This window comes from Punica granatum, chromosome 6 (assembly GCF_007655135.1).
Source record: "Punica granatum isolate Tunisia-2019 chromosome 6, ASM765513v2, whole genome shotgun sequence".
Lineage (NCBI taxonomy): Eukaryota > Viridiplantae > Streptophyta > Magnoliopsida > Myrtales > Lythraceae > Punica > Punica granatum.
This window is the reverse complement of record NC_045132.1, coordinates 23,150,912-23,276,138: the sequence shown is the minus strand read 5'-3', so window position 1 is coordinate 23,276,138 and position 125,227 is coordinate 23,150,912. Positions and strand designations below refer to the sequence as shown.

Genomic DNA, 125,227 nt, shown 5'->3' with positions numbered 1-125,227 from the left:
ATGCTGAAAAATTAATTTCAACACTTAAATTTGGCCTATCAAACACACCGTAAGTTTTTTACTATGGAATATATACTCGTTGACTTCTTATTTTTGGGCCCAATTAGATACGTCCTTTTGAAGGGGCATATGTGTCAAACCATTCAAAATATAGCGGGCTCTAATCCCATCATCAATCGATGTTTGCAAATAATTAAACACATGAATAATTCATGTGAATAGAGAAAATCCTTAATTATAAGAGTTTTACTTAATAGTGAGCCAATTCGGCTCTAACCGAAGTAGTCGGAGTCAGTTGAATTTTCGGAGTTCGAACTAGCCAAAGTTCGTTGAATTTTTGGATAACAAGGCACACAATGAAAAAACATATCAAATTATATTTGAATATAATAAATGGGATAGAAAATGACCGATGGATAGAACTAAACACCAAGTTGATCCAAGTTGAATATATTAATTGGGAGATATCGTCATGAGGTCGATGTCTCACCTGCTGGCCTCCAATTCTTTAATTACAATTACAACGCATTAAACAACCATCTCGAAGTTGACAAGTGACAACGCCATGAGAGAAGTTCAATGTTATGACAATTTAATTCGGCCATTAGTATATAAAAATTTTTTATATGCTTTGACGACATTTTCAAACATTACTTAATCAAACTTCAATTTTATTGTTACTCATAAAAAAAACTTCACTTTTATTGTTCGGTTTAGGGGCCCTATTCTAAGGTCCATATCAATGATAACCCAATTCGAACTAAATTAATCGAATAACGTTGGAATTTCGGATACCAGAGTGCATATAAAAAAACTTCACTTTAATCAATTGGATAAGAAGTCACGTGAGTAGTCTTCAGTTCCCTGACATGGTCATTCCAAACTATGATAGACCCATACATAGCCATTCCATGCTATGTATGATGGAAAGGCCGATCGATGTTGATCTCCGAAAGGCCGAAAAAGATACCTCAAGTTTTATGTAATACGAGGCGAGGACTTGTCGAGTATAAATTAAGGGATACACGTTGGAATCCCTGCCTTTCAGGCTGCATCATCGGATCTTTCTGTGATTATTAATTATATCACGAAAATATCCTCAAAGGTCTCTCTCTTCAATTAATTGATTAAATTAATAATAATCTCATCATCAAATTCAGCGCCACATTTCTGCCAATCCGGAACGTGATTCCTGATAGATCGATCCATCATTTGCAGGGAACCGACAACGAACTCTGACATAAAATAATTGAATTGCTTCTTATTATGAGAACAATTCTTCCTCCCCATCTTTAATAAAATCCTGAGCTGTTGAAATTTCCTGGAATCCCGTTCCTTTCTCATTTGTCATTTGTCTCTATCCTTAAACAAACTAAAACTGTCGCACATTTGGCATATAAACAATATTACAATTAGTTTATCGACTAATCAAAATCCCGCATTTAGTACGTCACTTTTATAAAACCTTATAATAGTCGAGCCAATAGTGGCTCGTGCTAGAGGACTGTGGCTCACATTCGTACCAGCTAGAGGACCATGGCTCGTGCATTGACCGAGGCAATTGACTAGTTTCTTTAATGTAAGGGGACCCTATGTTAGCTGAACAGGTATTGAACGGGGGGCCTGTGCCGCAGTCGGTCCCGAAATCTTCGAGGAGTAAAACGGGACGATGGGAGTGAACAGGGGAGGGGCGAGTTGGTCCAAGAGGGATAACTTGAAGTTCCTGAGTTGTTCAGGAGTTGGACGAGATGTCCAGGTGGTCTCCGTGGAAACGACCTCAACCTTCATTGTTGGTTCATTCCAGTTGAGAGCTCGATGGTGAAGTGACTTGCCGTGTTCACGTTCGCACCGTTTTATAAACCGATGCTTGGGTCTAAGATGTTACAAGTTCGGGAACTTGCCCGACTGGGAACTAAAACACAAGCACTGGGATTGCTAAATTGTTAAATATTCTCTCAATGACAGCTTGCAGTTATTCAGATCTGCAAAAACAAGGTAAAGTCTGGACTCAGTATGCAACCCAAAAAAATGGGCTGGACTCTGTAGCATATCTAAGGGGACGGACAATCGATCACTGTCATAGTCAGCAGAATTCAATACATTTGTTCTTGAACTTGAAAATCAGAGGAAAGGGGACAGAGATGAAGGAAATTAGGGATCATTAAAATTTGGGTGGACTGAGGTTGATCAGTCGACTCAGTTTTTGTTCGCAATCAGTAGAATTTGCAGCCTCTTCCTTGTTGTGGTCGAACACATGTATCGATCAATAAATTGGGATGACTAAATTGCCAAAATTTATCATTGGTCTGGACAACTTATTTTTTTAATTTTTTTTATGTGGGTGCAGGCACTTGGCTCGTCGATGATTTCATCAGTGGTCAGACCCGACATTTTTTTAAAAACATGCATACCTATACATATAGGTACATCAGCATATATATATATATATATATGCATATATATTACATACTTTTATGTGGCTGGAAAAACAAAAAAAAAAAGGGAGGCCAATTTTTCCCTCACTTTCCACCTCCATTTCTTTCTTTCTCTTTCCTTCTTCTTCTGTTCTGTTTCAGCTGAAGGGGAAATGAAGGAAAGGAAACAGAGCATTAGAGAAAGAGAGAGAGAGAGAGAGCGAGACTGAGAGAGCTCAGGGGAAAAGGAAGGTTTCGGAACCGGCTTAACAGGAAGGGGCAGAGGACGAGAAAAAGAGAGAGACAGAGAGCACGGGAGAGATAGGGTGTTGCTATTAGTGTGATGGAGGCCAATTGGTTTCACTCAAATTGGATTATCTGCATGTGTGTCAGGTATGTAGCTATTTCAACTTCTTCATTTATTTGATTTTGATTGCTAGAATTCGGATTCGAATTATGGATTGAGTTACATGCCCACTTTTTGTTCGATTTAAGAAGAATTTGACTGGTTTTGATGATAGGAAGTCGTGTGGGAAAGACAACTGAGTTGCAGGATGATTCTTGGATCGGTTTAGGGAGGTTTGGCTTAATTTCGATTACCCACTGCTATGTTTAAGTTTGTGGCTGAGCTGTATGGTGATTCCTTGACCAGTTTAAGGATATTTTGTTTGTCTACGACGATAGGAGACGTGCTTAGGATGCTATAGGATTTTACAGAACCGAATTTGGTTGAGTCGTTTGAAAGATATCGCATTCTAAAGTTAGTTACAAAAATGATGAATAGAGAATTTCGAGCTAGTTTTCTGACCTATTTTCTCCATATTTTTCACTTTCGTTTGATTCTAAACTGAAGCCTGTTGTTTGAGGTTTCCACATACACCTAGAATGCAGAAATCTGAGTTTTGTAGAGATAAAAACACTCTCCAGAAGTTGGTCCGATAGGTTGTCTGGTGTTGTATTTGCTTGTGAAGCCCAGCAACTTCGGGAGGCTCGTCTAACACGTCCCGACCTCCGTTTTTACTTAATTTTTGCACCTAATGACTCGTATTTCAATTTCCAATTTCAGTAATTTTATGGGATTTTTCTGGAAATATAAGTATTCGATGTATTTTTTGGAAATAAATGGAAATTGTCGAGTTTTTGGGTCTTGGGAGTACTGAAACATATCCTTGGGTTTTTTGTTTTCATTTTCAGATAACTTAAAGACAATTTACATATTGAAATGCATGTGCTTGGTATTGATTGAGTCGGTTTCATAAGATTTGATTATTTGCATCCTTGAGAGGGAGTTTGGTTTTTGTACAATTTGATTAAGCTAATTATGATAGAGATTATGATATAGGATGTAATTCTTTATGATAATGAGTGTTAATCGATGTGGTGATCCTAGTGTGAATTAGAGAACTAGTTATATGCTTATGGGTTGTGAATTGGCGAGCTTATGCTAGTTTTGTTTGGGAATATTTTAAATATTTTTAATTAATTGTGAGGACGTCAAGGTGTGACTTGAGTAATAGGAAATGTTGGGGACTAACTTGCATCATTCCATGAAGCATTATTTTGTAGAGTTATCTAAAATGAAATTATAAAGAGATCATTGGGGGTTAATGATGTGTTACTTTCGTTATTTTTATTGCTAAATAAGCATACCAGATACTAGTATTGGATTGCTTTTTCATGAAAACTATTTTAAGTTATATTGAAATGGAGAACTAGCTTGCAATATAATTTATAATTTTTAGGGAAATAAACTTACTGCCAAAGAGTATGATTAGTTACTTAATGGTGTGATATATGCTTATAAATTGGTTTCTTGTTAAATTTATTATCTGTCAGGGATGGAGTATACCAAAGCCATGCATCTCGAAAACTTGAATTTGGTGATTTATTTTTGGGAGTTATCTGTGGGTACTTTATTCCCTTGAAAAATAATATATATATATATATATGTTATATGAATAAAAGAATTATATGGACTATTATTAAAGGAAATATTGTGATAATTCAGGAGTAAGAATTTGGTATGAATATATGATGTGAGTAGTCTATTTCCTTGTATAATGATGTATTATAGTTATACAAATTATTTAAGAAAAATATTGTAATAGTTAAAGATTAAGAAATTAGTCTTGCTATGTTGTGTGAATTGATTTGAGAGATATTACTCTTTTATGTTTCATTTTGATTTGAGATTTGCAGTGTGATTGTGTATGCTGATTGTGTATGAGATATGTCATAATAACATGTTGCCATTGTAATGTGATTGAGATTGTGGTTGTGTATGATGATATATGAGGTGAGATGTCATGGTTGTAATTGATTATGCTTGTGTTGTTTAATTATAGCCATGGGACCGCTGGACCCGGCAGAATATAAATAGGGCCTGATCGGCCGCTGGACCTGACGGAATATAAATATGGGCCAGATTGGCCGCTGGACCCGGCGGAATATAAATAAGGGCATGATCGACCGCTGGACCCGACGTAATATAAATATGGGCCAGATCGGTCGCTGAACCCCGGCAGAATAGAAAAAGGGACCTGATCGGCCGCTCAACTCGGCGGAATATAAATTGAAGTCAACTCTTATCGCCAGAGGTTAATAGGCAACTCCCGCTTATGAGATATGGCTATTAGGAGTTGAGGATGATATGAATAAGATGTGCGGGGTCACGGTACCGTCATAACTCTGTTGCGAGGAAATGCAACCCTATGGCTATATTGATTGATTGTGCTGTATATTGTTTGTTGAGATTGCTGGAGACGTGATGATTGTTGAAATTGTCTGAAAATGTTCTGTGAAAGTCGTATTGTTGCCAGAGTTTGATCTGTCAGGTGATTGTGTTGTGAGTTTCTATGGAATGCTAATGGATAGATATTTGATGTTTATGTGGTATTGGATATTAAATAAATGGTTGGAACAGTTGTGTGTATTTGTTAGTAGAACTTAAATTTAGTTACTGTATTGGATATAATTATTTTTATAGTTTGTATCTATATATATATACCGTGCATGTGTGCGGGTGAGCTGATAATTGGATTGGATGTGATTGTATTATTTATTTGAATATTTGTTTGTTTGCAATTAAATATTTATTTAACAATAAATCATTTTGCTTTGGAATAAAGTACTCACTAAGATACAGCTCACACTCTACATATATTTTTCAGATAAGCTAGGAGCTAGATTAGCTGCACAGGAGAACTCCTTCAATATCGGGGATCAGCTCGGAGGACTAGGTAGGAATCTTAGTTATTTGATAAGTATTCTTTTTATATATAATGTATTTGAATATGTTACGACCTGAAATTTTTATTTAGTTTGGTTTAGTGATTGATTGAGAAAAGAAAATTACTCTCTTTTGAGACGTATATACATATTAGAGCTTACTAGATTGGTTTTATATTTTTGGGAGTTTATAAAAAGCCAGTTTTTTTGTGACTAGTGTATGTATTAATGGATATCAAGTTAATAGAGAGAAAACTCTGACGAAATTTTCAGGTCGTGACATTAGTGATATGAACCTGTTTGTTAAAACAAATTTAAATTTGGAGATAAGATCGTTTCAAACTTAAAAGACGGGACCAGCGTGCCGTAATGAAATAGACATAACGAAATTTTATTTGATGGATAGAAAATGACATACACAAAAATGTCTGATAATATGCATGACGACTGCTGCTACAGTTTGTGCAACCAGTTTGAAGCTACAGAGGGACCATAGCCATGGAGATTAAGGTAGAAATCATCTCTAAAGAAATTATTCGACCATTCGCTCCCACACCGGACCACCTCAAAACCTTCAGGTTCTCGACATTCGACCAGTTCTCACCTGCGGTCTACATTCCTCTTGTGCTCTTCTACACTGGCACTGGCACCGGGTTAGATGTCGTGGTATCCCACCGGCTGAAGACGTCGCTTTCCAATACCCTGACTCACTTCTACCCGTTTGCCGGTAGAATCAGGGACAACATATGCATCGATTGCAATGACAATGGAGTAGAGTTCTTGGAAGCCCGAGTTTGCGCTGGCACTAGCCTTGCAGACGTCCTTGCCCGGCCTGAGCCGGATGTTCTGTTACGGTTCCTTCCTGCAAGGATTATGTCCTTGGAAGCGTATACCGGCAGCCTCCTGCAAGTCCAGGTGAGCTTGTTTGAGTGCGGAGGCTTGGTCATCGGAATCTCTGCGTCCCACAAGCTGGCTGATGCTGCCACTCTGAGCACGTTGATTAAGAGCTGGGCCCATTCAGCCCGTGATGGACCTACAGAGGTAGCACCTCCAGATCTGACCGCTGCTTCTGTTTTTCCTCCGACCAAGATGTTGACTACAGCTCAGCCTAGCGAAGCGTTGAAACTAAAGCTTAGGACAAGGAGGTGATGTTTATAATATTTCCTAACACTTCCTAGAAGAATACTAGTGAGTCGATAATTGACATTCCTAAAACCGATCTTACGGTCAGGTACCTATTTGATGCCAAGAAGATCGCTGCTCTGAAGGTGAAATCTGCCAGTGAAGTCGTTCCTCGGCCAACAAGGGTCGAAGCCGTGTGCGCTCTGCTATGGAAATGCAAGATTAAAGCGTTGGAGTCGAATGCAGGACCATGGAAACCCTCTGTTCTGGCACAAACCGTGAATCTTCGCAAGCGGCTCGATCCTGCAATGCCGGAAGATTCTGTTGGGAACCTTATTGGGTTCTACACGGCAAGAGTGGATAGGACATCAGACGAGGCAAACCTGCCTAGCTTGGTAGCTAAAATGAGGAAGAGCATGGATGAGTACGTCCGTGACTACGCGCGGAAGCTTCGCGGGCCTGACGGTTTCTCGATGATCTGGACAGCTACTATGACGGGAGGGGAGTTGATGAAGGAAGACGGGTTCACCTTATCTGTATTCACGAGTTGGTGTAGGCTTGGACTGTACGAAGCTGATTTTGGGTGCGGAAAGCCCGACTGGATGAGTAGCTGTAGTTCGGATTTCAAGAACACGTCGGTGCTGACGGATACCAAGGACGGGGAAGGGATAGAGGCATGGGTTACCCTACGAGAAGAGGACATGGAATTATTCGAACAAGACCAGGAGCTTCTTTCATTTGCCTCTCTAAACCCGCGCATACTTGCTGGCTGCAATTTACGATAATAGCGTGAAGCTCATCAAATTGTGTTGTTCTGGGAATAAACTTTTACTCATCGAATCGTGGTGTTCTGCGAATTTTACGATAATAGTATATGTTAGTTTTAACTTAAAATTAAATGTTTAAAGAAATAAGTGTTTATTCATTAAGTTGATTTTGGTTGATGAGTAAAGTGCTAAAAATTCGAAATTATCTGGAATGTTATTATTATTATTTTTTTGGTAAATTAACGGGGCTAAGCCCATCAAGAAATTACACCAAACACAGATGGGGAATAACAACTCCCACTATGTTGCCTAACAACAAATTACCTAAGCCATTAGAAACATAATTTAAAACATGAACACCAAACGGAAGAGAGACCACTCACCAAGCGAGGCAATTGGCACTTGATTTTTCTTCTCGCAAGACATGATGTAACGAGACCTCCCAATCTTGATCAAGAAAACAACGAATATCATCCGCCAGCCTTCGCAAGAAGGAAAACATTTCATCCTGCCAATAGTGATATTCCAAGCTACCTAGGAGTCCTCAAGAATGAGTCTTCTGCATCCCAACTCCCATGCATGTTTGAGTCCCGCAAGAATACCCTGAGGCTCCGCCATCATCGAAAAGGTGATGCCAATTCTCATCATGAAACAACTAACCCAATGCCTGTTCTCGTCACAGAAGATTCCGCCCGCTCCCGCCAAACCCAGATTCCCACGAGATGCTCCATCGGTGATGTGGCAGAAGACCTGGCAAGTCGGTACCTGGAGAAAATTAGATTCTGACGATCCTATTTTGAAGGAAACGGCATTCGGAGCAAAACTCACCGCTTTGCCATGATTTTTCTTTATTTAAGGCAAATTCCATCGTTTAGGGTGTCAAACAAGCAATTTATGTTAATTAGGGTGTTTTGTAATTTTAGAAAAGTTTAGTTATGTTTATGCAATTTAAGTTTTCTTAAACCCTATTTAAGTTTTGTGTAAGCCCTAGGGCTGAAGGAGTCGTCTTTGGATTATCAATAAAATTCAGAGCTTTCGTGCTTTGTCCAATCTCGGATCGATTCGAGTTTGATGCCTATTTCCTAGTATTCGTAGAATCAACAGGTATAGAAGGTTGTAGTTCCGGTATTCGTGCGCGAATCAACGGGTCTATGACAGTTACTCGCGTTGTACACTGCGTCAGTTGGTATCAAAACTGCGTTCGTTCTTGGATCAACGATGCCGCCCAGGAGAAGGGATCGTGTGGAAGATGTTTATGACCGTGAAAATCTACGATATCTAGAGCAGAGGCTGGATCAGCTGGATCAGAGGGGTCAGCAGAGGGATCAGAGGCTGGATCGTGTGGTGGACTAGTTAACACAGCAGATGGCTGCACTTGTGGAGTATCAGAATTGGAGAAACCCTAATCCGAATTCTGACCTTGATCAAGAGGAAACTGATGCAGAGTCAGAAATGGAGAATTTTTTTGCTGATATTCCATGAAGACAGCAAAGAGGCCCAATCGAGGAAGACATGCAGCGATGGGAGACGGGCATTCGGACCGATATTCTCGAATTCCAAGGGGGTTTGCAGCCAGAAGAGTTTCTAGATTGGCTGGCAACGGTAGAAGAGGTTTTGGAGTTCAATGGGGTACCTGGGACCAAGCGGGTACAGCTTGTGGCGACTCAGTTGCGTGGTAGGGTGTCGACGTGGTGGCAGCAGGTGAAGCTTACCTGTAGTAGGATGGGCAAACTGAAGATTACATCGTGGGAAAAGATGAAGAAAAAGATGAGGGCTACCTTTTTACCCTATAATTTTCAGAGGATCATGTACCAACGCTTGCAGAACTTGAGGCAGGGCAGTAGGTCGGTGGATGATTACACCAACGAATTCTACCAGTTGGTTGCTCGTAACGAGCTTCAGGAAACCGAGGGTCAGCTGGTGGCGAGATATATTGGCGGGATGAGAGTGCAGCTACAGGACACGGTTAATTTGTTCGACCCTGTTAACGTGTCTTCTGCCCATTAGAGGGCCCTGATTATCGAAAGACAGCAGAAGCGAACGGGCAGCGGGGTGTTCGGTGGAGGTGTTGTCGTTGCAGGAACCGGTGGGGCCGTCCGAGCTGGCGGTAATTGTGCTGTTCCTGGACGTCCGATGAGGCCTGCCAACATTGGGCCGAGCAGTAGCGGGGCGAAGTGCTTCAAGTGTGGAGAGCCCGGGCATCGGCAATCTGAGTGCAGAAAAGGGGAAAAAAGGGTGATGTTTATTGAAGAGGAATTGTTTGATGACGCAGTTTATGTAGCTGGAGGCGATGGAGAGGTCGAGTTTGACAAGGAGGAAGAAATTGTGACTGGAGATGGAGTACCCAATCCGGTGGTGAGGAGGTCTTGTATGACCCCGAGAGCTGCGGACGAAGACTGGTTGTGTAACAACATCTTCGAGTCCACCTACACCATCGGGAATAAAGTCTGTCGTTTCATGATAGACTCGGGCAGCTGCGAGAACTTCGTATCTGCTGAGGCCGTGCAGAAGTTGAGCCTGCAAAGTAGGCCACATCCCAAACCGTATAAGCTGGCATGGCTGAAGAAAGGAAGTGAAGTGAATGTGTTGAACCGCGCGCTGGTTACCTTCTCTATTGGCCCTCAGTATAGGGACTCCGTGTGGTGTGATGTTGTCATAATGGACGCGTGTCACTTGTTGTTGGGAAGGCCCTGGCAATTTGATAAGAGCGTGAGCCATGATGGACGGACCAATAAATACAACTTCATGCATAAGGGATTAAAGATTGTACTGGTACCGAACAGAGGTAGGGACACTATCGAGCCCGAACCTGCGAATTCGGTTACCGCAACCAACTTGCTGTCCCTTGCCCGATTTCAAGAGGAGTTGCATGATGCAGAGTATATGTTTGCTCTCGTGGGCAGGGAGGTTGTGGAAGGGGGTTTTACGTCTTGTGAGTCCTTACCGATCTTGAAAGAATTTCGGGATGTCTTTCCCGAGGAGCTGCCAAATGGTCTACCACCCTTGTGGGACATCCAGTACCATATTGACCTGCAGCTTGGTGCGGCCCTTCCGAACAGACCACACTACAGGATGAGCCCGGCTGAACATGAAGAGTTAGTGAGACACGTGGAGGAGCTGATATCGAAAGGGTTTATTTGGGAGAGTATGAGGTCGTGTGCTGTCCCGGCACTTCTAGTGCCTAAGAAGGATGGATCATGGCGTATGTGTGTAGACAGTCGAGCCATCAATAAGATAACGGTCAGGTATCGTTTTCCCATTCCTCGCTTGGATGATCTGCTTGACCAGCTGAGTGGTGCCAGGAATTTTACGAAGTTGGACTTGAAGAGCAGCTATCATCAGATTCGGATTCATGTTGGAGATGAATGGAAAACCGCATTCAAGACTAAGGAGGGGTTATATAAATAGCTGGTAATGCCATTTAGGTTGTCGAATGCGCCGAGTACGTTCATGAGAGTGATGAACCAAATTTTGCGGCCTTTCATTGGTCGGTGTGTGGTTGTGTATTTTGATGATATCTTGATCTACAGCGCCGACCCCGAGCAACACCTGGCTCACTTGCGAGAAGTCCTCTCTGTCATTCGACGCGAGAAACTATATGCGGCATTCAAGAAATGTGTTTTTATGAGTTCAGAAGTTCTTTTTCTTGGTTATGTTGTTGCTGCTGATGGTTTGAGGGTTGACTCGTCCAAGGTCGAAGCAGTCGGGCAGTGGCCTAGACCAACGAGCATTACTGAAGTCAGGAGCTTCCATGGGTCAGCCTCCTTCTACAGGCGATTTATTCCTCATTTCAGCAGTATTATGGCTTCTTTAACTGACTGCATGAAGGGAGGCAAATTCGAGTGGACTAAGGGGGCAGAAACGGCATTCCAGAAGATTAAGGAGCGTTTGACAACCATTCCGATTCTTGTCCTGCCTGATTTTCAGCAGCCCTTTGAGTTGCATTCTGATGCATTGAAGGTGGGGATTGGAGCTGTCTTGAGCCAAAACAGCAAGCCAATTGCTTTCTTCAGTGGGAAGCTGACGGGGGCGAAGGTGAGATACAACACCTACGACGTGGAATTCTATGCTGTAGTGCAGGCGGTGAAGCATTGGCGACATTACCTTTTTCACAAGGAGTTCATTTTGTATACCAACCGCGAGGCCCTGAAGCACTTCTATAACCAAGATAAGGTGTCAGCTCGTCATGCATCATGGGTGGCTTACCCGGAACGTTTTACTTTTGTGGTAAAGCACAAGAGCGGAGTCACTAATCGCGTTGCAGATGCTCTTAGTCGGAGGCGTAGCATTCTGAGCAGGATAACGGTTGAGGTACCTGGTTTTAGTTCTTTTGCTGAGTTGCTTGAAGTCGACCCCTATTTTTCTGTGACGCTAGCTAAAGTTCGAGCTGGGGAAAGAACATAATACGTGTTGCATGATGGTTTTCTTTTAAGGGGAAATCAGCTCTGTATTCCTGATTGTAGTTTGCGAGCCCACATTATTCAGCAGCTACACGACGAGGATCATGTGGGGAGAGATAGGACCTTGCAGCTGGTCCAATCATCGTATTTATGGCCTACAATTCGTAAAGAAGTGGAGAAGTACGTGCAGCGCTGTAAGGTTTGTCACGTGTCCAAGGGTACAGCAACTAACGCGGGGTTGTACATGCCCCTGTCGATTCCCTCGCAGCCATGGGTGGATATCAGTATGGATTTCGTCCTCGGCCTGCCCCGTACCCAAAGAGGAAATGATTCTATATATGTGGTCATTGACAGGTTCTCCAATATGTCACACTTTATTCCGTGCAAGAAGACCACTGATGCTATGCGAGTTGCTCAGTTGTATTTTCGGAAGGTATATCGTTTGCATGGTCTGCCAGTCTCTATTGTGTCCAATAGGGACACCCGCTTCTTGAGTCATTTCTGGCGAAGCCTTTGGAAGATGGTAAACACCCAATTGAACTTCAGTACGGCGTATCACCCGCAGACAGATGGACAAATAAAAGTGGTTAACAGGTCATTGGGCAATCTGTTGAGAGGTTTAGTAGGGGAGCACATGAAGAGCTGGGATCAGAAGTTAAGTCCGGCGGAGTTTACGCACAACCACGCTGTTAATCGCAGCACTGGTTTCAGTCCCTTCCAAGTGGTATATTCTGTTACCCCCTGGGGCAATCTGCTGAGAGGTTTAGTAGGGGAGCACATGAAGAGCTGGGATCAGAAGTTAAGTCCGGCGGAGTTTATGCACAACCACGCTGTTAATCGCAGCACTGGTTTCAGTCCCTTCCAAGTGGTATATTCTGTTACCCCTGGGGTCCCCTTGATCTGTTACCCGTGCCGGATAAGACCAGGGTTTATGGTAAGGCGGCTGACTTCGTTCACGGGCTGCAAGAGATTTATGAAGCTGTGCAGAATAATTTGAAGAATGCTGCCATGAAATACAAGGCTGTTGCTGATCGAATGATAAGGCACGTATAGTTTGAAGTTGGCGATTTTGTTTGGGCTGTCCTTACAAAGGGTCGATTTTCTGCTGGTGACTACCACAAACTCGCTGCTAGAAAGATTGGTCATGTGGAGATCGTTGAGAAGATCAATTCAAACGCCTATTGGCTTAAACTTCCCAGCCACATTCGTACTGTCGAGGTGTTTAATGTTAAGCACCTGATTCCTTACATAGGTGATAGCTCGGATGATGACGATTCGAGGGCGAATTCTCTCCATCCATGCGAGAATGATGTGGCAGAAGACCTGACAAGTCGGTACCTGGAGAAAATTAGGTTCTGACGACCCTATTTCGAAGGAAACGGCATCCGGAGCAAAACTCACCGCTTTGCCGTGATTTATCGATATTTAAGACAAATTCCATCGTTTAGGGCCTCAAACAGGCAATTTATATTAATTAGGGTGTTTTTGCAATTTTAGAAAAGTTTAGTTCTTTTTATGCAATTTAGGTTTTCTTAAACCCTATTTAAGTTTTGTGTAAGCCCTAGGACTGAAGGAGTCGTCTTTTGGATTATCAATAAAATTAAGAGTTTTTGTGCTTTGTTCAATCTCGGATCGATTCGAGTTTGATGCCTATTTCCTGGTATTCGTAGAATTAACAGGTATAGAAGGTCGTAGTTCCGGTATTCGTGCGCGAATTAATGGGGTCTGTGACGGTTACTCGCATTGAACGCTGCGTCAATTGGTATTTAATTTAAGGAAACCTGCCGGGGGTTCAGTCCATTGCACATACTGCCAGGAACGCAAAGGAGCTGAGGCATCATAATGGAGGCGCGTCAAAGAGAAGCTTCTGTATGTCTCGATTACATGAGATGCTGCATTGTAAGGTCGACTGAAACCAGGAAGATTTCCTTATTTCTCTATTTCCGACTTCAGGGCAAGTCCAAAACAGATTGTCCTGGTACAAAGGGTGAACTTGCGGAAACGGGTCAGTCCGCCACTGCCAAACAACTCTGCGGGGAACATGGTGACATACTTCCAAGCGAAAACGGAAGAGACCAAGCTGAAGCTTCAAGCATTAGTATTTCATTTGCAGAATGGAATCCGAGAGCACCAGCAGCAGTATATCGAGCAACTTCTAAAGGGAACTCAGGGTCCCTGCAACATTGAAAACAATAAGAGATTACGGGGTGCTGCTGGCAAATGAACGGGTAAACTTCTACAACTGCAGCAGCTGGTGCAAGTTCCCGATGTACACGGTGGATTTCGATTGAGGGAAGCCCACCTGGGCAAGCGTCGCGAATGCGGAGTTCAAGAACACTATCTTGCTGATGAACACCCCGAATGGGGAGGGGATCGAGGTCTGGTTGACCCTGAGCGAGGCGGATATGGCCTTGTGTGTGCATGATGAAGAGTTGCTTGAATTCGCAGCCATGAATCTGAGCGTTGTATACTGATGCGTAGCTATGCGAGCCTCGTAACTCCACAATTGAAGTTTAAGCACAGTTTACGTATTACGTATTTTGAAAACTCTCGTCTCTATACAAGCCTTTGTATTCTCAGAGGGGAAAATGGTATATCTGTTTTAGGGTGTAAATGAGATAATATTATTTGTAAATGGTTCGGGATGGGCTTGACAAAAGCTCGAATTCGACTCGTTCTCATGGAGGTCGAGCCGGGAATCGACTTGAGCTCACCAGTTAAACGAGCCGAGTTCAATGATATTCGCGTGGGCCTAAATAAGCTTTTTAAAAAAAAATTATTTTGTTACAATTATATATATGTATCCATAGAATGTGTATATGTACATGTTTTAGTATTATGGCGGGTCCAGCTCTTGTTTATTGAAACAAAAAGAAGGAAGAGAAAATAAATGCACTAGGCCCCCCTACCATTTGTTTTCCATTCTCCCACAATTTCTTCGTCCCACGTCGGTTTGGAAACAGGAAAGTGGGGCCTATCTTTTCGATAAATTGGGGAATCTTTTTCTCTATTTTGCTCTATGTAATTCGTTGAGTTATTTATAAATAAAATTGTTCTCTTTCGTGATTTTGACTTATGGCCAATCACGTTTATTTTTGTGTACTTCTCAATACTCCTTCTCCTATATTAAATTTCTTAACTTCCCCTATAATGAAAACCGAAAAAGAAAAACGGCCGCATTATTTTTTCTTTTGGGTGAAAAACTTTTTTTTTTGTTGCAAGACCTTTGACTTGTCCATGAGGCCAAATTGGATACCGAATGTGTGTTTGTTTCAACTTAATTTTACGTACTAAAAATTAAGTATTGAATATTTAAGTGTCCAGTGAAATAAGTGCTTATTCGTTTGAGTTTGTGTTTAGTGAAATAAGTGTTAAAAAATTTTACATTATTACATCATAATCACATAATGGCCATAACATTTTCCTTCTTTCAACTTTTATCCACGATTAACTTTTTCTTTTGAATTTTTTTTTTAAAAAGAGTCGAGATCTGTAGGAGGAGAAAGGGAAGGGGACGATGGCCCCCCAATCTTGGCCACCACAGTCACAGACGAGGGTGCCGACAACCTCAAGGGCAGTCGGCGACCTTGTTTGGTGGTGGTGGCCTAGATCGGGGCCACCACTGCCCCCGATCTTCCCATCTCTCTCTTTCTTGATTGATACGAGAGATAGGGAGGTAGTCGGCGACCTCGTCTAGGGCGGTGGCGGCTGGGACTGAAAACAGAGAGATGGGGAGATTAGGGGTGGTGGTGGCCCCAATCCCGGCCACCACCGCCACCATCGGGGTTGTCGGCGGCCCCTGCGACCCCAGGAGGTATGCGACAACCCCGATGTTGGCTGCGGTGGTCGGGATTAAGCCATCACCACCCCTGCCTCTAGATCGCCATTCCTCCTTTTCTCTCTCTCTCTCTCCTGGTTTTTCCCATAAGATGCAAATGGATTGATTTGAAAATTTCTCAAAAGTTCAGGAGTAATTCTGCAATACAATAAAAATTCTCCCGACTGAGCGCGTTCAATAGAAAAATAACTAGAAAATTTTGACATAATTTTTCAGTGCTATTTTTTACTTAACTTAATCAATTAAGTCAATTTCAATTTTATTTACCAATAAAGCTGAATTAAATTAAATGCTGAAAAATTAATTTCAACACTTAAATTTGGCCTATCAAACACACCGTAAGTTTTTTACTATGGAGTATATACTCGTTGACTTCTTATTTTTGGGCCCAATTAGATATGTCCTTTTGAAGGGGCATATGTGTCAAACTATTCAATATATAGCAGGCTCTAATCCCATCATCAATCGACCTTTGCAAATAATTAAACACATGAATAATTCATGTGAATAGAGACAATCCTTAATTATAAGAGTTTTACTTAATAGTGAGCCGATTCGGCTCGAACCGAAGTAGCCAGAGTCCGTTGAATTTTTGGAGTTCGACGTCTCACCTGCTGGCCTCCATTTCGTTAATTGCAATTACAACGCATTAAACAACCATCTCAAAGTTGACAAGTGACAACACAATGAGAGAAGTTCAATGTTATGACAATTTAGTTCGGCCATTAGTATATAAAATTTTTTATATGCTTTGACGACATTTTCAAACATTACTTAATCAAATTTCAATTTTATTGTTACTCATAAAAAAAAACTTCACTTTTATTGTTCACAAAAAAAAAACTTTTGTCATTAATATGAATTGATTTAAACGATTCGAAAGTTATTATTTTAAAATAAAATAACGAATTCAAGTATTATACATGAAGAAAAATTCATGCTTGAGAGAATTTTATCTCTTCGTGGATGAAATCAATTCAAAAGTGGAACGTCCAACTGAAGTTATCTGAATTGGATGGTGTCATCTGAAGTAAAATGAAGAATGGAGGAATCGGCTATCTGCCCCTGATCATGTCTGGCACTGGCAGTCATCTATCTCTGTTTGACCGTTGGTGGGTTTGAAACTCCACATTAACTGGTTCCGGGTCAAACATTCTATTGCAATCATGGGCTTGGGCTTTGAGCCTCGATTCCATAGTGTGGGCTTCGGTTTAGGGGCCCTATTCTAAGGTCCATATCAATGATAACCCAATTTGAACTGAATTAATCGAATCACGTTGGAATTTCGGATACCAGAGTGCATATAAAAAATCTTCACTTTAATCAATTGGATAAGGAGCCAAGTGAGCATGGTTGTTAGAATTGCGATTCGAATCGTAGAATCTTACGATTTTACGATTCAAGGGGTGGCTACCGATTCCGATTCTATGGCATGAATCGAGAAGGTAGAATCATGATTGAATCGCAATTTGAATCACAGAATCGTAGAATCAGACCGATTCTACGATTCTAGTTTCAACCCAAAGTCATATGTCCCCCTTCTCTCCCCCCTCATCTCTCTCATTGTGCAACAGTATTGCTCATCGGTTCTCTTATTTTATGAAAAGTTTGAAACTTGTCTTCTAACTGTAAGTGATAGGGACTTGAAAAATTTTTGGAACTGTTTCGAATTGGGTTTCGGTCGATTCTTGATTGCCGTATGGTTTGAGATGATTTAGGCTGAAATTTTTTCGACTTTTTTAGATGCAAAAATGATTCCAAGAAGGGATAGACCAAGAAGAAGTTAGGGAGAAAAAACATCCGTGATTACAGTACTATATCAATTTTCATTTGAGGTTGTTATAGTGGGAGCGCTCTCTTGTGAAGACTAAGCACCATTTAATTTTGACGAACGAAATAAAAAGTAACAAGATTTATCATTTGATGTTTACTTATATTATTTCTGACATGGGATTTGGTGTGTATATATATATATATACTATTTTTTAATTATATGTAGAATCTTACTATTCACGATTCGATTTTACGATTCACGATTTCACGACCCTCGATCGATTCTAGGTAGAATCGCGATTCTATCAACCTTGCACGTGAGTAGTTTTCAATTCCCGTGACATGGCCATTCCAAACTATGATAGACCATACATAGCCATTCCAAGCTATGTATGATGGAAAGGCCAATCGATGTTGATCTCCGAAAGGCCGAAAAAGATACCTCAAGTTTTATGTAATGCGAGGCGAGGACCTGTCGAGTATAAAATTAAGGGATACACGTTGGAATCCCTGCCTTTCAGGCTGCATCATCGGATCTTTCTGTGATTGTTAATTATATCACGAAAATATCCTCAAAGGTCTCTCTTCTTCAATTAATTGATTAAATTAATAATAATCTCATCATCAAATTCAGCGCCACATTTCTGCCAATCCGGAACGTGATTCCTGATAGATCGATCCATCATTTGCAGGGAACAGACAACGAACTCTGACATAAAATAATTGAATTGCTTCTTATTATGGCAACAATTCTTCCTCCCCATCTTTAATAAAATCCTGAGCTGTTGAAATTTCCTGGAATCCCGTTCCTTTCTCATTTGTCATTTGTCTCTATCCTTAAACAAACTAAAACTGTTGAACATTTGGCATATAAACAATATTACAATTAGTTTATCGACTAATCAAAATCCCGCATTTGGTACGTCGCTTTTATAAGACCTTATCATAGTCGAGCCAATAGTAGCTCGTGCTAGAGGACTGTGGCTCACATTAGTACCAGCTAGAGGACCATGGCTCGTGCATTGACCGAGGCAACTGACTAGTTTCTTTAATGTAAGGGGATCCTATCTTAACAATCAAATCAAGTAAGTTGGAAGGTCAAATTTCATAAATAGACTTTTTTCGGTAAATATTTTTTTGGGTAAATTTCATAAATATACTTTTAGGGCATAAATGTACCTTACAAAATACATATATTTATATATAGGAATTTCACGAATCCTCAATCTTCTTTCAACTAAACTTTACTATTCTAATACATGTACATACTATGAACAATGAAGTTTATGGGAATTGTGTATATATATATATATGTTAGAAATCAATCAAGCATTTCTACGCTGACATTTTCACATCTCAATCAAGCATTTCTACCATCCATCCCATTGCATTACATCGTCTCGTATTGTACTGTACCGTATCAGACCAACACCATCTATTGAGTGAGAGAAAGGTAGTGTAACCAATTCTATATTCAACATTTTTATATTGATAGGGATCCCCATTCATTCCTAGATTCCCATCACTACGGATTGATTGTCCCTATCTAATTACATGGTAGTGGTCTAGGGAGCACAATTGCTAGAGCACGGGAGAATGAGTGAGTAATGATTTCAGCAAGAGCAGCCCGACTGACTACTACAGTGAGTCTAGTGACTACTAGAGTTGAGTCAAAAGGTATGGTATAGCAATCTTTCCGAGCGAGCCTCTGAGATCTCCTGTAAACCCCCATGATGTGGTAAAGGGAGGATATTAAGGGAAGCAGCGAGTGGAGATTCCCCTACGGAGAGCCGAATGAGGGGAGACCCTCATGTCCGGTTTGGAGGGCGGGGATATTCTGACCCTACTATCATTATGCCTTTGCAATGTTACTCTGTTTAACTCTATTTGTGACTTTTTCTCGTATGTGGGACTCCCTATCTTCTTGGATAGATAATCGATCGTCTTTCATTTGGATAGTGAGTAGTATTTATAATAATAAGTCAAGTCAAGAATAATAATCAAACTGGGGGAGCTTGCCAGGATGGCTTGGTAAGCAAGCAACCAGTTATGTAGGTGCCAACTCCCAGTTCTTTCTCTTCTTTCTTTTTTAAGTCACAATCAGAAAGGCTGAAATTCGGATCATGCATCTGGAAAGCACTGGTTCAAATGCCGCTCGTGACAAGGCCTTTGGTCATAGAATATCTTGGCGCCTTTCGTTTTCTCGTTATACGGATTACTATCCCATTTCTGATAAAGATGGGATAGGATCCACGTTGGCAGCTGAACTTCTTTGTCTATTTATCTAAAATTCCGTATATCCCTTTACTTTACTGCGTCCTCGGGACGAAAAGTCCTCACTTTTCCACCCCCCCAACACTGATTGTTTTTAGTTGAATGGTTTTACGATTCAGATCAGACAAGGTCGGGGAAAGTGGCAGGTAAAGTAAGAACAAGTTGTAGCGGCGAGGCGAATGTTAGAACTTTCCTATACTTATACTTCGCGTCTGGGTCTTAGGAAAGTTCGGGAATCTTGGTGTCTCGAGGTGAAGCTTCTACTTACTTATACCTGGAATTCCTAACTCTGCTGAAGGTTAGGAATCAATTGCAACACAATGGGGAGGAGCGGGCATAGGGCTTGTGTTGGGCCTGAAGACAAAGGGGATGGCTTTAAGCGAGTAGGCAAGGTATAGAAAGTAACCCGCTAATCTAAGTTCCTGTCCCCCTGTACATAAACCTTGGAGCACCTTGCCCCGCTGGGAAGGTGCCAGGCAAGGGATAAAAAAGAAAAAGTGACCAGGTGATAAGCCGAGTAGACTTAGCTGCAAGACAAGTTCTTTCATTCGCTGAATCCATAGAATAATAGCACTCTGACCACGCATAGCGTAAGCATCTCTCTCCTTCCCTTTCTTTACCTTCAAGCCATGTCTTACACTAAGACCTATCTGTTTTGACCCCCGCTTCACTGAACTTGCTCTCATCCTTTGATTTGACTTCGATCCCTGAAAATGCTCTTAACTCAACCTAAGTAATGAGATTCCTATCATTCCCTCCAGGAACTTTCGCTAGAATCATGAAAGTGCTAGAGTCAAGTAAGGCAATAAAGCACAGACATGGCATGCGGAGAATAGGTTTGAACAGATGATTCTATAAGACCTTATTATGTAACAGCTCTTTCGTGCTTTAGCAAATAGAGAGCAAGGTTACAGGCAAACCTTAGATAGCCACAGGGGAGAAGGAAGGCTAGCTTTCTTTCTAGCTTCCAAGAAGGCTAGCAGCTTCTCCAGTCCAGGATTTGGCAGTCGAGACACATATATTTATTTCATGTTGAAAGAGAGGAAAGAATGCAAGCAAGGAAGCTAGCCTATTTCATTGATAAAAGAACTGTCTCTCTACTTCAAACTTGACTCCTTTACTTAGATAAGGTAACTATATGATTAAGGCCAAGGAAAGCTGTCCAATCTGTCTAACTAATCCTCTAGTTGAAGAGTGAAAAATAGGACGGGAAAGAGGATAGTTCCAGGTACGCTTGGGACTGGATTGAATCCCACCTTCTATAAATTAATGGAATAAGATTAATAGAATAAGAAGGCTCTTTGCTCTAATTTTTTGAAACTTAAACTTTTTATTTCATTTTATTATAATGAAGAGGACGACAGACCCAGGCGGGTTGGTCTTCTGCTGCTATACTGATTCCGAGCTCTATCTCCGGGTCGTCCGCGCACCGGTCCCCATCTTTCCTACGCAAGGGTCGATGTAATAGAGGGTTTTCTTTCTCTTCCACTGAAGAAAGAATCCTCGTTTTTCAAAGTCAAAGAGTTGAGATAGCTAAAAGAAAAAAGAAAAAGAAAAAAAAAGAGGCTCGCTGGAATGCTTGAAAGCGGCTTGGCACACTGAACCGAGAACGTCCTACTGCTTTGGCTGGCTTCCGACTGTCTTACCCAGAATGGCTTGAATGAGACCGCAAGCGGGCTACCAACCCTTTGCCCCCTTGCTTCCTTGGCTCACTGCTTTCTTGGGTGATTTTTCCTTCTATTTCTACTCCTCTTCTCTTACGAAAGAGCGGATTCAATAGGAGCTAGAAGAAGGAATGATTAATTATTAGACCGAGACTGGAATGAGAATAAGGGACTGAGACAACTCGGCTTGGGAAGAAAAGAGATTAGTTGAATGCCCATTCGCTAACATCTTCATCCGGAAGAGTTTGTTCCGTGGCAAAGATCCTCTTCTGTGAAAATGGCTTGCGTTCCTATAGGGCAATAGCCATTTCTCATGGAATTGGTGTAGGAAGAGTTTAAATGCTTTATCGTCCTCTAGTCATCCGCTCTTTGTTCTTCCTTATGTATTCACTCTTGTCTCTGAATAGGTTTTTTGAGGAGCTTTTTACCTTTCCCTAGGATCAAAATAAGGACACAAGTCACTTGAATAAAGACTTTATTCTTTTTTGCTGTAATGTAGTTACCGTATTGGAGTGCAGGATTGAAAGATTTCTAAAGGAGCAATTTAAAAGCGGAAGTAGATCCGACTAGCCCTCTTGAACCAGGAAGGGGGTTTTTTCAAGGTCTCAATGGGAAAGATTTTTTTTGTCTACTTAAGGGACGAAGAAACAGACTTGATAGAGGCTGGGATGGAATGAGGTATCTGAAAACTAAAAGTAAGGTCTATGGAAAGGTTATCTCTTGATGATACTATGGAAAAGAAGTTAGTAAGCTTTTTATTTGATTGGTATGGATTGCGCCGCATCGGGCTAGCTCATCATCCAATAATTAATACTGACAAGCCCTGCTGGGAAAATTATTAGAGATACTATAAGTGTAACCGTTAAATATTGTGTGACGGATCTGATTAATTGAGGATACACCCGAATAATCGCTTGATCGCACCACTTGATAGGAGTTTTTATTTGTTTGGCAAGTTAATTTATTGGATGGATTTGTAATATTGTCCCAAGTGGGCTTCGATTTTTTTAATTAGATGCGATTGATCAGATCATACACGGGCATGCTTCGAAGGGTTCGATGCTCTTGGGACCAAAAATGTATATTGGTACCATCTCCATGTCCAATCCAATCCAACAGCCCTTTTGAAGATTCATATCATGAGCTGGAATCCATTGGGTTTTTAATTGCTCGGCCCCGAAATCTTCGACGGAGTAAAACGAGACGATGAGAATGAACAGGGGAGGGGCGAGTTGGTCCAAGAGGGATAGCTTGAAGTTCCTGAGTTGTTCAGGAGTTGGACGAGATGGCCAGATAGTCGACCTCAACCTTCATTGTTGGTTCATTACAGTTGAAAGCTCGATGGTGAAGTGACCTGCTGTGTTCACGTTCACATAGTTTTATAAACCGATGTTTGGGTCTAATGATGCGGCAGAATACCTGGCAAGTAGGTATCTGGAGAAAAATAGGTTTTGACGACCCTATTTCGAAGGAAACGGCATCCGGAGCAAAACTCACCACTTTGCTGTGATTTTTGGATATTTAAGGCAAATTTCATCGTTTATGGCCTCAAACGGGCATTTTATCGTTTTTGGGTGTTTTGGAAATTTTAGGAAAGTTTATTTCTTTTTGTGCAATTTAGGTTTTCTTAATTCCTATTTAAGCTTTGTAAGCCCTATGGCTAAAACAGTTGTTTTTGGATTATCAATAAAAATTGGAGCTTTCGTGCTTTTTGCCCAATTCTCGGATTTGTTCGAGTTGGATGCCAATTACCTAGGTATTCGAAGAATCAATAGGGGATTGAATGTCGTAATTCCGGTATTCGTGCGCGAATCAACGGGTCTGTGACAGGTTACTTTCTTGATCGCTGCGTCAGTCTAAGATGTTACAAGTTTGGGAACTTGCCCGACTGGGGACTAAAAACAAGCACGGGGATTGCTAAATTGTTAGTATTCTCTCCATGACAGCTTGCAGTTATTTAGATCTGCAAAAACAAAGTAAAGTCTGGACTCTGTATGTAACCCAAAACAAAAGGTCTGGACTCTGTAGCATATCTAAGGGGACGGACAATCGAGCACTGTCATAGTCAGCAGTGTTCCGACACGAGTAGATAGCGAAGCGAATCATTTCTTGGAATTCAATTCATTTGTTCTTGAACCTGAAAATCAGAGGAAAGGGGACCGAGATAAAGTAAACAAGGGATCATTCGAATTTGGGTGGACTGGAATTATTCGAACAAGACCAGGAGCTTCTTTCATTTGCTTATCCAAACCCGAGCATACTTGCCGGCAGCAATTTACGATAATAGTGTGAAGCTCATCGAATTGTGTTGTTCTGGGAATAAACTTTTACTCATCGAATCATGGTGTTCTGCGAATTTTGAAATCCAAAGATGCATTAGCATTTGCTGTCAGCCGTTCCTGGAAATTTCCCGTTGGTGATAATAGTATATGTTCGTTTCATCTTAAAATTAAATGTTTAAAGAAATAAGTGCTTATTCATTAGGTTGATTTTGGTTGATGAATAAAGTGCTAAAAATTTGAAATTATTTGGAATGTTACTTTTTTTTTGGTAAGTTAACGGGCCAAAGCCCTGCAAGAAATTAAACCGAACACACACGGGGAATAACAACCCCCACAATATCGCCTAACAACAAATTACCTAAGCCATTAGAAACAGAATTTAAAACATGATGTAATTGGCATGGAAGAGAGACCACTCATCGAGCAAGGCAATTGGCACTTGAGTTTTCTTCTCGCAAGACATGATGTAACGAGACCTCCCAATCTTGATCAAGCAAACAACGAATATCATCCGCCAGCTTTCGCAAGAAGGAGAACATTTCATCCTGCCAATAATGATATTCCGAGCTACCAAGGAGTCCTCAAGAATGAGTATTCTGCATCCCAACTCCCATGCATGTTTGAGCCCCGCATTCTCGTCACGGATGATTCTACCCACTCCAGCTAAACCTGGATTCCCACAAGACGCTCCATTGGTATTTAATTTAAGGAAACCCGCCGGGGGTTTAGTCTATTGCACATACTGCCAGGAACGCAAAGGAGCTGACGCATCAGAATGGAGGCGCGTCAAAGAGAAGCTTCTGTAAGTCTCGATTACATGAGATGCTGCATTGTAAGGTCGATTGAAACCAGGAAGATTTCCTTATTTCTACATTTCCACGTAAGCCAACACTCAACCCCAAAGATGATCGACCAGTCTAAGGAATCAAAATTTAAGATATTGAGGTTGACCTCGTAGATTGCAGAATAACCATTCCCGAAGGAGCTTCTCCCAACTTAATCGGACATAGACACAGTCTCGAAGCACATGAAGCATAGATTCACTTTTTGCATTACACCGATGACAAAGAGGTGTAGAAGTAAGACAACATTCACACGATACTCATTAGTGAGGAGATGATCGTGACCAACAAGCCAGAGGAATTGACCGATGCATTGCGGACCAGGCCATGACCAAATAACCTTCCATAGCGGATCAAGCGTCGTTGAGAGGAATCAGCACTTAAATCATATGCCGGAAGAAACTACATAGTCACCTGACAGAGAAAAGTCTCCAAAAAATGGTATCGCAACCAGCAGCAGAAGGAGGAGGAATAACACCCGCAATACGGAGTAGAATTGGACTGTCAAGAAGAGGACCAAACTGAGCCCATAACCAGCTACTATCAACAGAAACGAAAGAGCTCACCACCCGATCGCGAGAATCAGCAGGGATGTTCGGCACAGAATTCATAAGAGGATGGAATGTTATTTCACTTGATTGTTCAGTAGTTTACTAATTTTCAATTTTGACCCCAGACCTTGATTTTCATTTTCGGTGTACAAGTCTAAGCCGAGGCCTCTATACCTTGATTGTTTTTTTATTTGTTATTACAAAAATAAAAAGTTGACATTTTGTAAGCATACTGGGCCAGGGACCATCTAATCTATCACCTTCGGCTCTCTGCTTTTGCAAAGGAGGAAGATATGTAATTGGTCCAGTTTGCTATTTTGTTTGTTTCTCGAGAATTATTAGTTTACTTACAAGCAAATTCTGTGATATTTTCTATGTCAAAAAGTGTCTGCTAATTGTCAATTTTGGCGTCGGAACCTTCAGGCGGCTTCACATTTATCTAAGGGAACCGTTCTTGAACTCACCGCTGGGGAGGACAAGGAAGGGAAGGAAATGGAGGTGAAAGTTCAGATCGTCAGGAGAGAAACCATCAAACCGTCTTCTCCTACGCCGGCTGAGCTCAGAAGCTTCAAGCTCTCGCTCTTCGATCAGCTCAACCCGAATCTTTACACTCCTCTGCTCCTCTACTATGCGGACTGTCGCAATCTTGACCAGACGACCGGGAGGCTGAAGTCTTCCCTGTCCAAAACTCTCATCCACTTCTACCCTCTTGCAGGGAGGATCACGAACAACTTGTCGATCGAATGCAATGACGAGGGGGCTGAGTTCATAGAGGCTGAGGTTGGGTGCTGCCTCTCCGACATCCTTACACGACCTGATGCGACGGTCCTCGAGAGGTTTCTTCCGGTTCAAATTTATCACTCGAATGCTCGGGATGCGCCCCTGCTCCTCGTGCAGGCAAACTTCTTCAAGTGCGGAGGGCTCGTGATCGGGGCTTGCGTTTCGCACAAGCTCACTGACGCGGCCACCCTGAGCACTTTCATCAATGCCTGGGCTGGAGAAGCTCGGGGGTCGAGGGAGATCGTCCTTCCCGAGTATCGTCTCTCGTCAATGTTCCCGCCAGTGGACTACTTGAGTTCACTACCCACAGTAGATATGCCAAGAACGAAGTGCATCACGGGGCGGTTTGTCATCCAATCCTCAAGGATTGCCGCCCTTAAAGCCCGAGCCGCCAGTGATGACGTCCCACGGCCCACTGCTGTAGAAGCTGTGACGGCCCTTGTATGGAAATCTGCTGCCACGGCTTCATGGAAGAACTCCGACCTCAGGTCAGGTCCAAAACAGACTGTCCTGGCACAAATGGTGAACTTGCGGAAACGCGTCTATCCGCCACTGCCAAACAACTCTGCGGGGAACATGGTGACATACTTCAAAGCGAAAACGGAAGAGACCGAGCTGAAGCTGCAAGCATTAGTATTTCATCTGCGGAATGGAATCCGGGAGCGCCAGCAGCAGTATATCGAACAACTTCTAGGGGAACATGGGGTCCCTGCAACATTGGAAACCGCAAGAGATTACGGGGTGCTGCTGGCAAATGAACGGGTAAACTTCTACAGCTGCAGCAGCTGGTGCAAGTTCCCGCTGTACACGGCGGACTTCGGTTGGGGGAAGCCCACCTGGGCGAGCGTCGCGAATGCGGAGTTCAAGAACATTATCGTGCTGATGAACACTCCGGACGGGGAGGGGATCGAGGTCTGGTTGACCCTGAGCGAGGCGGACATGGCCTTGTGTGGGCATGATGAAGAGTTGCTTGAATTCGCATCCGTGAATCCGAGCGCTGAATACTGATGCATTGCTGTGCGAGCCTCGTAACTCCATAGTTGAAGGTTAAGCACAGTTTTACATACTAAGGCTTGGTTTGAGAGTGGTGTTACCTATGAAAAAGTATTGAAATAAAATTACTGAAAATTAAGTGCTGATTTTAGAATAAGTTAAGTGCTTGTATGAAACTAATTTAAAACTACTGAAAGTAATAAAAGATAATTATTAATACTTGAAACATAATAAGTAGAAACAGATTTCATAAGCACTTATTAATTTGTTTGAGCAAATCACGTTTGCAACAGCAATTTCGACCAAAATCGTGATTTAAAAAACTCTCACTAAATACCAAATATACTTAAAATTATTTGAAAAAGTGACTATAAAATCTCCCACCTCACTTCCGAATGAACTCTAAGTAAATAAAAAACAGAGTTGATTTACTTTTGATTTCTGAGAATAAAGAGGAAACAATTAGTTCTTTTCCGATCATCCATAGGAATCGTGCGTGCCATAACTCCATTATAGTATCGGCTTTTGCCATGCCAACATATTCTTCTAGTTCTTGCTGAGACTAATTACCGCTCGAGGGTGCCGAAATACTTTCAATGAATTTACTAAATGATCTGTTTAATAAGAAATTCCACAATATCATAATTTTCGCCAAAAGGAAAAGGAGAGATGTCCATGTAGTAAGCACCATATGTAGTCGGGAAACGAGGTTTAATGCAACAATATCATTCTCGATCTCAAAGTAAGAGGTCATGTACTCACGTGTTCGATTCCCACTTTTGGGATGCCGTGGTCCTTTATTTCTCCTCCAGTATCCATGAAATTCATCTTGATTTCGACCATTTACATGTCGGGAGAAAGGTACGTTAAGTGTGGAAGAAACTCGAATGTGATTAAACTTGTCTTCGGACAGCTGCCTAAAGTGAAATGCTAATGCATAATTTTTTTTCCCTAATTAATAGCAAACAATTTTGAAAACTCGCGTCTCTATACAAGCTCTTTGTATTCTCAAAGGGGAAAATGGTATATCTCTTTTAGGGGTGTAAATGAGATAATATTATTGGTAAACAGTTCTAGCTCGGCTCTCTCTCATGCAGCTCGAACCCAGGATCGACTCGATCTCACCAATTAAACGAACCGAGCTGAGCTCAATGATATTCACGTGGGCCTAAATAAACTTTTTTATTTTATTTAATTATATATATGTATATGTATCTATAGATTGTGTATATATATACATTCTAGTTTTGGGCCTTTGCTGGCTTAAACTTGCGTCAGTAGGGGATGCGAGTCCAAAAAGATATCCCTCTGCCCAAACGACCTTCAATGAGCCGAGCCCGAGCTTATTTTTCCAATCCAACGAGTCGAACTTGAGCTTGGTAGTTTAGGCTCGAGCCCAAGCCTAAGCTTACAAGTTAGCAGATGAGCCCGAGCTTGAGCCTGCTATTTTTGGGTTCGGTCCGGCTCGTTTATATTCTTAATCTCTTTATTAATTATTAGAATCTTTATTTAGGAAATTAAATAACGGCCACTTTGACGAAATTAACGCCGTTATGTCCATGTTGGCAGCTCGGTGAAGGGCAGTGACGGAAATGACCATTGCCGCCACATTTACAAATGTGTTAGGACTTGATTTCCCGAAATTAAACTTTTAGGACTTAATATTAAAAAATGACAAACTTTTAGGACCACTAGTGTAATTTTTCCGATACAAATCTAATATTTAGGAAATAAATAATATGTGGAATAAAATATCATTTTGTATATTAGGTAGTTATCATTTAGAATATTTATTATTTGATTTGGGTTTGCTTAAATGTTTTTAAGTTATTCGTTTTTCTATCTTATTGGCTAGTTGAACCTATAAATAGGAAGTTGCTCTATGTAATTCCTTGAGTTGTCTATGAATAAAATTGTGCTCTTTCGTGATTTTGACTTATGGCTAATCACGTTTTTTTTTGTATGCATCTCAATGCTCCTCCTATATTAAATTTCTTCACTCCCCTTATAATGAAAACTAGAAAAAGAAAAATAGTGCATTATTTTTTCTTTTGTGTGAAAATCATTTTTTTTTTGTTGCAAGACCTTTGACTTCTCCAAGAGACCGAATTGGATACTAAGTTAGTGTGTTTCAACTTAATTTTGAAGTACTGAAAATTAAGTGCTGAATTTTTAAGTGCTTAGTGAAATAAGTGCTTATTCAACTAAGTTAATTTTATTTGGTGAAATTAGTGCTAAAAAATTTTACATTATTACATCCTAATTACATAAATGGCCACAATATTTTCCTTCTTTCAACTTTTGACCACGATTTACTTTTTCATTTGAATTTTTTTTTAAAAAAAAGAGTCGGGATCTATAGGAAGAGAAGGGGAAGGGGGCGGTGGCCCCCTAATCCCGGCTACCATTGTCACAAGCGTGGTTACTGACGACCTTACGGGCAGCCAATGACCCCTAAGTCACCACCGCTCCTAATCTCCCCATTTCTCTATTTTAGATCGAATCGAGAGATAAGGAGGTAGTCAACGACTTCGTCTGAGGCAGTGGTGACTGGAATCGGGGCCACCACCGCCCTCGATCTCCCCATCTCTCTATTCGATCGAAAACAAAGAGATGGGAAGGACAGGGGCGGTGGTGGCCCCAATCCCAGCCACCATCGGGGTCGTCGGTGACCCTTGCGATCCTAGGGGTACGCGGCGACCCCCATGGCGGCAGTGGTGGCCAGGATTAAGCCACCAGCATCCCCTGTCGCTAAATTGCTCCCCCTTTCTCTCTCTCCCTCTCTTATGCAAATACAATAAAAATTCCCCCAATTGAGCGTGCTCAGTAGAAAAATAAGTATAAATTTTTGACTTAATTTTTCAGTGCAATTTTTACTTAACTTAATCAATTAAGTCAACTTCATTTCATTTACGAAACAAGTTGAATTAAATTAAGTGCTAAAATTAATTTTCAACACTTAATTTTAGTTATCAAACACGCCTTAAGTTTTTTACTGTAGAGTATATACTCGTTGAGTTCTTATTTTTGGGCCTAATTAGATACGTCCTTCTGAAGGGACATATCTGTCAAACCATTCAATATATAGTGGGCTCTAATCCCATCATCAATCAACATTTACAAATAGTTAAACACATAAATTATTGATGTGAATAGAGAAAATCATTAATTAGAAGAGTTTTATCCAATAGTGAGCCGATTCGACTCGAACTAAAGTAGCCGGAGTCCATTAAGTTTTCAAATAACAAGGCACACACTAAAAAAACACATCAAATTATATTTGAATATAATAAATGGGATAGAAAATGATCGACGGATAGAACTAAACACTTGCGTTGATCCAAGTCGCATATATTAATTGGGAGATATCGTCTTGAGGTCGATGTCTCACCTGCTGGCCTCCATTTCGTTAATTACAAGTACAACGCATTAAACAGCCATCTCGGAGTTGACAAGTAACAACGCCATTACTATTAATTACAAGTTCAATGTTATGACTTTTGACAATTTAATTCGGCCATTACTATACAAATTTTTTTATATGGTTTGACGACATTTTCAAACATTCACTCAATCAAACTTCACCTTTATTGTTACTCATAAAAAAAAATTCGCTTTTATTGTTAAAAAAAATAACACTTTTGTTATAAATATAGAATAATTCAAGCGATTCGAAACTTATTATTTTAAAATAAAACATTGAATTCAAATATTATGCACGAAGAAAAATTCATGCTCGAGAGAGTTTTATGTCTTAATGGGTGAAATCAATTCAAGAGTGGAACGTCTGACTGAAGTTATCTGAATTAGATGGTGTCCCCTGAAGTAAAATGAAGTATGGAGGCATCGGCTATCTTCCCCTTATAACGTCTAGCACTGGAAGTCATCTTATCACTGTTTGACTGTTGGTGGGTTTGAAACTCCCTATTCCCATTAACTGGTTGCAGCTCAAACAATCTATTGCAATCATGGGCTTGGGCTTTGCCCCTTGATTCCATAGTGTGGGCTTCGGTTTAGAGGCCCTATTCTAAGGCCCATATCAATTGTAACTCAATTCGAACTGAATTATTCGAATCACGTTAGAATTTCGGATATCAGAGTGTACATCAAAAAACTTCACTTTCATCAATTGGACAAGGAGGCCTGTGAGTAGTCTTCAATTCCCGTGACGTGGTCATTCCAAACTGTGATAGACCCATACCTAGCCATTCCAAGCTATGTACGATGGCCCCGATCGATGCTGATCTCCGAAAGGCAAAAAAAGATACCTCAAGTTTTACGTAATGTGAGGTGAGGACTTGTCGAGTATAAAATTAAGGGATACATTGGAATCACTGCCTTTCAGGCTGCATCATCGGATCTTTCTGTGATTATTAATAATATCACTAAATATCCTCGAAGGTCTCTATCTTTATTTAATTGATTAAATTAATAATAATCGCATCATTAAATTCAGCGCCACATTTCTGCTAATCCGGAACGTGATTCCTGATAGATCGATCCATCATTTGCAGGGAACTGACAACGAACTCTGACATAAAATAATTGAATTGCTTCTTATTATGGCAGCAATTCTTTCCCCCATCTTTAATAATATCCTGAGCTGTTGAAATTTCCGGGAATCCCTTTCCTTTCTCCATTTGTCATTTGTCTCTATCCCTAGACAAAGTAAATCTGTTGCACACTTGGGACACTTGTCCGTTTATTAGATTTTTGTTTTTGTTTTTTTAATCTTCTCAAAAATACAATCTCCACCCTCCCCGGACATGTTATCTATGATTTACAATTTTTAGTAAATTTAAATAAATAAATATGTTCTTTTCAATGTGTGCAACGTAATATTCAGAATTTCACTACTCCGATTAATTTAGGTTCGAACGAGGTCTGATATTCGAAAACACTATGAGTTCTCATATTTTCTTTTATTTGATTTTTTATAAAAATATATACCTTCTTAATTTTGAAAATGACCTCCTTATTTTTCCCTCCTAAGAACTTGCCCGGTCTTAATTCAAATTTTGTGCCACAGTGTATCTTTTATTAATTTTCACATTTATGGTGTTTTCTCTCTTTTATTTTATTTGATATTATAGTGACTGTCTTCTTCTTGTTTTTTTTTTTGGGTAGGAGTGAGCGTCTTCTTTTTAATTTGATGTTGTTGGCAAAATTTGTCACTCACTTTGTCTTCTCAATATATTTTCACCTATAAAAAAGAAAAGAAAAAGGGTCAAATTGTAAGATCTAATTGATGAATTAAACTCAGTAACGTCTAATGCTTCAATAAAATATTTTGCATGATTTTATTATAGTTATATATTTATGATATATTATCGTAAACGAAGTTGAATATATATCAAATTGTGCCATAAATATTGAACGTGCTATATATATACATATTCTTGATATATAACACATAATTTTACATGATAGATTTATGAATTAATATATAATTTAATCTACTTAAAATATATTATAGCATTCACACATAAACAATTGACATATGTTGCCGATGGGCGGGCCGCACTAGTTTTATATAAAGTCCAATCTCAATTAAAGCAGACAAAACACGATCATTTGTTTGTATATCAATCATTCCCGATTACATATGGACGGGATGAAATAAAACCAATAAGATTAATCTTGCAATCATATATCAAAAAAGAGTATTGTAACACTATGACGTATGCTTTTGCTTAGTAAATAAGAAATTTCAGGTTCGATACTCAATATGAAAGTACTGGTATTACATTATTAGCTATTGCGATTTCTATTTATTGTACGCCGAAAATTAAAAAATCTTGCAGTCTTCGCCCTGGCTTGTCCAAGTCATAAAGAAACTTTATGCAGAGAAATTGAAGGTGTAGTATAATGGCATAAATAGACGTAAATCTATCCCATTAAACTGCACCCTCTTTTCTCTCGTATATTTTTTTCACTTAGTTGTCCATTTCCTTGAAAGTATACAAGAATTGCCTCTTCACGTGCTTTCCCGAGTTTAACGTAGCAGAAAGCATAATTTCTTTTTTTCTGGCTTTTTGTCCGTCCTGAGTGTGTCCGCAGGAAGCCTAAGATTGTATAATATTTAACCTTAAAATGAGCAGTAATTGGCCGGGCCACCATATAAAGCCTATGCGACAGAGAAGGGACAAGTGAAGACAAGGCCATAAAAAAGGGGAGAGGGAGGATGAAGATGGCTGTTGAGTTTAAGGTTGAGGTTGTCTCCAAAGAAACCATCAAGCCATCTTCTCCGACCCCGGAGGAGTTCAAGAGCACCTTCCGACTCTCGCTGTTTGACCAGCTTACTTTCACCCTTTACTCGCCCATACTCCTCTTCTACTCCGGAGGAGGAGGCGAGGGTGGTGGCGATGCAGGCGGGTTGGAGTTAGTCTCCGACAAATCCCGGAGGCTGAAGTCATCTCTGTCAGATGCACTGACCCGGTTTTATCCCTTGGCTGGGAGGATCAAGGACAATTCCTGGATCAACTGCAGCGATGACGGCGTCCCTTATGTTGAAGCAAAAGTCAACTGCCTCCTCGAGGACGTCCTTGCGAAGCCTGACCCGGTTGAGCTCAAGAAATTCCTACCTATCGCTGTAGAGTCCTTGGAAGCAGGCACCGGCTCCCTCTTGCTCGTTAAGGCGAGTTTCTTCAATTGCGGTGGGCTTGCGATTGGAGTTTGCATTTCCCACAAGATAACTGATGTAGCCGGTCTGGGCACATTTATAAGGGCATGGGTTGGTTCGGCCCGTGTTGAATCCAGTGATGAAGTTGTAGTACCGGATTTCACAATTTCGTCTGCCTTCCCACCCCGAGATGATCTGAAGGACCTCCCTGTGGCGGAGTTGCCCAAGGGACAGTGCGTCACGAGAAGGTACGTGTTTGATTCCTCTAAGGTCACAGCCCTAAGGGCTAAAGCCAGCAGCCCAACCGTGCCCCAACCCACGCGAGTGGAGGCTGTGTCAGCCCTGATATGGAAGTCTGTCTCAAATGCTTCGAGAAGGAAACTCAGCGCTCCCTCAAGACAGTCGGTGCTGTCCCAGGCGGTCAACCTTCGCAGGAGGCTCGCGCATCCTTTGCCTGAGCACTCAGTGGGGAACCTAGTGGGCGGTTTCATGGCACGGAATGAGGATCCCGGGACTGATCTCCTTTGCTTGGTGAGCAATCTAAGGGCATCCATGAAGGATTACGTGGAAAGCTACCCGAAGAGACTACAGGGGGGACTCGAGAGCACGGCCAAGGCAGTCTTCGAAGCTGGTGTTCAATTTGGTAGCCTAATGAACAGTGACGACATCGACTTCTATAACTGCAGCAGTTGGTGCGGGCTTCCTTTCTATGAAGCCGATTTTGGGTGGGGGAAGCCGGTCTGGGTGGGCCGGGATGAAAGTGAGTTTAAAAACTCATTCGTGCTCATCGATGCCAAAGACGGGGAAGGGATCGAGGTGTGGTTGACTTTGACGGAACGGGACATGGCCGAGCTCGACCATGACCAAGAGCTGCTGGAATTCACTTCCTTAAACCCTAGCATCACTTGGTAATCAACTGCAAAAATAGTTCACGTTACATAACCGGATTTAAGCAATGTACGTACTTCTGTACGATAAAACATGTCCGTTTTACATTCTATTTTCAGTGAAATATGGTTCCGGCTTACATTTATTTTGTTCATAAGATTGGATGATATTCCAGCAATAAACTTTCTTATGGTCAGATGTTGTACGCAGAGGGGATTACTCTCTCTATATATATATATAATTTGTTTGATATTGAGCAGAAACTGTAATACGGTTTTGGACCTGTGTTGAATTCCACCCTTTGTCTCTTGAAGTTAGCATTAAAATTGTTGTATGCTCTAAAATATATTAAAGAAATAAAATTAATTAATTACCATAAAATTGGAATATATGTATTTTGCATATATACGAAAATTTATATAATTGAATAAAAGTCTATATGTTTGGTCGGCTGGTCCCGTTCAATAAACTTTTCCAAATCACTTATTAGATTATTCATATACATGCATCACAAAAATAATCAATATAAGATCGATTTATGCGTCTTTTTATACCTAATTATAATTCATTTCTAAAGTTTCTATTCAGTCCTTCTATTCAAGACAAACAGTAAGAGACGAAATTTACTTGCTCAAGGGGAAATTCAACGATAATATTAAATAATAACGAATAAATAAGTATATATAGAATAGTAAATAAGAAAATGCTGGGGCAAGATAGACAGGATAGCGTTTATTATATATTCACGTACGCAATGATTGCATGCACATACAAATTACACATAACCATGTGATCACTTAAATACATAATAAATTAGTGTATAATCACATTGACTTCAATAAATTATGGCAGATATGGATTACATCATGGAACATCTTAATTCTATAATTTCACGAGAAAAATTAATTCAATTATTCTCCCGCCATCATCATATTGTTGGGAAAAATCCACAGGTCTACTTTGGACTTGGGCCCATCCGCAACCCAAAAGCTTAAGCCAATGGGTTACTAGACCATTATCTCTTATAAACCTATGGATTTCCTCTCAACTTTTCCATGTGGGATTACTTCCAACACCCGCACTCACCATTCTCCATATAGGAGAGAAACCGGCCCAACAATTCCCCCCCTTCTCGACTATATGGAGGACTTCGAGCCGGGCTTCCACTTCCGGACTCGGATACCAATTGTTAGGCCCATCACTAGCCACGAGTTCCACACTCGGGCCTTGGCGTGGTGTGGGTTTCCACGCATAGCGTGTGCACTTTCTCCAGGATCATTACCTTGGGCTTTGATACCACTTGTTGGGAAAAATCCACAGGTCTACTTTGGACTTGGGCCCATCCGCAACCCAAAAGCTTAAGCCAATAGGTTACTAGACCATTATCTCTTATAAACCTATGGATTTCCTCTCAACTTTTCCATGTGGGATTACTTCCAACACCCGCACTCACCATTCTCCATATAGGAGAGAAACCGGCCCAACACATATAGACATCTCCATATCCCCTCACAAGTCATGCGCCAAAAGACAGGCCGATTGCATGCAAGTCCTAGCAGCCAAGATGAAATATACATCTTCGATGAATGACATATATATGTAAAGCTCAATTACATGCATGATGAACTGTTATTATATTTTCATATATACACGAGCTGATGCTGCAGTATGAATATGAAACGGGTTTTCTTAGGATGGTTTGTGTATATCGTTGTCAATAGTGATGGATATTTTGAATGCATGCGCAATAAAGTTAATGGAGCAATATTATTATCAATCCATAAAGAGAACACAAGACCATTAGTTACAACCCGCCATTACATTAAATATAACCTCACCCAACTCACAATGTCCAAAATGTGCAATTCTTTATGCATATATAGGCATCAATAGGAGCAGCCCTGTCTATCCCTTGTTTCCAGTAGTCATTTTTGAAATGCCATAAAATATTCCTAATTCATTAATTGGTCTCCAATTTGATTATACCGCCCTTGATTTTCTTTTTATTAGTGGCTGTTGGGTATCCTCCAATTTGGAGGAAGTTTGGCTCAAATTGTATTGGGCTTTTATCGGGCTTTAATAGGCCCAAGAACCCATTTTTGTTAGGGTTAATATTTCAGCAAACTAGCTGAGGAATAAATAGCAGCAGAACAGCTGCAGATCAGTGGTGTGCGGCAGCAGCGGTAGAAGAGAAGCAGTAGATCAGCAGAAGCAGCAACAAAAGAACAGAGCAAAATCGGATAAACAGGGGCAGCGCGCAGCTGGAGATCAAACCTCGATCGGGACATCAAACGAATTCCGATTGGGACGAAATTTTGACAGCAGCTTCACAACACGTGGGGCTAACTTCTGAAAGGTCAGAATTTCTATTCGAGCTCTGTAGGTGCTGTTTCAGCTGATTTTGTGAACCACCCGGTGTGGGTGACGAATTTAGTATTTGGGTGATCCAAGAGAGTGTTTCTCTTGAGTTTGGTGATCCAAGGGTTTACCCTTGATGAAAGACATTGTATAACCTTCATTCATAGTGGATCGTTGATTCGGAGTTGGTCCCGTGGTTTTTCCCCACATCGGGGTTTTCCACGTAAAATTATTGGTGTTCTTTTACTTTACTGCTTGTTGGTTGATTTGATTAGTTCCTATCTCGATTACACTAGAAGGGGAGGAAGATTAATCGCTGCGTTATTGTTTGGTTGAGTACATCCCTTCCCAACAGTGGCTTATATCCATCTCTATGTTACTTTTCCTTCTCTTTTCCCCCATCTTTTTGATGAAATTGTTGATATTGTTATCATCGTTTTGGAGCTACCGATTATAAAGCAAAGTCAAATGTGGATTGAGGTTAGGTATATATACATATATCTATATCTATAATACTAAAAAAGGAGAAGAAAATTCTCGTCTAACTTTCACTTTTCAAATATACCCATAATAAAATAACATCTTAAACTAGAAACAAATGAAAAAAAAGGGGTTAAAATAGTAAATTCAAGACAATAACCACCCCTCTCCACTTCTTTATCAACCTATCTCCCCCCAAATTTCTCTCACGCATCAGTCCCTCCCTCTTCTCTTTCTAACCTCACAAATATTAATCTCATTAATAACATAAATCTAATTGAAAACCCTAAAAAAATTATATTTACAATAATCATGACTAATAATGTGACAAAAAAATTTCCAAAAAACCGCGTGTAGCGCGGGCATGATTCTAGTGTGTATATATATATGTGTGTGTGTGTGAAAGCACTTAAAATTAATTGATGCTGATGCCAAGATTTCTAAGGCTAGCAGTCCAATATTGCAGTAGATATGAACTCGCCAGCAGCCTTCACGCCTGATTTGTATATGAACTTCATTCAAAGAACTTCGACGTCTGATTTTCTGGATAACCAAAAGCAAAACGCCTTTGAATTCCTTTAGCGATTGCGCAAGTAAATTTAGTAATTAGTGAGTCCAAATTGAGCGTATTTTTAATTCCTTTGAGTTCCTTTTATCGACATGCAAGACTAGGATTTTTTTTGTTTGCGATCAAACAAAAGATTATATGGAATCCATAAATAATATCAGTAATTGAGATAATATTCTGGTAATAATTAGGGACAACGTTCTCTTGCTGGCTTGTAGGCAGCTTCCTCGGATCTATAATCCTATAATTAATTAAACACAAAGTCTACTCCTTGGCTTTGGCCTTTCATTCTAAATTCCAACTTCACGTTTCCACTATGAATTCAGCACGTGATCCACGCATGATTTTTAATCCTATCTCTTTAATTAACATGTCGTGTTTGATTATGGAAGAAAATTCCTTTTTATTTTTAGGGAAGTTGCTTTGAGTTTTTTTCCCCATATGTGCATCTTTTTTTATTTGTTAACTCAATATGACATAACTAATCCAGGTTCCAGCCACATTAGGCTACTAAGGGGTAAAACACTTCCATGTTAATAAGTTGCTTTTGAGCTTTACATGTTGTATAACACTTCTTTTACAGTGAGATCATGTGACATCTTGATGAGGATTTGAAAATTACTACCTGCTCGAATTTTTGACTTACCTTGATCATGAAATGCGGTACTAAAAATTTTAAATCCTCTCATTGTAGGAAAAATTCACTCATTTTAATGTAGTTTGATATCACCAGGGACGGATCTAGGAATTTAATCCAATGTGAGCAAAATTGAAAGAAAGGCAAAGAAAAAGTAGTCGTAAAGTTTTCGGTGTAGAGCAGTAGCACACACCCTCACTTGCTAATCAAGAGGTTCTGAGTTTGATATTTAGTGAGATTATTCATGTTCATTTATTAGTTATTATGATTTCTATTTTATTATATTAGACTTATGTACCTCTCTTGTAACCGAAAAAAAAAGTCCTAAAGTCAAAGGAGACATGGTACAACAATTTCATGTACAATGATGACAAATTCGTTAGAAAAAATTAAAAATTTTAGCCCGAGTAAAGGGGGAGTTAGCACCTCATGCTTAGATCAAATATAAATAAATATATATATATAACTCTATGGGTTTAGCGTAGTAGTTAAAGAGAAGCTCGAGTATCTGCCCGATTCCAGATTCGAAACCCCTTAAAGTTACCAGAGTGCTTTTGACGTGATTATCCGCTCCGTGCATCGCTGAGGTTTACGGAGCTCCAGAAATTAGTCGGGCAAAGTTTAGACAATCCGGGTTAATATATATATATATATATATACCCATATTCAAATATAAGATATTGTTTCTTAACTTTCCAGTTTCGTAGCTGTCTTTTGTTGTATTTCTCGTCCACTTCATTTCCTTTTTCTACAAGGACTGGCGAGGAATTAATCGGAGTTGAATTTTGTTGAACATAATATATATATATATATGTATGTATGTATGTATGCATTCTCTATTTTAATTAATTAGAATGACAATCTAAACAAAATTGTTACATTGTGCGAAATCAATCAAACCAAGTAGCTGGGGGCAGAACGAACTTATTATAATGTTTGGGACAGTAGACAATAGTTGTCTTCATGTGCTTTCCCGAATTTGACGTAACAGAATGGAAAGTTCTATTGCCCTGTCGCCTTGTGGACAGCTCCCGGGAAGTCTGACCTTAAGAACTGCGGCCCCTCACTATATAAATGTCATCTTACATGGTCAGTTTCCTTTACTGGACATACGTGCATTGATATTTCGATAACAATGGCTGCTGAAATTAAGATCGAGGTGGCCTCTAGAGAAACCATCAAGCCATCCTCTCCTACTCCGGAGGAGGTAAATGGAACCGTCAAGCTCTCGCTCAGCGATCAGCTCTGTCCGGTCCTTTACGTGACTGCACTCCTCTTCTACCCTGGCGAAGGTGAGGGTGACGATAATGTCCGGGCACAACTTGTAGCCGATAAGTCCTGGAGGCTGAAGTCATCCCTGTCCAATGTTCTGACCCGCTACTTCCCGCTTGCCGGGAGGATCAGGGATAACTTCTGGATCGACTGTAATGATGAAGGTGCTGCTTACATTGAAGCCGAGGTCAACTGTGCTCTCGGGGACGTACTAGGAAAGCCCGACCCTGCGGTCCTGAAGAGGCTCTTCCCGGTCAATATGGAGTCTACTGAAGCGGCTTCCGGGCTTCTCTTGCTCATGCAAGCGAATTTCTTCAAATGTGGTGGGCTGGCAATTGGGATTGCCATTTCCCACAAGCTATGTGACGCTTCGACTATGAGCTCATTCATTAAGGCATGGACCGGGATGGCCCGTGGGTCCGTCGAAGTCCTAGCCCCTGACTTTGCTATCTCATCCCTCATCCCGCCATTAAAACATCTGGTTGACAACCTTCCCGTGGCAGAACTACCAAAGGGGCTATGCGTCACGCGGAGGTATGTGTTTGATTCCTCAAGGATTGCTGCACTGAAGGCAAGGGCCACCAGATGCAATGAGGATGCTCCGGAGCCCAGTAGGGTGGAGGCTGTGTCGGCCTTGATATGGAAATGCGCGGGGAATGCGTCCCGAAGAAACCTGGGTGCACCATCGAGGCGGACTGTGCTGTCCCAGGCGGTCAACTTGCGCAAGAGGCTCATGTCACCGCTCCCCGAACACTCCATAGGGAACTTCCTGGGGTCGGTCCACACTCCAAACGACGATCCCGAAGCCGAGCTTCATTCTCTGGTGAACAACCTGAGGGCGTACATGAAAGATTATTTGGAAACCTACCCGATTAGGCTAGAGCAGGGTCAAGAGAATGCAATGAAAGCGATCTTTGAAGCCGCCGGCAAATTCGGAAGCCTAATGAACGATGAGAGCATAGATTTTTACAACTGTAGTAGTTGGTGCAACCTCCAGTTCTACGAGGCTGACTTCGGTTGGGGAAACCCAATCTGGATGAGCCTAGACAGTACAGAATTCAAGAACTCCGTGGTGCTGCTCGATGCTAGAGATGGCGAGGGCATCGAGGTGTGGTTGACCTTGAGAATACCGGACATGGCCGAGCTCGATCATGATAAGGAGCTGCTGGAATTTGCTTCGCTGAACCCAAGCGTCACTTGGTAATTAACTAAATGGGTCAAATGTACATCGTCAGATCAATCATGTATATGTTGTTTCATGTGTGCTTTGTCGAATCAACTATGCGTTTTTTTTTTTGCTGAAGTATCTTTCTTTAATTGTGCCACATTGAATTTAATTTGTTTATATATGTGTTTTGTTGATATTGGGCTGTGTAATGCTGTATAGATCAGTAAAATATAGCCTTGCAGTTATATATGTTGCTTAGATGCTCCCTCATCCCACGGACTTATATATTTGATTTCTCTATCTGATCTGATGTTTGAACAACATACGACAGAAATGTACGTATAGTTTTTTTTTTTTTTGGATAAGTGTTAAAACTTCATTATTAATCAAAAGTCAATATATACAAAGACCACTAATCCAAGAGTAACCTATCCCCACATTTACAGAAGACAAACAAACAGAATTCACATCCCCAAGAGTTTTGCTATACTCGAGCTTGCTATCTTATGTTGCACCCTAGGATTAGACAAAATCTTCATTCTAACTAATTCTATAATTTGATGAACTATCCTACTCATGGAGGAGACCTCGTGTTTGAAGATCCTGTTGTTTCTCTCTATCCGTACTTTGTGAATATATACATTCCTAGCAAGTCTTTGCCCAATACTGTCCAACTTCTTTCCTTTCAAAGACATCACCCAAACCAGCTCAGAATGCCAATCCTGGACCTGCTTAGTAATTCCCAACCTGCATAATACACTTTGCCATATAGCTTTTGTAATTTTGCAGGTGAAGAAAAGATGATCTCCGGTCTCAACTTCACATCCATAACATTCTCATAAAGCACTTCCTATGTTTGCTCCCTATCTCAGTATTCTAGCCTTCGTAGTAAGCCTATGAAGAATGGCAAGCCAGCTAATAAAAGAAGCTCGAGGTAGATGACCTGCAAACCAAACAGCTTTCCTCCACGGTACCATTGGTCCAGCGGTTCTGAAATGTTCAAAGCCACTCTGAGTAGTATATTGACCCGAGCTGCTTGGGATCCATATTACCTTATCTATGTCATCAAACTCAGCTTTCAGTGCGAGCCCCTTCACTTCCTCAGCTTGAGAATCACAGCTTCTAGGCCATCTCCAACAGTTTTGCCTATAAACTCTGCTGACACAATCATGCTCTTTGATCATGGGAAAACAATCCAAACCTCTTGTACTAAAATCCGCTAATGGGCCCCACAGGGAGCCAATGGTCACACCAGAAACTGATGTTATCCCCAAAACCGATTCGGTATTTGATATATGGCTTAATCAAATCCCTTAGATGCAGGAGCTTCCTCCAATTCCAAGAGTAGCTTTTAGTAACCTTTATGCCCCAAAAACTCCTTCCTTTCAGTAGAAATCTTCAAGTCCAAGCAACCCAAAGAGATCCCGAATTCAGAAGGATAACCCATACGTTCTTCACAACACAAACCTTGTTACATGTCTCCAAATTTCAAACTCCCAGGCCGCCCTCATCTTTTGGCAGATACACAGTAGCCTAACTCACTTTGGCCCCTCCAGAATAATAAGCTATCCTTCCAAAGAAAAGCTTTACATTTCTGACGCACAAGCTTAATCACTCTCTTATGCAGAATAAAGTTAGAGCATCAGTTAGAGGACATACTGAATATCACAGAATTGATCAGTCGGAGCCTCCCTGCATAAGAAAGGTGCTTGACAGTCCATCGTTTAATTCTTTTAACAATCTTCTCTATGAGCTCCTCACAATTCTTCAAGGAGAGCTTCCCTGAGACTAGAGGGAGTCTCGGGTATTTGACTGGAAGATGCCCTTTTTTGAATCTTATAACAGTCAACAACTGTTGGATATCCTCTTCGGTTAGTCCTCCACAGTACAGTTCTGAAATCTCTGGGTTGAGGCGAAGACCTGACCATCTGTGAAATATATCTAGAGTGTCCAGACCAACAAGTAAAGATTCACGCGAACCATTAGTGAAAATAAATAGGTGTGTGAGTCTGACAGGCTTGCATCTAGGATGGAATCCTAGTCTTCTCGATCTAATTGCGGAATCAAGTAACTGACACAACACTTCCATACCAACTACAAACAAATATGGAGACAATGGATCTCCTTGTCGCACCCCTCTAGCTCCTGGGAAATATCCTGCCGAAGTGCCATGAAGAGCTACAGAGAAATAGGGAGTAGTGATGCATCCCTTAATCCAATTGATAAACATTGAAGGCATTCCCATAGCAGACAGTGCAACAAGAATGAAATCCCACGAGATGGAATCAAAGGCTTTCATTAAATCCACTTTAACAGCACATCGAGCGGTGATCCCAGATCTATGATAATTGTTAACCAGTTCATGAGCCACGAGTATGTTGTCTGCAATCCTTCTTCCTTTAATAAAAGCTGACTGATTTTTACTAATAAGAATGGGGAACGCCTTTTTCAGTCTATTAGGAAGCACTTTGGTGAAACATTGGTAGAATATATTGCAACAAGAAATTGGCCTGAAATCCTTCATATGATCAGCTTTAGGCTTCTCTGGAACAAGAATAATAATGGTGGAGTTTGCTTCCATTCTCATTTTACCTGTGCTGAAATAGGATTTGATGGCAGCCACAAAGTCATCTTTAATAATACTCCAGCAAAATTTAAAAAATAAAGCTGAATACCCATCAGGTCCTGGAGCTTTGTTGTCTCCCATGGAGAAAAGTGCAGTCTTGATTTCCTCGTCAGTAATTCTGCTCACTAGCATATCAGCCAAGTCTGCAGGGACCTTCCTCTGAATCAGTGATTCAATCTGATCCAAAGAAGCTTCAGAAGTGAAATCAGCACCAAGCAATTGTTTATAGAATTTCACTGCTTCCTCCTTGATCTCAGCCATTTTCTCCAGCTTGCCCCCTCCGAGTTAAAGAAAACTCGAACGGTGTTCCTTGAATGCCACTCTTTGACTAATTTGTGAAAGGATGAGGAGTTTTGGTCCCCCACCTCTAGCCAATGGATCCTGGACTTCTGCTTCAAATAACTGTCCTGATCATGAAGTGCATCAATGTATTGTCTGTTGAGAACTTGCTCCCTTCCGACTAGTTGCACATCATTAGAGTCTCTGAGAAGGGCCTTTTGAGTCTCCTCTAGTTCTAGTTTTAAATCTTGCATACGTTTTTCTACGTCACCATAAGTTTTCTTGCTGAATTCCCTCACCTTCGTTTTCAAGGCTTTTTAACTTCCTGTAGAAAGTAGCCATAGGATCTATCATTCTCCATATCAGTCCCCCAAACCTCCTGTACCAATTCAACAAATTTTGGATGCTTGGTCCAAAAATTGAAGATCTTAAATGGTTTAGGCCCTGCATTTTCAAGTTCTGCAATTGTCAATAGTCCCGGGCTGTGATCAGAAATCCCTGCTGCAAGAAACTCCACAGTTGAAGAGATACCATCATTCACCGAGTGCTCATTCGTCAAAACTCTATCCAACTTTCGAGCCTGATGCACTTCCCTTAATTTGTTGCTCGATGTGTAGAAACACCCAACAAAAGGATGGTCATTGATACCGGTTGAAGTCAAGCACTCATTGAAATCTTTCATACTCTGGTCCCAAGTAATATCTCTTCCTACCGCTTTCACCTCACTCACTTCTTTAACAGCATTAAAATCAACCCAATATAACCCATTCGATCTTCACGTTAACAGCCAAAGACTCGAGATGAGACCAGAGTTTTTTTTCCTTTCCATCGAACTGTTTGAAGCATAAACGAAAGCGACTGCAATTAATCCTCTTCCCTCGGGTAAATCAAGCAAACAGTGGATTAGTTGGCTAGATTTCCGGACAACTCTCAAATTTATGTCCTCCTTAACGACAATGCAGAGCCTACCATTGGTGGCGTGCTCATAGTTATGAATGAAAACTCTTTCTTCCAAGCAGCATGAATTTCTTTGGAATTCCCTTCTTTCACCCTTTTCTCAATTATTGCCATAATATCAATATTGTGATCCTTTAGAAATTGTTGGACGACTTTTTGTTTCAGAGGATCATTTAATCCTCTGATATTCCATGCAGCAATCTTCATGTATGAGAGGTGCCCCCCTTTCCCCTTCCTTTCCTCTTATATATATTCCATGCTGCAGTCTTCATGGACATATAGTTACTAATGTTACTACAGCATGGTCCCGAGATGGTTTTCGTTGGTTTATTTATAGATAATGTCGTCCTCTTGAGAGAGTCGATCCAACTCACTATTGGATTTGTCACATCCTTTAGTAGTCGATCGGTGTTTTCTGGTTATCCCGGTATGGAGAAATGTTATTGAGGCTCGGGCTTTGGAGTTCTGATTATGAATCATATACATCAGCTTCTTCATTTAGAAAGCTCTCATATAAAATATATATATATATATATATATATATATATATTTTTTTTTTTCTTCTTTTGGGGATGAAGTACGAGTCCCGATTATATACAATAGTCTCTTAGTTTAGCGACCTTTTTCACATCAAGCCACTGAAATTCCTTTCGCCAATTTTTTTATAGCATTTAATATCAGGAGCATTCTTAAAAAATTATTTCTTAAAATGCTCCAAAAAAATAAAAATTTTACAATAAATTTTGTTACTTAACAAGAGTCTTGTTGTATTCAAATTGATAAGTTTCTTACAAAATAAAGCATCATCTTGTCAAAAAATAAGCCCCTTACAAAGTAGTAAGTGTTTAATTAAATTAAAAATTAACTTGGTTAACAAAAAATTTATTATTATTTAATATAAGAAAATCTGTCGACGGTCATCTGACGGCTAGTAACGTTGTCGATTTCGATTGGCCTCTGGACTTTTCAAGGAGCATCCTGATGGAAGTTTATCTCTTTTCTTTTTCAAAAGTTGGGCTAATAGGCTTTCCTGGCCCATCAAATTGATGGGATGATGGACTTTTTCCGATGTTGACTTTCTTTTCGATGAGTAATTGATTGAACATTTTCTTTTGATGAATATTAATTGAACATTTTCATGTAAATTGCAAACGAGTCCATTTGTTAGAGCATAAAATATAACCTTACCCAACTCTCGATGACTGTCCAAAATGCGCAAAAATCTTTACATATATCGGCGCACTGACACTATGTATGCTCTGGTACGATGATAAAAAAAAAGGGAATAAATATACGTAATACAATACTTTATTTTACATCGTTCTGTTTGATATTTATATTTCATTTTCTTTTCATTTCATTGTAACAAATAACTTGAAAAAATCTATCAACTTATTTCTCGAAAGATTCCTAAATTTCTGTCGATGCTCTTTGAGATGAAAATTTTATGTCAAATTTTGTCTTAAATTATTCTGTTCTAATGTCCATTTAAAATTTTGTCTATATTTAAAATGGAACAAATTCCGTCTCAATTTGTTGTCTCTATACGATAGTTTTTTTTTTCGAGTATTGAATATATTCGCATGGAGATTGGAGAAGTATCAGTGATTAGCTTGATTAGTATACTTGCATTTTATATTAACAAAAAGTTGACCCGAAGTTAAATGACATATCATCATAATTTTATTTAAGATAGTGAGGCTGATGTTTTGAAAGGACTGCGACATAAAATTATTGGAGCAATATGTGCTTACTAATCCAGAAATAAACCAAGACCAAATAGCTACCTTCCCCCTACCACATCAAATATAACCTCACCCAACTCAAAATTGGATACTTTTAGTTCAACTGTCATTATTTTGTACTGTTCATTATGAATAGTAGAAGCAAAAGTATTAAACACTTAAATTGAAAGTTTCAAATATGTTCTTGTAACTCAATATCATGTTAGAATTTTCGTTGTTTATAATAGGCAATAATAGCATCCTATGTGATTAATATTTTGGATAAAATGTTTGTGTGCATTAACTCAAAACATAATTATAAAGACTTGTTCCGGACCAATTGGCTTCTCCAACTTTCCCACTGGAGATGGATTCTTCTCTCGACCTCCCCATCTCCTCTCCGTGATAGTATCCTCACCTATCTCGACACTCGATTGCACCGTTAGACTGTTAGTCCTACCTTCCGCCTGCAAAGACCGACCTTTTGTGGCTTGCTCCCCTTTTTCTTTGTTGGTTTTTGCAGGTCTCAATTCCTATTGCGGGTCTGAATTGATCAAGGAGGCTTTGGCGTCCTTGGTTTGATTACTTAGGGCTTGAGCTATTAAGGGTTAGGTCGACTGATTATGTCTGTCGGCACTGATTATTGGTAGAATCTTGCACTCGAATCCCGACTCGAAATACCCTAACTACCCTACTCCATTATGGAGTAGAATTTCACAATGGATTTAGAATGTCCTCCTTCCCAATTTCTATGGGGTCCATGATGAAATATTATTAGCATATAGTGATCGGAGTTAATGGTTTCAAGATAGTAAACTACATTGGTATCTGTTCTTCTTTGATATTTTGCTCCCTTTATCCTTTATAATTTGCGCGATGGATAAACCGTTTATTTCTGTTCTAGTAATTTTTTATCCGACATTTTACGTGTATCCGTTTTTGCTGGGAATTAATGAATGGATACACTTGACTGCTTGAGGAAAAAAAAAATTACAAAGAAAGGCCAACACATATCCAGGATCCAACAGATTGGGCCGATAGGCGCCGTTTACAACAGATAGGCATGCAGGCCCAATTTAAAAGCTAAAGGAGACTTAGCAAATTTACAGCTAATGTTGGGAAGAAAACTTGAGCAACTACATTTCAGTTTTGTCAAAGATATGATACATCAATATGTCGTCTTAAGGCTCTAGAAGTTGAAAATCATAGGAAAAGAAGTACATGATGTGTCGGGTTAGATATAGGCATGCAGTTGGTTCATAATCGAAAGATATCTTAGTTAACTGAACATTGTCATATACAGATTGTATTGAATTATCGATAATGATTTGGCGATTAGCATATATACTTGTTTGACACTAACAAGAAGGTTGAGCCAAGGTTAAATTATATCATCGCTGACAAAGGAAGCCTAGTGTAGCATTGTATATTCCCGCCTAGTAATCAATAAATTTCATATTCACTTTTCGTCAGTAAGACTGTTTTTTATCATTTTATTTAGATTTTGTTTGCACTCGCCTTATAAGCCTCTTTTGTGACTGACATATCATCTTAATTTCAACTCGCGCGTGGCAATCTATTAATTCTATTGAGCATGCATCCGACCTGAGCCAACAGTAGCACTTACTTTTATCACACGACGTCTATATATAATATGTATAATTTGTGTTTTTATGTATATAATGTCAAGTAAGGAACAAAATGTCTACCAGCACTGAATCTCTTAACCTCTTCTAAAGGCAAGTAAATCGTCTTCGGTATCGGGAAAAAGTCATTACCAATATATTATATCTACCTGCTGGACTTTTTTTCTCTCGCCGAGTTTATTCTAGCATCATTAATTCGTGAAGACAATACGGATGACATATATGTTATATATATTAACAAAACTGACCCACCCAAAAAAAAGAAAAGATTATTATAATTACATACTAATCTTTTAAGCCCCATCCTTTTTAGTAGGCCTAGCCACGTCTCTTTATTAATTATTTAGGATTTCTTTCATCGTATTAGGTCTTGAGTCTCATTTGTAATCGAAAAAAAAAAACAAATGATAATAACCATACCGGGATGGGGCCGAACTTGAATAACCCAATCAATTAAACTTCCATCAATTGAGATTCGCAATTTTGCTAACCGATTGTGATTTTTGAATAATTAATAAGCAGATGTCCCATATAAGAAAACACACACGCATATATGTATATGTATATGTATATGTATATATATAATATACGTATGTATTAGTTTCTCGACGCATTGCAGAAGGATCATCGTGCAATCCACTATGCAGTAGATTATATATAATTTATAATCCACAAGCCAAACAGTAGAAGTCACTACAATCTGTAATATGCTATACATTAGTCACTGTTCTCTACACAGACCAAACAGGTAAGATGTACGTATCTTAACTTCTTGTTTTTTTTTTAAATTCAGCAAAAAAAGTTAAGATATCTATGTTCATTTTTTTTCCTTCGAACGGAGCTGCATGCGCTGAGGTATCCATTAAATTAATTGCTCGATTGCTTTGCTTAGCTTCCAACATCGTCGGAAGAGTAACTATACGTTCAAGCGTTCAAAAAAGAAGAGTTAATTATAGGGGGATGTTTAACTGATACTTGGCGTACAATTCTGGGTCAGATATATCCCAATCTCATGTCAATCCTAGTGATATCTATGAATAGATCCCAGCTTAAATCCATCATGTTAATGATTCAAAAGATCACATCTACCAAGCATCAAGATCAGATAATTAATTACTCTAAATGAAACCGAAAGAGGGTTCGCAGCCCGAAACAGCTCTGCATTCTTAGAATTATTTGATCATTAGGATAAGATGAGTAAATTAATCTCAACCGGCAAATTTTGCATGTCTGCATAATAAACAAAGGGACCAAACTTAGCTTGTATTAACAGAAATCATATATATGTTTTCAACATTTGATATACATATATATATATATATATGAGACACACCCTTAACTTTTTGGGATATACAACACACCTTAATTAATTTGATCTCAGAACAATCAAATTTGGACGCTTGAATTTGGAGAAACATAAGAGAGGAGCTCCTCATCCTTTTCAAAGCAAGCCATGTCCTCCTCCTTAAAGTTACACCAAGCCTCGATCCCGTCCCCCGACTTGGTGTCGAGAAACACGACCACGTTCTTGAATGGCAGGGTCGCTGATGCAACCCACGCTGGCTTCCCCCACCCGAAGTCAGCCTCGTACATAGGGAACCGGCACAGGCTCGTGCAGCTGAATGGGATGACTTCGCCCTTCGAGACCTTCGCGTACCTCTCCTTTAAGAAGTTCAAATGCCCGTCTCCCTGTTGGAGTTTCCTCACGTACTCCGCGTCCACTTGCCTTATCGCCTCCCTCACCTGGTTCACGATCTCATGCAGCCGCCCTCCTTCAATTGCATCCGTGCTTGGAATCGTGATGGCAATCCTGCTAATGTTACCGAAGTTACGCTCCGACAGAGGCGGCTCCATCCTTGTACGTAAGTTCACTGCGTGAAGCAGTGTGTAGATCTTATTCTCGGTCGTGTCTCCTGACCCTTTCCCTGTGCTTGCCACATATCGGCTCCAAATGAAAGCTGACAGGGCCTCGACCCTGGTCGGTCCCCTGTCCCGGCTATCATTGTTGGTGTACTTGGCCTGGAGACCGGCAATAGAGGCAGCTTCAAACACAAACCTCCTGGTGATGATTCCAGTTGTGATCCCCGAGTTTCCTGGGTACCCGGATATGCTGATTGGTGGGAAGAGAGAAGCTGAGTCGAAGCAAGGACTTATTATGTAGGCGTCACCCCGAGCTATGGCTGCCCAACTGTTGAGGAACGTGAAGAATGATAGGGCATCCGCGATCTTGTGGGATAAGCACAAGCTAATCCCTAGCCCACCGCAATCAAACAGGTTAACCTGCACGACCATGCCCAGCTCGCTCACAACATGGAGCTTGACGGGCAAGAGCTTGTTCATCAGTTGTGGGTTAGGGTTCTCGAGGATGTCGGAGAGCCGGCATCTAACCCTGGCTTCCACATAGTGAGCGCCCTCATCATTGCAGTCAACGAACCTGTTTTCCTTGACGCGCCCAGCAAGAGGGTAGAATCGTGTCAGGGCCTCAGACAACGCTAGCTTGATCGTTTCGCACCTCTCAGTGTTGCTGATGAGATCATCCTTCAGGAAAAAGAGGATGAGGGGCATGAAAATCGGCGGCGATATCTGGTCGAGAAAGGAGAGCTCATGGTGGGGCAGGTGGTTGGGAGTCGGAGACGATGGCTTGATGGTGTCAATAGATTGCACTTCGATCATCATCTTTGGTTTGAAAAGTGGGAGCTAGAGAATTTGATTGTTTTTCTCTGATTTGTGACGATATATAGCGTAAGTATATATGATCTTGTGCATGGGATGAAAACGTGACAGTTATTTATAGAGGTGGAAATTAGATAATGTGAGCATTAGTTCCATATATCGCCACAAATATGTATGCATATACAGTTTAATATAATAATAATAATAATAATAAAAGAGAGAGAAACATCGCGTCTATATTGATAGCATCCGCGGCCGTGGATGGGGACACTCATCAATTGTGCATGTTGACATGCAAAATCTTGATTATCTTATAATTCCTTAGAGTGTTGGGGAAGTGTCATCCATCAACTTTTTTTCCCCCGGTTACATACAACTTTTTTTTGGTTATATGAAAATTAATTTTATTTTCGGTTACAAAGGAAGCCTAAGACTTAATACAATGAAAGAGAAATCTTAAATAACTAATAAATAGGCACATATAATCTCGCTAAGTATCGAATTTGCAATCTCTAGGTCAAGAGACAAAGGCATGCGCTACTGCGCTGCATAATTTTTTGATCAAAAATTAAATTTTAATTGATATAAATTGATTCAAGATGTTTGTACACCTGTTTTCTTTAAATAAGATCTATGTTCCAGTATTGTGGATAAAAAAATACGCTTGGGAGACCTTTAGTTTTGTGAACCGACCTTACTTCTTTTTTCTTTTTCTTTTTCTTTTTTCCAGTGTAAACTGACCTTACTTAAATTTGAATTAATTGGAACCCACCAGCATTAGGTATCCATATATCAGGCGGTGCAAAAGAAAATAAATGAATAACCTTTATTGTTGCCAAATTAAATACTTCTTTATGAAGAGAAAGAGTGTAGTGCGGTAGCGCACGCCATCGCATGTTAAGAGGTTGCAGGTTCGATATTCATTATGGGACTATATGTGCCTTTTAATTGGCTATTAGAATTTCTATTTCATTGTATTAACCCATGAACCTCATCTGTAATCTCGAAAAAAAAAATCTTTGTAAGACCCAAATCTCACCCAATTTTGCAAAGTCTTTCGGTGATTAAATTTTGAAAATTTGTTTGCATGCACGCCTAATTGATGTCGACCATATAAACGACATTGAAAAGCACCCAAAAGGATTAGGACGCGATAGATTAACATAAATTTATAGTTGATTTTCATGTGTGTACTGACTTAGGCTTTCAAAATGTTTACAATACAAGATGAGGTTCACTTACCTCTTTTTTTTTTTTTAATCCAAGTGACTTTGAGCAAGATAACTAGCATGAATTGATCAATGCAACATAACGTTTCATAATTTAATATGTCTTCTACTCGCACTTTAACCCCAAAATTATAGCTGTCTCCTTGTTATCAAGAGAGGGGACGGACATGCATGGGGCAGTGCAAGCTATAGTCTTGCTTTCTTATATTTGGGAGCATTCGCCAGGAACGGGAAATCCTGAAAAACACTAATATCAATTGACCCATATTTTACAAATAGAACCACGTCAAGCGGACTCGTGCAGAAACTGCAGCAGCCGGCCGGCACTCAGTAAAGTCGAGAAATTTTCAAGTGATTTTGTCTCGTCACAAATATGATATGTCTGTCGATGATAGAAATTTTAATTAATAATTGTCTTTCCCACATCAACGTCATGAGTTGTAACCATTTAAGGTTTTATCCTATGAATTTGTATCGTCTTTCAGCCACCAATTACAGTTGTTCTTTCTCTCCATTTCCCTCCATCCAAACATGGGTAAACTTGTGCGCTCAATTAATCCCTTTGAATATATAGGCGAGGTTAAACAAAACATGTGTCATCTAGAAAGAGCTCCGACCAGCTTTCAGTAAAATCTAGATTTAAACTAGATATTCAACCAAATAAAATCTAGACTAGATACATGCGCGATAATAATGGAAAAGGACTATATATACGTACGGTCTTTTCTTATTGGAAACTTAATTTTTTCAGTTGACACCGCCTAATATTTTAAAAGGTAATGGTTGTTATTTAGATTCGATACGGATCGGTTCAATAAAAAATAAAATTCTTATAATGGCAAACACTTCAATTTGCGTCCTTGACCATGCACCCATGAGCTGCTGAGAGTGGGGACAGAGCTATACGAATTATTGCTAAAGGGGAGTGCATTTGTCCAAACCCGATTCTTTCAAAACAATTTATTATTGGGGTACTTAAATGCGGAGGGCAAATTGTATAAGAAATTTCTTCTTTGTCCCCACCTCATAATAATGAAGAAAGGATATTATTTGTCTAACGAAAAAAAGAAAAAAGGTTATTATTCATTTAAGTTATAAAAATAATCGAAATCTGATAAATTTATTAGCTGAAATTTGGCGGAAATGGCCCACAAACAGCAAAATTATCGAACTTATCCAAAATCCACTCGGCTCTCAACCTTTTCTTACTACAAGTTTTGGGGAAACCAATTTTATTTTGGGGGCTTCGATAGGCCTTGCCATAGTGTCAAAGCAACACATGGAAGACAACGGATCAAAATTCGAAGGATGGTAATAAAACCCTACGCTTTCACTGAAAGTACGGGCTTGGAAGGCAAGTGATGAGCCTAGAAATAAGGGTCCCTAAATCAAGCCCATAGAAGATAGGCTCGAAACTGATACAATGGGGCCCATAATCCTCGAACCCCTTCTAGGTAACTGCCAACGGTCAGGAAACGTTTATAAATACCTAAGTTACGCAGCTTCTCCGAGATTCATTCATGATTACAACAATTACTCATTTAAGCATCGAAGAGAAAAGTCGGGATTCCCTCCTAATATTCCCATTCTTGCAGGATATTCGAGTGTGGAATTCGAAGAGGTATAGTCGTCAAGCAGTAGATGCACATCCTTTCAAGACAAGATCGGGCACCCTATTTTTCAAAAAATATCATTTATTGATCAAAATTGAATCTGAAACATCTTGGTTGTTAGGTAACAGCGTGTGTCACTGCACTACACATCTTTTCTCAAATTTGTTTATTTGTTTTTACCTTGACCAAGCATTCACAACATATCAATTAATTAATTAACGAAACCATCAAGCCAAGCATAAATTAACTTTTTATTTATCAATTTATGACTTGCAAAGCATCAACCTTATTCTTAATTGAATTGTCCCCGCCCGAGACGTTAACCTGTTCAGGACATTTTCGATGTGATCTTTTGGAAAAAATTCGATGTTAACTTGTAGAACGATGCAAAGTTTAAAGTGCATTTTCTTGCGTTCTTTCACACTCCATAATATCCATGATGTGAAACTCCGGAAGAGTGATTTGTGGTAACATGCTCGAATTTCCCCATCGGAGTCCTTATAAAGAAGTCAAATGGGTGAAAAATGAGATTTATTGCAAGATGTGATTTTTCGGATAACCATTGAACTAATAATTTAAAATATTGCTCGGGAAAACTATTGATGTCTGTATAATTATGAACCATCGGCACTCGCTATCTAAATGTGAGCACTAGTTGACTGTATGATGTGAAGATTACAAGTTCTAACTGTCACCTTGAATGAGATTTAAAGGGCAGACGCAAAAGTTGGTGAAATTGAATAATCAATCATTCATCATATTATATGAGAAATTAATTCAACAAGTCGATGTACGTATTTTTCATTATAAGTATTAGAACATCCAAACGTCAAGGTCATCCTGCTATTAACGGTATGTTGCTTCTTTCAGGGTCTGCTGACAGATCGTAGTCGAAGTAGCTCCGATGAACGAACTAGGTCGATATAGATTATCCCGGTCGAGGGTCTAGCCTGAGCATGGAGGGAAGGAAACTAATTGGACATGTTGGTTGGGTTGTTGGAGATCCTGGGCTGGATTTGGGCCGTATTACATGAATGTAATGGGCTCTAAGCCGCTGTCCGGCCCGATAATTTCAGATCCTAACACAACGAGAACTCATGTCCTATGATACAGTAAAGATTGTAGAATAATATGTTTCAAGAATGCAATCTGCAGAGAGCTTCAATAACCTTAGAGCACATTAAAAGAACAGTCAGTGACACGGCGCCAACCTCTCTTACATCTCGGGTGAATGTGCTTTTGGACTTCTGGAGTTGCGGATGCATCGATGTTTTACTCACATTATTCTGATGCAAACGATTAATACCTATTGAATTTATTTGTAAGGAAAGATATTAAATGAAGAACAAAAGAAAGAGGATAATTAATACGGTTGATCACAATTGTCGTGAAACAGATTGTGTGGTGCGGCCTAGTGTCGCGGGAAACCGATTGAACCGCGTTGGCGTGACTCTTGAACATGTTTGGCCAACTCAAGAAGAATAATGGACAATCCCGGCTAAATGTCAGAGATACCCAAAAGCAGAATAATTTCTATTATTTTGTAAAGTGGGGTTGATGTAATAGCATCGTTCTTTACTTAGAGTCAAGAGGTCGTGATTAAATTATAATCAGTGGGACTCATCTGCACTTAGATTTTCCTTGTATACATCAATAAAGCATTACCATGGTCCATTGATGTGTAGGCTTTTTCGAGAATGAATTTTTCAATCCATCAAGCTTGAAATCTGATCCACATGGTATGGGTTAGTATAAAGCCTCTCTCTAAACAGGGCAACTCCATTTCAATTTTGTCAAACATATGGTATATGTAGTTTTAAGGCTAGAGGTTGAAAATCATAGTAAGAGAAGTGCATTGACGTGTCGGGTTAGATATAAAGCCAGTTGACTCACAATCGGACGAATCTTAAGTAAATTGTTAGGATCTCGATTTTCGAACTTTAATCATGTTCAGATCACGAGTTTCGAATGACCAGCGAAATGGGAAAGAACGGGAGAAAATTCCGATTTCCATCTCCGAATCTTAAATGAGAGTGTACCAAGGAAAGGTAAAAGAATTGAATATAGGATTTAGGGATATCTAGAGAGGTATTTATAGGAGTCCAAAAATATATGTATGAGGATATCGTAATCTGTGTATAATATTTAATAACAAATAACAAGTAGATGTACTTGCAATATCTCGTATACAAGATATAGACATCAGTAGAATATTCGAGAGATAATATTGAAGATATTATGAGATATTTGAGACCATCCAAGGTGGTAGCCTAGTGGAATGGGCTTTGTCTTCTAAAAGGGAGGTCAAAAGATCGACACTCGACTTAAACACGAAAGCGCTTGCGTTAGTAGACCATCGTCAATCCTATGTGAGTTGTTCTGATTCATTGTACGGTTTGGTAGGGTCATGGTGACTTAGGTGAGCTAATGTCTTGCCGAGCCCTTTACCCATTCGAGCGAATGGAATATTCCATAACGACTGTGGAGCTTCTCTGTTCTCCAGAGGGGGTTTCTACGCTGGTCTCTCCCTCCTAACCTTTTATTCAGCAAAAAAGAAAAAGGAAAGGCAAATTTGTCACGAAGGACTCCCACCATGGCGAGGGCTTCAAGCTATGTTCTCAGCCTCCCTTTCGAATAAATGACCTTAAGTGGCCAGCTTGAATAAGCCTTTCAATGTCCACTTTTAGCGTCTTGCAATCCTTGGTACCGCGGCCTCGAGCTTTATGGTACATGCAATAACTATTTGGATCATTACCTATATCTCCCTTCTTCTTCACTTGTGGAGTTGTCCTACTACCGAGCCACTCAATCTTATTAAGAACAATCACTTTTGGCGCGTTAAGAGGCGTAAATTTCTCAATCCAAGATTATTGCTTTCGTCCTACATGATCATCTTCTTCCAGGTGATCTTTCATTTTCTCATCTACATGCTCTTTCTTCTTCCATATAGAGACGGACTCTTAGACAACCATGAATTTTCTTGAACAAGCAAATATATCAGCGAAACTATTAGGTGGTGTGATATTAGACTCTTCGCAAGGTCCTCATTCCTCAAGCCTTTTTGAAAGGCTGCCATCGCCTCGCATTGGGTCAGGCTTACCAACTTGGTCAAAGCTTTGAAGAAGCTGTCATACCAACTCAGTGACACTCCTCTTCGCTTGGCGCATGCTCACAAACCTCCCTAGGAATAGCTCTTTACCGCTTGAAACTCCTTATCGAGTTACATTATGGAGAATGGAACCAATCCGTTGCATCGCTAGTGAGGGTTCCAAGGAGTAAAAGGCATTGTGCTTGTTCTGACACTTCTCTTTCCAAGAGAGAAGCCTTGTACCGACGAAGATGGTTCACTGGGTCCGTCTTCCCATCGTATAAGGTAATTTGAGGATGAGTGAATTGACGGGACACTTTAGCACAAAGGATCTCCTTGCAGAGGGGTGAATTAGATTCCTCCTTGAGGGGCGAGAATTCCCTGTTGTCGCTCTGTGGCTCGCATGACTTTGGTTATCTGCTCTGCTACCATGCGTTGAATATTGCTTGGAGAGAGAGTCAGAGCCGGTCCAAGAGGGATCGTGACCAGCGAGGGCATATCACTAGGCAACTTCTCGAAGTCCACTTCGAGAGGGCTTTGGGCCGATGCTTGGAGAGGACAACATCCTTTTCTACTTGGTTTGGCCTTTGGTTAGTCGTTGCATGTCCTTCCAAGTTAGCCTGAGTGTCTTGAGAGGTTATGATGATTGCTTCCACCGCTGCTCGTACATCAAGTGCTAGTTGATCTAGTCGGATCACGTTTGGATCATGCTGTGGCGGTGGTGGATCTGGACGAGTCGATTGCACTGGTTACTTCTTGTCGCCCGTCATGGATGGTTTAGAGCCCCTCGAGACTTGCCTAGTGTTTTGTCACATCTTGCTGCGAAGCCCCCCAAGTTCTACGTTTCTGACTTGAGAATTTACGATACTCCTAGTTAGAACCATTGTTTCTTCTCAATTTGATGGAAAACAGCCGATATGATGACTTTTCATTTCGTTTTCCCACAGATGGCACCAATGTTAGGATCTCGATTTTTGGACCTTAATCACGTGCAAACCACGAGTCTTGAGTAACCTGCAAAAAGGGAAAGAATGGGAGGGAATTCCGATTTCTCTCTCCGAAACTTAAATTAGAGTGTATCGGAGAAAGGTATAAGAGTTGAACCTAGGATTTAGGGGTACCTTGAGATGTATTTATAGGAGTCCCAAGATATATGTATCGGGATATCGTAATATGTGTAGAATATTTAATAACAAATAACAAGTAGATGTACTTGCCATATATAACTTTAGAGATAGGAAATGATTTCTCATAGACAATATTTATACATCAGTAGGATATTCATGAGATAATATCAAAGATATTTAGAGATATATGAGATATGATTATGGAAGAGATTTATCCACAAGATATTGTTATTGGTTTGGAATATCAAGGTGGGCCAATGATGGTAAGTCGAACCGAGTGAGTCGGACCTATTTTCTGATCCCTAACATAAATGAACATTTTCGTACACAGATTGTGAATTATCGATAATTGCTCGATTGATTGATAACTATACTTGTTTTACATTAACAAGAAGTTGATCCAAAGTTAAACTATGTCATCATAAAGAAAGGAGGTGTAGTGGAATGTCACACACTCTCGGCTAAGAATCGAGAGATTGCATGCTCGATTATCGCCAACGGGGCTACCTATGCCCTTATGATATTCGGACTTTTCCAATTTGAGCCGGTTATTCTATTAAGGGATAAATCTCTTTGATGTCGTGAATTTTCTCCATGTCTAAGGCTCAAATAGAAGATCTTGTTTAAAGAGAATTAGTTGCTTAAACTAACCTACGTTAGTTGGTTTGTTCTATTTTACCTTGATAGTTACCCTTGCACATATAACATATGAATCAATTAACGAAACCATCAAGCCTATTGGTCCCCGCATTCAAGTATAAAAATTTTCATTCATGACTTATACAAAATATCAACGTTATTCTTAACACGTTTTATTTTAGAAGTTCTTGAAAGAATTTTCCCTTTGGCAGACCTTTCTCTTTTCGGTTGGAAACGGCCGAAGCCAACAGTTTAGCAGAAATAATCTAAATATAGATTATTAAAATGGACTCCCTGATTTCGTGGTCCATTCGTTTGACGAGAATTTGGCAAGTCAGGTTTTCAATCGTTTTCTCATCTCATTGTTTAACGTCCATTTGACTTCCTAATATTAACTCAATATCCATATTTAATCATTTTATTATTTTCTTCGGAAATGTTCACCTGCTAAAGAGAACTAATATTCATATCTCTTCCCTCTTCATCCTTTCTTCTTCATACAAATAGCCTTCAAGCTTCCCACCATTTCATATCCTCTTGCTTGATTATTGTTCTACTCAAAGTTCGTCGAAGTAGTTTCCTTTGACAGGGACACAAAGATCATCAAAGCCACGATGTTCACCATTGACAGAGATGACAACATGATAAGCAACAGTCTTCGCACGTAATCACCCTGACGATCCCCTGCTTTATACTCGGCTTCAATTGTATTTCTGCTTTTATTACCTCAGCTCCAGTATTGTGGTGAATATTGCTTTATTATTAATGTTGTCTTGGATTGAACTTTAGTGTAGCGTTGAAGATGAGAAATAAGATCATCTTTTGTCAAGAAAGTTACACAATGTCTGTAAGGGTCAACACATTCCAATCCTCTTGAGATTTCACATAATAGATAGTAAGGCTAGCTACTCGAGGTTTATTTAACTTTCTTTTTTATTTTTAATACTTACAAAGGTTATCAAATTATTTTTGCAGGATTACATGAATGAATGCAAGTTATAATCTTGTGGCATGCGACGTAACTAATGATTGTTGCGAGACGACAACAAATTATCATACTGAAACACCGACATTTGGACTATAATATATACCAAGGTAATTGACTTAATTCTCTTTTTTATCCAGCCCCTTTGTTTGGTTTTGGTAACTTTTTTATCTTTTCTACTGCAAAGTCTAATCCACTATTGTCAAAAATATTTTTTTTATGTGTCTTGTGACATAATTCTACGTAGTATTTTCATTACGTACAAAACCTTCTAGTAAAGAGTTTTTCTTTTATCCTACCAAAAAAAATATGTTTTTCTTTTATGAAATAAGAAGGAACATTTCCTCAACTATCACTGCAATATTAAAAGTTGAGATGACGCGTCAAGAAGTGTCACGTAGGATGCTGGACGAAGGAGGATTCTCTTCGAGTGACCGCCGACAATAACGTGAAAGTGGCTTTATATTGTGATGCCATCTTGTTTTTTGAAACTAAAATGATCTGCATTAATTGGAAGATAAAAGGACGAATCTATATATAATATATAATTGCGAAACAGAGAGATGATTAATGAGATTACTCAAAGTGGAGAGAGACAACTAACGAGGCCATTCCAAATGTCAAATTCTTAGCTCACCATTGTATTACTTTTCATTTACTTATAGAGATAACTTGACCAATAAGGAAATGAAAAAAATTAAATTTAATAATAATTGTCCAAACTCTCGTGTTGACTAAAAAAAGAAAAAAATCGCCTTTAAATTCTCTTACAACTCGATACTACAATTCAATGGTAATTGCCCAAACTCCCATTTCCATATTGGACCTAAACAAAGAAAAAATTGTCACCTCTTTAAAGAAATTAGGCTTCTCTTACAAATCGAAATTGAAAAAATCGATACTAATTGTCCAAATTCCCATTTTCATCTTTTACCAAGATAAAGAAAAAAGGACTGCCTCTTTAAAGAAATAAGGCTTCTCTTACAAATCGAAACTCAAAAAGAAAATCAATAATAATTGTCCAAACTCTCATTTTCATCTTTGACCGAGACAAAGAAAAAAGGGCCTTCTCTTGAAAGAAATAAGGCTTCTCTTGCATATTAAAATTGTAATAGATAGTTTGATTTTTAAAGTTTTATATCTTTTATTTACTACTAAATCTTTCGAAGAATTTATATGTTTTACTGGTCATAAATTACATGTAAAATCATATTTTAAAATAAAATATAATAATAAAACTTTTTAAATGATTAATATTCTATTCAGAACGTCTTTACTAGATAACTACCATTAATCTAATGAAAAATAAAAATGTTGTAGTAGAATTTACACATAAAAATATAAATGCGGGTTTTAAATCGAAATATAGTAATAAAAATATGGATAAATTTCACCATACAATACGATATTTTAAAAATTTTCACTACATAATACATATTGCCTTAATTTTACCAAATTGTATGATGTTTTGAAATTTTTTTATGGTATAACACAGTACCAGTTTTTCGTCCATTCCCTCATGGAGAGCTGATATGACCGACGTTTTTGGCCCACCTTTACAGCTGGACTTTTTGTGGGCCCTGAAACATTTCACAGTATAGCACAAAACTTTATAAATTTTCACAATATAGCACATATAGTATTAATTTCACCAAATTGCACGTTTTATATTATGGGAAGAAGCCAATTGCGCCCACAATATCACTTCACCTTAATTCATACTAAATATAACTTTAATCATTTTATTTAATCGTCAATTTGAAAATTACCGAAAACTAAATTCTACTATCATAAACAAATTAATATTTTTTTAAAGATACTATTTTTCATGAGTAATAATTTTGTGCAACATGGGTCGGATGGCTAGTTTATGATCAATATATTAAATTGCCAATGAAGCGATTAGCTCATTGGTCCCAAAAAATGGTAGAAGGAAAAATAAGTGTCGGATTGCTTCTTTACCTCATGGCAATATGGCTATGAGACCAATGCTCATCCTCATCGGAGCACTGCAGCAATTACTGTGGATCTCACTAAGGTGAGGCAGTTGGCTGGAATGAATAACCTAACATATATCTTCAGTGTTTGCAGAAGACTCGAGCGCTGATCCTAGGAACGATATTGATAACATCTTTCGAAACAAAGATGAGGAGGAACTTACTGCCTTGATTGGTATGGAAGAATTCATCCTCTAGCCGGATTAATTTCGTTGGGCGGTGAACCCCGAGGATGGTCTGGCAACGAAAGAATCGCCACAGACTTCATTTTGTTTCTTTTTATGGACGTTCGTAGTGTTTATGAATGAGTTGATTGCTATTTCTCCATTTTAAGCAGAAGATTTCAGTGCTTAAACTCGTTGTAGGGAAGACTTATTTTGAAGGTATATGATGACTCGTTATGTGGCTGCTTGATATTGGTAACAGTTTTACCTGATATTACATACATAATCTTTAAGGACCTGTTTGGATTGTTGATGCAATTTTAAAATCACAATTCTAACTTAACTCTACCCATTACAAAACAAAATAACTCATATAAAGTCAAAGAGTGGGCCCCATTTATACCACTTTTTTCCACAATAAAACAACATAACTCATACAAAGTCAAATGGTGGGCCCCATTTATTCCACTCAAAATCAAAATCAAAATCTGATTTTAAAATCCTACTATGAAACCAAACGCAACCTAAAGGTTGGTCGTTCCAAATAAGAAAGAAACTCGAGGACAGGAATGCCCATCTTCTCTCTGCTTCTTGGGCATATATTCACATTATATTTCACACGAACGATGCATTTGAGACATGTATATATAGACAAGACATAACGAATAGAATGTAGTAAATAAATGACACAGGGTTTTCGGCCTAAATAATCTCTAATTAGTTGCTACCGTATCTTTGATAATGAAATCGATCAGAGGACGAAAAGCCTGGAAAACCAAGTAATATGCCCTGTCAGAGGGGTGGATTGAGTCCCAGAATATGTACTTGGAAGCATCCGGACATACAGGCGTCTTCGGGTTGCACAGAAATGATGTTTCAAGAAGACCAGTCCCGCAGCACCCACTGCTCACTTCTTCGAATCCTGCACGTATATGTTTGAGCATCAAATGCCATAAAAATCTGGATAAGATCATACTTCCACGAGGATAAAACCGTTGCAGACTTCCGATTTGCGAAGAACGGGGATGAACCGGGTCAACTTACCATATTTTTGGGGATTTTGGATCATATCTTGCAAAGGCCCGTAAAAGTCAGCATAGTAGATTTTTGTTCCTTTATCTGGTTGGGTGCTCTGCAAGGGACGCAATTCGGACTGAAGAAGTACATTGTAGTCTCTCGCAACGGAGTTAATCCTCTCAACGCACTGCCTTCCAGTAAGGGGGATTGTTTTTGAGGTTATTGTGAATGGCAAGCAACCCAATGGAGGCAACCCCACCACGGCGATCTTGGTCGCGCCTTGGCTCAATAACCCCTGTCAAAATGAAAAAAATAGCACATCGTCACATTACAAATACGTTACATGCCAATGTCTTTCCATGTCCAAATGGTGTATCAATTCATGTTGTGACCAGCTTCTATGTTCTATATGGAATTGATGCGTTGTCACACGAGGATAGTTTTTACCTGAATGAACTCTCTGAAAAGTTGGAGCACAAACTTCTCATATTCGGAGACGGAAAAGTTCAATCTTCGAAACTGTGCGGTGAAATAGTTCAAAACGAAATCGTTAATACCGGCACTAATTAAGAAAACTGACTTTTTTATGAGATTGTTGGTGTTTCCTTTTCCAATTGCGTCCTCAATCCTTTTCCTGTACTCCTGGAGATGCTCAAGCTGCTTTGGCAGAGGTACCACATTCTGAAACATCGAAAATAGAACGGTTCATTAGTTAGGGAATAAAGCTCATGTTTAATCAAGAGAAGACCATGGAAACATTTAATTGGAAAGCCAACGATATATAGACTTGCCGTAATTGATTCCTATAACCTTTGTTAATCAAGTTCCATGTTATGAAGGATAGATACATAGAGACACACAGCCAGGCACAGTACGTACAAACAGTCTAGGCGTGAGCGGATCGGACCCAGTTCCAGATGAGGCAAAGCTAACTCCTGTCATCAGCTCGTCTATGCTCAAACTCCGGTTCAAATATGGAGGGACGTAATCTTTGATTCCGACATACGAAACTATGTTGAGAGAAACACATATAGTTGATCAAACACAACACTTACTTTCATTACTATTCATATCATATGCATACTTATATATGGAGCGACAAGGGAAGCCTGGCTTAATAATTGTAGATGCAGAGCTTACTTATATAGTCTGTAGGAAGTCGGCCATTGGTAAACCTTCCGGTGGCTGCCCGATTGGCGAAATCTTGGCCATAGGGTGGGAAATTTGCCTTCAAGATTGTGCCTACATAGTCATTGTTTCCAGGGTCAACAATCGAGTCACCGAATATGAGGAGTGCCGGGATCGTGTTGTTGAAAGGCCTCTGCCTTGGAATGGCCTGAGCTTTCGAGACGAGCCCATTGAAATAGATGAGGGACAATAGAAGGAGATGGCTTATCGAAGATTTCATTTTTCAAAAAATTCCTAAGATCGATTAAGCCATTCTCGATGTTATCCTACAGAGTGACATATATATATATATATATATATATATATAGTCCAATTAGACAGAGAAAGACCAATAATGAGTATAATTTTTTCTTTTCGGTTATAAGGGACATTCATGAGCCTAATATAGTTCCACTGGGTATCGAACTCGCAACTTCTTGATTGTCGGGTGGGTGACGTGCACCACTATGCTACACTAACTTTGATAAAAATAAAAAGAAAAAATAAAATAAAAGCTTAATAATTAAAGCTGCAACTCGCATGTGCAGATTTAATAATTTAGCTTTATATGTGAACCTAACTTCATTAATTAGGACGACCGACAAAGTCTATTTCTATTGTCTTAATGCGGTTACACCATCAAATTTCATCAGACTGCGCCGGTTCTTAGAAAGAAGTCAAGTGGGTAAAATATGAGATTTATTGCAAGATGCAGTTTGTTGGATAACGGTTGAGCTTAGTAATTTTATAGCTCTGAAAACGACCGAAACCTAAATAAAGATCGATCGCGTTCATGACTATCATAATTGTGGGCAGTACTCGGCTGTTTGATGTGAAGATTAGAACTTTTGTCATCTTGAATGAGATATAAAGAGCAGATCAAAGTTGGTGGAACCGAATAATCATTCATTATGATGTAGAAATTATCCGCATCCGACCCAAACCGATTTGGGCATGCACCCGGTTTGAACCCGGAAGGCATTTGAGGACCAAAAGGTCCATGACCCTGGTGATCGATCTAGCGAAGGCCCAAATGGCTCGAGCCAGGAAAAAACCATAGGGCTCGGTCCACCCCCCCAAAAAAAAAAAAAAACACTAACGCTTTAGTTCCTGATATTTTTTCATACCACATCACATGAGAATCTAAGCAAGTTGAGATACTTTAATGAGTATCAGCACATCCAAGTCTCAAGGTCATCTTGCTTACATATATCACACTATATATATGTTCTGTTGAGAGATTGTAAGCAGTAACTCCGAAGAACGAACTACGTCAGTGTAGGTTATGATGGTTGAACCCGTGTCGGGATTTTTTTATTTTATTTTTATTTTTTATGAATAACCAGTCTTGGAATTAATTAGTCATTCTGTTGCAAAATATCAAGGATACACCCTTGAGCATAAAGGAAAGGAAACTAATTGGACATTGGCTGGTTGATGAAGACTGTGGGCTTGATTTGGGCCGCATTACATGGATGTAGTGGGCTCTATGCCACTGTCTGGCCCAATAATATGTCAGATCCCAACACAGCAAGTACTCATGTCCCAATACGATATGTTTCAAGAATGCAATCTGTGGAGAGCTTCAATAGCCACTAAGCATATTGAACGAGCAGTCTGTAACTTGTAGTCTTGTACAGCACCAACCGGCAGGCTGTCTTATGTCTCAGGTGAATGTGCTCTTTTGCAGATGTATCGGTGTTCCGCTCATTGTACCGCTGCGACCAATCACATCTGTGCACCCATTTATAGGGAAAAGAAAGGAAAAACGTAAGATAGAGGATAATTTAAAAGGGGAATCCAATGGTAATGACACAAGAATGTCCGAGGTGACCTAGGGTTACAAAAAACATATTGAATCACATTGTCGCGACTCATATGACTCTTTGAACATGTTTGGCCGATCAAGTAGAATAATCAACGCTTTAATTACCTGCTAAATGGCATAGATACACAATATAACCAAAATCCAGGATCCAATCTTGTTGTGGTCCTTTTATTTTAAGGTTACATTTTCTTTTATCGAACATACAGGTTTGCCCGACTTCCAATTTTAAAATGCATTATTTTTCTAAGCCAAATATCATTTTTCCTTCCTCTAAGAATTTTCAGTTTCGAGAAAGCGGGTCTGAATGCATTTTCATCTTTGCCTAAAGCAAAGAATCATTTTTCTATTTTAAAGAATGTTCGGTTTTGAGAACGAGGGTATGATGTAGTAGCACCGCTCTCGACTCGGAATCGGGAGATAGAGATTTAGTTCTAACCAGTGGGAATCCCATTGCCCCTTTATTTCTCCTTCCCTTATCATGTACAACCTTGTAACCGGAAAATTAAAAAGAAAATAGATAAAAGAATGTTCGGTTTCCTCGAGCATAGGGAAGATACTGCTGCAGAGAGAAAGCACTGTGGAAACAAACAAGGGAATATCCTACCAATTTGTATATACTCATCCTAGACTATTTCTCTTGCAGGCATCCAATTTATTATTCTACAAAGCTGAGAAACTTGCCGGCTGAATTAATTCAGCAGGCGGGCACAATCCTAGGACAGCAAAGAAACAACTGTGACCTGCCGAGATGATCCCTTTCTCCAAGGAATAGGAATCTACCATGATGCCTGGTTGTTCCGTGTAACTGTTCCCAGGAACATTTGAAGGTCCTTTCACCATGTAGGTGAAATCCTGAAACTGAGGACTGGCGTATGTCGAGAACAAAACGGACCATAATTATAGAGTTTGCAAAGAGAACATTCGAGAAGTATGGCCAGAAAGAAGAAGACAGTCAGACACGGATAAAACCTTGTCGAACAAGTTTCGAAGGAGCTGAGACAGTAGGAAATATGGGTTATACTATATTCTCCTACAGACTTGGAATTCTCTGATAATGACAAGTAATAATTTGTTTTTAAATCACATTGCTCTATGTATGCTTTGCTCTATGCTTCCAGATATCACGACAAGTGTTCTTCTACGAAATATGAATATTTTTTTTGAAATTTCCTTGCTCGAAGCATCGGAATCGTCAACAATCCAACGAGAGAGCTGATTATACATATGTCTTCCCTGGACCACAGATTGAACTTTATCGGGTTTCTGATCTCCACGTATATCCTTCTTCTTTTTAAGGTTCCTTAATTGGTGGAATGATTATGAAATCTGGTCTCTGCTTGGCAACCTTTTCATGCAAAAACAACGATGATGGTGATGGCCTTGACCTCAAAATTTCGAGCATGGAAAGCTATTCATTGCAGTTCGTTCCCAAGCTTGAGAGCTTTGATGAACCTTGTCAGTGGACATCAGTTCCACTGTCGGGAGAAGCGAGGAATTCCAAGAGGGCAAAGTTAGGAAATATAGCTGAAGAATCCGTGGGGAGTAATAGCGGGAGCATATACAGTATCTGCAGCAGCATGAGCAGTAATAGCTTGAACGGCCTGCCTGGGCTCCACTTCAGGGACCATGTCCGGGCTTACACCCAGAGGTTCTTGGCGGTTGAGGCCATGGAAGAGGCAGCAGCAGCCATGATATGGGGGAGCCAGGTGGATGAGGCAGAGGAGGACGGGAGCGGGGTGGATGAGATGAGGCTTGTCCAGCAGCTAGTTGCTGGCGCCGAGGCTGTGGCTTGTAGGGACAAGGTTCATGCCTCGGCCCTGCTGTCGGAGCTCCAAGCTAGGGCCCTTGTGTTTGGAACATCATTCCAGCGGGTTGCATCTTGCTTTGTGCAGGGCCTCTCAGATCGCCTCGCCCTGGTCCAGCACCTTGGGGCTGTTGGGATATTGGGACAGGGGGGTAATCCCGCACCCAGAAGAGGGACCATGACATCTGAGAGAAAGGAGGCCCTACGCCTTGTTTATGAGATTTGCCCATATATCCAATTCGGTCACTTTGTAGCAAATGCATCAGTCATGGAAGCCTTTGAGGGAGAGAGTTCGGTTCACGTTATTGACCTAGGGATGACCCTGGGTCTACCATGTGGCCACCAGTGGTGGAACCTGATGCATAGCCTGGCTCACCGCCCAGGCGGGCCACCGCACAAACTCAGGATCACCGGCATTGGGTACAGCATAGATTGCCTCTGCGCAATCGGCAATGACCTAGAAAGATATTCGAAGAGTTTGGGGATGAATTTCGAGTTTCTAGCAATTGAAAACAGCTTGGAGAATCTGCGAGTGGAAGATTTCAATGTCGAAGAAGGGGAAGCTCTGGTCATTAACAGCATTCTTCAACTCCACTGCGTAGTGAAAGAGAGCCGGGGAGCACTAAACTCAGTCCTACAGATGCTACACAAGCTATCACCGAGACTTCTGGTTCTAGTGGAGCAAGACTCGAGCCACAATGGGCCTTTCTTTCTGGGGAGGTTCATGGAGGCGCTGCACTATTACTCTGCCATCTTCGACTCCTTAGATGTAATGTTGCCAAAGTACGATACCAGGAGGGCGAAAATGGAGCAGTTCTTCTTCGCCGAGGAGATCAAGAACATAGTGAGCTGCGAGGGCCCAGCAAGGGTGGAGCGGCACGAGAAGATTGACCAGTGGCGGAGGAGGATGAGCCGAGCCGGGTTCCAACCCGCCCCAATCAAGATGCTGGCACAGGTGAAGCAGTGGCTCGGGGAATCCAAGGCCTGGGACGGGTTCACGGTAGTAGAAGAAAAAGGGTGCTTGGTTCTTGGGTGGAACCTGAAGCCCATGGTTGCAGCTTCCTGCTGGAAATGCAACTAGAACAAGAAGGAAGCCTCAATGTCCTGTCAACTTGTTGACTTCACACAACCTAATGAAGTACTTACTATAGTGTTTGTTTCAAACGAATAAGACCATACTGACTGCTACCAAATCAGTATTTGGAGCATTATGGGACTATGCTGCATTTCTATACTTGCCGTATGCTTGTCTGAGAATAATGGGTATGGGCGGAACTTGTCGCAGTTCTTGCTCATCTTTACTGCAATATATATGTGTTAAAACAGTGTGGCTTTTGGCTCAGCGTAATGCTCTAATCGACCCTAAGATTCGACACTCGCCTACTTCTCAGGAACAAGCACATCCCAGATGATAAAATTATCAAGTCCTGACGCCCATAAACTATGAAAAGTTGCAAACTTTAACAAAATCTTCATCTGGCCATTTCATCAAACCGCTAGCGAGAGTCGGTGAATAGTGAAAAGAAACTTACATTACCGAAGGAGTAATCCGTTTTTGTGCATCCGGAAACTGTTTAGCGTTCTCCTGATGTTATCACAGGAACAGTTCTCCAATTTCCATCCTTTTATACGCCAAAATGAGACTATACAAAACTTTTCAGGACCAGACGGCGTGTTAGGCCTTCATTAAAAAAACGCAGCGTTGTGTGGGGAAAGATGATTTGTGGGCGACAGTGGGCGGGACCCAGGAGCTGGAAGCTATCAGGGGCTGGCCCATCTGCCACGTGTATGGCCTCGGAGTCCTCCCATACTGCGGATAAGAGGCGACGCCATGGCAGGTTCGTGTTCGTGATGACCCGTCTCTTCACCCGCCTCCCAAAGCTCGCAGAAGAAGAACCGGAACTGAAGAAGAGAGCCCCACAACAGTGACCCATATAGCAAAGCAAAGCAAAGCAATTAATCACTTCTTCTCTACCCAACTGACAGAATTCGAGTCAGAGCATCAGCAATGGAGGTGGGCATGTCCCTAAACGCCCTAGTTCGCCTTCCTCTGTCCAGTTCGAGGGCAGCTGCGCATGAGGATGGGCTGGTGAAGCATTCGCTGTTCAGTTCGCGGTCTTCCGCCGCCACAACCTCCCAGAGGCCGGCGCAGGGTCGGCCGCTGCTGGTGGTTGAGGCCAAGGGGAAGAGAGGGATGCAGGCCCGTCAGTTTCAGAGGCCCCCTGTCCCTTCCCTGCCCAAGCTTGAGGATGACGGCAACCCCAAATTCGTCATTTTCATTCGGATGGCCAATGTTTGTTCCCTCTCTCTCTCTCTCTAGCTGCCATTTCTTCAATAAATTGTTCATTTTCTGGGTTCAATCAGTAGAGTTTTATTCCGCAATTAGTGCAAGTCCAGAGGAATCGAAGTCGAATCAACTCGAGCCAAAATGCGCGCAATTTGAGTAAATGTGCAGCCAAAGATTGGAGTTTTGAACCCGCGACTGCTGCAAGTATCATGTTAAGCTACTCGCCTTCATGACGATTTCCAAGCTAGAGCACTGACAAACCTTGTTGCCTTGCTGTGGACTGTTCTGTTTTTCTGAATGATAAATCATATTAGCGGTTGTCTGTCTATGTTCTGCTTTGGATTGGGATGGATAGAGCCAAAATTGTTTCTTGAGGCGGTGTCCCTCTTTCTGTGCAGGTATATCTATGGTACCCGCTGAGTATTGTAACGGGGGGCACCACGGCGAAGATAATGGTGGCGGCAAAAGATAATTTCCTGGGCAAGTATATCTACAAAGACACGCTCGCTCGGAACCTCGCTGCTGTTATTTACCGAGTAAGTCCTTTGCTGCAATACGTCGGTGATGTCCTGTGGAGTTACGGTCTACTAATGGTCGAGCTCATTTATTAACAGGATGAGAAGGAGATTCAAAAGACTGCATTTAAGCAACACCGCATACTGCGGACAGCTACTGAGTTCAGATACGGCTACAAGCTTGTTGTAATGTTCTGACAACCATGCAAATCTATATGCTTATGCTCCTGAACACATATGATAAGTGGAAGGTCCACTATATGGCCAAAATAACTCGATTCCTGATTCCTGGTTGCAGGAAAATGGAAATATAAGAGCAGCACTTTCAACCAGCGATGTTATTGAGGTTAGTCTACCCCATTTCTACTGTATTTCTGCATCTTGTTGGTACATTCTTCTGTTTTTGTTTACAACAAAGATGTTCCTTAGCTTTAACTTCTAGTATGTTTGTCCTCCTCGCTACGAATTCAGCTTCCGACACCAGATCAGCTCAAGACTGTGCTCGACAAAGTGAGGGACTTCTTTGGGGATGCTAAAGAATCTTTTGGGAAGATAACAGCACTAAACACGACTGAGGAGACAGAAGAAAGCTCAACAGGAAAGACCAAGTGAGTATGGTCTGGGCGTCTGGGTTCAAAAATTCATCTTCATTCTTTTGTCTCAAAAGAAATTACCAAATTTCAAGTAAACCTGCTAGTATCTTCTTTCCGATTTAGCAGGGTTGAAGGCTGAGCGCACGAAGAAGCTACGGAGCGGAAAAAGAAATTTTCGGTAGATTTATCTTCTAAGGAGATAGAGTAGTACGTTCATCATACAGAAGTAGTCCTATGTTGTTCAAAGTACTAGCACTATTTGATCCAAAGAAGAATCCCTGTTTCTGAAACACATAAAGTCTGGTGCATCATTGAGACGAACTTCTATCGACTGGTTTCATAGCCCACGATGACAAGGGAAACAACATAGAATAACGTACGAACTGGTGGAGTGGCATTTACTTCCATTCCCGCACAACAACAGCCCAGTCATCTCCTGCAGAAACTACTCACTGGACTACCCTTCCCTTATGAACTGTCGGGACGAGAATGAGAGCTGACTTTTTCCTGGTAGCAAGCCCAAATACCTCATCCATGTCTACATCATCTGGCACGATTCCTCTTGGCAAGGCCCAGTCGAAATGGTACAAGAGTCTTGCCAGTGTTATCTCCACCGTTGCCAACCCGAAAGAGGACCCGGGGCATCCCCTTCTCCCTCCTCCAAAAGGTAGGAACCTGAAATCTCGGTCCTTCATCTCCACTCTATTTGCATCCTCGAACCTCTCTGGACGGAACTCCAGGGGGTCATCCCACGAATCTGCGTCCCTCCCAATTGCATACGTATTTATTAGGACCCGGGTCCTAGCTGGTACTTCGTAGCCATCAAGGGTGCACCTCTCCATGGATTCTCGTGGAACCAAGAGAGGCACCGGTGGGTGCAGACGCAACGTTTCTCTTATCACAGCCTTCATGTAAACAAAGTCTCTGAAATCGACCTCATTGCCGGATTCTTTCAAGTACGCCTGACTACAAATTTCTGCTTGTGCTTTCTTCAAGACTTCTGGATGCTTCACTAGCTCCGTCAATGTCCACTCGAGAGTCACCGCTGTTGTATCGGTTCCGGCAACAAACATGTCCTGTTTTGTTAACAAACATGTTCTTAATGCCACTTGCATATGTTCGTGCTAAAGAAAGAAACTGAATGCGTCTATACCAGGACGAGAGCTTTGAGGTTGTCATCTGTAATGGGCACCTCCAAATCACCTCTTTGTTGCACCCTCATCAGAACATCCAAAAAATCTTCTTCTTCCTCTTCTTCTCGTTCTTGCTCGCCACTAAAGCACCTGGTCCTCCTCTCCTTCTTCCTCACATGTTCCTCGATGATCTCGTTGCACACTCCCCTCAGATCCCTCAAGTTCCTCTCCAATCTCCGGTTGAGCGCTGTCACCGAGTTAACCCATCCCCAGCAAGGGTAGAAATCCCCGATGCTAAACCCTGCCAGCAGTGCTTGCGTCTCCGTCAGCACAGCAGCCAAGTTCCGCTTCTGGCTCCCATCCCCTGATGTTGTATCGTCATTGATGAACCTCTTCCCAAATGCCACCCGACACAGGATGTCATTCGTGTGGGCGAAGAGCATCCTGCTTATGTCAACTTTGGAGCCTGAGAGGTCCTGGAGTTGGGAAACTAGCCGGGCAGTCTCCTCCTCGCGGACTGGCCTAAAGGAGCTGGCGCGCCTTGGACCCAGAAGCTCAGATACGCAAATCTTGCGTGCCTGGCGCCAGTAAGGGCCGTGGGGAGAGAAGGTGACATCAGAGCAGCCAAAGGAGAGGCACTGAGCAGCCACGATCTGGGGCCGGCTCGCAAACACGTGGTCGTGGGTCTTGAGGACCTCCTTGGCTAGTCCAGGGGAGGAAATTACGAGCGTCAGGACCTGCCCGAGCTGGAGGGAGAAGATGGGGCCAAGGCGACGAGCGATGGTTGCGAGAGCGTGGTGGGGCAGGGCCGATGTGAGGAGAAGGAGGTGCAGGTGGCCTACAATGGGAAGTCTAAGGAATGGTGATGGCGGCATCTTGTTCGGTTGAAACTTCAATATTCTCGTAAAACAGATGATCAAGAAGAAGGGAAAGAGAAGGAAACCCAAAGGTGGGAGAGACTCCATTGTTAAAGCTTCTTCAATGGTGCTTTTAGGACAAATTCAAGGATCTGCTCTGTTTTCAAGTGTGTGAAGTTTGGTTTATGTTCTGTCCTGTGAATCATTACTGAATCATTTCTAGGTGTTGGCCTATTCTGGTGTACAGATGTTCGGTCATAATCTATGACATGGCAGTATGAAAGATTCTGGTTTCTGGCTCAACGTACTGATAAGTGAATGAACTGAACGGTGTCACTTGAACATAGACAATTTAACCTGATATCATATAGATTATGGACCAATGTATGAGGAAAAATTTAACAGAGAGTTGGGATCAGGCGTCAGTACACCGTACAGCTCAGTTCGGACAGAAAAGGTTCAAGAACTCCTATGTACGTTGATGCCCGGGTTACTTCAACCGTACCGCTCAGTTCGGACAGAAAAGGTTCAAGAACCCCGATGTACGCAAAACCCGACCAACATTTTTTGCTCGGTCACGGGATGAACCAAAGAGTCTACCCCTCGACTTCGAGTCTAAAGGTTCTTAAATCAAGCAGAGCCAGTGGATCTCTTTATTTGTCAACGTGAATACCATCGACAACCTGAGGCTATGATTTTTTCAGCCATGAACTTTTCGGAAACCTTATCCCATCGAAGAGAAGGCTTTGTGAAAGCTTCTGGAGACATCCAGAAAACGCCCGCCGTCTCCTTTGTCCTTCAGACATCCTCCAGAAGTTTCCTCTCCTCTCCTTTTATAACCCCGCAATGGCCCCCCTTCGACCGCCACTGAAACTCTGACAGGAAAGCTCGAACTTTTCGACAGATACCGATTTCCTTATTGTCTTTCCGTTTGTCCCAAGAGCCTAGACAGGAACAATGTCTCAGAGCTTGTGCAACTGGAGACCCCCCCTGCTCTCTCCGTTGTCGCGGAGAGCTTCGAGGGCGTCTCAGCCCATCCACTCGGAACCCCTTCTTCTGTTGCAGCCCACCGGCGGCCGGTACCAGAGTTGCCAGGCCATCAGGGCTGCGGCGGCCGACGGCAGGGACAACCTGGACCACTTGCAGAGAGCGAGCGGCAGGCAGCAGCAACCCAAGAGAAGGGTAGGCCCCGTCGCTCCCATTGGTGCGTTTCTTGTCTGAAGTTTTGATCTTTTTGTGCAGAAATGTCGAGCTTCTCCGATTAGGGACTGACCTTTTCGTGGCACAGGTTTGTGGGACAGGTTCCCGACGGCGAGGACTGTGCAGCAAATGATGGAGACGATGGACAGAATCATGGAGGAGCCTGTTGCCTACTCGAGCGGGTGGCCCTCGCAATTGCCGACCGAGGCGGGAGGGTTTGGCCGGGGGAGGACCCCGTGGGAGATCAAGGAAGGCGAGCGCGAGTACAAGATGAGATTCGACATGCCTGGTATGACCAAAGAGGACGTGAAGGTGTGGGTCGAGGAGAAGATGCTCGTCATCAAGGCCGAAAAGGCTCCCAAGAAGAAGCGCGGTGAAGGTGAGGGCCCGGAGAGCGGAGCTGGCGAGGAAGAAGGGGAAGGGGACTGGTCTGCTAGGAGCTATGGGAGGTACAGCAGTAGGATTGCATTGCCGGAGAACGTGCGGTTCGAGAAGATCAGAGCAGAAGTGAAGGATGGAGTCTTATATATAACCATTCCTAAGGATGACAATACCGGGAAGATACTCGACATCAATGTCCAATGATTCCTGTTGTGTACTTTAGATATACACTGCCGAAACAGCAGTCTTCTCGGAGTCAATTGAGTCTACGTTTCTTGGAGGTTAACGAGTCTATCTGTTTTGTGTCGGCATCAATTACAGTACGGCACACGTTGTGTGTTCTTCCTTGGTCCCTTGCGATAGATGACAACTGAAGGAGTATGAAAGTCCTCTGTCTCCATTATAACGTGGTTCGGTTCCTGAATGATGCATGTGTCGGTGTTGGTTCATTCTATTTGTTTCTTTTTTGTCATGATGGTGGTTGAGGAAAGAATAAATACATTTTAGCTTGCTTTTTTCGGTAAGTTATCTTATTACTGGAATGGTAAGACCAGAGGCTAGGCTTCTGAGTAGGTGTGCATTGCTATTGAGATGAGTACCATAGGCATCAAAGTTCCAATATCTTGCTCGAGCGTGGGGGATTGGCGATTGTGGTTTGAGTCCAAAGCTTAAGATGTGTATGCCGCCAAGAAAGTGCATGTTCATCAAATCCTGTGCCAGTTTTGCAAATTCTCAAGTCTCCAGCAACTCTGTTTCCTTAACCAGAAGAATCTTCAATCAGAGTGCCGCCTTTATAGTTAACAAGAATGGACAAGTGCCGGACAAGAATGTACATCTTTGAAATATCAAAGGAGAGGCGCTTGACAATCTAAAGCTTTTAGCACGAGAGTCCCGAACATGAGTTGGGTTGATGCTGTTCCAGCAATTCTGTGAAATCTGCAGTAGGAGCCCCAATAGAAACTCCGGATTTCTATCACTGAAGCTGCTGAAGAGTACGGGAACCAAATGAAGGGTGGCGAGATTGACTTCTAAAACTGCACCCACCGCCGTGGAATACCATTCTACGAATCTAAGTTTGGGCGGAGGAAAACCAGTTTGGGTCAGTTTAACAAGTGTGAAATCATTCCGCAAAGCTTTCATTATGATGGATGTTTGGGAAGGTCAGGGCATTGAAGCATGTGCGAGTGAAATCTGAGCAATTGGATTGAGAGAATTTATCCCACACGAAAAAATTAAAGAAAAATTCACGGGTTTATAAGAGATTAAATATCACAAGCTATTAACTCAAGCAAGCAAGATGAGTTCAATAATTTATAAGTCCAGTGAAATTTTACGTTGTATCAAAACGAGTTAGGCTTTTGTGCGCCCGCGTGGAGACTCACATAATGTTAGGCCCAAATGTGAAATTTGTGCCAGCTCAATAACTGGTTTGACCCTCTGGCCCGAGTGTGAAAGAGGAAGCCCATCTTGAGGTAGTTAAGGTCGGAGTCCGGAAGAGAAGAGAGTCCGACTCAAGATAAGTTGTTAAAAGTGGAAGTTTTAGGTTGCGTTTGGTTTCATAGTAGGATTTTAAAATCAGATTTTGATTTTGAAAAAGAGTGGTATAAATGGGGCCCACCCTTTGACTTTGTATAAGTTATGTTGTTTTGTTGTGGAAAAAAAATAGTATAAATGGGGCCCACTCTTTGACTTTGTATGAGTTATTTTGTTTTATAGTGGGTAGAGTTAAATTAGAATTGTGATTCTAAAATAACACCCTAAAACCAAACAGGGCCTTATGCTTCGTAATCAGATTTTGATTTTGAAAAAGAGTGGTATAAATGATTATGTATAGGGTCCACCCTTTGATTTTGTATGAATTATTTTGTTTTGTTGTGGGTATAATTAAGTTAAAGTGTGATTTTAAAATCACACTTTGAAACCAAACAAGCCATAGTGTTTACGTGGCACGTGTAGGTAAAGAGTGAGAAAGACTACACGGTACTACGTGAGGATGAGTGAGAGTTCCTCAGGTTTGCTTCCTCGAATCCTAGCATCACTCGGTAAACTGAAATAACATACCTTCTGTATCCTGGAAACATGTTTGCTACATAACGTACGTAAAATTGTCATTTATACTGCCAGTGTCAAGGCTTTTCGTTTCTCTAGCATCACAATCGACTTAGTTCAGTCATTGCACTAATTCACGTTCTCATCTTATTTGGTGTCAAAACAATCGGGAGAAGCAAAGTCTCACTCTGCTTTATCAACTGCCAAGAGTGTAAATACTATACGTTGTTTCAGCACCCCAAACTCTAAATTAACTCATCAGCAAATTAAAAATCAACCCCTAATTGAAACTAGACTTACAGATGAGTCGCCTATGATAAAATGCCAAATCCCGTCATCATGTTATGAATAGACCATGATCGATGATGGAGCACTCAGTTGGGTCCACAAATTGCTCGTAGTCGAACCGCAGGGCATCATACAAGTGGATCGGGACTTCAGCAACAAGGCATGGGTCACTATATCCCGAGAACTCTGAGTTTTGGAACCCAAGATTGGCAGAGAGGGGATCGTCCTGAAGCCATCTGATCTGTAAATCCTCACTTGAAGGCCGAAAGGGTGATCTGCTGATGGAGGAGAGGTTTCCGTTCGCAGGTTGTGAAGCGGGAAGGCTGGCCAGGTCAAAAACCTGACCTCGTATGCTTGAGGAACCTACAGGGATGGGCTGGATATCTTGGTAATTTACCATATTACCCTTGTCTTGGACACCGTTTAAGTCACTTTGTGACCTCACAAGACTTGCTTGGGCTACGTTACTGCGATGGTCCGCACACAGCGGCTTATATTCGACGGAATTGGTCCGTTGGCCTCCTGTTAAATTTGGCTGGGAATTAGTTGATTTCAGCAGATGGCTCGGATCTTCCAAAGAAATGTGGGGATCAGTCTCTTCTTTGAATGGGACCTTGGGAGCTCCTCTCCAGGAATAATGCGCTGGGATACTAGAATTAAACCCCCCTGTGAACCTCTCTTGAGGACCCAATGGCACAACTGACGGTTTGAAACCGATTTTCATGCCCCTACTCTCTTGTTGGTTAGGTACCTCAGCAATCAAAGTTCTTTTCGGTTCTTCCTTGGGCAACGAGACGATAACCTGTTGGTCAACTTCATGGACTTTGGGATTGGCAATCTGGGCGAGCAAGTCGTTCCCTGAAAATCTGAAGTTTCTATTTGGGATATCCTCTTGGGACACACTGATGGAGCTTTGAGAGCTGAAACTCACAGAGGGATCTTGTGAGGCCGAATCTGGATTTATCCCACCAAAACAAGTTTTCAAGTCATTTTCTTTCTGCAGTCTACTCAAGTAGAGCCGGTATTTCTGCAAAGTAAAAAAATTTACACCCGTTACTCCTAATAATAGGAGGAAGATGACATCCCGAGGACATATACCAATTAAATAGTTGTATCATCAATTTCTCGGTCTTTTTACTTTTACTGTTGTCTTTCCAACCTCAAGCAAATAGCTTATTAGGATGATCAACAAGGTAATAATCGGTTAAAAAGCTTATTTTGATTGTCACACAATGGGAGAGCTGCATACCTGCAAGTGGCTAGCGACATTCTCCCGCGTCAACCATGGAACATTCATCAAGTCGAGTATTCTTTTAGGACCGACCTCTGCCACAATCAGAGATATACCAGAATTCTAATGTGAGCTGCTAATTGACTAAAATTTGATACAAGTGAACGGAAAAGTTATTTTCAGGGTACTTACTGTCAAACCCAATCTGATTTACAGCTTTAACGAATTTCTGGTGAAGTTCAACTGACCAAACCACTCTAGCTTTCTTTGTAGAGGACCCATGATCAGCAAAGTCCTTATCATCATGCTTGTTTTCCGATTCTTTCCTCTTCTTTCCAGTGGAAACGTCCTCTCCACTATAGAAGTGGTCATCAGATCGATCAGATCCACTTCGTGTCATTTGAAGCCCATCGATAACTTCATGGCTGTCAATGTCCCTTCCCTCATTTATCCTCTTCCTCAAAACATGCTGCCAAATGTTTCGAAGTTCCTTCATTCTTATCGGCTTAAGGAGATAATCGCATGCTCCATGTTGGACTCCTTTCATCACGCGGCTCGTTTCTCCGTCAACGGACATCACTGTTTCATGCCAAAGTATGACTCATCAGAAATAGCTTGTCCAAAGACGAGGAATACCTAAGGTTACTGGTATCAAATACTATATGAATGATATTTTTATGAGAGAGAAACTAACTGATTACAGGAAGATCCATCTCAAGGCCAACATGCTCGAGGAGTTTGAAGCCGTCCATGTCGGGCATGTTGACATCACTTATTACAATGTCGTATCCATCCTTTCTCTCACGAAGCAAGTTCAGCGCATCTCTTGCTAGACCACATGTGGTCACTGAAACACGAGAACAATGAAAGGAATAACATAAGATTACCATAGCTTTGTAGTATTCTTTTTAGAATTCAGAAAAACTCGAGAGAATCAGATGAAACATCCCCAACAAGCAGTCCCCGCACGGCTGAAGGTCAAGATCCAAAATATTCGACAGGCCCCAACGGCTGACTGGTTTCTAAGGTCAACAGAGTCACTCCACTGCTATGACTTAATAATTGCATCCCGAGACTCATTCATTCTGCGGATAGAAATTCTTACAAGGAGTGTTCAGAAAGAACAGAAGCCATCCTTTCCCGGATCGAAAAACCATGAAGAGAGTAAAACCAAAGCCACCCTCGGGATGATAACTAACTTCCAACCCATAACAAGAGCTCGACTACACGAAATATCTCTTCCAAACAGATGCTTTCATTATGATATCCGGGTGCAGTTGCTCTTAAATTTGCTTAGAAGTACACGTACAGTTTTTTAAATCGACCCTGCCGAACCCTGCTGATTATATCAAGTGATCAAAGCAGAGTTACAGTAACTCCATCAAAATTCAATCAGACACGCACCGACAGAATTCAGTAGCTTTCGACTTCCCACCATGAACTGAGAAAGAAGAAGCTTAATTTTCAAGAACCAGCACAGCTGCCATCACTTCTCAGAAACCCCTCATCGATTTTCAGACGACACAAAAAAAAAATCCCAACTTCAGGGCCAGCAAGAGAGTAAAGAAGTGGAAAGAGAGAGGGGCACCTTCGTAGGAGCATTTCTTGAGCATCTTCTCGAGGATCTTCAGCCAAGTCGGGTCGTCGTCGACCACGAGAACACGCAGGCCGGCGGGAAACGCGTCGTGCCTTGGGGAAGGGAAGGCGGCCTCCATCGCCGGAGGGATCTGAGGAAGGGGACCCAGATGAGGAATTGGCCACTTGGGTGCTCAATTATGGCCTGATACGGGAGCCCGGAGAGAAGAAAAGACTGTTGGTGAATCAAAGGGTCTGCTCCTTCTTCCTACTCTTCCTGGTGGGTCGGTCTGAGAGAAGAATCGGTTATGTAGGGAAGGAGAGAGAAGAAAGGGAGAGAGGATTAACGAATATTGGCGCCGGCTAAGCTAACGGTTCCCCGCGGAGTGGACCGCGCTGGGTGCTCTTATCTGTTCGATCAGCTCTCTGCTCTCTCTCTGTCAGTCCTTTTTTATTTCATGGCCCCCCTCTCCCACCATTTCTTTCTGACCTTCACCCTCTCTTCAGTCTTCACTTTTATTACTAATTCTTGTTCGGGAATCGACTTAACCCGATGGCTCGGGAATCAGTGAAGATTACACAAAATAAAGTACAAAGAAAGGGGCGTAATGTAGCCTTGCCTAATAATCGCAATGTTTTGAATTCGATTCTTGTGGTGGGACTATCTGTGACATATTATTAAACTTTTTATTTCGTTATATTGAACTCATAAATCACCTTTGTAATTGGAAGGAAATTACATTAAATATATAATTTGTCGATTGCACTACAATTCTTAATCAATTTTTTACTCTACTTTTTCTCTACCTCTTCCTCCAAGAAAATAGGTGAAGTTGAGCAGCTCCCCCTTGTCTTTTCATAATTATAGGAAGATAATGTACTTGTTCGAGAATTTGGACACACATGCATCGATCAAGTCAGAAGCGGAGCTCGTATTGCCCTCGTTACGTGCTGGTGTAGAGTGCTAATATTCACTTGGCTGCAAAGAAGTTAGTTAAAGCATGTCATTCAACTCGTATGGAACGAGAGCTTCGTTTTGTCCTTTTTTTTTTTTTTTTGGGATTAGAAAGGGAAGAGACGTATGGCAAAAGAAATATGTACGGACAACCGGCCCGTGGTGCTCCTCCCCATGGCTTGTTTCCCGACTGGGCCATCGATTAACCCCATTGTTTGCTGTGTCCCTTTGGAAGGTAGCAGTGATTGGAGACCTCCAAGAGAGTTGGACCATGGGAAAAGGCTTTTTCGCAGCTTTTTTTTTTTTCTCTGGTCAAAATCCAATTGATTTATTATTCCATGGAGTTTGCCCTAGAAAGGGAATGGTTTCCATGGAGTGTCCAAGAAACACACGTAACACGGCTCATCATTAGCGCGTTTTGGTCAATCGGAGAGTCGATTCCTCAATAAGGAACGATACCAAACAAGTCAATGGTAGCTTGTGGATGCACTTCAGTTTGCATTGTCATGGACGACAATGTAGCTTTAAGCACAAGAGGAAGTGATTAATCGGATGAAAGCTGCAGCGATCCTTTGAGGTCAATTGGTGAACATTTAAAAGTTATCATAGGGTTATCATTTTCGAAGGTTGGGAGAGGTTCCTCGTTTGACTCTCTGGTGGTTCCGGCTACTGCCATCACGACACGTGATGGAAGTTCCAGACCATTGGCTCCGACTCTAGAAGTCAGTGTCACTTGACCTAGTCGACATAGCATGATTTTTTTAATGGCAATGTGGGGGCAAGTGAGAAACATTTTATATGGTTTATTATGGCCCAATAATTCTTATTAGTTTAAACGGTACCTAGCTTATTTGGGTGGGCATGACATTACTATATATGTAAGATCCAAACAACTAAGACAAGAAAAAAAAAATTATTAAAAAAAGTACATCTTTCCTTTTTTATTTTTCTTAATTAATTGTTCAACCTTGAATCTTCTTCCTCACGTGCAACGACAAATGATCCGACTCACCTGCAGCCCGACTTTTTCACAATCGGCTCAACTATCAGCGACAGTAGTATCCACCTATACTTGTCTGCGACTCAACTTTGAGCAATTGGTTGTTGGTCTATTAGACAACAAGTAATCATCGTCGTCCACGATATGCTCCCGACTGTATTGAAGAATTTTGCAATACAGTTGCACTAATATGGTATATGCCTTATGTAACCCCTAAATGGATGACACAAACTCATTTAAAGAAAAAAAAAAGTAATTTTTTTCATAATTCAAGTAAATTATGTAGGAAGGTAATCAAAAAATAAAGGAAATGAGTTCTTCTTTAAATTAATTACTTAAAATTAAGTAACTTAATTTAAAAATATAAATAATGTATTTGATTGTATGATATGCACTTTTTACCTTAATATATACATAATTCTTTTGACTAATCGGCCCCTATTGCCCGTTCGCCGTTCTCTCGACTGGTGGCAGAGAAACCAACAACCTCGTCCCGACTCAAGCTGACGCGCATGCCATGACCGACCTTACTTGACTCGACTACTAGGCCAGACCAGTCCTGACTCAACTGCTGGCCCGACTAGCCCCCTCAACATCGATCTTATTATTTGAACCTCCTCACCTCAGGTGGCAGCTTCTCATCTTCGACTTCTCTGCCTCCTCTGTGATAGTATCCCCGCCCTCCATGTCAAAAGGTTGTAATTCTAGTTCTTTGAACGATCCAACCGCCACTTGCAAAATCGACCTTTTGTGGCTTGCCTTTTTCGTCGAATTTCTACAGGTCCCAGCTCCCCTTTCATAGTCACTGATTTGAACCGATCGAGTATCCCGCCTAATTTGATTTCGTTGTCTTGGTTGATAATCGCTGATTTGAACCGATCAAAAAAGTTGAATCGCTTGGTTTGACTATCTAGGGATTGGATTTCTTTAGAAATTGGTCTGATTAATTAAATCTAGAGTTCTGACCCGAGATAAGTTCCTGCGCTGAGTACAGGTTTAAGATCCCTCTTGACTCCGCTCCTTTATTTTTACACAGTAACAGTTTTCTATGGTTTATAACTTGGCTCCGCTTCCTAGCTTTGTCTGGGACTATATAGAATTTAGTCTTAAGAGTTGGAAACAGATATACAACAACTTAAAGGATCTTTGCAACTGTATATGTACTAACTATTTATACTTCAACACTTTATTTTTTTCTTTGCAGTGATTTGGATGATCTACTATATTTTTGTGTTCCTGAAATATTCTTTGAACGTTTTATAATTTTGTTATCAATGAATAACCATTGATTTCTTAGGCGAGAAAAAGGACGGCCGACTCTATGTCTAACTGTACAGCAATTGGACAATATTCCTATTCTCTGAGTTAAATGGCCGGAGAGAACATGATTAGGATATAGAAACACAATCCTGTCAGGTCAAATTTAGAAAGACCAGGAATGAGCAGGTATACGTCCAAATCTTATTGGTCCGTGAGTTACACGCATCCACGATCTTTTTATTTTTGTTCTTTTTGGTGAAACACTATATTTTTTAATCTTTTCTCACACTCCAATCATGAAAATGGGCATTAAAAATTTAAAAGCTTTTCTTTTTATTAAATACACACTATATAATATTCAAAAATCTAATTAATTCTATTTAATTTAGAGTCGAGTTGGATCGATTTATAGAGGGATAAAGTTTTCACAGTAATAGATTTTTTCTATTCACAAAACTTATAAATTTTAAGGAGAATAAATATTCATCTGTATCAATTCACGTAGACAAACATTGTTTTTTCTTTTAAGTAATTGTAGTGAGTGTTACAATCAAGTGCAGGAGAATAGAATTGGTTACTGTGAGGAGCACGATGGAAAGAGGCACTAACTGTAAATAATTAAAAAGGGGTCCAAATCACAGGTCATCAGTGAAACACATGGCCTACATATTTGTGGCACATAAATAAAGACCTGAGAGACAAGTACAATTATCAACCCTTTAAGAAAAATTAGAGGGAAGTGCAATTGCCTCTTTTCTTTGGGAGGACAAAGTTGAAAAGTAGTCACTAGAAGAGTGTGTATTTGCTAGCCTATAATTAGAGGAATTAGTGAATCAATCTCTTTTACCTGTCGAACATATCGAAATTTAAATAATCGGGGACTAGTAGCCTACCATGCCATGATATCGCCCTGGACACAATTAATTAGAAAGGGAGATTGAGGCCACAAATGCACCATTTTGCAACACATATTGAGAACAGGTAAGGGTGACAATGGCATGGCATCTTACAGTAAATCCCCATTTCTTAATGGGAATATTTCCATTTAGCTTTGCCATTAATCATCCATTTCTGAGCAATAAGAAGTGAGAAGAAGAGTACTGACTGACTTTTGAAAGTAATTATTATCCAAACTAATTATTATTTCAGGTTAAGCTCTTTCTCATTAGTGGATCCAGCCAATTTTCCTCAAATGTTACAGGTGAGGTGGTGTCACAATTTTTTTATGTTCTCGAGTCACAAGATGGGTCCACAAACTCAATAAACTATTCGAGAAGAAAAAATAAAAAAGTACGTGAATTCAGTGAGAATCGAATTTAAAACCTCTTCTTGATTTTAAGACAATGTACTGCACTTTTTTTCTTTTGTTCTTTTTTCTATCTTACCTTTCGTTGTTGCTTGACAATTTAACATGATAAGCTCAATAATAGGGTTTGGAGCTTTAAAGGCATTAACTTTTGAGAGTGGGGTAGACAACTGAAAGGGAAAAAATGCCCACTAACTCTCAATGTTTTTTTATATTATATAAGAAAAAAGGCAAGAAATAGTCCCTTTAAATGTGAGAGGAATTGTCATTTTTACTTTGAAGAATTATGATTGTTCCCTAATTGAATTGGGGGGAGGATTAAGGACCATGCAGCTTCTTTTATAGTGGAGTCATTTCTTTAATTAGTCTAATCCCCCTCCCCACCCCCCAAAGCTATATGCTCTCCTATGATTATATGCTTCACTTGTTTGTTGCTCTTCACCTGTTTTTATTCTTCCATGCCTTTCCATCTTTCCATATAGATTTCCTCTCTTATATATGTATCATAAACGCGCACACTGTCACACACACACACACATATATATCTATAGAGAGAGAGAGAGAGAGGGAGTAAATTCCCTACTTTAACTATGTATGCATGTCCCCGAGAAGATGCTGAATAGTGCAAATGGGCCTTTCTGTTCTGGGAATATGCCAAAGGCAAAGACTATGTTTGGCACCAGTTGTTGTTGGCTTTGCCTAGGACCAATAGGCTATTGAGAATATGGGGCGCACTCCTAGATGCTGATCCAAGAGCCATGGGGGGGGGGCCTGATGAATCCATCACATGCATGGACGGTGGAAATTTCCAGTTCTAAAGTGTTTTCAAGAAGTAAAAGGTTTTTGCTCGATGTGACAGATTCGGGTCGAAGAGAGTCGCGTTACTCAATAATTACTGCAGAGTGTCGTGAAAAGTTGTTTTCGGGTCGAAGAAAGAGATTTATGTTGAGGCCGGAATGAGTCGAAGAGTGAGTATTTGCTGATGACTTGGAGGTGCAGTTGAAGTTTTCACATGAAGTAAATCATAAATGATTAGCCTATAAGCACGCCATTTTGTATGCGTTCGGTTGAGGGATATTATGCTTATGAGTTATGATTAGCATTGCTACAAAAAGTAGGTAATCCCCAACAAACCTCTCAAATTATTCTAATCTGGTCGTTATGATCTTTAACGGACCACAAAACAAGCAAGCATCGAGGATAAGTTGTTTATGGATGCTGTGGTCGCCATCAGTACAGTTCAGTTCGTGACCCCGACTTCGATTCCAGAATATCATTGACCAGGCAAGGAGTGGATGAAATGAGAGGGCTTGGTTCGGATAGCACATTCGTCTCTTACAGAGATTTCAAGGAATTCACAGTGAAAAGACTTTGGTGGAGATTTTCCAGTTGTCGCACAAACACCGGAATCAGTCCTTTAGACTGATTGTTGAAGGTATCAGCGGTCATTAGTTACGAAGGCCATATATCATATGAAATGACGGTATACATTGTCATTATATATAGTTTGAAACGGATCATAGATAAATATTTACAATGCAAGTCGAGCTAATCAATAACTCGGATGCTCAACACCTTCAGTATGTAGCCGAAGAATACATATATGATTCGACTTTAGATACAACATTTGCAATCAGCGGGAAGCTGAAGAAGGTGTCTCCATTCCAGCACTCAGGTTTAAAAAGACCGAGTCGAATGTGGAGCCTTCTCCTGGTCCTTTCGGTACTTCAGATTGTGTGAACTCTTTACCCGAACTAAATTCTCATTAGAGCAGAGGAGTCGTCTATGTACAACGTGCGAATGAAATCGGTACTTTATATCCGTCTCAGATCATGTAGTCCAATAGAAGGACAGGCGTGTCATGCGTTAAGGTGGGCAGGCTCTCGACATAAAGGTAGAACCTTCTCAGGCTATCAAATGCAACGGTGACCGGGTCCACCACATCGCTGCTGCCTGTCAGGACCCACAGGTCCATCGAGCTGACCCTCTTCAGGCTGCCTCGGCAATATGGACAGGACTGAGACCGAACATTCCTGAAAACCGGATCATTTCACAGTTCAGACAATAATCCTTTCGACAACTAACGAATTAACTTCTAATTGTAAACCGTGTCTCTGCAAAGTAGAGATGTTTCCAGGAATGCGAGTTACGGACCAATCGTGGAAGCAGTTGATGCACATGGAGTGCCCGCAGCTCGGGAGCACCATCTTCCCGTTGCTTTCCATGCATATACCGCACTCCTCGTCTCTCTCGGGTTCTATTCCCGGGCATTCGATTTCTGTCCCTGCTCTGTTTTCCTTGATTTCATTGAACTGGCCTTCAAGTAGTCTCAGCGAAGGGTATATAACCGCTGCGAGAAGTTAAAAAAAAAAAAAAAAAAGTCTATCAGGGAAATTCAAAAGGCAAGAAATCCGACTGTAACATATCAGGGAACAGCAGAACACACCGTAGAATTCACGAAGAGAGGCTTTTCTCTCCCTCGAGGACATTGTCGGCACGCCGTCAACATACACCTGGAAATACAGTCCCGATGTTCCGGAATCACATTAGCAGGATAGCATAGGGTTCCTGAATCCTAAGTTAACTATGCATATAGATTGATAAGTATCAGTCCACCTTGTTTACGAGGATGTAAAGTAGGCCTAAATAATTCGGCACCGAGTCGGTGCATCTATAGTCCATCCATTCAATCAAGAACAGGAAGAGCGGCGCCAAAGGGCTGTAAGACAGCTTCATCTGGACGTACTCCCCGCAGTATTCCCTCGGCAGAGCCGATGCCCTGCAGATTCCAAAACCTCCATAATTCTTGTATCCAATTCACAACACAAAGATCGTAAAAACACGACATGTTCTTGCTGCTCCCGAGACCAAATACATACGTGTGAAATGATACATGAACAGAACATCATCTAGTGGAGGAAGAAGGGGCTTACAGGGAGTTGGCATGGTGAATGTCGGCTTCAAGGGCTTTGGTGGATTCCTTGAAAGAAGAGGACTTACATGGCCTGTTGATCCTCTGCCACATCTGCTCCTTTCTCTCTTTCCTTCCCTTTTGGTCCCTTCTGATCAGAACAGAGAGAGAGAGAGAGAGAGAGAGAGAGAGAGAGAGAGATGGAATGGAACAAACAAAGATCAAAGACCAGACCTTTTTTCTGGTGGGCAGAAGAAGAAGAAGAAGATGCAGAGGAGGAAGAGCACAAAAGCAGAAACTTTTTCGGGAAAGGATGGTGGGGACAGACACTATAAGAAAAGGTTGAGCTTGCTTGATGTCTAAACATCTTTCTTCTCACACTATAAGAAAAGAAAGGGATAACCCTTCCCTCCCTCTCTCTCTCTATATCTCTTTCTTTGGGTATTGTATTAATGCGACTGACATTCATACCTTGCCTTCATTAATGTCTAAACCAAAACTTCTGGGACAGGTTTGGGCATGCCATGGCATGGCAACAACGAATGGAATAGGATTTGCGTTCCAGCTGCTAGATTTCATTGTTGCTCCTCGGACACCCAAATGGTTGTAGTTGTGGATTGGATGTCTTGTCTTCTGCCACTTTTCTTGCAGAAAAAAATGATGAAAACATACACTTTTGTCAATTCCTTTTTGTCTTTGGGTGCAGAAAGAAATCACTTTCTACCCCTAAATGAAGGCAGGATTGGACTGAGAAACTAGATATATTGTCATATGTGCTTTTTCGGGTTTATGTGTGCTCCTTCCTGGTCGCAGACAAGAGGGGGCACGTGACGTACGTGCCACCTTATACTCTCCCGAAGGAACAGCAAGGTTTCAATTCAGAACTAGTACAGACCTAATACAACCGGCCCTTAGTTCATTGGTCTAGGGGGAAAACAAGCCGAATATCGCTGCGATGATTGTCTTTTTCGCCTTTGGATTAAAGGGACGATAGCGATTAGAGCATTGAATCTGACTAAAATTCTATTGGAATGATGATCATTTTCGGTTGGGCGAGCAAATGATGCATGAATGTGCTGTGCTTTGGGCATTAGCCTGTGATGATTATTTTTTATTATTTTATTTTGCTGAATAAAAAGGTTAAGTAGGGGAGATAGCGTAATAACCTTCCTCTGAAGACCATAAGAGCTCCACAGTCGCTGTGAAATGTTCCATTTGTCCGAATGGGTAAAGGGCTCGATGAGACATCAGCTTATATAAGTCACCATGACCCTTACTAAAGTGCACAATGGACCGGAACAACTCCTACAGGGTCAATGACAAGGATCTACTAACGCAAGCGCTCAAGTTGCGACCCCTTAACCTCTCATTTGGAAGACAAAGCCCGTTCCACTGGGCTACCATCATGGTGGTATTAGCATGTGATGATGTGATGGGCTGAATGTTACCACTTACGGCCATCCAACAAATGAAGAACTCTTTACTCTCTTAAGAGCCCACACAAGTTCATCATTCAATGATGATGGAAATGATAATTATCACCGAAAGGGTGGGTAAGACGAGAAGATATATATATTTATCATCCGCCATAAGAAGAATTACTCACGCATGATCCTCATCGGGGCCGGGCTGACTGGCCGTTTAACTTGGTAACAGAGTCACGTCGCATCCTATTTGAACGCATTTATTAGGTGAATCTAATAATCGTGCGTTATAGTATGTAAAATTCCTCTGAGAGTTTCTAATGATCGTGCAGTTCATTTGCCTATGTATCTGCTAGGCTTGGCCGTAAGTTAAGGTGTGTGCAATAGCAGCTAAAAAACCGAGAAAGGTATGACGGGGACCGTACGACCCTTTTCATAGATTTGATTTGGGCTTTCATTCTTTTCCAAGAAAGCCCCATGATGAAATAAGAAAGGCCCCGATTCAGCCCAAACAAGGAGAACAGTGTCAGGTCCATTAATTCCAATTTCAACGTGTGTGATTCTCAAATATTTGTTGCCTCCACCGCAAGCAATTCAATTGCTTCGTTCTTGACGATGACATGACAAGCAGTGAAGCAATTGTACGTAGTTGTCTTCTTGAACAAGAAGGAATCTGTATGTCGAAGTCGACACCATTTTCTTTGATAGAACAAGTTTTCTGAGCTATATAATAATATATGAAATTGTCGGACGCACCTTAATGTAGCTCTCTACGGTCTTTCCCTTTTGGACGTTTCGAAAAGTAATGACGAGCAGAAGAGAGAGCGGTTTCGCTTCCCTCGATTTCTTGAATTTTGTATGCTTGTTTTTTATGATATCGACTCATCAGGTAGGTTCAAAATTTGTAACTATATAATAAGTTTTTTTTTTCTCTGATGTAAGATTGAATCTTCGTGCCCATGAGTTTTAAAATTTAAGAGTGAACCGGTTTCTCGAAGTAATGGGCTTGCCTAATGTTGTTTAAGGAGGAATTAATAATGAGCGACCGTGAGAGTCCTCTAGAAATTCTTCAATGATGGCTTGGCCAACAAGGTGTTAGGAATTGATTGGATAACCTAACCGAAAAGGCTCATTATTAATTTGATTACTATGTGGTTGACCTGTTCAAAAAAGCAAAACATTTTGATAAAAAAATAATCTCTCAATTTTTTTTACAAAATCAAATATAATTTAAATTTTTTCTCAATTCAACGACACAATCATTATTTTTTATTATCTTTTTCTTTAAATTTTCTCTTATATTTTTTCTTATTTATTATTATAATTAATTTTTTAATATTAAATTCTCTCAACTATTCAACATTTTTTTCTCAATTTCAACGCTATTTTCTCAATTTAACAATACAATCATTACTTTTTTATTTTTTTCTTCAAATTCTCACATATTTTTCCAATTATTTTTGTATTCATCTCCTTAAATTAAACTAAATCAAATTTAATTTCGTTACCAAACGCAATGTAACAGTATTTTTTCGATTAATGAATTTAATTTATTTCTAAGATTACTATTTAAACTTAAACTCGATTTACAACTATACTATCATCATCATCTTATTATTAAAATATAAACAAATAAAAGGTGATTTATTTATTCATTAAAGAAAAAATAAACAAACTAATAAATAAACCGAATCACAAACAATTAAGATCCGTTAGACAATAGTAACGCTCGCATAAATTTTATCCAAGTGTGACGTGTGTCTTGGAGGTATAGGGTTGACGATTTTACTCGTACACCGCATCATTCGTCCCACTTGATCCCGATCTGGACCACGGGAGGATCAGAGTGCACCTCTAAACGACATAAATATGCAATCAATCATACATTCTCGCGTTGGTAAAAAAATTCCTAATATCTTTGTCTGTAGTTCAATCTGACGATGAGCGACCAGTCAAATATGTGCTTTTTAAATCCATATGTTTCATTTTTTTTTAATTCACATCACATTTATAAGAGTATACCACTCGATAGTCCGAAAGTTTGTCGCAATTTTTGAACGAATGACTTTGGTTTTATTCGCTTTGAACATTGTATACATACATCGTTGAAAAGTGGACGCACATATGTTATTTGTGGTAAGAAGATGCCCTAACTAATATGTGAAGAGACTTCAAGGAATAAATTTGATATTACGTCTATATCGGTCTAATGATATTTATATGTTACCGCATTCTTTTTTTTTTTTTGGTTCGAATATAGATTAGTAATATTGCCAACAAACATGACATTTTGTCGATACAAATCGTAGGGACCAAATCTTTTTGCCCAATCTATACATCACTGATCACAACCCTTGCGATTTTTAAGGGAATTGGATTGGTTAGAGAAGGAGCCGAAGACGTAACCAAACTGCCACCATAATAATAATTCCTTATCCACTAAATCAAAAAAAGAATAATGCCTCAGATAATGATGCCATAAATCTTATATTATTATTACTCTTCATTCAAAGACTATATTATAATAGGCAAGAAACTTATAATAATTTATTATTGAAAATTTTAAAAGAAAAAGGCAGTGATCAGGATAACTTTGACCATCAAACAAAGGAATCCATTCGGGGAAAGCAAAAGGATTTTAAATCGTGTAGGAAATTACATATGATTAGATTAGATAATGAAATTATCGACATCATTATCTTTTAGGTAACCTTGCGCGGTCTCTAGGGTCAAACATACGTATTGCTCTCGTGACTTTACAGTATTTATGTGAATTGTAAAATTAGTCGGATGAAAACACGAAATATTCTTATTACCAAAAAGGGGAAAGAGGGGAGAGCATTCGAATTTCTGACCATAGAAAGTGGAAGGGGAAAAAGCAGAACAATGGAAGAAAAAAAAAACATAAAAAGAAAGCAAAAAAAAAAAAAAGAGGAGAAAAAAAGAAAGAAAAAAAGAAAAAGACAAGAAGAAGAAAATAGTCTTAATCAAGAAGAGCCGCCCCAAACTCAGCAAACAGTTCGCTGAGAAGCAGCGGGGGGAGAGGAATAAAAACCCTTTACCAGTTTCACCCCAAAGTTCTTGCCTTTGTTGTCTTTGGTGGAGATTAGGTTCCCCCCAAAATTGTACCAGACAGACACGCCTGTTGGTGACTTACCTAGTTCATCATCCCTTTGTTTCTGGGTGTTCTTCCTCGGTCTCTGCCTGGTTCTTTGTGTAGAGAGAGAGAGAGAGAGAGAGAGAGAGAGAGAGAGAGGAGATGGAGATGGTTTATTACCAGGTGGGCAGGCCTTCGTATCAGGACTCCGTCAAGGTCTTGGAGGCTGATATTCAGTATGCTAACGCTCTGTAAGTATCTTCTTAAACTGCCCGTTGTTGTATTTGATTGCGATGATTGGGCCTCTTTGTTCAGTTAGTAGCCTCAGTGGCTGAACTCTCTGTCCTGTCGAGAATATTGTTTCTGGTGGAAGTTTGCAACTTGATGATCAGGGCATGGGAAGTTTTGGTTTTTCGGATGAAGTGGTGAGCTGGACCCTTAATGGTTCAGAAAAGGGGCAATCTTGGTGGATTGGCTGAATTGTGTTCTTTTTGTGTGCTGGAAGTTAGATGTTGATTGAACTTTTCTGCAATTGTTGAAGTTGGAGTCTTCGAGTTTTGCAGGGCCGCTGCGATTCCAAGGGCGAAGGGCGGTGCCCGTGTTCAGATGAAATTGGTCTACAATCACTTGGCCCCGCTTTTCTTGTTCTTGTTGCAGTGGATGGATTCTTCCTGCACCTGTCTTCTTCCTAGATACTTGAACCTCTTCCACATTCTCATATACAAGGTTGGTGCTCGGATGCATGATTTGGATTAAGGGGAGGTGGGGTGAGGCGATTAGGAACATAATGTTTTTTTAGTTAGGGGGCAAACATATGTAACTTTATTGAGAATCGAAGAACAGTATGTACCCATGTCCTGTCTAAAATTCCGCTTTGTTATGGATGGCAGGTTTACCCTGATGGCAGACCGACCATTTCGTCTTATGGTAGGAAGGCATCGATAAGGGACTTTTATGGTGCGAAATTCTTCTTAGCTCGGTTTAGGAACTGATAAAATTCCAACGGAGCTTGCCTAAAAAATATTCTAAAAATTAAGGGGTTGTATTCTTCTGATTGCAGCTGTTATTTTGCCGTCTCTTCAGAGGCTGCAAGGCAACTTGGACCAAGAGATGGATGAAGACAATAGTGGCGGAAAGCACCTCTCTCTGGAGCCTTCAGGGAAGAAGAAACTCGAAGGAGACTTCAGGCTCTCTAACATTGACTTGGACCGAGAGGATGAGTGCGGAATTTGCCTCGAATCATGCACCAAGATGGTTTTGCCCAACTGCTGCCACTCAATGTGCATAAAATGCTACCGCAACTGGTAAACTATAGCCTTGACCTTTAAACTTGTTTGACGTCTATAGGGGTGTGCACGGATACTGGATATATTCGGAACCGGTCAAAACGTCCCCATTATGGTAAGGTTCGGGTAGCTTGTATTGAAAATATGATAGGGGTCCGGGTATTAAAATAAAAAACCGGTGAAAACAGGTTCTGGTTCCTGCATATAGGGTATTTAGAGCTGGAACCGGTATCCAGACCCTATAATAGTTTTCCCTAGTTATATTCAAATATATTTCTTCCCTTTACTTTACTCTCTTCCGCCCCTCCCCCCTCTTCGTCTCTCTCTCTCGGTGGAATTTTCGTTGGCAGTTTTGGTTCAACGACCTCGGTGTGTTCTCGGTGAGGTTTGATCGATCGTATTATAAATGTTTAGTTTTGTGGATGGATTGATGAGACATATTATTGTTTATTGTAAATATATTATGGATTAATCTAATTCTATGTGGATATTCTGTTTTGCGTGATTATTGATTATGGAAGAGACATTTTAGGTTTTATTTAGCGAGACAAAAAAATTTACAGGTTCCAACAAGGTACCCGAAACCTGTGATATAATACAAGTTCCGGGTAGGTTTCGATTTCAGGACTTAATAGGGTTCGGTTCCAAAATTTTGAAACATGTTCCTTACAGGGTAGGGTCCGGATATCGTGAAAAAAAAAGAGGGTATTCGGACTCGGACCCACCTGGACCCGAACACCCCTAGATGTCTGTACTCTGCTCATGCTTCTGATGTTCCATTACCTTTCCAAATTCAGGAACATCAAATCGGAGTCGTGCCCTTTCTGTCGCGGGAGCCTAAAGAGAGTGAAGTCAGAAGATTTATGGGTGTTGACGTGTAACGAAGATGTGGTCGATCGGGAGACGGTCTCTAAGGAAGACTTGCTCCGATTCTACCTCTACATAAGTAGCCTGCCTAAAGATGGCCCGGATGCTCTGTTCTTAGTATACTATGAGTACTTAATCTGAGCTGAAGCGAGTCAAGAATTTGATGTACAGCTAGAAACAAAACAAAAGAAGAAAAGCCGACCTCCAAATGTAGATAGAGTCAGGCTACTGAATTGAGGGGTGATTAATTCGGCGTTGTACTTGTACCTGTTGACGTCTCTGATCATAATGCTAAGAATTCTTCATCCCGGTGATTGGCACTGAATATATCTTTTCTCTGGTCTCAACTTCTATTTTCGTATTTGACTCGCGGAAGCTTTGAAAGGGTATGTGGCCATACACGGTCCACATATTGACTGAAATTGGCTTGAGTTGTTCGAAGTGGGCTTTGGTATGAACAGAATTTGTGGTGGTTTGGAAACATTAAAGCTGAAGAATGATCTGCATTTTCTCTTCCAATCTGTTGCCAAGAATGGTCGATGTTTTCTTGGCAATTCAGGCTATTGCGGTTCTCGATTTAAGAACAAGCTGTCTTAGTTTGCTTGATTCTTAGAAATGGTAATTGGATCAAAAGCTACGATTTAATTTTTTTTTTAATAATATAATGCACTTATAATATCGAGCCCGATGTAGATGCTCGGAGATCGACTGCCTTTATAACAGAAGCAGGGTGTTGCGCTAATTGATCTATATATGAGGGATGAGGCCCTTCTTGAATTTGAGGAGCGTTGCAAAGGAAGGGTGGGTAAAGCCACCTTGGATGAAGAGTTTGGCAATGACCTTGTACATGGCAGCACTAAAGTGGATCCCATCCCAGACTATGTGTTCGGCAGCCTTAGCGCAGATGGAGGAGTGAGGGGACCCACAGAGGTTCTTGAGATCGAAGTTGAAGTGGCCACCACCAGAACCACGGCAGGCCTTGAAAGGTTCCACGAACCCGAACCGGTGCAACCCTGACAGCACCTTCATGTAGGCCTTCCAGAAGTCAGCATAGACGAAGACACAGTGCGGGAACATCTTCTGGAGCTCACCGAGCTTCTGCTGGAGTAGCTCATTGTGATTCATCACTGCCTTGTTGATCCTCGCGGAGCAACCGTACTGGTCCCGCTACGTCGCTGGGGCCAACATCAACTCCAAAGGTAGGCATCCCAATGGCGGCAATCCTTGGACCACTATGTACTTGGCGCCATCGTTAACCAATCCCTGAGGCATATGAACAGCTTAACATCTTTACCTGTGTAAATATACAGACACATACCAATGGCATCCAATGACATGGAATTTTGAAGCTCTGGCAATCCGTTATCAGATTGTTGCGATATGAATGGACCAGCCATTATGATACCGAGGACACTCTTTTCCAGCCTAGCATGAGGCATTAAATGTGTAAATGACAGTTTTATTATACCTGAAGGAGCTTGGCGACATGCTCGATGGCTTGTTGGGTGATATACTCGGAGGAGAGGGCAGCGGCCTTGTGAATACGAACAAAGTCATTGGCCCCGATATTGCCCAGCCAGAAGAGCGAGTTGTCCATATTGGACTTGTTGGCGCCATTCTTGAGGTTCTGCATGAAGTTGTTGAACCACTGGAGCTGGGTGTCGAAGCTCTGCGGGATGCTCTTCCACATGAGTGGCAGGAGGTCGTTTTGGTTGCGAAGGAAGAAAGATCCCGGGAGCACTGTGGATCCTGCAAGCGCAAAGTTTGCCCCGTTTGAGAAGTTGGCAGACTGCTTCTTATATGGTGGCACGGGTGGTATGCCAAGTGCATCGCAAAGGTGGTCGATTATCAGCTTCCCATTGGTCAACCCGTTCCCGACCATTGATACACTGCCTGATCCTGATCCTGAGCCCGAAAAGCCGCCGCTCATTGAGCCTGAAACTGACCCAGACCCAGACATGGAAGCTCCTCTGCCGGTGGCAACATAGCCCCCAGCATCGCCATCAAACTGACCAGACATGGCCCCATGAATGGCTTGGATCCAGGAACCTACAAAGTTCTGGAGGGTGCCCATCAGTCGAGCATTCCCCGTTATCGGTGCCAGACTCCCCAAAGGCAAAGATCTTGTCAAACGCACCAGAAAGGTCGCCGTCCACACTGATGTTGCATACGTCGGTTGTCTCGCTCTTATTATGGCCCGCTGACGGATAGACTGACAGGGCGATCACGAGGACAGAAGCCTGGAGGAACATGAATGCAGCCTTAGCCATTCTTTTCTTTTCTTCTTTTTCTACTTTTTTTTTTCCTTCCTTTTCCTTGATTAAGGATGTCTTATTGCCTTCGTCCTTAACTTTTTTTCTTTAATAAGATTTTTGTGAATGAAGTGGGAAGGTCTGGGGGTATTTATAGAGACTTCCATTAAGAAAATTTTCAGGATAATATGTGAAGATCCTGAGCTATAGGGAGGTTATGTTGTTTCCTGAAACATCTCCTATCTTTTGGTTTCAGACATCAGAGCTAAAAATACATTTGGGTGTATACATATGCTTATATATAGATAATGATAACATATAGATAAATATAATATACAGATAAAGATTTGTGTTAGGTGCTGAGAAAATGTATAATATTAACATTGGCAAGTTGGCCCTTGATATAGAGCAGAGCTTTTGTTTCTAAGATATGTTGGGTTCCGAGAGACGGCAATTTTACGTTAGGAAGTACAGTTTTGAGCTATGTATTAACTTGAAGTTCACTGCAATTTTGCCGGCGCATTGGGACCTTTGTGCTGAAAATGGCAGGGAAAGAATGGATAATATACTTGAACGGACTTCGTGAATGAGCGTAGAGCGTAATTTGTTACTTCCCCTTTAAGAAGAGAATGAGCTATATTTTCATGTCACCAGAAGACACTGGAGAGGTTGTGGGCGAAGCTGAGTAGCTCTTTGCTGAGGTGGAACAGTGAGTGTCCTTATCGCTCGAGATTGCCCGAGCTTCTGCTGGCGTCATGAATCAGCTCAAATGCTGCGGTGGTTGTGTAAAAGCTGACTCAACTTGAACAAGATGCAGAAATGGTAATCGCGTCGCACTCGGTGTGTCTAGGCAAATTAATGCATCGGCTTGCTAGAGTAGTTGTCGTGACTTCAACCCCATTCACCCAGCATAGGTTTTCCACAAACTCTTAGGCAGCTAGAGCAACTGCCAGAATTCTACGGCAATTCCACAACGAGCTCTTTTAGTACGGTCGGTTCTGTTGGCATCAGAAGCTCACATACTGTGAGAACCTGTGCAACCCAAAAGTTCCTAAGCTAGCATCGGAAACTTGACTCCACGCATCTCCACGGGGCTTGGAAATTTTTTGGTAGATTGTAAGCCCAAAAGACATCTCCACACTTAGGAATTCATGTCAACATAGTACGGGGCAGTCGGTTTAGATAATATTTTAGTGGAGGGAAGAGAGTTGCAGCACGTAACTATATGGAGGAGTTGATCTGTTTTGAGCTACGTACAAGTAGTCTCCTCTCCACTGCAGATGAAGAAGCTGGGTTGTGTGAAACTTTAAAGTGTCAATATCCAATTTCTGGGAAACGAAAATTGTTTATCGAGGAATGCCTCGAGGACTCGAATCATAGGAAAACCAATGATGGTGCTGTGCCTGATGGATTCTGACTCATTTCTTGTTCTTCCCATCAATGTCTATACAACTTAAACTAGCATTTTTTTTTCTTTGGTTGCTCTTCAAGGTATTGATCAAGGCTTTTCTTTATCGAGCTAATGCCATTTTTGACGGTAAGTAGAATTTCTCACAGAAATTATTAAGTTCTATAAGAACTTTATTGAAGCAAAATTGGTGACCTCGGTGACAGAATGCAGCCACTCAGAGATCAACCAACTTGGACTGGAGCATATAGCAAAAGTATAGTGGAATTCTATATGCCTAGCTTCTATAATCAAAAAACAAAGCTGGCGGAAACCTTCACAAAGCAAAAGGAAGCCTAGCGATCAACTGAAGCCTCTCCCAACAGATTATCATCGAACCTAGAAAGAACACAGTGGAGTCTTGACATTGATGATCTGTTGATTTACCGATGCACAAGGCCCTTCTTGATCTTGATGAGCTGCTCAAAGGAGGGGTGGGTGCAGCCCCCATGGACAAAGATCTTGGTAACGGCCTGGTGCATGGCGGCAGTGAAGTGGATCCCGTCCCACACCATGTGCTTGGCTGCTTGGCTGCAGACAGATGTCTGAGGGGACCCGCAGAGGTGCCTGAGATCAAAGTTGAAGTTGCCGCCACCGGATCCGCAGCATGCCTTGAAGGGCTCTGTGAACCCAAACTGGCGGTACTCTGACAGCACCTTCATATAGGCCTTCCAGAAGTCAGCATAGACGAAAACACAGTGCGGGAACATCTTCTGGAGCTCGCCAAGCTTCTGCTGGAGGAGCTCGTTATGATTCATCACTGCCTTGTTGATCCTTGCCGCGCAACCATACTGATCCCGCTCTATTGCCGAGGACAATATCAAGTCGAGGGGCAGACACCCCATCGGCGGCAATCCTTGAATCACCATGTACTTGGCACCATTGTTCACCATCCCCTGATGCATATGAGCAGTGCATATCATTGCACGAGCAAGTACCAATAAATTAATGACATCTGACAAATTTCTATAATTGAATGTTTGTATTAGATGTTTGTCGCTTCAAAGGACTATGGATAGGTTTCTCTAGTCATTGTACATTGGTTCATACCTGGATGAGCTTGGAGACTCGATCAATGGCTTGTTGGGTGAGCCAGTTGGCGGAGAAGGTCGCAACCTTATGGATACGAGCATAATCATTGGACCCAACCCCACCGAGCCAGAAGAGCGAGTCATCCATGTCAGGCTTGGATCCATTCTTAAAGTTCTGAAGGAACTTTTGGAACCATTGGAGCTGGAGATCCAAGCTCTGAGGCACCGTCTTCGACATGAAGGAGAGGGGATTGTTCTGGAGAAAGAAAGAGCCCGGGAGCATCGTGGACCCTGCCAATGCAAAATTGGCCCCGCTTGAGAAGTTCGCCGAGCGGTTCTTGTAGGGCGGCACGGGCGGTATCCCAAGGGCATCGCAAAGATGGTCGATCACCAACTTCCCATTGGTTAGCCCGTTCCCTGAAGCATGCACATTGCCCGATCCTGAGCCTGACGTGCTGCCGCCAATGGAGCCTGCACTAGAGCCTGACCCGGACCAAGAAGCACCCCCACTGGCAGAGCCTGAGACTGAGTCTGATATGTTGCCGCTATTGGTGCCTGCAGTGGATCCTGAGACGGACGAAGAAGCATCCCCACTGGCAGAGTCTGAGCCTGAGCCAGACATGCTGCCGCCATTGGAGCCAGAACTGAATCCTGACCCGGACCAAGAAGCACCCCCACCGGCAGAACCCGAACCTGAGCCCCTAATGGCACCACCTGATTGGGCAGCTAGGATCCCCTCAACGGTATGCAGCCACGCCCCAACAAACCCCTTTAGGTTGCCCATGAGGCGGGCATTCCCATTGTCAGTGTTGGAACCCCCGAAGGCAAACACCTTGCTGAATGCACCGTCAAGGTTGATGTTCACGGTGGTGTTGTATATGTTTGTGGTCGAGTTGGTGGTCCAGCGGTGCCCACCGCCATGGCTCTTGTTGTGGGCTGAGGACAAGGTCACCGACATGGTGAGAACGAGTAGCACCAACCGAACCAACACAACTGAGGCCTTATCCATATTTCTTTCTTTCTTTATTTATTTTTCCTTCAACCAAAAAGAACACTAAAACACTTTTTTTTCTCTCCTTTGATGAGTTTTTTTTGGGTATTTTTCTGTTTAATTGAGAAAAAAGCTCTAATGTTTTTTTTTTGGGGTAACTTTATTTGGTGAAGGAAATGAGAGCCTTATGAGTATATATAGGGAGTTGATTCCTGGAATTTGCTCAGGAGGTGTCTGAAGATCCCTAACTTTAGTGAACCTTTGTGCTGTTTCCTTGTTTATCTGCCATCTTCTGGTGCTGGTCGACAGAGACATAGGTAGTTTGGTTTGGACAGTTGACCATGGATACTATTCCCAATTGCCTATTTACTCCTTCCTAGAGGAGTTATTTGACCATTACAAGAATTGGCCACATCACTGATTGTACATCCTCCAGATGCATTACGATTCGAGTCCGCAAGGAAATCATGGTCCTGCCACTGGTATTGTTTGTGACTGGTGAGATTAGTGACCAGTGCCAAGCATTATGCTGCTAACTGCTGCGAATTCCAGATTGAACAAACCGACGATAACAACTTTCATATGGGAAATAAATTTGGACCCAAGGGGGTTGAACGGATACCATCACCCTCATTGTCCGGAGTTTTTGGTATGACATGTATTTTAGCCAACTTCAACCTTGGATCCTGCTTGCTCATGAGCTCCTGAGTTTCGGTCCCATCTTTCTACTCTGCTTCAAATGAATTGTTTCATCAACCTCGCCACATCGAAACCTTCCAGTTCGAGTTTGGCCAACTCTCGGTCGGCAACTGCATGGAGCCACCCTTGATCGAAGACTTTTGGCTTCTACGACTTCATGAATCTATTACTATTTTGACTGCGTAATCACTCCTGGTGGCTCCACTATCTTACAAGACTTGCAAATTGCAACTACACTTCAAAATTGATATCTTAAAGGATTCTTCTTATTCGGTCTTTCCATTAAACACATTATTGGTCTTTGAGATGGAACCAAAGTACAAATTCGAATTGCCAGAGAACATAAAATGAACCTTTTTATTTTTTTTGCCCCCTGAGATTTTCTGAACTTAACTCAAAGGATTTCCTTCTCTTCTTCCGTTTTCCCAGTGTACTTCTCATAGATATATCAATGCTCTGAAAATCGAACAGACATACGTATGTTTTGAGAAAATTATCCGATCCGATTCCTTTTGTTGTTTATTAATTCGGAAGAGTAAAAAGGGCCAAGTTTCAAAGAGTTTCGTTTACATTTCATCAAGCTGCTTGTAATGCCATGAACGGAAAAATTAGCTTGATACTTCCACCGCCCTCTTGGTACAAAGTCGTACGTATTCGCGTTGACGATTGTAGCAAAACATTAGCAACTATTTTCTCGGCAGAGAGATGCTGCAACAATCATCAATACATTGCCAGAACAAAATTTGATAACCCCGCATAATGCCGGCGGGCTGAATTACTGGTATATTATTCTCTTAACTAACAAAAATTCTACACATGCCTCTGTCCTACAACCATAACATCACAGAAAAACTGAAATACCACAGATCCTCGGTGACTCAATACGGCCACTCAGAGTAGATTATATATCGATCTTATTCTTGGAACCTAGGAAACGTCTCATGGGTGACAATAGTGTATAGATCTATTTAGTTTGGGTTTGGGGAGCCCTTCTTGACAATATTAACGAGCTGCTCAAAGGTTGGGTGTGTGCAGCCGCCCTGGATGAAGAGCTTGGTGATGGCATTGTGCATTGCTGACGTGAAGTGGATCCCGTCCCAGATCATGTGCTTGGCAGCATCGGCGCAGACATTGGTACCAGGGGTACCGCACAGATTCTTGAGGTTGAAGTTGAAGTGGCTGTTCCCACCACCGCAACAAGCCTTGAATGGCTCTGTGAACCCGAACTGGTGGTATTGCGATAGCACCTTCATGTAGGCCTTCCAGAAGTCCGCATAGATGAAGACGCATTGCGGGAACGACTTCTGGAGCTCCCCAAGCTTTTGCTGGAGGAGTTCATTGTGCTTCATCACCGCCTGGTTGATCTTTGCGGCACAACCGTTCTGGTCCCTCTCTGTGACCGAGGACATCATCAGGTCTAGCGGCAGGCACCCCACCGGTGGGAGCCCTTGGACCACAACGTACTTGGCACCTTGGTTAACTATCCCCTGATGCACATGAGCAGCGTAGCGTCAATTCCATGATCGAGTGCATCCTTGGAGTCTTGTTAAATATTGCTATTCGTGGTTGTTCATCGCACTTGAATTACTTGCCCTGGAAGAAAAGAAATATAGGAAATATGTATTTTGTATACCTGGATGAACTTGGAGACATGATCAATGGCCTGTTGGGTGAGCCAATCAGAGGAGAAGGTGGCAACCTTGTGGATACGGGCGTAGTCGCTGGTCCCGACCCCACCAAGCCAGAAGAGCGTGCTGTTCATGTTGGTCTTGGCGCCCTTCTTGAAGTTCTGAATGAAGTTGTTGAACCACTGCAACTGGGTGTCGAAGCTCTGTGGGGCGGTCTTCCACATGAGGGATAGAAGGTTGTTGTGGAGGAAGAAGGAACCTGGAAGCGCCGTCGACCCCGCCAGAGCAAAGTTGGCCCCGTTCGAGAAGTCGGCAGAGTGGTTATGATATGGCGGAATCGGCGGTATGCCGAGCGCCTCGCATAGGTGGTCGATCACCAGCTTCCCATTGGTCAGCCCATTGCCTCGGACGGTTTTGGTGCCTGACCCTGAGCCAGAACCCTGGCCTGAGCCTGATGCTGGTGCTGATGCGCCACCACCATTGCTCGACCAAGAATAGGAAAAGGAGCCGCCGGAGCCGCCATTACCTGCAGCACCGGCTCCACCAGAAGCAGAGGCCGACCCTCCAGCGCCGCCTCCGACACCAGCGGAGGCCGAACCACCAGCGCCAGCTCCGCCAGTACCAGAGTTGTAGGCCGAGGCGCCCTGGAGAGTGTTTAGCCAAGCCCCGACGAACCCCTGGAGGTTGCCCATGAGGCGGGCATTTCCGTTGTCGGTGTTGGAGTCCCCGAAGGCGAAGACCGTGTCGAAGGCCCCAGAGAGGTTGACATTAACGTTGGTGTTGTATATGTTGGTGGTTTGGCTCTTATTATGGCCCTCCGACGGTCGGGCCCACAGGGCCATGACTAGGACCGCCTGGAGGAACATAAGTGCAGCTTCATTACTATTAGCCATTACCTCTGTTTTTCTTTTTTTTTTTGGGCTTTGGGATAGATAGATAAGAGTAATTTTCTTTTATTGCTGTTTTTTTTTTTTGTAATTTTAAATTATATGAAAATAAGTGGGAGGGCTAAGGGGGGTATTTATAGGGAGTTGACGTGCCCAAACATGTGTGAAGATCCTTGTTTTTGGGGGAGTTGAGAGTGTTTCCTGAATAATCTGCCATCCTTTAGCTGATGACCTTTGGACCTGTTCTCAAAGATTAGTTATTAGTCTGATTTGAAGAGCTGACCATGAACTTAATTACTTTCACCTGTAGAGGAAATTCGATTACGATCCGAACGGCGATGTACCTGTTCAGGCTTTGGTCCTACATCCTGGTAGATGATAGTAAGTTCAAGGAATGCTATGTTAGTTTAGGTTTGTGAAATAAGATTCAAATTAATGGGGAAGGAGTAAAATTGCTTAGTATTGCACACACCTTTCACTTAAATCTCATTATAAATGGGCAAAATTGCCAAAATAACTTATAACATTCAAATCATATTTGGTGCATCATTGCATTGCATGACGTGAGAAATGACCTAATAATAAGTTGAGTTAATACAACTATCCAAAAAAAGAAAAAGAAAGGTCGAGTTAATACGTGAGGTATTTATTGCTTTGATTTAACTAGCGATTGTGTGTGACCATAGATGTAACACAAAACTTTGATATCTAAAAGTGCTAAGTGCTGCCGACTTTCAATAAACTCGATTTATTCTAAATTCTCTAAGATGCAAATGACCGATTGTGTCCAAACTAAATCAATAAGACCACACTGCAAGGGCTAGTCCTTGCTTGATCGTTTTATGATGTTGGATGCACCGTTAAGATACAATCTCTTGGCAAGTTTAAGTATTATCGCATAATTTTTATCCTCAAATTGTCTTATCATCCGAATCAACTTCACCAACCTGTTATTCGGCAATATATGTGGAGTCACAATCTATATTAGTACGTTATTATACCATTAGCTTGTTCATCATGTTGGTGATTTGGTGCTACATAGACATAGTACATGCTAGGGTCTTGCCTTAGGTTTGGTGCAACGAACCGGTAAAATTCATTACTAATGTTGGTCCCCATATAGTACATACCATATCTACCCTTTTTGCCTAATGTTTGACCCATATAATCAACTAAAGCAACACATTACCTTCACCAAAAAAAAATAAAAAATCAACGCATTACCAATTGTATATATACAAATATAAATTACCACTAATTCTGTACAAAAATTGCACGTGCGGAGCTAATTATATTGGAATAGTGTTTTTTTTTTTTTGGGGGGGGGGGGGTAAAGAATATAAAATTTGTCTTACTCATCGGCACCCATCCGTGAAGAAGAAACGCCGACACGGCGACAACGTAACACCGCGAGGGACGAACCGTCCGTTTCTCCACCGTTGGGCTCCGCCACTCCAACGCAGCCCATACGTTCCTCTCCGATCCCAAAAAAAAAAAAAGAAAAAAAAAAAGAAAAGAAGAAAAGGTTTAATATCGCGCGAGAGATCCGTCCTCCTGTCGAGGTCGTCTCTCCTTCGTCAAATTCCTCCACCGAAGCAATCAGCAGCAGGAAGAAAGCGCACTCGGAGAATTCGTGCCGTGATTTCGTCCGTCCCACTGCTTGGTTTGGTTTGTATTGCAGCCGTGTGGGAGCTCTTGCTCTTGCTCTTCCTCCCGTGGATCGCTCAGTTCCCGGTCTTGTCTCCGGCGACCCGCAGATCTCGATTCGTTCCGGAATCGGTGGTATTTAGATGCCGGAGATGGATGCAGCAGCTGATTCCCAGGCCGATGACTCCAGCTCGCCCGTGAACGGCTCCGCCCATTTCGAGTCTGGAGCAGCTGACACGGATGCCTCAGTGAATCAGGTGCGTCAGCGTTATAATTCCTGTATGCGTTTTTACCTTTTTTGGTAGTTTGGAGGTGTTCTTGGAACTGGAAACTTGTCGGTAGTTTGGTAGTTCTTGGTTGTGAACTTGGAATTCCAGCTGAGTTTGGGACCATTTTGGTGGAATTAGGAATAATTTCTGGTTCCAATTACGACTGTATGATGCCAAAGAAGGTTTTGCTTTTATGCTGATGCTCATATGATCGTTTCCGCATTATAGAGAGAGCTGAGTAGAGAAAAATCGCATTCATTTTGTAGTATTAGTTAGTTCGTGGTGAAAAAAGTGAGATTGACATGTGTCGGGCTCGGGCGCAGTAGTTCTGCTTGATTTTGAGAATTTGGGTACTAGTGATATCAAATCTAGCTTCTCGCAGGTGGCTGATATGGAGGACGAGAAGTCGGATTACCAAGATGATGGGAAGGTTGGGGATGATGCAGGAAAGGATGAGTTTGTCGATGCATCGGAGGAATTAAATGCTGATAACCGGGATTTAGCAGTAGTTCCGGAAAGTGAAGCTGCATTGGATGAGAGGAGCAGTTCGGACCACAATAGTTCCGGTCGAGTGGAGAATGGAGAGGCAGATCATGACTTGATGGATGAGATAAGAAGACTGCAGGATTTACTGGACAAGGCAGTCAGCGAGAAAGAATCTGCTTCGAGAGACTATGAGGTCAGTTTCCTGCGAAAGGGTTTCAAATTTGGTGGTTTCAATTAACTTGATTTCTGATAGCGATTGCTGTTGTATTGCAGGAAGAAAGAGAGAGATACACAAGAGAAATTAGCGAGCTTTGCCATCAGATCAAGGGTTTGACCTATCAACGACAAGTGGTTGAAAATGGAGACGTATATGCTGATCATCACGATGCAGCAGAATCTGGAGATGGCAAGGAAAAGCTTGAGGGGTCTGTGACCTCATTCCATGACATGATAAGAGAATGCTCAAAGTTGATTCGAGATGCATTAGAAGAACGATCGCAGATGGAGGGTTCTGTCAGAGAACTTCATACCACTTTGCAGACGAAGGATCAACAGATTGAAGACGTTACCTCTAAGATTGCTGAGCTTTCAGCAAACCACGATATCCAAATTGAAAAGGACCAGCACCTGGAATTCGTCACAAGGAGACTGCTTGATTCGCTTGCCTTTGTAGCTGAACACGAAGCGCTGGTGGACAATTCTGTTGGCAAGAGGTTGGATCTCGTCGAGCGAAGGACGGGGGCATTAATTGAGAAGTATAGCGAAATATATTATCAAATTGACCAGCTTAGGCAGTATTTACCTGATGCTGGTTCAGAACTCTTGCCAGATGAAATAGGTAATGTTGTTAGCGGAGCATGCAGTGAGTTGCATGAGGCCAAAAGGAAGGAAGCAGACTTGGTTGAAAAAATAAGAATGGCGGAAGTTGAGAATGGGAAGCTGGTCGAACAGCTTGAAAAGGATAAAGTGGCACTAGAAGCAAGCAATGAAGAACTTGGCCAAGTGAGGGCAGAACTTGAACAAGAGAAGATGCGACTTGGCAATGTGAAAGAAAAGCTCAGCATGGCTGTAACGAAGGGGAAGTCCTTGGTGCATCAGAGAGACTCATTGAAGCAATCTCTGGCTGAAAGGACAAGTGAGCTCGAGAGGTTTACGATGGATTTGCAGGAGAAGTCGAGTGCCCTAGAGGCTGCTGAAGCTACTATAGAAGAGTTGAGGCAGAACGAGAGCTTAATTGCTTTGCTGCAGGAAAACCTCTCACAGAGAAACGCGATTCTCATAAAATTTGAAGAATTCCTCTCAGAAACCAGTTTACCCGAGGAAATCCGACCACTGGATATTACGGAGAAATATAGATGGCTTATAGATGAGAGAAATGCATTAAGAGACATTGTGGTGGAATATCAGAAATGCAAAGATGCCTTGTCTCTTTTGGAGTTACCAGAATCTGTTTCTAACTCTGACTGTGGAGCCGTTGTTTTTTGGTTGAAGGAATCGTTCTCCCAAGCCAAAACTGAGGTGGAAACCCTCCAAGCTGAGATTGCTAGAACAAAAGAAAGTGCACAAAATGAGATTGATCGCTTTAGTTCTTCACTTTCTGCGGTCTTACAGGAGAAGGACTATCTTCAGAGTGAATTGGATGATTTGAAATTAAAATATGAGGAAATTGTGGAAAAGCAAAATGAAGATTCATCAGAGAAGGAGCGAATGGCCATGTTGTTGGTAGAGAAGTCTGGACTTGCAGCAAGTGATCTAGGATATGAAGAGATATCCTTTTCTGATTATGTTATGCTTGTTGATCGATGCTTTGAGAAATTGAGAGAGAACACCATCTCCCCTTACTGTTCTCCTGCTGAGTTGGAATTATTTGAAAAAATTAAAAATCTCTTATATGTGAGGGATCTGGAGTTAATGCTCTGCGAAAAAGTTCTGGAAGAAGAGATGCTGGCTAGATCTGAGGAAGTTAATAATATGTCAAATGAGTTGAAGGTGATGTCGGTAGAACTTTTTGCATTGAAAGAGGAAAGAGGCTCCTTGCAGAAAGATCTTGAACGTTCAGAAGAGAAGTCAGCCATGCTTCGGGAGAAGTTGTCCTTGGCAGTGAAGAAAGGTAAGGGACTGGTTCAAGATCGGGAAAACTTGAGGCATCTTTTGGATCAGAAGAATGGGGAAATTGAAAAGTTGAAGCTTGAGATACAGCAGCAGGAATCAGCGGTTTCTGACTGCAAGGATGAAATCAGTAGAATGTCCTCTCTCGTAGAAGGCATCCCAGTATTGGAGAATGACCTTACTTCCGTGAAAGAACAAAAGGATGACCTTCAGCAGTCCTTACTCGAGAGCAATAACATGTTGCAAAGAATGATGGAGTCTGTTGAGAGTATTGAAGTTCCTCCAGACTTGGTTGCTGAAGAGCCTGCAGAGAAGATAAAGTGGCTTGCTGCAACCATCATTGAATGTCGAACTGCAAAGGACAGTGTTGAGCAGGAGTTGGGCAGAGCACTTGAGGAAGCCGGTAATCTTACTGGAAAGCTTGCTGAAACCGTCGCTGCTGTTGAGAAGATGCAAATGATAGAGGAAGACTTTGAAAAGGTGAAACAGGAAGCCAGTAATCTGACCAGCCAGTTGAGAGAAGCCCAAGAAACTATTAAGACTCTAGAAGATGAATTATCAGCTGCACAGAACAGTATCTCCGAGCTTGCTGAAGAAAGGAGGGAAATTGAGGTTGCTAAGATGAATATCGAACGAGATTTGCAGGAAGCTCTCAGAGATGCCTCTTCCCAAGCTAGCAGCTATGCAGAGGCATATGCCATGAGAAAATCACTCGAAGATGCATTATCACAAGCTGAGAGTAATATTTCTGTTCTCCTCAATGAGAAAGAAGCAGCTCAAGCTAGTAGAGGAGATGTAGAGATGGAGAGAGAGAAGATGAAGGAGGAAATCTCAGTTCAGAATAACAAACTGGGGGAGGCGCATGCAACTATCAAGTCACTGGAAGAACTAGTATCCAAGCTTCATGCTAGTGTTGCTGCATTAAGTGAAGATAGAGCAACTTTGGAGGATGAGCTTAAGAAGATTCAAGATGAGACTGGGTCCAAAGATAGTTCATTGACGGATGCCTTTGCAAACATCAACTCACTGGAGGGCACATTGTCCAAGACTGCAGATCACATCTCTGTGCTTGAGAATGAGAACAAGATAGCCAGCCAGGAGATATCTGAGTTAAAATCAAAGTTAACAGATGCCTTTGCAAACATCGAGTCACTGGAAGGCTCATTGTCCGAGGCTGAAAATCATATATCTGTGATTGAGAATGAGAACAAGATAGCCAACCAGGAGATATCAGAATTGAAATCAAAGTTGAATGCATGCTTGGAAGAATTGGCAGGAAAGAGTGGCAGCATAGAAAGCAGATCTTTGGAACTTGTTGGTCACCTTGATCAGCTAGAAGTGCTCTTGAAAGATGAGAGTCTGTTTTCCATGGTGAAGAAAGATTTTGGGAAAAAAATCGAGCGCCTGAAAGACATGGACACTATTCTTAACAGCATGAAGAGTCAGCTTAGTAGCACGCATTCAGAACAAGTGGAATATGAACAGGTCATTATGATAATGCTGCCTATACCCTTTTCTCTGTTTCTGGCTACTGATAATTTTAAAGAAGCAATGCTGACAGCGCGTCTGTTCTTTTCATGAAATAAATTTTCTTTAGTACATTCGCCTCGCAGTATATGTATATTTGTAAATATATCATTAGTTTATCTTATTGTAGAGGATATGTATTGCTGTAGCCAACCTTCTCCCAAAAGTTTGTTGATCTTCATTAATTTTTTAATTTAATCTTCCAGGGAGGATCAGTCTCAGATCAGTTATTACCTGGCGATTTTGGGGATGCTATGAAAGTTGATGTGGAATCTTCTCCTATGAACGCAGTTGATGGTGGCAACATTTCTTTGTCCTTTATAAGGTCTGTGGAAGGGTTCCATCGGAAGAACAAGATCCTTGCTGATAAATTTATGGAGTTCTCAGCTTTCATAGATGAAACTCTCGCAGTCTTGTTCAGAAAATTAGAGGGCAGAAGAGATGAAATAACGAGCATGGTTGAGGACATGGAATCTTTGAAACGGGATTTGGAGAATACGGAAGCCCATAAAATGGAGCAGGAAAGTGCAATGTCCATGTTAGATGACGCTGCTACCTTTTTATTGTCTGCATGTGCTGATATCACGAAAGAACTGCAGTTTGAAGCTGAAAACAATTTGCTTTCATTGGTATCTGTGTCTGAACTTGAAACCCGAGGAGCTGGTGGAATTGATGCTGGAGAATACAGAAAGAAGCTTGATGGCAGCAAATATATCGAACCAGTTGAAGATCTGCTACTTGCAGTGGGTAGAGCTAAAGGTGTGATGAAACAATTTGAGGAAGCGAGCAAAGCAGCGGCGACTAAGATTGAAAACCTGGAGAACAAGTTAAACGAAGCGCAAGCAGTTTCTGTAAAAGCATTGGACGAGGTGGAATCAAAGCACAATATTATTTACAAGTTGGAGAAGGATGTAGAGGTTTTAGAGAACTTGTGTTCCAGTTTGAAGCTTAAAGTAGAGGACTACCAAGCCAATATCGAGAAGTTGAAGGAAAAAGAGGCAGAATACTACTCAATGTACAGTGAACTCTTACTGAAACAGCAAGGTGACTAAAATGTCTAATATTGTCTTTACCTTGGTCTCTATCAACCTTTTCGGACTCCTTGCTAACTTATCCCTTTCTCTTGTTTACGTGTTTGTTTATGTAGAAGCTGAAGACGCTCTTCTCTCCCCATCACAGTGGAGAGCACTTGCCGACAAGATTATTGGCATTGAAATCTCTGTAGCAGATATATCGGGAAGAGACCCAGTTTCCAATGGTTCTCATGCAGAGAAGCTCTTTTACATTATAGATAGGTTTGGTCAGTTGCAAAATCAAGTTGACTTGTTAATGCTGGATAAAGAGGAGCTGCAGTCAAATCTTGCAGCAAAGGTTCTTGAGATTAAGCATCTAAAGGAGGAAGTGGAATTGCAGAGCAGACATACACAACATTCAGAAAAGACGAAAAACGACCTGTCGGAGCTAATTTTTGGTCTAGAAAAGATGGCCTCCATGTTGGGTGTCAATGAGATGGCTGGGGAGCAAAAACGTGCTGAAGCAAATGCACTTCTTGCGGCTTTGGAAAAGCAGATGATGAATGTGATTTCGGAGTGTGAGGCTTCCAAGTCAAGGGCCCAGGAACTTGGAACCAAGTTGCTGGGAAGCCAGAAAGTTATAGATGAGTTGTCAACTAAAGTTAAGTTTCTCGAAGGATCACTTCAAGGTAGAAGTCTGCAGCCCGAGGTGATCCAGGAGCGAGGAATCTTTGAAGCAACATCGGTCCCTCCAGGGTCGGAAATATCTGAAATCGAAGATGTGGTAAGTCCTGTTGTTTTTCTTTCCTTCCTCTAGGTTTCCGTACTAGTTGTCTTTGGGGTTTGAATGTTCAATGAGTGTTCGTTGTGCTGATGCAGGATTCTGCTGGAAATAGTTTGATATCTCCTGCTCCTTCCGCTGCTCATGTACGAACCATGCGAAAGGGTTCAACAGACCATCTCGCTCTCAATATTGATGCAGAATCTCAACATCTGATCAATGCGGAAACTGATGATAATAAAGGTTGTGATTTTCGATAAGTCTTTTGCTCAATTATAATATCGGATTGTCAAGCGTGGACTCGTGAATCCATATTAATATCTGTAACCGAACTTCTGCAGGTCATAAGTTCAAGTCTCTTAATACATCAGGTCTCATCCCAAAACAAGGAAAGCTGGTTGCAGATCGAATTGACGGAATCTGGTAAAAATGCTATATCCTATACCTCACCTTGACCTAAGTAATCTATACTTTAAGGTCAGTTTTAGGGTGTGTTTAATTTGTTCATAATTGGACCAGAAGACCAGGCTTGTCAGATTTCAAACCAATCGAGGCACGGGCTCATGGGTTCAACCTATGCTCTCAAACGTCCATGGTTTTAGATTGTAATGAATAAATACCATAAAAATGCTCTAAAGTAATTTATATCGACATTTTGGGTACTGGTCTGCGACGGTTCCATTTATGCTGGATATCTTTGACTACAAACATGGCTGTTTTATGGTGTAGCCAGTTGTGATGAATATGGTTGCCTTGCCTTTTAAATTGCTGCACTTGGGTGGAATTAGCCAATTGTCTATAGGTTATGCAATTTGATTCATCTCGAGCTAGATGATACATTTGAGAGCGGAAGAAAATGTTTCCCTTTATTCTCCGAAGAAGCGAATAGATCCTAACAATTTCACAATTTATGCAGTGTCAATGGTGGGAGGATTCTGATGACCCGACCTGGAGCAAGACTAGGCCTGATCGCGTACTGGTTGTTCTTGCATATATGGCTGTTGGGCACTCTATTGTGACCATCGTGACTTTAGCTGAAATGGAGAGCATTCCGGCTTCATTCTCTTCTCATCTCGACGAAAACTTGTATAATAGAAACACCTTGCACACATTCTTACTCTCAATTCTTTCCCATTTGTTCTCTTGAAATGTTAGGGGCCATAGGGTGTATGTACATGTTCGGCAATTTTCTCGGCGACACATTTTAAGGGCTGCTGGGAGTTCTAGGGGCCTTCATAGCATGTTCATGGAAGAATAATGTACGTTGGTTTCCTGGTTTGATGCGATTCGGTGTAATGTATGAAAGTTAAGGAGCAAGCAACATATGACAGGAGTACCGTTTGCATCCTGAATACAAACGTATCTTCGTGTTTCCTTTCTCAGTGTAGCTTTTTCCTCATTATTTCTCCAACCTCCTCGGGTTCTTCTGGCTCGCTCTTTTAGAAAAGTCTCGATCTAATTGCAAATGTGTTGTTATATGCGCGACTACTCAATCTAACCAAACATGTGTTATTACATTCACATCGGTGTGTAAAATACGAAATTACCAATGAAAAACCATTGGAAATAGAAATACTTCGCAGTCCGGATTAGTCGATGTCAGGACGGAGATCGGTCTCAGCCGATAAGCTGAGAACGCTTATGGAGTAAAATCTATTTTCGCGGAATAAAACCAGAAAACGGCGGGCAGCGGGAAGCCGTGGACTTCCCTTTCGCACATTGGTCAAAAAGCTTTTGTATAGGAAAAAAGTGGCAGTCCTCTGTCCTCTTCTCCATTCCCCATGAAAGTCCTTTCTCTCATCCCGAAGCTCAAACGACCTCTACTCATCACAGATCTTCCCCTCTAAATTCGGCAGTCTCTTCTCCGTCGGTTGGCAGCTCTGGGATCCCGACTGCCATGGCAGGCTGCGCAATCGAAGGTGGCTGTCCCAGCGACTACGTCGCCGTCGCCATCTCTGTGCTGTCCCTGCTCCTGTAAGTTGGATTCGATTTCCCTGTTTCCCCGGAGCATATCGATTGATCCATTAGTTTGTTCGTTTTATATTTTACAGTCTCCCACGTCTGTTAATGTCTTTTGATGCTTCCTATGATTAGAGTATTGACCAGTAGCTGTTTGATGGTTTGTTCCTGATATTTTCTTCTGCTCAGCGTCCTATGGTATCCGATTCCAAAGCTTCGAGCTAGAGAATTGTCTCCGGTTTTTAAGTGGTGTTGTATGTAGTTTGACTAGTCACATCTAATCACTGATAGACAATCTCGATAACGATCGGAGCTACTCGCGCGTTTTGAATTTTCATACTATTAAGAGTGTATTCAATCAAAAGGAAGAACATAAATTGGGAAGAGAGCTCTGATCATAACTGACAGACTCTGTTCCCTCTCACCCTGGTCATATCACTGGACAAAACATGCTGAGCTTTCTGCACGTTAATGAGGACTTGTTGTCGGGGCAAAGTGGAACTCAGTTAGCAGCATTCTTAATGATAGCATCCAACTTAGTAAGATCAATGCAATTCCAGGATTCCGATTATGATAGTGAGCCAAAGACATCTTTCAAGTTATGCTACTGAGGTCATACTGAGGATGCGGGGCACCTATTATCTCGTTGCTGTGGGATAATGATATCTTGATTGGGAATTGTAAAAGCTGGGCATGATCAATCATTTTAACCTCCTCTGTTCAGGTTGGGTTATTGACGCTTGTGTTTTTCTTGTTTGATGGTGATGTTTTTTCTTTGTATAGTAGATTGTAAAGTAAAGCTTCAATGATACCTTCGTATATGCTGAAAAAAGCTAAGTGTTTGTATTTTCCATAATAATTCTGTGGGCAGCTAGAAATGATGCTTTCCTATGCAGTGCGATCTTTCTTTGTTTCAAAACTTAATCATGGCTCCCATTGATGAGTGCTATTAGCTAGGTACTAACTGAATGTTAGTTGGGACTTTAATTTTTATCTGTTTATCATTAGTTGATTTTCTCATTTCAGGCTTCTTTCTCGGTCAATTTTGCCCTTTGTTGTTCACAAGGTTTCTCCTAAGAAAGGCAGTGCCTTTTGGATTCCCATGATTCAAGTTCTTGCCGGCATCAACCTTGTATCGTCACTTGTGGTATGCACAATGGAAATTTTATACCCTCCAGATGCTTATGAAAATACTTTGTCACAACACCAAAAGTGGTTTATAACCAATAGAAAATGATAATGGAGAATGGCTCTGTCTTTTTGTATGCAGATGTCCCTTAATTTCCTAAATTTCAAAAAGCGGCATCGGTGGCAGTCTTGCTATGTCTGGGCAGGTTATTTATTCCATTGTGTTGAATTATTTTCTTGTACTTGTTTTAGTCTTTTACAAGTCCTTATTTTAAGCTTTATATATGTTAATCACAGAATTCATGTTGTACTTTCAGTCTGGTTTGAAGGTCCACTTGGATTTGGTTTGCTTCTAAGCTGTCGCATAGTGCAGGCGTTCCAATTGTATTTCATATTTGCCAAGTAAGTTGAGAGATTGCATCACTTTCCTTTCATATTCGCGTGAAAGAATTTACATTATAATGCTTTCAATCTTTGCATGTAAAATGTAGTTACGGCTAAGGTGTAGTGAGTGCTATATGCTCTGTGTCCTCTGCCACTAAGCTACTATTAATAATTCAGGAGGCGTCTACCACCACTAAGATCACATATCGCTCTCCTGTTGTTTCTTTTCCCATGGTTTGCTGGGGCAGCATGTAAGATTCTCTTCCAGATCTTCTCTTTCTGAGAATTAACTTGATGAGTATGAGCGAATCTTTAAAACCTTTTTCCAGATAGTGAATGATGATAAAGCTCTTGGTGAATGTCTCTTCTCAGTATTGGGTGCTAAATGCTAATTTGGGGACTCCATTACTTCGGAGGGTAAAAGACAACGTGAAATATTACAGAAAATCTTGTAAATATGTCTTAATTCTCGCAGCAGTAACCATAATCAGGATTTGAGATTGAAAAAGACAGACAATTCTGATTAATTGATGTGATTCTAGAACACATTTGCTTGTTCCTGACGAGAATGCTCATTTATGCTGTAGTTATCCACATAAGGAAACCTCTGAATAATCGCTGTCACTCGAAGGCACAATGGGTCATCCCAGTGATTAGCCTCCACGCCTTATACGTTGCCATTTTGGTTGCCTTTACAGGAGCCATTCGACATATAGAATTCAGGTTTAATGAGTTGAGAGATCTGTGGAGAGGAATACTTTTCTCAGCATCTTCTATAGGTAAATTCTTTCAAGAACTTATACAATGGTCCTGATAGGTTTTTCCTGTTTCTTTCATGTGTGCATGTATTTTTTGCTTTTCAATGCTTATGGGAATAATGGATCCTTATATGGATTGATTAGAAGAGAAAAAGAAACTCTGCAGTGGGGGTGCATAAGATAGAGCATAAACTTATGTTGGAGAATTGATCATTGCCGTAAGACCTGTCTGTTTCTTTTAAAATCGGAATACAGCGATTCTTGTCTTTGTCATTGACCTGAACAATTTTTCATCTTTCTTTTTCAAAAATCAATGGTCACTGCATACATTGCATAAATTTTTGTACAATCTTTTCAAGATTTTGCATGTTTTAATTCAAATGTAAGATAATGGTCACCGTATTTTGCTTGCACTCCCATTCATTATATGCTTCTGTAGGGATTCTAGTCTTGCACCGCCTCTCGCTGATTGACCTTGCAATGTTGCTAGGATTCGTAGTCCATGCTCATGATTTTGGCTATTCAGAGTTATAACCTATTGATGTACTTTGCATTAGAATTATTTCCGAAATTGAATTCCAACTTAACTTTGCAGGTGTGTGGATTGCTGCTTATATTCTGAATGAACTTCATGAGGAGATTGGATGGCTTCAAGTCTTGTCCAGGTTTTGCCTTTTAGTAACGGTATGCTGTATTCCCCCTTTTCAACTAGAATATTGGTTTTTACTGCATGCAGTTTTGAAGCTCACTTGCATACTAATATCATGAACTCTGAGCAACAGACGAGTGTTCTTGTCGTGGTTTTCTTCTGTGTGTCAAGTTCACAACCTCTCCTCTCCCAAATTAGTTTGAGGAAAAGGGAGCCTCTGAGGTGCAAGACGATGGGCCAAGCTCTAGGCATACCAGACAGTGGACTTCTCTTACGAAGTGAAGCAAATCCTCCAATAGATCCCAATGAGCCTCTAGAAAAGCTTCTCCTCAACAAAAGATTCCGTCAATCCTTTATGGCATTTGCTGATAGGTCTGTGCTTCTATTATTCTTCTTCTTTGTTTCTTGGCCATGTTCATACTTCCCTTCAAAAATGTTGATGGAGACAAGAAAGATGTTACATGTTTGTATTTCGCTTGCAGTTGTTTGGCCGGGGAGAGTGTGCATTTCTATGATGATGTCCACGAGCTTGGTAAAATTCCTGCAGATGACTCCATTCGAAGGATCTATATGGCACGGGATATCATTGATAAATACATAGTTGCAGGTCTGAAATTTATGTTAAGGCTAATTTTATGCTTAGACAAATTTAATATTCTGTAGGAAGAAATCTTTTTGTTGGCATTGTTATCTCAGATATTAGGAAATCTAATACTCCAGTTGTGTTCTTTTTAACAATTCTGTTGGGATTTGTGAGACTCCTCAATTTTTTGAAGAATTAATTCATTGCTGTCTTGGGATTTGGTAATTTGATAATTTGATTCAGTTTTTTTTAATTAGCAGGTGCTTCAATGGAGGTGAACATTTCTCATAGATGCAGGCAGGAGATTCTGACGACTCCTAATCTAACTCATCCTCATCTTTTCGATAATGCGCTGAACGAGCTCCTGCAGTTGATGAAAATGGTATTTCCTTTGCTTCCATCCCACATGCTAAGTGTTCGTATAGTTCCGGATCATTCTTTGGGACCAAAGATTTTAGGTTTCTATTATTCTTTGTATTTTAATAAAATATTTTATGCCTTGTGAAGAATTTGGCGAGAGATTATTGGTCCTCGATGTTCTTCCTGAAGTTCAAAGAGGAAGCAAGCTTGAGATTGAATGGTCATGAGCTAGAACGAATGTCAGGCTGGAATTTCTCCCCGAGGCTGAGTGCTGTACATGGCTCTGATGATCCCTTTCACCACGATCATCTGTCAAGGAGCTCTGACCACAATGATAAAGACACACCCCTGAGCTGAGTTCGAAGATAAAATCGTCAACTACCACAAGTTGTGAATCCACCACCAACTGAATGAAGTCTCGGTTGCAAAGAGACGAACAAGTTACGAAACCAGAGGACTTGCTCAGCAAATACAGAGTGAAGAAAACTAAACGAGGAGTAGAGGACACGGATAGTGAAAGAGGAACCATGAGCTGTAGGTCCTGCAGATATCCTGCCATTGAGGTGCTTTCCCAGTATCGTAGAAGGTCAGTGATGCTCACCTTTCATCCGATTAAAAGGCTGCAGAATGTTAAATGTGTGGTACTTGTATGTATGACGGGAACTGATATGAAATGCAGTTGATTTTGAGGAACGCAGTTTTGGCATATTTCTTAGCTATGAATGATACGGATCTTGATCTCTTACTCTCTCTATTTTTTTTTTCTCTACATTGCGTCCGACATCAAGAACTGTGGCTCTATTCAAATCATCAATGCCGCATTAATTTGCTTCGGCAAGAATTGTTTGGAATGATGAAATTGCAATTTCATCCACAACACACACATGAGGTTATGCTATTCCTCTCCTTGCATCTCCAGTTAAATGTTGGGGGCGCGACTTTCCTTTTGAAAGGAAAATATGTAACACATGCATTGACATGGTACCGTCACTTATCGAAGCACTGCAAGCGCATACATGTGGGGTCCTTCTGGTGGGATGCATCTCTCGTCCTCGTGAATATATGATGTATCCGATACCTGCATGAATATGAGATTGAGTATTAAAAGTTTAAATGCGTTTCTTTAGGCTCAAACTTGTGTTCTTCCATTGTAAGGATTGAGTTACTTACCATTCAAACAACACTTTGATAGTTTGGCAGCTAATTTTTTCGGTGTGTACCATGGTATCTGGAAACTCAATTAGAGTCGAGCCGGATTAGCTCACTTAAAGGTAAAACTCTCACAGCATAAATTTTCTTTATTTATAAGGCTCGAACTCAAGATGCTTGAACCAATCTACGTTGGTGTCTGGCAACTAATTTTTCATGAGATCTTTTTCTCTCTTTGCAATATTTCCTAGTACGGCAATCGGTGGGGACTATTTCTTTCCTGGCGGGCCATTCAATGTTTGTTTTATTGAAGGGGACGCATTGCATGTGAGCGGGGTCCCTGCGCGATTGGGGTCACCTCCATAATAAATCAAACCAACTGCTTCCTGTCAATGCACTTCGAGTGCTGCCCCTCCGGACCTTCCTCGCACTTGCAATTAGTGTCACCTTTTTGGCCTGTGCAGATTCACCGGAGATGATGCGGGGCAAAGCAGCTAAAACTTAGGCGTAAATGCAAAGCCAAAGGGCTACAAAGAAAGGGAGGGTGTTTTACGACAAGTCGAGACATGTACGATGTGGAAGCTGAACCCGAATACGAATACCACTCCCTCTATGTACCGGACAGGAGATTGCCTTCGACTAACAGTAAAAGGATTGATAAGAAGAAAAGCTTACATTTGTTTTCTCAACGACCCTATGGGACCAGAACCCCGATCAAGCTCTGTGGCTTTGCATGAACCATCCGTCAGACATAAATCAACGGCTAGTTCTGCCACTTGTTGGGGCCTAGAGTAAGGCTCCAAAAATAAAGTTATTGGACCTCGACCCATAAAGACCATAAAGTTATCATTTCTTCATCATATGTATATGTATATGGATACATACTTTCATATCACATACTATATCAGACAACTAATTTGATCGTCAGAGAGGAAAATCGGGAAGCACTCTCGAATCTCCCCTTTTGCAGGTATTCGGAGCGTGGATCGGATCACGAAGACATCTCGTCTACATCTTAACATTTTCGGGCCTACACTCTTTAACATTTGGTGCCATCCGTAGGAATTGGCACAAAAGGCCTTGCTTTGCCGCTTCAGGAATTTATTAGATCCGACCCCCTCAAGACCTGCATCCACCAGAGCTCTACACTTACTGGTCGTCCATTATCCGATGACAGCATAGTCCCATCAGCCACGTCTCCTAGTCTCCCTTGATCTATGGCGGCAATAACACCAGCGGCCCTCACACCTTCAAGAGAAGAACCATAGGCAAGAAGAAACACTAAAGAAATCGAGAGAAGGGAAAAGGGGAGCTCCTGCCATTCGAGCTACTGGCACACATCATCGAAACCTTCCCCTCGATCTCCCTCTCATCCCCTCGTCCGCACGAGTTCTCCTCCCTCCAGGCTCAATAGCTAAGCCCGTCAACTCCGGCCGCTCGTCGTCGAGCTCCTCTTCCCCACCGACAACACACGGTCGAGCTCAGCTTTTTCGATGTGGGCCCTTCCTGATCGAGCTATAGCAGCCGCTGCTATAGCAACGGGGTCGCGGCTCCCCTGTCACTGTGCTGCGAGAGAGGTGAGCTCAGCTCGCTGAGGTAGAGATTGTTCATGCGAGACATCCTGGGAAGTGAATCCCATCGTCGTGGGGTATGTGAACGGGAAGCATGAACAGGCAAAATACGAAGCACGGGGATACGACCGGCGAGATGCGACGGAATTGAAAATAAAAGGAATGTCGTACTGCGACATGGCTAGCCGTCCCGAGTAATAGAAGCATGTGGTCCTCGCTGCTCCTCAAGCGAACACACTTGTGGTGAGAGCGGTCGAACAACAATGACATCGAGCATGTCGCCACTCGTCCCGGCGAGAGAAAAGCCACTCACAGCGGAATCTGAATTTCGAAGAGTAGAGAGGCTCCCGGGGGCAGCGAGTGACGACAAAATGAGGAAGACAGGTCAAAGGGCAAACAACCAGCTGAATGAAAAACATAGAGGCATGCTCGCGTCCGCGAGAATATGAGGTCACCAAGGGGAAGCAACGGGGTCGCGGCTCCCCTGAAATCAACAAACCCCGAGATTGCGAGATCGAGGTCACCCGGCGGCAGCATGAAGCGATGGGCGAGGATCGAGGTCACTAGGCAGCGAGATGCAAAGCTCGAGGGCGGATGTCGTCGCAGCAGGATGTCCCAGCGAACAATGAGACCCCAAGTTCGCGAGCTCAGACACCCGACGGCGGCGGGCAGCGATCTAGGTCGCTAGGCAATGAGATACAGAGCTCGAGGACGGCTGTCGCCGCGGCATGATGTTCGAGACTCCGAGTTCGCGAGCTCGGTCATTATGCAGTGGCAAGCAGCGAGGAACGCGGCGTGTGGTCCCTAGGAAGTGAAACGCGAAGTACTCCTGCACTCTTATCTAAGAAGTACGGGAGTGGGCGCAAATGTTAGGGCCTAGAATAAGGCCCCGAAAATAAAGATATCGGGCCTCGAGAGCCCAGCCCATAGAGACCCTAGAATTATCCTTTTTTCACTATATATATATATATATATTTTCTCAAATTAAATTAAATTAAACTTAATTTTATTACCAAATGCAACGTTAATATTATATTTTTTTTTGGGTAATATGTGTGATAGCTCAATTATATGTTCCATTTCAACAGGGCGGACGCTCATGACTTCAATATAGAAAAATAAAAAACTAAATAGGACACCACTAAATTCATTTTACGAAAATTGAATTTAAAACTTAATTTCTAAACAAGAGCGTCTTATTGCACTGCACTCCTTTCTCGAGTATTTAATATACCGTCCAAAGGAATGAAGACATTGCCTTGTCTTCTTTTGATGAGAGGGTGAGGAGTATTGGGTCTTTTATTTGCTACCCATCGATTCTCAAACCTTTCCTTTTTGCCCCTTTCTTGATGGGTAAATTCCTCCGTAACCTCCTCTTTGATTCCACAAAAATGGAACCTGTGATGCGGCATCGATCGTACCCATGTCCATACCGGAATTAATATTCATTCGCCCTTCCCGTGGGACAATACGTCTACCCGACTTAAAACACCTTGGGCCCACGATTTAAGTAGAAAAACACTTGGCTCGATCCTTATATATCTCATTATTCGTTTCATCATACGATGGATTCACGTAATAGTTTGTCGCTTAAGAGCATTGGGCATTGTCATTCGATGCGGTTGCGGCCATAAGTTAGGTACTGGCACAATTATGATGTCTGAACTCCCTTTCGAAAAGCTAATTAGATGCCAATTCATGGGAACTATTCATCTTGAGAGGGAAGGTTTGCGGTTAAAATCAAGTCCAAGTCTCTCGATCCCCTGCATCCACATACCCTCCAAAACCGTACAAATCCATGAACCCTTCCTTAACAATTTTACGTGTTTGTCAACAATTTCTCGTAATTGCAAAGATATGCATAAGGACGTTCCGGGACACGTCTACTAATATCGACCGATCATTAATCTCATCGCTCAAGTCCATACAACGTTGTCCTGATAAGCAGGAATGCGAATGCGATCGATCAGGTTGTAGTCAATCAATACTATAACTGCAGCTTGATAATAATTGTGATACTCCATCTTTTGATTCCTCCATTTGCATATATATATCCCTTTCAGTTCGTGTAATGATCTGTTCTACATACGAATATTGTTCTTAAAATCTTTCATCGATCTTCAATTGGGTGACGTGTATTCAAATCACGAGTTTGAGCTAATAAGTGTCGGCTACTGTGAGTCCAATCGTATGCTTATCCGAAGTAATTGCAAACTTATTAATTGTATACTATACTATCTACCATTTTGAAAAGATAATACATCAACAAAGTACAAACCACCGTTTCCCAAATTTTGTGAAATGTCATCCACTGATAAAAGGTTTGGAAGCGAAGGTGGAAAACTTGCTCAAGTGGTATAAAAAGTTTTGAAAAGTATCAATATTTTTTTCATCATCAGTATAAAAAGTTTGAAAAATATAATAATTCCCTACATTTCATCAATTTTAGCTTAATACTGTTAGTTTTTGCCTATGTGACGAATGATGTATCTCACCGCTTCCGATGTGATGTAAAAAAAAAAAAAATTTCGTAAATTGTTAATTAAAAAATAAATTAAAAATCGAATTAAAAAATCTCATCTTTTTCACCTCTATGACCTCTCACAATCACTCTCTCTCTCCTTTCTCTTAGGTCTATCTCTCCTCCCTCTCCACTCTCTCTCTCTCTCTCTCTTTCTCCTCTCTATTTCTTTCCCATCTCTCTTTCTCCTTTGTCTCTTTCACATCTCTCTCTCTCACCCCGTTAGACTCCCTCATCGTCTCTTTCCCTCCTCTCATTTGTCAGACTCTCTCTCTCTCTCTCTCTCTCCATCCTAGTATTTAATCCAAAATTTTTTTAATTAAAATAAATCAAATAAAAATCCATTTTTAAAAAAATATCCCTCATTTTTCTCTCTCTCTCTCACATATCTCTCCTCTCTCTTTTAGTTTTGTTGATGAATTCAAATAATCTATTAAATAAAAATTGAAAATAAAAGACAACATTGTTAATCTTTTTCGTTTGAAGAAGCTAAACAGTATACGATCTTCCAATGCATCTGAGCCACCCAAGGTTTGTGAGACCCACGGGTGGGCTCACACTAGGGTCGAGAACCTAGTCCCAAGGGCCGCGAGCCCCGGGATCGACGAACCCAAGCTCGAGGGGCTTGGGTTCGTAGCGACAGTTTGAACCCAAGCCCCCCGAGCCTGGGTTCGTTAATCTCGGGGCTCGCAAACCCCATAGCTAAGTTGTCCACCCCAGAGTGAGCCCACTCGAAGGTCACTCGAGCCTTAGGTGGCTCAGTGAGTCCGCAGCGAAAAATGGAAAAAGAAAAAAGCTTGTAACGAGTCTTTTCTGGTCGGTTGGCAGACCATAATAGGATTTGAAGTCGAAATTTTAACTGGCAACTAATTTGGTGGGCCTTTCTCGATTTGAAGTTAGAACTTTCACTGTTCATCTTTTTAATAGTTGTAGCAGGAGATTGAATTGTGAATCTGTGATGTGTTTTTTTCTTTTTTGACTTATTTCTTCAACAACGTGACACATGAAAGAGAATAGAGAGAGACGTGTGACAGAGAGAAGAGAAAGCGAGACAAATAGAAAGGAAGAGATAGAGGAAGAGAGAGTCAGCGTGACAGAGAGAGAAGAGGGAGGGGAGAGAGAGGAGAGAGAAGAGACATGTGACAGAGAGAGAAAGGAGAGACTTCTCGGCAAAGAGCTTGGCACAACGTCGACTCCTACTTTCAGCCACTGGTGTACCCATTTTTGTTATATCAATTGACAATCATTGATTGTTGAGCAAAAAAAAAAGGTTAATCAAATCTTCAGCGGTACCAATCAAATTGCGTATTTTAATGAGTGCATGCATACATGCATGCAATCATATTTGTTCCCGGACAATTCCCGACATATATTATAACCATCACATCAATTTTCTTAAGAAAAGCCTGACAAAATAAAAAAATGTTGATCTAGACTGGCATTTTTCTTGAGAAAACTTAGGCAATCAAACAATCATTATTTGTCACTTTTATAGAAGATTCATCGATGAGTAAGTCAATAAAATTATACGATTTTTGAAATATGTCAAATACTAGGTTTTGGTAAAAATATACGATTTAGTCATACCATGTTTCATAGGTTTCTCCATCAAATACATTCATTAAAAAAAAAAGTTTTCTCCATCAAATACTAACATCATACCACTTGTGGATTTTGAAGTATGCATCTAGATATGTGGTCAAAAAAGTATGCATCTAAAAAGAAGTAAAAATAAGTATGTGCAATAAATATAGCCAGGATAAGAAAAAAGACAATTTCCTTCATTTGGGAAAATTACACCAGAAGTATAAAAAGTTTTGAAAAGTATCACGATTAGTACAAAAAGTTTTTTTTACCAGCAATACAAAAAATTTGAAAAATGTAACAATTTATTACATTCCGTCAATTTTGGCTTAATACTGTTAGCTTCTGCCTATGTGGCGGATGATGTGTCTCATCGCTTCTAATGTAGCGCAAAAAAATAATATAAAATTTATTTTGTAAATTGTTAATTAGAATAAATAAAACAAAATTCAGTTTTTTCTCTTCTCTCAGTCACGCTGACTTTCTCTCTCTCGATTCTTTCTCTCTTACACCAGTGGCTGAAAGTAGGAGTCAACGTTGTGCCAATCTCTGTGTCGTGGAGCAAAACCGTCATCGAACCATAGATGGATTCGGGGACACAGTTGATGACATGCATCCATCTGTCCAAGAGGTGAGAGGGATAAGGGAAGAGAGAGGGTTAAAAGGAAGGGGAGCTGCCAGATGCGCCCAGCCGGAGCTGGATGCGTCGATAGCAACATAAGCTTTTGAGAGGGAGGTTTTGGGAGAGGTTTAGAAAGAGGGAGAAACAAAGAAGCAACCATATCAATATTTTGATGAAATGGACATACAACTAAAGATTTAATTAATATGCTCAATACGTGTCACCTCTTAATTGATTCACCCTTGCTCGTAGGCTTAAAGGTCCACAGAATAATTTCTCTGCTGCAATTTAAGATGCCTTATTATTTTCCTTTCTATCATTCTATGTTTTTTTTCCAGGTACGTACTTCGATATTGACAAGCTCGAACGATCATAATTAATTCAGTTCGAGTCAAGGTCTGCTCACTAAAAAGTACAATATTATATTATCTTTTTCGATTACAAAAAAAGATTATGAATTTAGTATAAAAAATGAAAATTTTAATAAAGAGTTGCATTTAATTTTATCACGATAATCAAATTTAAAACTCTAAATTATTACTCAAAAATGTGCTGCTGTACTATATCCATCCCTCTTCCTTCTCTGTCACTATAATTATTAGGTTTATGGATCTTGTTCGCAACTGAAGAAGAAAGGATCGTTAATTCCCTAGAAAAAGGAGCCTCCTCTAATTAGTGGATCACGCTACAAGAATTTTGCTAAATAGGGATGGCAGTAGGGACGAAAAAATTTCCTTCCAAAATTAGAGACGGAATAGGGCCAATATAGAGACGGAATATCGTCTCAACATTTCATAGACGGAAAGTTTAAATGGAAAATTTTGTCCTAATGTTGGGACAAAACAATCCATCCAAAAGAACCATCCATATGCAAAGAGACAATACTAAAATATCGTCTATATAAATAGAGATGAAAAATTTAAAACGATGCAATCCGTCTAAATATTTGGACACATTAGAGATGTATATTTCATCCATACATAAAGATGGAATTGAGACGGAAATTTCCATGCATACTATATAAACGAAATTGAGATGGAGATGTATGTCAATACTCTAGGGATGGAATTGAGGCAAAAATATCCGTCCATATCATATATATGGAAATTTCCGTCTCTATTCAGTCCATATCATAGAGACAGAAATTTCTGTCCCTATTTCGTATGTAATAAGTAAACATATATGCACGATGTCTTTATAAATTTCACGGATTACTTCGAAAAATACACAGTTTTTGCAGTTTTTCTCTTCCTCCCTTTCGATCCGACCCTCTTTTACCCCCACCGACGCCCCGTATATCGACATCTTCGATGAATTTAAAGCATCCATTGATTCTACATCGCCCGTCTATTGTTCATTGTTAGGTAAGTCTTACCAATTTATAATATTCTCAATTCAATTGAATGTTTCATCATCAAACACTAGCTTAGAGATAAGAACATTGAATATTGATAAAGCTTTTACTAATATTAGATAGTGATCCATTTTATTTA

The 125,227-nt window shown here is 41.2% G+C and overlaps 19 protein-coding genes across 26 annotated transcripts; 10 read left to right on the top strand and 9 right to left on the bottom strand.

Moving 5' to 3' along the window:
* The first annotated feature begins 2,489 nt into the window (after positions 1 to 2,489).
* LOC116210075 (BAHD acyltransferase BIA1-like) lies at positions 2,490 to 7,734 on the top strand. Of its 3 annotated transcripts, none has more exons than XM_031543885.1 (5): positions 2,490 to 2,807; positions 2,940 to 2,993; positions 5,585 to 5,653; positions 6,102 to 6,787; positions 6,874 to 7,734. In XM_031543885.1, the coding sequence occupies exons 4-5, from the start codon at positions 6,141 to 6,143 to the stop codon at positions 7,547 to 7,549; spliced, it is 1,323 nt and encodes a 440-aa protein (XP_031399745.1). In that variant the 5' UTR covers positions 2,490 to 2,807; positions 2,940 to 2,993; positions 5,585 to 5,653; positions 6,102 to 6,140; the 3' UTR covers positions 7,550 to 7,734. The 3 variants fall into 3 exon arrangements, with proteins under 3 accessions (XP_031399745.1, XP_031399744.1, XP_031399743.1); XM_031543884.1 differs by having other exon boundaries at positions 2,936 to 2,993; XM_031543883.1 differs by lacking the exon at positions 2,940 to 2,993.
* A 17,819-nt stretch (positions 7,735 to 25,553) lies between these two features.
* On the top strand, positions 25,554 to 27,085 carry LOC116209882 (BAHD acyltransferase At5g47980-like). The gene has a single exon (XM_031543629.1). The coding sequence runs from the start codon at positions 25,648 to 25,650 to the stop codon at positions 26,941 to 26,943; it is 1,296 nt and encodes a 431-aa protein (XP_031399489.1). The 5' UTR covers positions 25,554 to 25,647; the 3' UTR covers positions 26,944 to 27,085.
* A 5,944-nt stretch (positions 27,086 to 33,029) lies between these two features.
* Positions 33,030 to 34,634, top strand: LOC116211668 (BAHD acyltransferase At5g47980-like). The gene has a single exon (XM_031546136.1). The coding sequence runs from the start codon at positions 33,113 to 33,115 to the stop codon at positions 34,460 to 34,462; it is 1,350 nt and encodes a 449-aa protein (XP_031401996.1). The 5' UTR covers positions 33,030 to 33,112; the 3' UTR covers positions 34,463 to 34,634.
* Positions 34,635 to 39,615: 4,981 nt separating this feature from the next.
* Positions 39,616 to 41,280, top strand: LOC116211796 (BAHD acyltransferase At5g47980-like). Its single transcript, XM_031546308.1, has one exon. The coding sequence runs from the start codon at positions 39,617 to 39,619 to the stop codon at positions 40,955 to 40,957; it is 1,341 nt and encodes a 446-aa protein (XP_031402168.1). The 5' UTR covers position 39,616; the 3' UTR covers positions 40,958 to 41,280.
* An 8,056-nt stretch (positions 41,281 to 49,336) lies between these two features.
* On the bottom strand, positions 49,337 to 50,969 carry LOC116209865 (stemmadenine O-acetyltransferase-like). Its single transcript, XM_031543597.1, has one exon. It carries the CDS (start codon positions 50,827 to 50,829, stop codon positions 49,540 to 49,542), a length of 1,290 nt encoding a protein of 429 aa, XP_031399457.1. The 5' UTR covers positions 50,830 to 50,969; the 3' UTR covers positions 49,337 to 49,539.
* An 11,134-nt stretch (positions 50,970 to 62,103) lies between these two features.
* LOC116209807 (GDSL esterase/lipase At5g45960-like) lies at positions 62,104 to 64,150 on the bottom strand. Its single transcript, XM_031543514.1, has 5 exons — positions 63,826 to 64,150; positions 63,565 to 63,695; positions 63,133 to 63,366; positions 62,713 to 62,980; positions 62,104 to 62,590 (listed from the first exon to the last, which is right to left on the bottom strand). The coding sequence occupies exons 1-5, from the start codon at positions 64,091 to 64,093 to the stop codon at positions 62,382 to 62,384; spliced, it is 1,110 nt and encodes a 369-aa protein (XP_031399374.1). The 5' UTR covers positions 64,094 to 64,150; the 3' UTR covers positions 62,104 to 62,381.
* A 2,775-nt stretch (positions 64,151 to 66,925) lies between these two features.
* On the top strand, positions 66,926 to 68,785 carry LOC116211781 (GRAS family protein RAM1-like). The gene has a single exon (XM_031546293.1). It carries the CDS (start codon positions 66,994 to 66,996, stop codon positions 68,563 to 68,565), a length of 1,572 nt encoding a protein of 523 aa, XP_031402153.1. The 5' UTR covers positions 66,926 to 66,993; the 3' UTR covers positions 68,566 to 68,785.
* A 533-nt stretch (positions 68,786 to 69,318) lies between these two features.
* LOC116211090 (protein HHL1, chloroplastic) lies at positions 69,319 to 71,210 on the top strand. Of its 3 annotated transcripts, none has more exons than XM_031545300.1 (6): positions 69,319 to 69,777; positions 70,170 to 70,307; positions 70,386 to 70,472; positions 70,585 to 70,632; positions 70,758 to 70,894; positions 70,984 to 71,177. In XM_031545300.1, the coding sequence occupies exons 1-6, from the start codon at positions 69,493 to 69,495 to the stop codon at positions 71,000 to 71,002; spliced, it is 714 nt and encodes a 237-aa protein (XP_031401160.1). In that variant the 5' UTR covers positions 69,319 to 69,492; the 3' UTR covers positions 71,003 to 71,177. The 3 variants fall into 3 exon arrangements, with proteins under 3 accessions (XP_031401160.1, XP_031401161.1, XP_031401162.1); XM_031545301.1 differs by having other exon boundaries at positions 71,003 to 71,171; XM_031545302.1 differs by having other exon boundaries at positions 69,320 to 69,777; positions 71,006 to 71,210.
* Positions 71,042 to 73,248, bottom strand: LOC116211088 (tryptamine 5-hydroxylase-like). The gene is made up of 2 exons (XM_031545298.1): positions 72,033 to 73,248; positions 71,042 to 71,955 (listed from the first exon to the last, which is right to left on the bottom strand). The coding sequence occupies exons 1-2, from the start codon at positions 72,975 to 72,977 to the stop codon at positions 71,329 to 71,331; spliced, it is 1,572 nt and encodes a 523-aa protein (XP_031401158.1). The 5' UTR covers positions 72,978 to 73,248; the 3' UTR covers positions 71,042 to 71,328.
* Positions 73,249 to 73,350: 102 nt separating this feature from the next.
* LOC116211089 (small heat shock protein, chloroplastic-like) lies at positions 73,351 to 74,974 on the top strand. Its single transcript, XM_031545299.1, has 2 exons — positions 73,351 to 74,073; positions 74,158 to 74,974. The coding sequence occupies exons 1-2, from the start codon at positions 73,827 to 73,829 to the stop codon at positions 74,652 to 74,654; spliced, it is 744 nt and encodes a 247-aa protein (XP_031401159.1). The 5' UTR covers positions 73,351 to 73,826; the 3' UTR covers positions 74,655 to 74,974.
* Positions 74,975 to 76,546: 1,572 nt separating this feature from the next.
* Positions 76,547 to 80,079, bottom strand: LOC116211604 (two-component response regulator ARR11). 2 transcript variants are annotated; one of them, XM_031546058.1, is made up of 5 exons: positions 79,607 to 80,079; positions 78,713 to 78,865; positions 78,211 to 78,597; positions 78,037 to 78,113; positions 76,547 to 77,814 (listed from the first exon to the last, which is right to left on the bottom strand). In XM_031546058.1, the coding sequence occupies exons 1-5, from the start codon at positions 79,731 to 79,733 to the stop codon at positions 76,837 to 76,839; spliced, it is 1,722 nt and encodes a 573-aa protein (XP_031401918.1). In that variant the 5' UTR covers positions 79,734 to 80,079; the 3' UTR covers positions 76,547 to 76,836. The 2 variants fall into 2 exon arrangements, with proteins under 2 accessions (XP_031401918.1, XP_031401919.1); XM_031546059.1 differs by lacking the exon at positions 79,607 to 80,079 and having other exon boundaries at positions 78,720 to 78,865.
* A 5,501-nt stretch (positions 80,080 to 85,580) lies between these two features.
* Positions 85,581 to 87,413, bottom strand: LOC116210079 (E3 ubiquitin-protein ligase AIRP2-like). The gene is made up of 5 exons (XM_031543887.1): positions 87,048 to 87,413; positions 86,731 to 86,893; positions 86,561 to 86,627; positions 86,269 to 86,464; positions 85,581 to 86,147 (listed from the first exon to the last, which is right to left on the bottom strand). Exons 1-5 carry the CDS (start codon positions 87,137 to 87,139, stop codon positions 85,940 to 85,942), a joined length of 726 nt encoding a protein of 241 aa, XP_031399747.1. The 5' UTR covers positions 87,140 to 87,413; the 3' UTR covers positions 85,581 to 85,939.
* Positions 87,414 to 91,460: 4,047 nt separating this feature from the next.
* On the top strand, positions 91,461 to 94,050 carry LOC116211670 (E3 ubiquitin-protein ligase AIRP2-like). 2 transcript variants are annotated; one of them, XM_031546139.1, is made up of 5 exons: positions 91,461 to 91,797; positions 92,088 to 92,272; positions 92,437 to 92,503; positions 92,607 to 92,850; positions 93,630 to 94,050. In XM_031546139.1, exons 1-5 carry the CDS (start codon positions 91,785 to 91,787, stop codon positions 93,838 to 93,840), a joined length of 720 nt encoding a protein of 239 aa, XP_031401999.1. In that variant the 5' UTR covers positions 91,461 to 91,784; the 3' UTR covers positions 93,841 to 94,050. The 2 variants fall into 2 exon arrangements, with proteins under 2 accessions (XP_031401999.1, XP_031401998.1); XM_031546138.1 differs by having other exon boundaries at positions 91,464 to 91,797; positions 92,110 to 92,272.
* A 396-nt stretch (positions 94,051 to 94,446) lies between these two features.
* LOC116212273 (GDSL esterase/lipase At3g48460-like) lies at positions 94,447 to 94,824 on the bottom strand. Its single transcript, XM_031546835.1, has one exon. It carries the CDS (start codon positions 94,822 to 94,824, stop codon positions 94,447 to 94,449), a length of 378 nt encoding a protein of 125 aa, XP_031402695.1.
* LOC116211671 (GDSL esterase/lipase At3g48460-like) lies at positions 94,469 to 96,329 on the bottom strand. Its single transcript, XM_031546140.1, has 2 exons — positions 95,168 to 96,329; positions 94,469 to 94,962 (listed from the first exon to the last, which is right to left on the bottom strand). The coding sequence occupies exons 1-2, from the start codon at positions 95,771 to 95,773 to the stop codon at positions 94,867 to 94,869; spliced, it is 702 nt and encodes a 233-aa protein (XP_031402000.1). The 5' UTR covers positions 95,774 to 96,329; the 3' UTR covers positions 94,469 to 94,866.
* Positions 96,330 to 97,508: 1,179 nt separating this feature from the next.
* LOC116210373 (GDSL esterase/lipase At3g48460-like) lies at positions 97,509 to 99,536 on the bottom strand. Its single transcript, XM_031544237.1, has 2 exons — positions 98,449 to 99,536; positions 97,509 to 98,294 (listed from the first exon to the last, which is right to left on the bottom strand). The coding sequence occupies exons 1-2, from the start codon at positions 99,436 to 99,438 to the stop codon at positions 97,782 to 97,784; spliced, it is 1,503 nt and encodes a 500-aa protein (XP_031400097.1). The 5' UTR covers positions 99,439 to 99,536; the 3' UTR covers positions 97,509 to 97,781.
* A 1,322-nt stretch (positions 99,537 to 100,858) lies between these two features.
* LOC116210356 (GDSL esterase/lipase At3g48460-like) lies at positions 100,859 to 102,731 on the bottom strand. Its single transcript, XM_031544225.1, has 2 exons — positions 101,753 to 102,731; positions 100,859 to 101,606 (listed from the first exon to the last, which is right to left on the bottom strand). Exons 1-2 carry the CDS (start codon positions 102,638 to 102,640, stop codon positions 101,088 to 101,090), a joined length of 1,407 nt encoding a protein of 468 aa, XP_031400085.1. The 5' UTR covers positions 102,641 to 102,731; the 3' UTR covers positions 100,859 to 101,087.
* Positions 102,732 to 104,001: 1,270 nt separating this feature from the next.
* LOC116210987 (sporulation-specific protein 15) lies at positions 104,002 to 111,848 on the top strand. Its single transcript, XM_031545164.1, has 8 exons — positions 104,002 to 104,538; positions 104,933 to 105,229; positions 105,310 to 108,630; positions 108,879 to 109,716; positions 109,820 to 110,469; positions 110,565 to 110,709; positions 110,808 to 110,889; positions 111,383 to 111,848. The coding sequence occupies exons 1-8, from the start codon at positions 104,425 to 104,427 to the stop codon at positions 111,483 to 111,485; spliced, it is 5,550 nt and encodes a 1,849-aa protein (XP_031401024.1). The 5' UTR covers positions 104,002 to 104,424; the 3' UTR covers positions 111,486 to 111,848.
* Positions 111,849 to 112,138: 290 nt separating this feature from the next.
* LOC116210988 (regulator of G-protein signaling 1) lies at positions 112,139 to 117,506 on the top strand. Of its 2 annotated transcripts, XR_004157604.1 has the most exons (12): positions 112,139 to 112,440; positions 113,452 to 113,572; positions 113,696 to 113,759; positions 113,871 to 113,955; positions 114,115 to 114,188; positions 114,525 to 114,716; positions 115,291 to 115,379; positions 115,478 to 115,716; positions 115,827 to 115,951; positions 116,188 to 116,309; positions 116,435 to 116,873; positions 117,076 to 117,506. XR_004157604.1 is itself a non-coding variant. In XM_031545165.1 (11 exons), the coding sequence occupies exons 1-11, from the start codon at positions 112,364 to 112,366 to the stop codon at positions 116,642 to 116,644; spliced, it is 1,398 nt and encodes a 465-aa protein (XP_031401025.1). In that variant the 5' UTR covers positions 112,139 to 112,363; the 3' UTR covers positions 116,645 to 117,032. The 2 variants fall into 2 exon arrangements, 1 of the variants encoding a protein (XP_031401025.1); XM_031545165.1 differs by lacking the exon at positions 117,076 to 117,506 and having other exon boundaries at positions 116,435 to 117,032.
* Positions 117,507 to 125,227: the final 7,721 nt, after the last annotated feature.

Coding starts and splice junctions, on each gene's coding strand:
- LOC116211781 (XM_031546293.1), top strand. CDS start 66,994: ATGATTATGAAATCTGGTCTCTGCTTGGCAACCTTTTCATGCAAAAAC.
- LOC116210373 (XM_031544237.1), bottom strand. CDS start 99,438: ATGGATAAGGCCTCAGTTGTGTTGGTTCGGTTGGTGCTACTCGTTCTC. Junction 98,295..98,448: donor GAGTCTCCAAGCTCATCCAG/GTATGAACCAAT, acceptor CATATGCATCAG/GGGATGGTGAACAATGGTGC.
- LOC116211671 (XM_031546140.1), bottom strand. CDS start 95,773: ATGGGCACCCTCCAGAACTTTGTAGGTTCCTGGATCCAAGCCATTCAT. Junction 94,963..95,167: donor ATGTCGCCAAGCTCCTTCAG/GTATAATAAAAC, acceptor CATATGCCTCAG/GGATTGGTTAACGATGGCGC.
- LOC116209865 (XM_031543597.1), bottom strand. CDS start 50,829: ATGATGATCGAAGTGCAATCTATTGACACCATCAAGCCATCGTCTCCG.
- LOC116209807 (XM_031543514.1), bottom strand. CDS start 64,093: ATGAAATCTTCGATAAGCCATCTCCTTCTATTGTCCCTCATCTATTTC. Junction 63,696..63,825: donor ACTTCCTACAGACTATATAA/GTAAGCTCTGCA, acceptor CTCTCAACATAG/TTTCGTATGTCGGAATCAAA. Junction 63,367..63,564: donor CGCTCACGCCTAGACTGTTT/GTACGTACTGTG, acceptor TCGATGTTTCAG/AATGTGGTACCTCTGCCAAA.
- LOC116211089 (XM_031545299.1), top strand. CDS start 73,827: ATGTCTCAGAGCTTGTGCAACTGGAGACCCCCCCTGCTCTCTCCGTTG. Junction 74,074..74,157: donor AGGCCCCGTCGCTCCCATTG/GTGCGTTTCTTG, acceptor TTCGTGGCACAG/GTTTGTGGGACAGGTTCCCG.
- LOC116210356 (XM_031544225.1), bottom strand. CDS start 102,640: ATGGCTAATAGTAATGAAGCTGCACTTATGTTCCTCCAGGCGGTCCTA. Junction 101,607..101,752: donor ATGTCTCCAAGTTCATCCAG/GTATACAAAATA, acceptor CATGTGCATCAG/GGGATAGTTAACCAAGGTGC.
- LOC116211668 (XM_031546136.1), top strand. CDS start 33,113: ATGAAGATGGCTGTTGAGTTTAAGGTTGAGGTTGTCTCCAAAGAAACC.
- LOC116211604 (XM_031546058.1), bottom strand. CDS start 79,733: ATGGAGGCCGCCTTCCCTTCCCCAAGGCACGACGCGTTTCCCGCCGGC. Junction 78,866..79,606: donor CAAGAAATGCTCCTACGAAG/GTGCCCCTCTCT, acceptor CTCGTGTTTCAG/TGACCACATGTGGTCTAGCA. Junction 78,598..78,712: donor GATGGATCTTCCTGTAATCA/GTTAGTTTCTCT, acceptor GGCATGAAACAG/TGATGTCCGTTGACGGAGAA.
- LOC116211088 (XM_031545298.1), bottom strand. CDS start 72,977: ATGGAGTCTCTCCCACCTTTGGGTTTCCTTCTCTTTCCCTTCTTCTTG. Junction 71,956..72,032: donor ACCTCAAAGCTCTCGTCCTG/GTATAGACGCAT, acceptor TTAACAAAACAG/GACATGTTTGTTGCCGGAAC.
- LOC116211670 (XM_031546138.1), top strand. CDS start 91,709: ATGGAGATGGTTTATTACCAGGTGGGCAGGCCTTCGTATCAGGACTCC. Junction 91,798..92,109: donor ATTCAGTATGCTAACGCTCT/GTAAGTATCTTC, acceptor CGAGTTTTGCAG/GGCCGCTGCGATTCCAAGGG. Junction 92,504..92,606: donor ATCGATAAGGGACTTTTATG/GTGCGAAATTCT, acceptor TTCTGATTGCAG/CTGTTATTTTGCCGTCTCTT.
- LOC116211090 (XM_031545300.1), top strand. CDS start 69,493: ATGGAGGTGGGCATGTCCCTAAACGCCCTAGTTCGCCTTCCTCTGTCC. Junction 70,308..70,385: donor TCGCTGCTGTTATTTACCGA/GTAAGTCCTTTG, acceptor ATTTATTAACAG/GATGAGAAGGAGATTCAAAA. Junction 70,633..70,757: donor CAACCAGCGATGTTATTGAG/GTTAGTCTACCC, acceptor CTACGAATTCAG/CTTCCGACACCAGATCAGCT.
- LOC116210075 (XM_031543883.1), top strand. CDS start 6,141: ATGGAGATTAAGGTAGAAATCATCTCTAAAGAAATTATTCGACCATTC. Junction 6,788..6,873: donor CTAAAGCTTAGGACAAGGAG/GTGATGTTTATA, acceptor TCTTACGGTCAG/GTACCTATTTGATGCCAAGA.
- LOC116209882 (XM_031543629.1), top strand. CDS start 25,648: ATGGAGGTGAAAGTTCAGATCGTCAGGAGAGAAACCATCAAACCGTCT.
- LOC116210988 (XM_031545165.1), top strand. CDS start 112,364: ATGGCAGGCTGCGCAATCGAAGGTGGCTGTCCCAGCGACTACGTCGCC. Junction 113,573..113,695: donor ACCTTGTATCGTCACTTGTG/GTATGCACAATG, acceptor TTTTGTATGCAG/ATGTCCCTTAATTTCCTAAA. Junction 115,717..115,826: donor TTTATGGCATTTGCTGATAG/GTCTGTGCTTCT, acceptor TTTCGCTTGCAG/TTGTTTGGCCGGGGAGAGTG.
- LOC116212273 (XM_031546835.1), bottom strand. CDS start 94,824: ATGAATCACAATGAGCTACTCCAGCAGAAGCTCGGTGAGCTCCAGAAG.
- LOC116210079 (XM_031543887.1), bottom strand. CDS start 87,139: ATGTGGCAGAGGATCAACAGGCCATGTAAGTCCTCTTCTTTCAAGGAA. Junction 86,628..86,730: donor TTTACATCCTCGTAAACAAG/GTGGACTGATAC, acceptor CTGTATTTCCAG/GTGTATGTTGACGGCGTGCC. Junction 86,148..86,268: donor ATCAACTGCTTCCACGATTG/GTCCGTAACTCG, acceptor TCCGGTTTTCAG/GAATGTTCGGTCTCAGTCCT.
- LOC116210987 (XM_031545164.1), top strand. CDS start 104,425: ATGCCGGAGATGGATGCAGCAGCTGATTCCCAGGCCGATGACTCCAGC. Junction 104,539..104,932: donor CGGATGCCTCAGTGAATCAG/GTGCGTCAGCGT, acceptor AGCTTCTCGCAG/GTGGCTGATATGGAGGACGA. Junction 110,890..111,382: donor GATCGAATTGACGGAATCTG/GTAAAAATGCTA, acceptor CAATTTATGCAG/TGTCAATGGTGGGAGGATTC.
- LOC116211796 (XM_031546308.1), top strand. CDS start 39,617: ATGGCTGCTGAAATTAAGATCGAGGTGGCCTCTAGAGAAACCATCAAG.